General features: G+C 42.8%; 7 protein-coding genes, 2 long non-coding RNA genes and 1 other non-coding gene across 15 annotated transcripts; 4 read left to right on the forward strand and 6 right to left on the reverse strand.

Annotated features, from left to right (window-relative positions):
• Positions 1 to 8,559: 8,559 nt before the first annotated feature.
• On the reverse strand, positions 8,560 to 12,707 carry cntd1 (cyclin N-terminal domain containing 1). Of its 3 annotated transcripts, none has more exons than XM_034570961.1 (8): positions 12,587 to 12,707; positions 12,342 to 12,510; positions 10,543 to 10,618; positions 10,294 to 10,459; positions 10,040 to 10,202; positions 9,810 to 9,954; positions 9,173 to 9,269; positions 8,560 to 8,996 (listed from the first exon to the last, which is right to left on the reverse strand). In XM_034570961.1, the coding sequence occupies exons 2-8, from the start codon at positions 12,487 to 12,489 to the stop codon at positions 8,859 to 8,861; spliced, it is 933 nt and encodes a 310-aa protein (XP_034426852.1). In that variant the 5' UTR covers positions 12,490 to 12,510; positions 12,587 to 12,707; the 3' UTR covers positions 8,560 to 8,858. The 3 variants fall into 3 exon arrangements, 2 of the variants coding, with proteins under 2 accessions (XP_034426852.1, XP_034426851.1); XR_004612193.1 differs by having other exon boundaries at positions 8,561 to 8,707; positions 8,762 to 8,996; positions 12,342 to 12,617; XM_034570960.1 differs by having other exon boundaries at positions 12,342 to 12,617.
• Positions 12,708 to 12,745: 38 nt separating this feature from the next.
• On the forward strand, positions 12,746 to 14,706 carry LOC117753097 (cytochrome c oxidase assembly factor 3 homolog, mitochondrial). The gene is made up of 2 exons (XM_034570985.1): positions 12,746 to 13,027; positions 14,032 to 14,706. Exons 1-2 carry the CDS (start codon positions 12,826 to 12,828, stop codon positions 14,133 to 14,135), a joined length of 306 nt encoding a protein of 101 aa, XP_034426876.1. The 5' UTR covers positions 12,746 to 12,825; the 3' UTR covers positions 14,136 to 14,706.
• An 842-nt stretch (positions 14,707 to 15,548) lies between these two features.
• LOC117753102 lies at positions 15,549 to 29,161 on the forward strand. The gene is made up of 3 exons (XR_004612203.1): positions 15,549 to 15,690; positions 20,755 to 20,759; positions 29,150 to 29,161. It is a non-coding gene; the product is annotated as an uncharacterized LOC117753102 (long non-coding RNA).
• On the reverse strand, positions 15,690 to 52,281 carry wnk4a (WNK lysine deficient protein kinase 4a). 2 transcript variants are annotated; one of them, XM_034570887.1, is made up of 21 exons: positions 52,040 to 52,281; positions 51,169 to 51,837; positions 36,934 to 37,106; positions 36,403 to 36,623; positions 35,425 to 35,582; positions 32,770 to 32,858; positions 31,961 to 32,180; positions 30,181 to 30,544; positions 29,327 to 29,478; positions 28,807 to 28,880; positions 26,890 to 27,025; positions 26,328 to 26,444; positions 24,416 to 24,589; positions 22,625 to 22,679; positions 22,177 to 22,308; positions 20,099 to 20,937; positions 19,411 to 19,492; positions 17,203 to 17,809; positions 16,686 to 16,891; positions 16,493 to 16,587; positions 15,954 to 16,387 (listed from the first exon to the last, which is right to left on the reverse strand). In XM_034570887.1, exons 2-21 carry the CDS (start codon positions 51,802 to 51,804, stop codon positions 16,385 to 16,387), a joined length of 4,533 nt encoding a protein of 1,510 aa, XP_034426778.1. In that variant the 5' UTR covers positions 51,805 to 51,837; positions 52,040 to 52,281; the 3' UTR covers positions 15,954 to 16,384. The 2 variants fall into 2 exon arrangements, with proteins under 2 accessions (XP_034426779.1, XP_034426778.1); XM_034570888.1 differs by lacking the exon at positions 22,177 to 22,308 and having other exon boundaries at positions 15,690 to 16,387.
• An 853-nt stretch (positions 52,282 to 53,134) lies between these two features.
• Positions 53,135 to 57,616, reverse strand: vps25 (vacuolar protein sorting 25 homolog). Its single transcript, XM_034569972.1, has 6 exons — positions 57,498 to 57,616; positions 55,534 to 55,679; positions 55,158 to 55,211; positions 54,899 to 54,987; positions 54,245 to 54,320; positions 53,135 to 53,979 (listed from the first exon to the last, which is right to left on the reverse strand). Exons 1-6 carry the CDS (start codon positions 57,542 to 57,544, stop codon positions 53,867 to 53,869), a joined length of 525 nt encoding a protein of 174 aa, XP_034425863.1. The 5' UTR covers positions 57,545 to 57,616; the 3' UTR covers positions 53,135 to 53,866.
• Positions 57,617 to 58,597: 981 nt separating this feature from the next.
• Positions 58,598 to 81,492, reverse strand: arhgap27 (Rho GTPase activating protein 27). Of its 3 annotated transcripts, XM_034569967.1 has the most exons (18): positions 81,371 to 81,492; positions 79,301 to 80,044; positions 68,189 to 68,662; positions 67,021 to 67,263; positions 66,714 to 66,794; positions 66,200 to 66,322; positions 64,894 to 64,980; positions 63,371 to 63,438; positions 63,124 to 63,211; positions 62,702 to 62,803; positions 61,987 to 62,085; positions 61,443 to 61,545; positions 61,146 to 61,280; positions 60,581 to 60,679; positions 60,404 to 60,481; positions 60,120 to 60,251; positions 59,915 to 60,020; positions 58,598 to 59,780 (listed from the first exon to the last, which is right to left on the reverse strand). In XM_034569967.1, exons 1-18 carry the CDS (start codon positions 81,473 to 81,475, stop codon positions 59,603 to 59,605), a joined length of 3,045 nt encoding a protein of 1,014 aa, XP_034425858.1. In that variant the 5' UTR covers positions 81,476 to 81,492; the 3' UTR covers positions 58,598 to 59,602. The 3 variants fall into 3 exon arrangements, with proteins under 3 accessions (XP_034425858.1, XP_034425859.1, XP_034425860.1); XM_034569968.1 differs by lacking the exon at positions 81,371 to 81,492 and having other exon boundaries at positions 59,429 to 59,780; positions 79,301 to 80,130; XM_034569969.1 differs by lacking the exons at positions 79,301 to 80,044; positions 81,371 to 81,492 and adding an exon at positions 71,824 to 72,095 and having other exon boundaries at positions 59,429 to 59,780.
• A 1,566-nt stretch (positions 81,493 to 83,058) lies between these two features.
• On the reverse strand, positions 83,059 to 83,172 carry LOC117753481. Its single transcript, XR_004612247.1, has one exon. It is a non-coding gene; the product is annotated as a U5 spliceosomal RNA (small nuclear RNA).
• Positions 83,173 to 84,781: 1,609 nt separating this feature from the next.
• On the reverse strand, positions 84,782 to 92,892 carry mfsd13a (major facilitator superfamily domain containing 13A). The gene is made up of 9 exons (XM_034569970.1): positions 92,727 to 92,892; positions 89,641 to 89,903; positions 88,965 to 89,044; positions 88,048 to 88,497; positions 87,835 to 87,955; positions 87,411 to 87,507; positions 87,003 to 87,174; positions 86,118 to 86,311; positions 84,782 to 85,718 (listed from the first exon to the last, which is right to left on the reverse strand). Exons 2-9 carry the CDS (start codon positions 89,806 to 89,808, stop codon positions 85,477 to 85,479), a joined length of 1,524 nt encoding a protein of 507 aa, XP_034425861.1. The 5' UTR covers positions 89,809 to 89,903; positions 92,727 to 92,892; the 3' UTR covers positions 84,782 to 85,476.
• Positions 92,893 to 99,261: 6,369 nt separating this feature from the next.
• ngfrb (nerve growth factor receptor b) lies at positions 99,262 to 125,344 on the forward strand. The gene is made up of 6 exons (XM_034570666.1): positions 99,262 to 99,639; positions 103,601 to 103,742; positions 109,228 to 109,584; positions 119,793 to 120,021; positions 121,018 to 121,178; positions 122,381 to 125,344. Exons 1-6 carry the CDS (start codon positions 99,592 to 99,594, stop codon positions 122,722 to 122,724), a joined length of 1,281 nt encoding a protein of 426 aa, XP_034426557.1. The 5' UTR covers positions 99,262 to 99,591; the 3' UTR covers positions 122,725 to 125,344.
• Positions 121,190 to 121,822, forward strand: LOC117752933. Its single transcript, XR_004612166.1, has 2 exons — positions 121,190 to 121,388; positions 121,441 to 121,822. It is a non-coding gene; the product is annotated as an uncharacterized LOC117752933 (long non-coding RNA).
• Positions 125,345 to 133,650: the final 8,306 nt, after the last annotated feature.

Consider the following 133,650-nt stretch of genomic DNA (forward strand, 5'->3'; position numbering starts at 1 on the left):
GTGTGTGTGTGTGTGTGTGTGTGTCTGTGTAAACTATGCTCTAAACATGACATTTTCTGCAGTGACAGCTTTTGCAAGTCTTACAAACCTCTAACCATGTTCAATTCCAACCATGTAACCGAGTAAACACAGGGGAAAAAAACAAAGAACTGAGATTCTCCTCTTCCTCTTCTCACATTCCTCATCCTGAGCAGAATCATGTTCCTCCATATAAAAGTGGTGACTGGTGATCAACGGGAAATAAGTGTTTTCCCTTGCAAAACAACAGGCATTACGCAGATTAACGGCCTTTGTAGAAACATACTATTACCACGTAAGTCCCTGTCGAGAAGGACCAGATGTCAGATAATAGGCTGTGTAGAGTGAGGTAGGTGCTGGCCTGGAGCCATTGAGCAAGTAAGAACAGCTTCTTCCATATAAACCTCTTTACTTTATGGACGGTGTGTTGTCTGGGTGGGCAACCCCCTTCTGGGGAGGGTATACGCTGAATATAGGCTACACAAGTACTCTATAATAGTCCTGTACGTGCACCTTGAAGTGTTTTCACCAGCAAGGTAAGAGCATATTAGGGCAGATATTGTTTTTTAATAATGTAAATATGCTTTAACCCTCTTGGATACAGCCGAGTCTTTAACGTGCAGTGGCCTGTCTACAGCTTAAGGTCTAGATTTGTCTTAAATCTATATATGTACATTCATTCCTGTGAATTTGAGAATTTGGGGGAAATATTTCCAGTAGATTCGAGAATAGAAAAAAACATTTAATTCTATCACATATATAGAAAAAAACAGAGAAACTGATAATCCTGCAGTGGTGTCTTATCTGTATATGAATGACTTCAACCAGAAGATGAAAAACACACTAAACAATACGTTGCACATGCAGAGCTACTGCAAACACACATGTTGCAATCTGCAGGCATTGAAACGCTTGTTATTGTGCACAAAGCAGCAGCTAAGTCCATCTTGTTAAACACTACTGGGGGGGGGGGGGTATTGGCTTAGCTGACCGACTGAGCTTTGCCCATGAGCCCGGGCAAGAAATGAGCATTATAGATTATTGATTGGCTGAGCCGGACACCTCCAACACAAACATCTGATTAGAGACGTGGTCAACTTTTAACATTAAGACAGGAGCAGTGGAGGAGCAGTGGAAGTTCATGAAGGGAGCAGCACACATTACCTCTCAGACTCGAACCTTTGTTTTTCTGTCCAGCTCCGGCATCACACTGGAGCCTCCTCTGCCTCCTCCCGGTTCCGGTGTCCTCCGCGGCCGCAGAGCTCCGCGCGGCTCCTCGCTCCCAAAATGTCACTCGACCCGGTGCGCACGTTTCCAGTCGCTCCGGAACAGCTCGGCTGAAAATACCCGCACCGATCGACGCGGCTTCATTCGGTCCGGGAGACGCTCACAGCTGCGGCAGTGGCGGGGGGGTTGGGGGGGGGGTCGCGTCGCAGGCTCGGCGTGCCGCAGGTCGCAGGGGGGGGCCCGGGGGTCGCAGGGCTCCTTCTCGGCCGCAGATTGTGCCAAGGGTCCGGTGCCATTCACGACATGTGTGCGCGCTGCAGCCGGAGCCAGTCGGTGCCCAGTGCCACGCAGCGCCGCAACATGGAGCTGAGCCACCGAGCGATGCGTGAAGATCCCCGCAGCTGTCAGGCTGCACACGTCCGGTGCTGCTTTTCAAAATAACACATCTGCAATGTCCACGAGTGAAATGAGAATACGCATAAAAAAAACACACACACACAAATAGAAGAGATTTTTAGGGATTATCAGGGACCATATTCACAGATTGAATTAATTTAGAAAAAACTACACAGAGACAATGTTTATAGAAAATAAATTCAAATCAGAAAGTTTAAAAAAAAGCAAAATAAAAGATTAAAAAGAGCAGAATAAAAGAGGTCAAAAGATTGAAAGAGGCAAAAGAAATTAAAGGATGAATCTGAATACAAAATAATGTAAGTGTTTTAAAATAATAAAGTAAAATACAATGAGCATAACCTTGCAAAACAGCTTCGTTGAAGGCACGTGTGCATTTAAAAGAATAAAGTACTTCCGGTATGAGTGTGTTTTCCAGCTTGACAGGAGGTCCCAGGAGATCAGAGGCAGCTCAGCAACAAACATCCAGTGGGGGGGCAGGAGGCAGGTCTCATGGATTATTCATGAGACCAGAGGAGGAACTAATACCTTAAATCATTCATAATTATTCAACACAAACAAGGTCGATGCCAATCAAACTTCAACCACCCCCCCCCCCCCCCCCCACCCCCCTGGCAGGACAACGGCGTGTGCCATTTAAAATGATAGATGGACAGAAGGTGGGCCGGTGTCACACATTATCCTGACCTCCTCCCCCTCCTCCATCAGTCAATAACATTACAGGCCCATCAGCCAGAATCACAATCAGGGGAGGACGGAGCAACAATAACTACACACACTGCTCGATGGCCTCCACCTAAACCTGTGAGGTGTGTGACTGTAACGCATCTTAATACACACAGTTTCCTTAAAGCATCCGAGATAAAGGACATTTTAAAGGGTGTTTTAAAACAATTTATATTGATTGTGCAGTTTCAAATCGCTGCATCGGGCTCAGTCCGGAGCGAATGACAGTCAGCTCGCGTTGGGGATGGTAAGATTGAGACGTTGTAATACTATACTGAAACAAAACAGTTCCAACAAAGAGCAAACACTTGGCGATTAATGGGGAGACACCCGACTCAGTGTGGGCGACCATCTGCCTCGACCGGCTGGGGTGAGGGGAGAGAAGTGGGGGAGAGAGGAGAGGCCAGGGACAGTTGTGTAACATATTTAAGCTCTTTGAGACTGGAAAATAATACCAGTTATACTTATAGATGTAATGATATAGCAGCACCAGTTATTAATAATAATAACAATAATAATGTGGGGCTGTTATTGCACAGTGGTCTTATTTTAAATACTGTTTTATTTACCACCACACAAAGTGCTGATTCGCTCAGATTACTAAGCGGGAGATAATGTCCTTATCTGGCATTAGCTGTAATCGTCTTATTCTCTAATTAATTTGCAAACCAGTATTCAGATATGAACTGAAGAGAGGTAGATCCCTTCGGTGCAGTTGGGCAGCCACTTCTTTCCCAGTGCAGCACCGAGTATATTTACTTCTCAAGCACCACTGATTTGGAGACTCTACCTTCTCTGACAGCCTGTTAAGACACAGTGAATAAACTTCAAGAGCTATTTTGACCTTTGTCCGTTCAAGTGTGAGCTTCACGGAGCTACACTGGCAGCCACAGTCTTCTGTTTCCCATCGAATCAAGGACTCCTTTTCCAGTTTTCTATTGTTGGGTATATTACTGCTTTAATGTGTGTATTTTCTGTGAAAGATCTACTACTACTACTAAGAGAGGGATATGAGGTGCAAGGTAAAAGCTACAATTATCAGAATACAATATTCATTAGTAGAAATAGAACAATATACTGTATTATATAGTATAATAGTTATGAGCAGGTAGAACCATGGATTGTAAATAGTGTAGGTTATAAACAATGCCTCCTCCATGTTAGTGGATGGGACATGGACCAGATTGAAAAGTCAAAACACCTGTTCAATACGTTTTCTCAAAGATGGTCTCTGTCATTTCACTACAGACTCAAAATGCACAACATGGTAACGTTAGTATCCAGGATATTTTGGCTCAATTTCCGGATAGTGGGAGAAAGGGGAGACACGTCGTCCATCTTTATTTGCAGTTTATGGGTTTAACACTTTATTAATGTGTCATTCTCTGTATAAAGAAGAGTGTAAAAACCACAACCCTTCACTCAAAGGCATAAATCTGTCTTTAAACTTACAAGAAATAATGTGGCGTTTATCATGATAAATATTAGTACAGACTGATATTAAAGTTCTTATCCTGATATAATGTTTGTCTCGTCGCGGCCTATGATGCGCACTAAATCATAAGAAAAACTAATTACACAGTCTCTCAGAAAGAAGGAAAACCTTTTGCTCCCATGTTTGACACTTGCCAACATCATAGGTCTCAGCTTGTAAGCAGTGTACCTAAATATATCCTTCAGTTGGCAGACATGACAAACCTGCCAAAGGGCATATTTGTACTTTGAAAGGCCTCCCTCCTCTTCGCAAATGGTAATGGGAAATACCTGAGGGAGGCCATGGAAACAGGCACTGGTGCAGAGTATCTGCCACGGTGTGTGTGTGTGCATGTGTGAGTGTGATGGACGAGTTGGTCACAGTGGAATCCTCCCCCCGCCACCACCACCACCACCACCACCCCCACCATCAGAAACCCATGCGCTTCCACCAGCATTCAATCAAACCCTGACACATCCTTCTCTGTGTGTCCTCCACTGTACTTTCCCTGGGTCTGAATATAAAGAATGGAGAACAGTGAAGGTTCCTTCAACCGACCACAGTGAGATTAATAGAGGAGAAACATAAGGGAGAAGCCGGAGAAGTCTGACAGGGACTCAGTGAAACCCGGCCCTGCTGGATCCTTCGTTAAACCACCGGAGCTCAGCAGCTCCTCTGGAAAACTGTGTGTGATGCCTGCAGCTGATTTTAAATGATTCTCACGTGTATGCTGATATGTGAATGGGAGATCACTGTGTCTTTTATCAGTGCTGTGCATCCAAAATAGTCATTCTCATAAAGTAAGTACTTTTACATTTGGTAATTCTGGTAAATTTGGCATTTTAAGTTTTTTTAAATCATGAATTTAGGACTAGTGCTACTTTCCTCACACTTTCTGATGAGGCATCATTTAAAATGGGTTTTACTCTTCCTACATTATTTACCAATGCTTTTTAAATCCGTGATTACAGATGAATAAAAACACATTTTGCCAAGTTGTGACAAATCCGCCTCCAAGACATTGTTTGGCTCTTTTTTTTTTTAAACTCTTTAATATTTCAGGTCGACCTCTCCTCCAATGGATCATTAGACTGCCTGTGTAGAAAAGGGCTGCAGGACATCTGGATTACTTTCCATTGATGATGGATTAGAGAACCTTTTATTTCCTCCTCCAACGTTTATCACAAGTGATTTACTAAAAAACCAAGAACCTGTATAAATATCAGATTAACATTTATAACCTCAAACCTGATGAAAATGCAAAACACATTATTAATGCATTATTCTGACACAGTCTTTTACAAAAACATTATATTTTACTTCTCTTATCATCAACATTTCTCATTTGCTGTATTGTTTTGTCTATATTTATGATATTTTAAGTTTTGCACGCATTGATTTGAATTTAAATGTCTGCATCCCAGGATATAAGAGGAGTAACAGCCCAGAGTCCAAAAGTTGTTCTTATTAATGACTTTTAAAGGATCTATAAAACATTAGTAGACCAAGTGATTTGTTAACCATTGATTAATCCATTAGTTTATAAATGGTGCCTTTTCAGGAAGTGCTACTGCTACCTTCACCTAAGTAAAAGACCTGAGCCCTAACTATAACTGTTTCATTATCCTTTATAGCTTATGTGTGTTTAATCAAAAGGTAATATAAAAAGCAGGAATACATGATAAAGCACAATAAGAGAAAATGAAAAGCTGCTCCGACTCATAGAGCAGCAACAGTGGGCATAGCAACAGTTGCTAGGGAGAGACAGGGCAGATCCCTAAAGAGCTGATTTGCTCTTTTGGTAAAGTCAGACATAAAAAACGTATTCCCTGAGGACTTGTATTTCCAGCATCGCAATTCTAAAACAATATGTAATCCAAGGTAAACAGTAACCTGAGGCAGAATTATATTAAAATAAGTAAAGAACAAACTGTAAAGTTGTTGTGTACGTCTCCACGGGGGAGTGTCTGTTTACCAGATGCATGGGGTCTCCATGGAAACACATCATTGGGACGGAAATACGAGGGGGTTGTTTACAGCGGACAACTTCACAACATCATGTTACTGCCTTCATCTCTCACACAGGTCTGTCGAATGACTGAGGCGATGCATCACAGCTTCATTTATATACAGGAGCTGTATATTTACAGTGCTGCATATTAATACAATGATCATCTGTATGGGATCCATCTGACACTGTTAGGCAACATACTGTTAAATGCTTAAATACTCACTTTCTGATCTGTTTACTGTCAACGTTTTATTATAAAAATGCTTAAAATGTCACTTTCAAAAATACTTAACTGCTCAAAGTGCAACTGTCTCCCAGAAAAGTGTAAAAACGAACTTTGCAGATAAAGATTGAAAGTATAATTTAATTGTAAATCAAACTCAGTTCATATAATGTTTAATTAACAAATGTCTATTTCTCACAAAAACCCTCAGGTTTATCTGAGGTTGACTCTATGGTTAAAAGGTTAATTTGACTGTAAGTTTCACTTTCTGTTCTTCTTTTCTTTATTTATCTGTGAATTTTTTTCATTAATGTAAAAATGAAATATGTTAAGACTAGTAAAGTTTGTGGCAACGCTTCCTCTCATAACAATGAGTGGTTAACTGTGCACTTCTGGGCTTAACGTTACCTTTAGCTTTGTGGCTACAGAGAGTAGCAGCAGTCTATCACACACAGTTAATACACCTGACACCTGACAGTGGAAGCAGGTGTTACACGCTCCTACAGCCTTGTTTTCTCCGACATGATTTCACACCCGATGATAGCTGAGCCTGTAAATGCTCTTCTACACTCGCTGGCTGCCATCTGTTACGTTACTGGAGTTGTACCTCAGAACTCGGAGCGACAGGGTGCTGACAACCTCGGTAACAACAAATGTGTTTGTGGTTCACTTCCTGAAAGAGAATAATCCTTTCACTGGATCTACTGCGTCGATGCTCCTTTTGAGGTGAAACAAGAGACTCCTGACACGCAGATGTTTTTTGTTACTGTCATGGTTCATGTTTGCTGCAGAGCTCGTAAGTAAAAAATACAGCAATGACACTGAGTAGATTGTATATAGATTTTTATTTGGATCTGCACCAACATCTGAACGTTTTTCATCAAGATCCATGAACGATTCTCTGAGAAAACAACGGAAATATTGAAAAACACTCCGATTCACCCCCTGATCAAGTTGAACTGGCTCTTCCTTGGGTCGTGTCCCACCCCTCCACAAATTTCCATGGATATCGGTTGAGTTGTTTTTGCATAATCCTCCTAACTAACAAATAAACACACAACTGCCAGACAGAAACCTGACCTCCTTGGTGGAGGCAACAACCCACGACACTCAGGAATTTGAAATCCGACCATATAGTTGCATAATAGCGGTATTCAATAAATACGGCTTTCCTAGACAGCCAGACTCCAAACCCTCTTTGCTTGCCACCTGCAGTCACCACCACCACCCCCCCCCTGTGCGGCTCTGGGAAAAGTGCTCCGTCTGAGCCCGTGGAACAAAGGCTCGGTGTCCTGCCTCCGAGCCATCTCCAGTGGAACCCAGAGCATTACTGCAGAGCTGGCAATGACTTCAAAAGATCCCCCACTGAGGAAAACCCCCCTGGCATCCAGATGCAAGTTTTCTGGGATATGTTTTGCACTGGCCATTTTTCCTCGCTACCTGCTGCTTTCACTTTTTATCCATTCACTCGTCGAGCGTCTAGGCCATTTCATCATTTCAGGTGTTATTATATTTGGGCCATGCTTTCACTGCAAGCCAATATGTTTGATTTCTTCGGGAACACAGATTTTTCTCCTTCTCCTTTTCCAAGGCTGTAAAGTATACACCCTGCACAGTATCATAACAATCACAGATCTGAGCATGTGAAAGGCGGCGTATTAAATGGATCCACCCAAGGGGAAGCGAGCAAACAAACGCAAAGCCGAGACATCCTGAAGAGCGAGAACAAGATGAAACACCTTTTCAACAAAACAAACACCGAGGAGATCACACGACTCTGAGTGGACGACTTCCTGAGAGTTACGACCACTGTTCCACACATTTTTAATAAACTTTCTCTAGAGAATCTGAAGAGGACGAGGCAGAGACCACTTCTTAACCAACCGTGCAGGACGCTCACAGCTTTCTGAGAATAGTTTCTGCCACACTCTGACTCCACTTGCCTGACTTGTTACAGTTCTCATAGCTCACACAGTCTGCAGTCTATCAGATCACTGTTAAAGCAGTACAACTTTCTTTTTACCTAAAAATAGCTGCTGTAATATTAGTTAGATGCTTCACTGACTTGGAATAAGGAGAATCTTTCATCTTTTATTCCCACTCCTCACCCTGATCATCTGTTCTGTGGGTACGATCTCCTGTGAGAAGTGAAGCTGAACTGTAGATCAGTTAAAAAGACTTAGAAGTCGTTAAAAATCAGTGTTTATCTCCAATGTTCAGCAGGAAACTTATAAAATATGATGAATTCTAAACATAGCTTAGTGGATTGTTACATTAAATTCAGCTACTACTGCCCCCAGTCTCAGAAACAAAACATGGAAGAGTCATATATCATGCATGTTATGTGCAATGACATATTGACAACCAAACACAAGTATAACAATAAACCACAATGCATCTAAATTAAGGCAAAGGAACAATATGTCATGGGAAATGTAAAAACTGTGGGAATATACAGTATGTGGTGAGGTCAATGTAATATTTATTATATTTAGATTGTTAATGGCCATAACAAGGTTGTAATACTGACAGGTCAACATCTTAACTGATTCATACAACAAATCACTATCAATTAAGCTTTGTAGAATATACAATCAAAATAAACAAGACATATTTCGGCTCCTGACACACAGACTAGTATTCTTTTTTTCTTATATCTACACTTCATTAAACTATAATCCCCTTTTTTCTTATCCCAAACATCATGGTACATCTGCGACTAACACACCAACTCCACCATAAACAGTGACAGTACGACGCAGTGTTCAGTAGGTGTGTGTCATTAGGACTCGAGCTGGTGTTGCAGGGGAACTGGGTCTAACAATATGCATCAGTATCACATGGGTGAAGTCGCGGATGCTTCTGCTTGAGATTCCTGTGATATGACTCAGTTCTGCCACAACCTGTGACGCATGAAGACAAAGCTATTCTACATAAATAAAACCAGATGTAAGGATTATATACACGTACACATTAACTTGAAGTGAAGAAGGTTAAAGACGATGACTTGTTTATAGTGTTGAATTGACTCGTTGGTGTAATTAAAATGGAGCATTCACACAAACCATGTGTGTTTTACCTCTTCCCATTTCCGGACAGAGAGGATGAACGTAGCCACGGCGATGACCCCAACACCGAGAAGCATGTAGTCCTCAGTCACTGTCACAAACTTCTCTCTGGTTTTTAAACAAGATTAAAGTTATTTCAGAGAGTAAATGTTGGACTTTACATTTGCCAGGTGGACACAAATGCTAATGTTACTGTGTGTCTGCGGGATGTGTAAATAGGCAAATGTTTGCTAACAAGTTGGCGTCAATGTCTTATTCACAGCTTGTTTCTGCTGCCCCCAAGTGGCCAAAAAACTCCACCACTGATCACAGGTTTAATAACTTCACCCACTAACAACACCAGGCTGTAATCATTCTTAAATTAAAAACTGAGTACACACATATGATGAGTTTCTTTCACCTAGAGCTTTATATATGTTTTTATGCAAAGTAAAAAAGCCCAAAGGCTCTTGGGTAAAAATGTTCCCAGGGGACAAGACAGAGGAAACCTGATAGCACAAGACAGAGTTTGAAACTAGAACAACACTGACAGTTCTCAGCTGTTTGCGGTTTACTCAACAATTCATCCATCAGCTTATTCATTGTACCATGACGCTAACCACCTGTCCCCAAACACCAGGAAATGTATCTCAAACCCAGATGTACTACCTCTGTTCTCTGGAGGGGCTGTTACACCGAGTGGTCGTCTTTAACAATGAGTCGTAGATGGCGGCTCTGCCCAGGCTGACGAACTGCAGAACGTGGTGGCACAAGTCGTACAAGTGCTCCACAGGCACCGATGGCTCATTGTGTCCTATCAGAGTTCAAATGACCACAGATCAGTGCAGCCCTTTCCATTAATGTAGTCTTATATAGTGGCTCTGTTTGTGATGTCTCACCGAGGACCTCCAGAAGTAACTCTATGTATGTCAGAGGATTCGGGGTATTTAGTCTGAAATCAAGTGCTTTCAGGATCATCAACTCTGACTCTTGGAGTGTCTGCTTGGAAACACTGAGGCCGACTGAGTGCAGAAAGTGCACAGCAGCCTTGTTTGTGATTATCTAAAAATCGTTAGAGCAATTATAGGGAGATTTATTTACTCTTAATTGCAGGGAATTGAAAGTTATTAACGGCAGACGTCTCGGAACTTACGTCCTTGTACAGACACAGTTTGCTCGCGAGTTGCACGCAGGTGAAGACGAACACGGGGAACTTATCCTTGATCTTGTCAAACACAGCATCCTCGTCACGTCTGTCAGCAGCTGCTGTTTGAAGGGTGGGGGAGGTGAGCAGATCTGTGAGGTGCTTGACCATGAACCTGAGGAAGATCAAAAACGAGGCTATAGAGCATTAATGTATAAGGTGAGGCAGGGAAAAGGCAAATATGCTGCTTCTTATTACCGCTGAAGCAATTCGATGGCATGGTATCCGACCAGAGGATCGAGTCTCAGCTCTTTAGTTAGGAAGAAGATGCATTCTGGGTAAAAGAGAGGGACACATGTTGTTCACAAAAGCACAAAAGAGAAAAATCCATCGTTCCTGTAGAGAAAAGATGTGACAGACCATAATCAGAGCATACAAAATACATGCACCAATAAAAATAAAATTGTACGGCAATATCATGCATGCAGTAAAACGAAGGCAGTAAATGTGTGTGAGCAATCCTACGTTAAATGACACAGGCAGAGATCTCGTCTACTTCTGTGAAATGGGATCAATAAAATGAAATCTGAGCCGTAACTCTCCAAGTATCCGCTGTCATTTATGAGCTCTCTGCCGTGATGCTAATTGAACATAGTGCAAATGAAACACTATAAATATATCCCATCGTTTACCGAGGTACAAATCGTCCTCTGGATGACGATATAAAATAACACCTAGGCCCAGATGTTCCAAAGAGGCAAAGAGTAAAGCATGTTAAAGAGACAGAACTTATATTAGAGGTAATCCTCGTGAATTCATTTTAGTAAAGTGCACTTTAGGTGTTGCTGAAGTACTAAGAAGCTTCTGGATGTTCATTACAAGTCATTAAAACTGTTTTCCATCCTTCATCCATTGACTGTAAGTTAAGATACAGACAAAAGTGAAGCCAAAGTGACTTGTGAGAGTCTCGCCCCCTGGTGGCTTGCTGCAGTATAGGTCATAAACCCTGCCTCCTCCATGTTAGTGGGTGGCACATGGATTAAACTAAAAAGTCAATGTTTCTGTCAAATACATTTTTCACACTGATGTTTGTACAAATCCTTGTTTTCCGAGGAAGTTTGGTTTTAATTAGTTATTTGATGCTATAAAAATGTGTTAAATCACGACTGACAGCTGAGACTGACGCAAACATTACTGCAGCGACGCCGGCTCCAAATGATGTAACCTAGAGATGGCAGTGTTTGTATCTGGGATATTCTGGCTTGATTCCTGGATAGTGGGAGGAAGTGAAGATGTGTCGTCCATCTTTATTCACACTCTTTAGCTCCGCTGCATTGGCCGGGTTTGTTTGCTCAGGTGCTGGCAGTTGGGAGTTTGTTCTCCGTAATGACAGGGCTCACTCACAACCCCAGGTGTATGAAGGTTTACAGAGTGACGACAGCTCACAGCTTCGTTCCCACCTGGAGTCGAGAGCATTAAACATGTCAACCTGTGCTCAATATCTTGGTGTAATCATGGATAAATCTATATTATTTAGCATCTCAAAAATATCACAGCTAAGAAGCTAAGATGAGAGACGAGGCAAAACTTAGAGAAACTCATTCATGACTTGTCTTTACACTGTCGTCCAGTTGATTTCAAAGTTTTACTTATTGTCTACAAGACACTACACTGGTCAGGGCCTTAACTATATGCAATTAGGCTTAATAGGTATCTGCTGGAGCTGATCAGTTAGTGGTGCCTGGAGATAAATTAACTAATGGGATTTAGTCACTATACTGCCCCCTGCTGGAACCACTTTAACTGGTTAAACTTGTTCTTACACTGTGTATATATGTAGAAGTATTATTATTCTCACACTTGAGTATTGCATGTTTATTATTACTGACTGATGCTTATTTTTTACTCTTGCTGCTGTGATATAGCAAATTTCCCCTTTATGAGACTAATAAAGGATTATCTTATCTTATCTTATATTATCTTGTCTTGTCTTACTCATGTTAACAATTACAGTGTCTGTTCGTTATCAATCTGAAACGAAGAACTAACTCACTCACCACATGTTCTCTTGTCTCTGAAGTTTGTGTAGTTCTGTGATAAACTGTTGAGGTTTTCCTTGTTTCTCTTGTTCAGGTCGATGAGAGCGTCAGACAGCAAATCACCTGCGGTTTCACGAAACCTGTGACTCGATGATCTTTTCGCCATTTTCAAGTATTTAAATCACTTCTGTCGAGAAACAACTTAGAAATAAAACCGTGCGAGTGTTTTTCCAGAAGATGGAGCTGTTTCTTCTAACTGCTACTCGGAACCATTAGCTGACACGGGGGGGGGGGGGCACATTTGGACGTAGCACAGCGGTGTTACATTCACACAGGTCGTAAGCGAAAGCCCATTCCTCCCAGCGCAGATCTCACAGCACACGGATGGGCTCCTCTCCTCGGGGTTAAACAGGGACCGAGCTCAGGAAATCACTTGTAACTCCGCGCTGCGTGCGACCGGCGAGGAGGCAGCCCGACCCCGCCGCGCACTGTGACTGCAGACATGGCCGACAAGACGCCGACGGAGCCCGGGTCCAAGGCGCCGTTCGCCACCAGGATCAACCCGATCAAGGAGGGTCTCTCCCTGGAGCAGATGCACTTCATCAAGCAGGTGGAGCTCGAGCAGTGGAAGAAGAAGACGGTGAAGCTGCGGGGCAGGAACGCGGTGACGGGTCTCGCCATCGGGGCGCTCGTCCTCGGCATCTGTATCCTTGCTTTAGCGTCAACACAAGGTGAACTATGTAACGTTAGCTTAGCGTGCTAACGATACTGCGTGGGCCCCCCGCTGTGCTGGAGTTACATCACTGTGTGTTGTTTAATACCGAGGCTAATGCTAATGCTAACTCACCTGCTGGACGGGATGTGTGTTTAAAAGTGAATGTCAAAGCCCAAGGACTGGTTCACTGACTGCTAATGATGCTAACGTGACAGTTAGCTAATGAGTTTTTAGCTCATTTAAACTTAAAATGCCAAGCAACATCTGGTTTACTCACCAGCTAGTTAGTCAATTAAACCACCAGCTAGTCAAGTATACACTTTAAATAACGTAATGTAATCTAATACGTTTAAATGTTCAAACTTTGAAAATGTATACTTTATATAAAGGTAACTTAGGCAGCAGTGTCTGTGTGATGCCTTCAGGGTCTTTGTGAGGACTGGTGTTTTAAACGTCAACATAATATTCAGCTTATTGTATTCAACTACTAAAAGACACCATTAGTATTTTAAGCTAACTTTTTTACACAAAGTCACAACTACAAGATGCTAAATAAAAATGTATGTCCATGATATTGACAATCTTACTATGACATTGATGGAAGTGTTTCTGTCAGATATGTGGCTCATATGTCTAATATTCATATCAATAAGGGTTCTATGAATATTAAAAACAGCACCACAAACAACAGCCTCCAAAATTACCTTAATAGCAAATCAAAAACTGAATATTATAAGTGTCATTAAGGCAGAATGTATTGCTGAGCTGTCAAATTGGGCTCCATAATCTTATAATTATATTATATACCATAGAATCAAAGATGTGTATCTTTTGGTGTTTCAAAGAGTAAATAAAACATTAATACAGTTTTTATAGCCTCTGCTGTATTTACAAGCAGTGATGAGACAAACACATCGCTGACATCACTTTGTTGCCATGTTGTGTCTGTGGTATCATTCTGTTTCTGCCTTGACCACCCGCTCCCCTCGTTAGACGGCTACACGTTTTACTCAGTGTCCCAGGAGCACATCGTGGAGGAGTTGGACGAGGAGACCAGACGTGCGAGAGCGCAGGGGCCGAAGACTGATGCCAACTGAAACACGTGATTTGCCTGCCTGTTGTTGGACCGCGTGTCCGTCCTGCACTTAACCGAGAAGGGACTTATGGTGGACACTGATGCCACTGATTCATATTCCACGACTGGCCGCTGTTTTTCTTCCCCCCCCCCCCCCCCCCCATATTGAGACAGCACTGTAGTGGACTTTATCTTGATTGTGAAGTTCTGCTGCTGACTTAAAACTGGACGCTTGTTAATAGATTAAACTTTGCCGTCAGCGGAAAGGATCGTAACCAGACCTATCACATGTTAGACAAAAGGCCCAGATTGAGGAGTAATTAAAACTGTTACCTGCCAGGCTTCCAGCCCTGGTGATCATGTGACATGGATACAGTTTGAGGGGCATATACTTTACACCAGTCAGCAAATGTTAACTTTACAGCAGCTTTTAACAGCAAAGAATGACACAGCTGAAACGACACATGGATCAACTTGTTGAATCGTATTATTTATGTCAAAGAGTGACTTGTTGAATAAAAATCTATTGTATTTGAATTGTTTTCCACACTATATCTCTAACTATATGCAGTAAAGATGACATGAGAGAAGTGGTATTTACAGTTGCATTTATTATTTGTCAAAGTTCGATACACTGTCTGATCTAGCCACCAAATCTCGAGAATAAAAATATAATGTAAGACATTGTAAGGGAAAGGCACAGATTCAGCATGGCAGGACAGCAGCTTCTGGAAAAAGCAACACAATTATATATTTACATTCAAAATTCCAAACTTTCTTGTATATATTATGAATCTTACAGGAGAAAATTCAGTGTGTGTTGTGGATTTTCTCATTAAGGCCACAGCTACTGATTCACAGCTTGGACTGATTTCTCCATGTCCCACAAAATGCACAATTATCTCAAACTGCAGGAGGGCAGATCATCTTCACTGTGATCGGACATAAACTGGAGAATACCCTCGACCTCATGAAAAAATAGAAGGAAAACACATCAGCTCTTCCTCGACCGACTGAGAATTAAAATAGATTTTACTAAAGTGCACAAGGTGCTTGACTCATGAAACAAGCAACAAATAATTTGTCTTTTTTTGCTTGAGCAAGAATTAAGGTTGCGGAAACATTTAGTTTACTCTTAAAGTGTAAACGTGATCTATAAATGCACTCTACTATATACACATGTACAAGCCAGTAGTCTAAAACCTAAAATCAATATAGAGAAATACTTTCCATTGCACAACTTTTCCTCCTGATGCATTAACATCTTCATGGTATTTACATTATACTGCTTAACGAAGTGAGAAATCACCTTCACTCCATCTGAAAATGTCAGAACTGCAGTCAAACTGAGTCTGGAGAATGCAGTTGATCTTATCAGGTGACAAAACCACTAAAGAAGTTGTACTGCAACAAAATCAAAATGTTCAATCCATGTTGACTGTTATTGTCAGTCCCAGGAAGGCAGGAGTCAGCTCCACTACATGAAAAATATATTAAATATGCTGAGACATCATTAACTAACCACACCAGACATGAGATTATTCAAAATATTGTCATCTGTGTACGAAAAACTATCGGTAAGAGCCAGAGTTTCTCTGTGGTTCACGTCGCTGTGTTCAGAGCGATTAACGGCAGTGAGAAGACAGGAAAACTGCAACTATCAGGCATTCTGGGTCAAGGTCATTGTGTCGCCACGGCTCTGCAGCACTCGACTGAAGAGCTTGATCAGAGAAAACATTTAAAGGAGACATATCGTGCTCATACTCAGGGTTGTCATTTTAATTTGGGTTATTTGAAAAATAACACTATTGCTGAAGCTCCTCTTTTCAGCCTCTGTCTGAAACACAAGGCCTCCTTCCTTCCTTTACCTCAGACTTTGGGCTTTTCAACTATGCAGAACTTGTACATTCACACAAAAACAATAAAACACACAAAAACAGCAGGATATGTCTCCTTTAAAACAAACTGTGATGGGACATTTACTGCGGCAGCTTGAACTGAAGCTGGTGACTTCTGACCCGTCGGCTCTGACGCTTTATTTACAAGGACAATCAGGACTGAACGGGAATCCGATTAGTGGATATTCTGCGCTACTGGTGACAGTTTCTGTACATTTGAGGTAAATGACCACTGGCAGAGGGAAGCAGGTTTTCGTTGATCGGCGAGCGGGTGTGTGACAAGTGTTAACGTGATCCTCCTTCGGGACGGGTATGAGCACTTTGTCACACTTCAGATGAGGTAGTCCAGATATACAGCTCAGCTGAGCGTTTCTTACTGGAAAAGGAAAAGATTCAAAGTTAGACTTGAATAAGCATTTTTGCCTTTTGAGTTTAACATATAATAATATGTATGAAGTTTGTTTAAGCAGTGAACACTCACCATTCTACTTATGTCAGTGGAAAAGGTGACCCCTTTGCTGGGTTTATCCTGGGAGCCGCTACTGCTGCCTCCAAGAGAGTTTCTCCTAATGATACCTAGGGAAACAAAAACAGTACATTCACACTTTAACGTCCGTTCAGACATTAAGCTGTTAGACATTCAGTGGAGGATGTTCTTGGATATTCTTCTTTACCTTGGAGTGGCAATATGTCCAAGCGCTGCAGGCTGTTCCGGCGCGATGAGGGGAAACCGTTCCCCTTCGACAGGCGGCGCTGTCGACTGGACAGCATCGCAGCAGGAGAGAGGATGCCTGGAGGAGGAACCTTACCCATCCGCTCATACAGCTCCTCGATCTCTTTCTTCTGAGCAGCCTGCAGGTCCTGCACCTCGGTCAGATGTCTGGTGAAGGACAACAAATAACTTAGCCCCTCAGTCTGGGAATGCACAGCCAGTAATGTCGGTATTTGTCTAATTGAGCACATGAACATGTGTGAAGAGGTACAAAGCTACACAAATGTTTTTAAATTTGAAACTTTGAAAATACTTTGTTGTTTTTCCAGTAAAAAGTAATCACAGAATTTCCCAAATCAGATTTGAAGTTCCCTATGTGTACAATATGTGGATTTACTATGTCAAAGTAAAATATCTATTGTCTGGTCATATATTGTATTGAAAAACAATACCTGGTCATGGTAAGCATTGTCTCTTACCTCTCTCTGAGTTCCTGAAGCTCCTCCACCATTTCCCCATCTTCACTGTCTGAGTCATCGCTGCTCAGGTAGGGAGCGCTGCGGCTGTAAGTCATCATCCATAAATGGTGAAGGGCATTAGTGTACTGCGGGCTGCCCACCCCTCCGTCCCACGACCTCCCCTCCATCTCAGCAGCCGTCAGCGAGAGTCCACTGTCCACAGACGTCCCCAACAGGCTGAGGCTGTACGCTCTCCTCCGACTCCTCTTCTTCGTCCTCTGCCGTTCCCCGACAAACTCTACCTCTGCGTCCTCGTCTTCGTCCCCCACTCTGTCCTGTGTCAGCTGCTCCTGCTGCGGCTCCTGGCTCCCGGCCCACACCGGCTGTCTGTCCAGCTCCTGGAGGACCACCGAGGACCCTCTCTGAGGATGTGGGTGAGGAGGGGACATGGTGAGGGAGGTGCCCAGGCTGGTCTCAGACTCCCCCTGTTCCTCTGTGCTGCTCTCTGATGTGGTGCTGCTGCTGACCTCAGGCTGTAGTGCAGCAGGTACAGACACAGCAGCCACAGGGATGTCAATGCTGGGCGTCACCTGGAATCGGCCGACAGTCACTGGTGTGGACTGGACTTCTAGAATATAGAGTAAAAAAGTTTGTGTTAAAGCCATTTAGAATAAAATGATGTAAATACCTTGATCAAGGATCCTAACTTATGTCATTTAAGCTGTGAGTTGTGTCCTTGATTGAGAAGTTACATCATCTGGACAGAGAGTTTATATGAGTGACAGCCAATCACTGGCTGAACAATGATTGTTCTCTAATCTGATCAGAGCTGATTGATCATCAGGACCCCCCCCCCCCCCAAACAAACCTGACGGCCACAGTTTGATTAAAGTCTAATCATGTGTTTGTCAGGTTTTCACCTCTGTCCATTTGTCTGTTTGTGAGTAAGATTTCACAACAACTACTACAAAGATGACCAGGAAACAAGGTGGAAGGATGCGGTGTAGGTCAGGGAGGAACCCATTACAATGTGGTGCAGTGGTGGTGTGTTTCCACAGGTTCCTTGATTTCTGGGAGAATAATTCATGGAAAAACTTGATGGAAGAACAATCACACATGTTTAGGGGATTGATATTATGAGTGTTAGTAATTTGGTGCAGATCCAAATAAAATCTAGATCTAGTGAATCTAAATGTGGTTTCCTAAGGGGACTGTTGTGTCTTGGTGGAGGTCTGTCACACTTATTTACTACTAATGGCTCGATGGGGCCCGATCACATCTAAATAAGATGGTTCTGGGTCTGAACCCCGGTCTGGAGTTTGGGTGTCCTCCCACAGTCCATAGAAATCTAATTTGCCCATAAGTGTGAATGTGAATGGTTGTTTTATGTGTAAGCCTAGTGATAGACTGGGTGTACCCCACCTTTCACAGCAATGTTAGCTGGGATTGTTCCCCCCCTCCTGATGACCCTCACTTTTAGCATAGCTCACTTTCTAAAATAATAATCTCCTGTCAGTAGATCTCTGCTAAAGAGCCTTAATTTACAGCAGGGATAATAACTGATGACGACCGTGATGAGGTTGTTTATCTGTCATCGCCTTAAAAGAGCAGGAACAGTCTGCTCACATCTGCAGACAATTTGAGGGTTTAGAATCCTGCAGTGTCTCATTCTGCCCACTAAGTGTCCTTCTTACAGTAAACACAGAGCGTGTCTGGGTCGCTGCCCGCCTGCAACAGAGGGGCTCTGTGCTCAGTGTGGAGGGAATAAACACTGACAGGTGTGGATGTGGGAGGAGAGGCGGGTAACGAGCAGCTCCGCTCAGCGATTGGCCGTCGACGGTGGGCAGGGCCACAATCACACCTACGGTTGTGTTCATTTTGAAAGGGACATTACATCCAGACGCTTACGCAACGGCTCCAGAGGCACCGCTAATGGATGATAATGTCGCCAGGGATACGCCAGAGAGAAAGAGAGGGGGTGGGGGGGGGGGGACTGAAAACAGCTCAAAAGGCAAATTGTCCAGGACAGAAACATCAGACTGTATTTAGACCCAACACGTTATAAACTGGAGCGCAGAAGAAAAACGTGGAATATTTGGCTGTGGGGGCGTTTGTGTATATACACAAGCATGTGTGTGGGTTTGTTTGGGGTGAAAACATGAACCTTGTCCAGTTATTTTACATCTGACGTAGGAGAAAACACGAGAGAACATTCACAGAATTTCTTACCAGATTCAGGGGAAGAGACTTTTGGGATGCTGACGTTCATCTCAGGTACAGGAGGGTGCAGCTGAGGGCTGCAGGACGATAACTACACAGGGAGGATAAAGATTAGCAATATAACTTGCATCTAATTGACCCAGCTTGGTGGATCCACTTTAAATAAAGTCTCTGTGTCAATGTCGGGCAAATTTTATCTTTATCAGTTTTCTTTTTTTTATCCAAGATGTCAAAAATTGACAATTAGAAAAAAATGTTTTTTTGTGTTGACCAACCGAAAAATACTAATTTAGCAGTTTTCAAAGAAAAAGGTTGGATTGGTTCATCTTAAAGTTCTTCCATTAATGAATTGCCCTTAAAATGTCAGGAAATTGTGAAAAATGTACAATTTCATAGACCCTAAGTTTGTGTTTTTGAATAATTAGTTTTATATGATCAAGTATTCAAACCATTAAGATATTCAGTTCACAAGAAGTTTAATTCAAAAATGTAAAACAGACAATGGAGACAAGACTTTCACATCTGTGATTGAAGCAGTGAATGTTGAATTGTTGCTTAACAAACGGCTCAAACTATTAATCAAGCATCAGAATTCTGTTGATGGACTTGTTGATTAATGAATTAACACATTAGCATATCCAAAGCATTGCTTTAGAAATCAGATTCAATCCCTGAGATAAGAGTAATGATGACTCACAGTGCTTTCAGGGCTCTCTGGGGGCGTTGGGGAAAGATCTGACGAGGAGTCTGAGCTGGAGATTTGTGGATTGGGTTTGGCCTGAGCTGGACCCTGTGCTTGGTATTGTGTCATGTAACTGTGGAGACTTTCCTCCTGGGTCAGACTGGGGGGACTGGAGAATCCAACCTGTTGCAGAAACTCCTGGGGAGTCGGCGGAGGAGTGGAAGCCATGGAAGGTGGAGAGACAGAATGCAACCAGCCGGGATAATTGTTCTGAGTAAAGAAAGCGGCTCCATCCATTTGTGTGTTCTCAGGGCTGTGGTAGACATTGCTCTGTTCTGGGATGCCTTGGTACTGGGCCTCTACTGAAGTTTGGTACTGTTGTTGGTAGACAGAGGGGTAACCCGACTGTTGGGTCATGTGAGCGGGAAGCTGGGGGTGATACCCTGGAAAGGAGGGGATCCCCTGGGCGGGCAGGCTTGCGACAGGGATGAAAGACTGAGCCATGCTCATGGCCATGGAGATGACATTAGCCAATGAAAACAGGGGCTGTGTGTGGGGGGGCCACATGTTGGGATGCTGAGGTGGGGACATGTTGATGCTCTCATTGCTGCAAGGACTGGGGGTCTCCCGCTGAGGACTGGGGGACCCGGAGGAGGGTGAGGGAATAGAAGAGAAGGTGGGGTTGCTGGCTACACGTGTGAGGGGAGGATGAAGCGCTGCTGGCTTGGGGGAACCCGGAGAGCCAGGGTATGGGTATGGGAAGTGCGTGTGGCCCATGAAGGGTAAGTGGTAGTGCTGGTGGTGGGGCAGGAGAGACGCAGGGTGGGGATGGTGCTGGTATTGAAGCGGAGACCCTGGGAGACAAAGACACAAAAAAGAGTTTTAATCTGTGGTTTTGGAGTCAATCATCTGTGCAAAAAGAGACACGTGCAAAAAAGAAATAAAAAATCTGAATGTCCTCATTTAATTTGTGCATCAAACGCAGGGTTGCAGTGGGATATTGGACTGAGTCGACCCAGAGAGATGAGTGAGATCACTCATTTGTCCTCTCGTCTGATTCTCCCGTTAACCTCCTGCCAAGACGTTTGCCACGAGGAGCATAAATCTTTCCCATACTTTCAAATAATGGGTTTCCATGGTGAACAAAGACATTTTGTTCAGAGTATAATTGCATTTTTAAGCCGCAGCACTTGCACATTAGAGTTAGATAGCTGTGAGGGCTTCTGCACCAGTGGAGCGAGTGAGGCTTTTTGTGTATGACATCTTAGAGGAGTTTAAATCAAACACACGTGTGTGTAAACAGCCTTTTTGGGAGCGATTGTGAGATTAAAGCAGTCAGGGTTTCTGCATCACTCCTTTAGGGAAGCCAACGTCCCAGCTCCATCCATTGATTTGACATTTACCTCAACAATGGCTCCTCAGTTATAAACCACACCTCCTGTTGCTGATGATGCAAACCAGCCTCTACTTTTTTCCATGCTGACGGAAACGCAGGTTAGGCAACACTCTATAACAGTGGCCGGTGGCCAAGAAGCAAATTGCGAAAGCGACCATGCAGTGGACATCAAGCCGAGAGGGGACGCAGCACAAGAGGGGATAAAGATGTTCAGATGGCCGCCGAGGCCGAGACACGGGGGCTTAGGGAGGATGTGTGTTCTTTAATTTAGTCCCGTGGGGAAGGAGGCTTTGAGGGAGGAGGGGAGGCTTTCTTGGAAATTCTGTAGGAGTGTGAGCTGGCAAGCAGATGTTGCAGACTATCGCGGCGCTGGAGAGAAGCTCCTGGTTCACAGCGACAGCATTCACAGCTCCCTCAAAGCTAGAAAGGGCCGTTCAGGTGAGGTAATTACCCAAGAGGGCCTGCTGCAAGGCAGAGACAGATGAAGGCTTTGAGGTGTGCGGATGGTGGATGGCGCCATGCAAATGTCAGAACAATACAGAGAACACCCCCCTGAGGAGGGGAGTGGGGGTTTATGAGGTAGCAGAGCTTTGCTTTGACTTATTCTCTGCCAGAGGACTGTAAGAATATTTCAGTGTGCTGAAACAGTAAACAATGCTCGGCCTCTTCACGTGGGACCGGGGGGAGGGCTATTTACCTGGGGCGTTGTGGAAAGACTGCGAGCGCATTAGAGGTCGCCCAGATGAAGTCACGTCTGCACCCAAGACGTCGCCATTGGGGCACGGGGGAGAGCCACGTACCCCTGCGCTCGGGTTAGCCAGGCCGAAGTCTGAGACAACACACATGCATGAGATGATGACACACACACACACACACATACACACATACACACACACACTCACACATACACACACACGATGGTCATGCACAGCAAAATAGATGCAACACACAAATGCTAGGCCGTTAATGTTATTTGCTGAGTTTCAGGCTTGCAAGTAATTACTACAAAAAGCACAGCGGGCGAGGTACTAATGCATTCGTTAGTTTCTAGATTCGTATCAGTTTTAATCTCTTCAAACATCAGGTTTGTCCACTTTCTTCTTATTGGGTTAAACGAGTTAATCAGAGCCGACGTGAGGTCTTACCGGGCAGAGAGGAGGACGAGTGTGTTCGGGGCAGCGGCTGACTGTGCAGATTAGGCTGTAAGAGAGAGAGTTGATGAAGCTCAGTGTCCACTTCACTTATTCATATTCATATTCATGTTCACATTGATTTAGTACTGATTTAGTATTATTATGCAGAGCCTCATGCCTTCATGCCCGGGGGGGACTTCGGAGACACAAATAGAAAACATAAAAAGGATAAAAGTCCTAAACACTGCTACAACACCAGGCTTCTGCTATAACTTTGATTTCTAAAAATACCAAAGAACTGTCTGTTGGGTGTTTTTTTTTAGACTTGTATCCTCCCTCATACATAGACTCCGACATGTAAAATCCACGTAATGTCCCTTTAAGTATAAGACACTGAAGCACATGATGCATCTGCCTTCAGAGGATGATGTGTGTGGCCCCCTGAGACCTGACCCCAGTTACACGATGATGTATTTATTGTCAGTGTAGCATTAAATCCATTTCTATTCATTTGTGTAAAGAGCTGTTTTCTATAATAAATCTCAGCCTATTAACCAGTTAACAGAACTATTATTGCTTTGTTGGTCATTTTATGGAAAGTCTCCATAATCTGATTAAGTGGTCACTCTAATCCAGCTCTGTGAAAACCGAGAGGAAGATATACAGAGACTCTTTCATTAGTCAGGTTAGCAGCTTGGCTCCAGCTTTTCTTTCCAAGGATTCAGCCTCCATCTCTCCACAGAACAGTCAGAGTAGTAACTCAACTACACAACAGAGTCCGATCACCCAGTCTGTGGGATCGTGGGTTTCCTTCCTGACTTAACCAGCTCGGTGTGGTTTTCGGGCAGGACGGTGCTGGGGAGCACAGCTATAATGGTTCTTACGGGATGTGGTGCATGTAATGTTTTTAATCAGGCGCTAGAGAGAGGCCAGGAGAGATCCGCCCCAACGTGGTTCTGGGTAATTATAGTGGCCAGGGGGTCGGAAACGTAGTGAACAAGGTAGATGGTTGAAGGTTGAGTTTCACTGCTCTCACTCGTCTCTTGTCCTACGTGAAACTGCACGTTACTCTTTGTTCCACCTTCTGCAAACATCTTGGATTATTTCTACTCGAGGGCACAATGAGATTTCTTCTAGAGTGGAACAAAACCTGGCAGGACAGACGCTTCTTTCCCTTTAGCGGACAAACTGTATCTGATTTGGCATTGGGACATAACTTGCACAGGATGGCACTGCTCTTAACAACCTTAATTCTTCTTCCTGGAAGTCTCACAAGTTCACACGATCTTAATTAAAACAAACATATAACATTCATTATATTGCCCACTCAATATGGGCACATAATCTGGAAAATGTCCTTATGGTGGGAGCACTGGAAACGATCTGTGGTTGTGGGAACAAATACAGTGTGTGTGAGAGAAGAGGGTTCTGGCTACGCCTCGACAAATCACAAGGTTTTATGACATTGGTGCTTTTAGGAACATTATGTTCCAAATGAAAGCGCTACCTCAGGTGGCTTTAACAACACTTAACCTTCCATCTTTAAGGCCGAGTCTCAGGAGGGGCCGTGAGGAAAGCACTCAGCCGAGGTTTTTTTTATCATCCAGTGTCGGAAGCACAGCTACAGCAGCAGCTATGCATTTACACCAGATTTATAGGTCTGCTTTAGATAAGCACCGCCACACACACACACACACACTATAGCTGATGTGATTTATGACGATCAGTAAAAACACACACTGCTTTGTTCTCAGCTAACAATGCTGCGATGTGGATTACTGGAGAGGAGCAGGTGCTGCTGACCTGGGAGGAAGACAGCGAGTTAACCCCGCTGTGGAAAGCAGGCTGGGGCAGTCGGTGGCTGCTGGCGTGGACCGGCTGGTCTTTGGACATCAGAGCCTTGGCCCGTTTGATGATGTCGCTCATGCGGTGGATGAAGCCCTCCTTCTCTGATGGCAGGATGAACTCATTGTGCACCTGGACGACACAAGGACAGTGGAAGAAGCATTCAGATAGATTGCACGACTGAGTCTGTCAAATCTAAGTAAAAATACACAGGTATTATCAATAGACCGTTTAAAAAGATGGACGATGTGTCTCCATTTCCTCCCATTGCAACAAATCAAGCTAAAATATCCCAGAAATGGCCATCTTCCATTTTTGACATCATTTGGAGCCAGAGTGAGTAAGAAGTGAAAAATGTATTTAAAGTGTACTTTGGCTGTTAAGTTTGGGCCATGTCCCATCTGCTAACGTGGAGGAGGCGGGGTTTATGACTTATACTGCAGCCAGCCACCAGGGGGCGATCAACATGGTTTAGGCTTCATTACAGTCATGGTATTATCAGAAAATGTACCTGAAGTGTCAAAAACGTGTTATAGTGATATATTATATAATATTACTGTATTGTTGATATAAATAATGTTTAAGTAGCCTTTCTCTATTTGAGCTGTTTGAGGTGGAGCTGATCTTTTATGTATTTTCTTTACATATAGTTCATCAGGTGTAAAAGCTGCAAAGTAACAACCGTTGTAAATTAATTCAAGTGCAGAACAACATAAATAAATTTTGAAGAGTAGAAGCGTAAAGTAGCAGAAAATAGAGAATAAAAATACTTTTAAACTGCACTTAGTTACACTGCCGGAGTAAATATTTTGTCTCCAGGTATAGTGGATGTCTATTTGTGTGTCCATCACCCACTCCAACACACACCCCTTCAATCATCAGCTCCTTGTTCTCAGGGAAAAACACATAAATCATCTCCTGTTAATCCACAATGCAGCAGTTTATTCGCCGAGGTTTTGATTTTTTTTGCATATTCATACAGTTCTGAGTGTTGCTGTGAATTGTGGGCAGGGGTGTGGTGACCGTTTCCTGTCAGCGTGGCGTAACTCAGCTCATTTAACCACGGGGGCTGTTGTGATGCCAAGCCCCCCCCCCCACACTGTGCCAGGACTCAGTAAACAAAAGCCCACTGTTGGAAGGGTGATGAAAACAGTAAATTCAGTGGTGCTGCACATGCTGCCTCTTCAGGCCCTCATCACATTCGCCCTGGTGCAAACCTCTAGTGAAGTTTAGAGACAATGACGGGGGGGGGGGGGGGGGGGGGGGGGCTGTTAGCCTGCGTCACTCACTTCTCAGTGACTTAGATTAAATATCAGCCACAGTTCAGATCAACAAACAAAAACACTGTTAACTAGAGGCAGAATAAAATCATGTGTACGTTCGACTGTGATACAGGAATCTGCAAAACGTATCAGCTGACACAGTGACCTCATGTTTCTCGTAGTTTCCGTCTCCATAGAAAACTGTTAACCCATTCACTTCATCTATATTTTTCCTTAGGGGCCTTTGTCCGATATATGTGATCTGGCGTCTCCTCTATACTTTAAAATAATCAGAACAGTAAGAAATGTTTGGCTGCGATGGTTGACCCATACATGTATCATTGGAATTATTATTATTGATTGTTATTATTATGTGATCTGGTGTGATCATTTGGTTTTGGTGGCTAATGTTAACACAGTGAGTTCAAAGTTCTGCTGTATTCACTATCTTAAAATTTCCATTGCATTAATTTCTATTATAAAAATTTGATTTTTCCTAATGTAAAGTTTTTCTGAGTCTATCGGCTTTTCTTTCAAGGTTACATCTACCAAAAATTATAATGGTTAAAGTGTTATATTATTGATATTCTAAATCTCTTGATCCCCACCATGACCGCAGCGATGTCTTCAGGGTTATCTCCATCCAGGTCGAACTTGAAGGTCACCATCTTGTCGTTGTGCGTCTGCAGCTGACACTCGACCACCCGGTCCACTTTATCAGAGAGCTGCAGAGAGGGACAGGGTCAGGACAGGTGTCTGTTTACTCTCTGACTCAAACACAAGGGGGAACAATATGTTTTTGTACGTATGTTTACGTGTGAGCAAACGTGTCACGTCGTGTGTGTGTGTGTGTGTGTGTGTGTGTGTGTGTGTGTGTGTGTGTGTGTGTGTGTGTGTGTGAGTCTGTGACATGCATTGTACTGTGCGCTCTTTGTAGAACATGTGCTTATGCATGATGTGTTTGTCTCTGCCTCCAGAGTGTCCTGATCAGAGGAGACGTCCTGCGGTTGACGACGGAGGAACAGCATAGCTACTGATAACATTGCATAACCAGGGTGGAGCCATCACCGTGCATCATGCCTCCGCTCATCCAGTCATCCAGTCCTGCCCGTTGATTTATCTGTTTATCTGATGCACTTAAATGCGACAAAGCTTTTTGATTTATCGTACCCCTGTGATGCGCAGCCTCGAGCGCGCCCTCCTCCTGAACAGCTTCGCCGCGGTTCGCCTCGCAGCCGTCTTCTCGTTCTTCTCCGATAGGCCCTCGTAGCCGTCGCTCAACCCTGAGGTCACGTCAGAGGCGTAGCTGCGGGGGAGATAAATGACAGATGCTACTTGTTAGAACGTGAACTGAATCTTTCATCACGCAGCAATTTCAAAGTCAATCTATCATTCGCAACAGAAGTGTGACAGGATGTGAATATCTATTGTGGCTGATTATCTCGGCGTCACACATAAGGATAAACAGTACTCGCAAAATGTCTTGATGTGTTTCTCGTGGGTGTAAACACTCAAAGTTAAACAATACAATGTAATGGGGTCAGACTCTATAGGAAGGTGGTGTTGTCTCACGTCCACGCGATCTGTACAATGAAGGAGTTTTAGGTTTCAGAGAACTGGAGAACGTTCAGTGCGTTTTTTTTATTAAACGCTTCGGTTCAGCTAATTGCGTCTCCTGGGCCTTTTCAGGTCGCTGTGGTCACTCACACACACACACACACACACACACACACACACACACACACACACACACACACACACACACACACACACACACACACACACACACACACACACACACACACACACACACACACACACACACACACACACACGGGTCCAGCTCTCCAGCGCTGGCTGCAAACATTCACTAACATTTACAGGCCTGCTGCTTGGCCTGCGTCCACTCAGCTCTATTTAAAAACCTCCCACCTCACGGGTAACTTCAGTTCAAATTAAAGCCCGTTTTCCACTTTAAAATGGAAATTTCACCAAATAATATGTGTTGATATTTTTTTATAATTTCTCTGATTTGTGATCTTTGAGAACAGTTTTGCTCATCAGTATTACAGGGCTTTTGTCAGAGGGGAAATAAAGCAACAAGGAGTAAGTTTGGTTCTTAGATAGTTAATAGTTATGGGTCCTGAGCTGTTATGAAACATGACACTCAACTAGACTGGACATTTATTTCAGTCCACCATGGACAAGTGTCAAAAACTAATAACACACAAATACATTTTAAAATTAACTGACAAGAGTTTTCAAATTAAATTTAATCATAAAGGTCCAGATCTCTGTTTTCTTTTCTGTCATTATAAACCAAATATATTTGAGCTCTGGACCTATGCGACCTGTCGACCCCGGGTCATAGAGTTACTTTTTAAAAGTTCATAGACTTATGAATAAAACACAAACTAGTACGGCAGATCCACAAATTAATATTCGTAAATTCACACGCAAAGATGGCATCTCGCAATGTTACATAAAGTGAAACCGTGGAAATCCGTCCTGTAGAAAACATAACCTCCTTGGTGGAGGTCACAACTAATATATTATGAAAACAATCGTTTCAGGATTAGAAAGTGTCCCAGTCAATGGGGCAATATAATTATGAAACATTGCAGTGTCTGAACAGAAGATGGAGCAATGATGTAAGCCCCTCACCACACAAACACACACAAACACACACAGACACACACACAGTCTATTATCAGCTCTCATGCCGAGAATAAAGCCCCCCCTCTTCCTTATATCCCACCAACATGGAAAACAGGGCCTCCGCAACATCTGAGGCCGAGTCCCACAGAAACCTGCGAGGGTCCATTCTGCCTCGCCGCAATAAAAACACAGAGGAGCCGGTCGACTGCCTCGAGCTTGTTGTCACAGCCCCACAGATGTGGAGGAGGAGGAGGAGGCGAGGAGGAGGAGGAGGAGGAGGAGGAGGAGTCGCAGAGGGAAAACCCAGTTTCTGTTAGATTCATACAATGATTTTTTCAGCTCTCTGACTTAAATCAAGAAGAGAATGTTGAACTCCATTGTTGTGAAAAGGAGGAGAGAGAGGAGAGAAGAAAGGACGAGGAGCTTTACCTGTCCACGGGGGAGCTGAAGCCGCTCGGGGGCTCCGAGTTGCCGTGTTCCGTGTTGTTGGATACTGCAATGCTCTTTGAATAGAAACAAGGAATGTGGAGGAGGTAAACATGGAGAAAGACTTTGATTCATACAATTTTTACTTTTGAGGTTTTTAGCACTAGATAGTAGCCATGAACCATTTTCCACATGCTTATTCTTGAGTGCATAAGTATTTACTGTAACTCAGATTCGTACAAATCGTTCACTTTGCTTATGAACATTTCTCATCCAGTAGCAAAAAATACACACTACATCTATTTATTCTGGAAACTTCAGGATATTAAGTTATTCCTTATGTAAGTTAGAGTTTCTCATCCTCCTCAGGGAGTATCTCACTCATCTTTATGGTCTTACGTACTCAATTCCTTTATAGTTATATATTGTTTGCATATGTGTCAGCGCTGTGTTTGATTTGAGTTATGTCGTTTAACAAGGTCTCGTAAAATCTTGGAAATTGCTCTTTACTGTGGCCACTCACCGAGGGGAAGCGCAGGGCCGGGATGGGGAGGCCGCCTACAGTGGGGGAGTCGGCGTGCGCGGTGGGAGGGGTCGCGGGCGCGTTGAAGGTGCCGGCCTCCAGCGGATCCTGGAGCCCAGAGGAGCTCAGATAGCCATCCGTCTCGCAGTCAGCTGTTTCAACAAAGGATATAAACCATTAGCATGTGATCAACTGTGTGGCCTGATAGACCGGCACAGACGGAACCATACACACAGGCAGGGGAGAGGAAAATGAGATATACCACACACACACAAACACACAAACAATGACAATGACACCACTGTGCACCGTTCATTTAGACCAGATCCGACTGATTCACTCCAAATCTCCAGAGAGAACACTCAGGATGTCGTGTGGATAAAAACAGAAAGATTCAATATCTACAAACACAACTTTTGTGGTGTTTGTGCAACAGCCGTGAAATTACAGGGACTAGATCATTCAGTTATCCACAGATTCACATTTCACTGTGCGCCTCCCATGTGCTCTGACATCTGAGCAGCTTTGACAATGGTTCAGCTAAAGCAGTGAGAAACACTGTGAAGGAGAATCTGAACACAAACAAATCCAGGGGAGGTCAAAGGTCAAACATTGAGGGACGACTGTAACTGAAACATTAAGTTACTTTGTGTAGCTACTTTACTTTGAGGTGCTTGTACTTAACTTGAGAATGTATATGTTTTTTTACTTTCTACTTCTTCTCCACTACTTCTTTAAAAAAAAAACATGTATAACTGTTTACTACACAACATTTATATTCCTCCTTGTTTTTGAACTGAAAACATGAATACCAGCACACGTCATGTTATGGGATGTGACATGAGGCCCCTCACAGTTAGCAGAGGACAGGCTGTTGTGTCGGATGTGGAAGTGCTGGTCGGCCTCGGGCTCCTCTGGTTCTGCTGGGTAGTTGGAGCTGACACCGGAGTCAGCGGAGCTTGTGACGGGGGACATGATGGGGGCCGGAGGCGTCATGGCCGGGGTGGGGGACTCCGCTGCCGCGACCTCTCTGACTTTGGGTGAAAAGGTCTGAGGCTCGGTTTCTTCCTCTATGGCCTCTTGCTCCAGCTTCTTCCTCTTCTTCTCCTCCGACAGCCGCCTCAGCTTCTCCCTCTGCCGCTTGATGGCCGACACCCTGTCCCGTATGGCCTTGGCCACCAGCTTGAAGTCCGCCTCGCACACGAAGCCGAGCACGACCTGAGTAACAACACACAGAGATGGTCAGGGCACAACAGGGGCGGGGTGTATACGTCATGGTCCGTGATGTGCTGTCTGCAATATGTCGACAACTTACACAGATCTGTTGCACTGAACGACCTGAGCACGCAAACTGTGACACCAGCTTTGTTCTAACGGCGTTTGATTTGATTTCCTCTGACGGGTTGTAGTCTTCCACCGCCTCTCGTGACACCCGGTGCAGCAGAGAGGGATTCTCAGGCTGAACATGCCACTCAGCACATGGTCAGATTACAGCAGCACGCCGGCACTACATGTCCCCGTACTGATACCAAATTTGATCTTGATGAAAACTACCCCAAAAGAGATAAACAAGTGAGGAATTGTGGCTCCTATTTTCATTAAAAGTGACCTCTGCAGAGGACATAAGGCCTGTTTCCTAACAACCAAGAGAGCCATTATATAATTAAAGATGCTGCTTCCTGAGACACACTCTCACATTTCCAACAACTGATGATTAAAGGTTGAGCCGTGTGCCCTTGACACACTCGTCAAGGCTTTGTCTTTATGGCCTGCAGCACATCTCAATGTTCCCGCTGTCATAACAGAACCGTAAAAGTGGTATAATGATGCCGGGTGCATTAGCGATGCTGCTTTCACTGTCTGGGGTCGAAAGGAAGATGGCAAACCATTTATTTCTCTAATAATTTCAGAATCTGTGAATCTATGATGTTGGCATCGCCGATAACAGGATCTACACAAGTGAATATCTGCATGTTCGTGTAAAATTCTTACAAAATCTACAATAACCATGGAAAAAATCAACACCTTGAAATTGATTTATGTATTTGTAAGTGTCAGGGAAGATCCCATTACCTTTAGCCATGGATCCAGATAAGGGGGTGGATCCAGGAACACTTTAAGATTGTATTTTCACAGATTTTTCACAGAATAATTAATAAAAAATTATTTAGGGGACTGATATATATTAATGTGTGAAACTTGGTGGAGAATCCAAATAAAAATCAAGAATTTAAATGTGGTTTCATAAGGAGACTGTTGAGCATTGGCGGAGTGTGTTTCTAGTTTTCTGAATATTATTGCTGTAGAAGTAAAAATAACTCATTAAGATAATGAGTCTACTTCAAGCAGACATCTAATTACCCTTTTTAAAGCATCCAGATGAAAATTCTTTTGTGAGGAATCAACTGTTCTAAAAACAATAGGGGGTGGTGCCATATCCCCAGTCACGTTCCTCTAGAAAACCTATAAAAGGCTATAATCATAAATCAAGACCAGGATGCAGAGAACATGTTGGAGCCGCGTCTATCTCATGATCTGGAATCAATTATTCAATTTCCTCACTAATGGCTGCAACAAACTGGATCAGGCGAGGCAGCGAGCGGTGAAGCGGTGAAGCCGTGGAGGTCGACCTACCATCTCCTGCGCCACCTCCTCGGGCACGTCCTTGTAGAGCTCAAAGAGGAACTCGATGGCGTTGTTGTCCTTGTACTTCCCCTGGAGCTTCTTGGTGTCGTCCATGCGCAGCCACAGCTTCAGGCCCGACTTCACCGTGTCGTCCTCCTCCGCCAGCTCCACGTGCACGCCGTTGTTCTCCTGGAAGAAGGGGTGCTCCAGGAGGTCCTGAATGGTGTACCTGCAGGATGAGAAGCGTTTAGTCGTTTACTCTCGGACACTTTGGCTAATTAACAGACAGATTCATTACCTTTTAAAAAACATTCAGCTTCACAGATCAGGGTTTTTCTCATTGAGCACAAACTGTGAGAATCAAAGTGTGAGCCCACAACCGTGAAAAAAAGACAGTTACAAAACATGCTGTCTATCAGGCTGCAACGACCTTGACTCTCCGACTTACATCAGGACAATCAGTATAAAATAAAGTGACTACGACGTGAGAGAAAGTTTGGCTGCACTGTGAGAAAGTAAACTTTCCAAAAAACACTTTACGCTCAGTGAGAAGCTGCAGGAGAATAGTTTCTCAAACTTGAAGCTCTTTTCCTGATGCTTACATCGTTCAAATGATGGAAAACAACATTTTAGTAACGTTTAAACAAGAAAACATGCAATATTTTGTATTATTTATTTCTTTATTTTATATTTTAATATTCCATGATAGCATAGGGAGACTAAAAATGAGCTTTGTCAGTTTTTTTCTGCTTTATCAGCACAAAACAAAAGCCAGGATAACAGGAAAAACATGGAAATATAGATTATTTTATTTGTACCTCTCATCTTTGTTCATACGAATGCAGCCCTCAATGATCTCCTTCAGCTCCGGGACTTTGACTTTGTAGAAACTGTCAGGTTTTATCCCCTGTAAGAGAAATCAGAGGAGGGGTAGGATTAGATTAGACCGATGCTTTAAGGAGAATAAGCCATCAGCAATAATGACGTCCTCTCTGTGCATTTATCCTGTGCCGTTCTGTCAAAGGAACAAAGCAAAGCACTCGCTGCTCTACATGCTTAACGTCCTCTCGTGCTTCGTGACATCTGCCCCTCGCCAGCATGACATTCTGCTCTGCAGTCATGTCAACACCAGGAAAACACACAGCCACAAGTTCCAGCACATGGAAAAACCCCACAATGTGATAACTGAGAAGAGCTGCGGCTTTGAGCTCACAGAAAAGTATTCAGGCAGGATTCTTTTCTTACATGAACTAAAGAGGGAGGTTTTCTGAACTCTATCACGACAGCAGAGCTCCAATCCCTGTAACAACACTGATAAGGCAGTGAAGAACCAAGGTCAAGGAGAAGTTTGTCCTGCAGATGCACAAACAACCAGCTGATGTTCGCTCAAACCACCCAAATAATTAGATCTGCACATAAACAGGCCCGAGCGACACATCTCGCTCTCACATTCAAAGGCCGACATGTCACAGAGTAACCGTGATCTTTTACTCTGTTGTGACCACAATTAATTTTCTCAAGATAGTCACGCTTGTTTTAAATGAGACAAAAGGAAAACAGCTTCAAGGGAGAAACGATTACTGTGCAGAATTACTGCTGCGTTGCATAATACTCACCCTATATAAACCCCACTTAATGAATGACTATACGTCCCTGCCTCGCCGGTGAGCACCAACACGATCACAAAATGCTGTTATGGTGGTGAAATGTGATTCTGAGGATCTGAAGAGGAGCACAGAGGTTTCTTTGTTGAGCCAGTGTCCTCAGTCACCTTCAGAATAAATCAGTTTCTCTAATCTAATTTGCAGCTCCGCACCTTTTCCTGTAGTGACAGAGCTCGAGATAAGATCTGGAGAAAAATGCCTTTGTTTGGTGAATCAAATTTCAGCTTAACGAGGGAGAAAAATTGATTGATCTGTTAATTTTGTACAAAACCAAAGCAATTATCTGGCACAAATATTAGAATAAAGCATGGTGGTGGTTTACAAACAAAATGTGGTTTTCTTTGGCACTGATTTAAAACAACTGAGGGAATTAACCCCGCGGCCAAAAGTATGAAGACGCCAACCAGAGATTTTCAAGATTTGAGGAAAAACACCAAAGAAAACTGGTTTCAGCTGCATTTTAGGGTTTGCTGCTATTCTTGAAGATATAATAATAAAGTGAAACTCTTTGGGTTTTATTCCGTCTGTACAGTTTGAGCTGTCAGCATATGTTACTATTGTTAAGGCATTTTTCCATGATAAGAAAACAACATTCTTTAATTGATTCCTTTATATATTAATCTATTAATTCGATGGGAAATGAAACCATATTTCGGACAAGGAATTGAATTGAATGAAAGAATGTTTCCAACAACTGTGTTCTGCTCCTCATACATCAAGCTCAGCTCCTTAACAGACTCCAAGTACAAGCTCATTATAGGTTAATAGTTAATGAAGCTGACATATGAATAAATTGTCACATGTCGTCTGCACATAAACCCAAAATGTAAACAAATTGTGAAAAGCACAGCTAATAGGATATTTATTATATTTGTTTGTGCGGTTTCTTCTCCGACTTCATACGTAACATTATTCTGGCGTCTTGTTTGAGTTGGGGCCAGACGCCCTCCGGCTTGTTGGCATTGTCGCGTTCTCACTTCCCAGCTTTCGTCAGACTCGGTTTGTTTTGCATATGCGACACTCCAGAAACAAACTGGCCTCTTTGTAAAGCGAAGCGTGAGACACACTTTTCCACAACATATAATTCTACCGTCGCCTGGTCCTGCCCACCATGGCATCACCGCTGTACCTGGCAGCTTGAAACATACGGCAGCCCGGAGCCACCGCTGTAAAGCTTTTAAATCTCACTACTGTGTTCCTGGACCTGTTTTCCTCTCCGAGAGGTTCCACATGTCTTTTTCTCTGTAAACCTTTTCTGTTGGTCTGAATCTTACACAGCTTTAGTGGGTTCTGGGCTGGGATTCAAACCTTCGTCATCCTTAGTCAGATATTATACCATAAAAGAAAAGAGTTTAATTTCCTAACAAATCTGTCATTTGTTAGAATATTAGTCTGCGAGGCTTCACAAAGAGCTTAGACAGAAGTTGTGCACATGTCAGCGTTATGTTGCATCAGTTTTCCATTCAAACATAATTTCCAGAACCAGTAAGACAGGATCCTTCAACTGGTAAAGACGCCGGCAATTAGTGAGTCAAAGGTATGTGATCGTGCATTATGAAACCTTTAGATCAGCGTGGCACGGTTCTGCACCCTGAGCTCGTGAAGGACGAATCTGAGCCTTTAATAGTTAAAGGTTTTCGTTCCATGTGGGCCCCACTTGTTTCCAAGGATTCAGGATATCCACACACCAGATATCCTGGGTCCTTTGTAATTCCAATGAGAACATGGAAGCAAACGAACACATGTGGACAATTACATTATTAAACAAAATTAGCCAGTCCCCCCCCCCCCCCCCCCCCCTTTACTCACGCTGGTGACTTTGCGGTAGATCTGGGCGGCGTTTTGGCACTCGGAGTACGGGTACTCAGAGGTGGCCATCTCCAGGATGCACATTCCGAAGGCGTAGACGTCCACCGCCTCGTCGTACTTCTCCTCGTACATCTCAGGGGCCATGAACTCTGGTGTTCCTGTCGGGGCGGAGGGGAAAGTCAACGGTTAAAAAACTAAATGCAATCAAATCTCTAGTTCAATCGTTTTTTTGACCTCACACATTAAGTAGAGCTGTTCTACCCACACTGGATCTATGAAGAACTTTCCTACTTGCATTATAAAGCGTTACTTTTAAAATGCTGTTTCAAAACTAAAAAGTATTAATATGGATGTGGTCTAAATATAAATATACAACAATGTATTTTTCGATAATGTCTCCATGTGCATTATTTCAAATACATTTCAAGCAAACAGCCAAAAGTCAGAGTAAAGAAAATAACTGCCACAAGACCTGGACGTTTATCTAGATGAACGTCGTTTGCCTTGTGGTTAAATTCAGTGTTTCAAATGTTTACGTGAGAAAATCAATTCCTGGTTTTACGTCAACAAACTAAATTCTTTATGATTTCCATGAAAACCAAAACCTGGTGGATTGAATTCGACGAAAAATCGAGTATCAGTCAGATCAATCAAAAATAATCAAGTATCAACAAGTCGTTGTGACACCAACATTTAGCGGCACTCCCTGCATGTTTGATGTGAAGGCCAAGTTCCCACTGAAATTAAAAGCCAATCGTGTTATTTTAAACAAAGTCGTTCGTGTGAAAGAAGAACATATACAAGCAGGAGAAACTGGAAGCAAAAACCTCAACATCTTCCGACTGGTGGCACGTTGCATGTGTTGGCTCAGCTCCAGTAGATCCCTGTCAACTGTTTCTTTCAGATATCAGTGGAAAGTGATATTTGTGTAAATTATTTGAGCAGGGTAAACACACGCAGACCAAACTCCACACTCACCAATGACACTTTTAGCAAAAGAGGCACTTTTGAGGGTGGCCAGGCCCAGGTCTCCGATCTTGACGGAGCCGATGGGGCCGGTGATGAAGATGTTGTCACACTTGAGGTCCCGGTGGATGATGGGAGGAGCGCGTGTGTGCAGGAAGTGGAGCCCTTTGAGGATCTGCCGACTCCAGCGCTGCAGCAGCTTCAGCTTCATCTCCTTGAACCTTTTCAAGTACCTGAAACAAAAGAAGGAGGAAGCTTTTCTTTTGGGTACTTGAGAATAATTCTTCTTTTATTTTGACAGCCCAGAGGAAGTTTTAAAAGTAGTTTGTTTCCTGAATCCTCTCCCAGAACAGAGTAACTTCTGTCTGCTCCTTTTTATCATGACTTTAAAAGCAAAAGACAAACTGTCAAACACGACACAAATGTTCTGGTTGCTGCAGAGGACATGTCTCCTGTTATTTAGAAAGATGATGTCCACGGTGTGAGAAAAATAAATGACATTTCTTTAAGGGCGGCTGCAGTTTAGAGGATCCCCAGACTCACGTTTTGAGCGTGCCTGACGTCATGAGCTCCGTCACCAGGATGATGCACTTGTGGCCCTTCGATGTCGACTTCCAGGAGTCGTGGAAGCGGACGATGTTCGGGTGCTGCAGCCCCTTCAGCATGTCCACTTCCTCGCTGAAGCGTTGCCGCTCCGCCTTCGTCAGCTTACGGGTCTGCAGAGAGAAAGAAAAGCACATTTACATGAACATGACTGATTATTATTTTTGTAAAATTTTGAGCATATTCAAGATATGACAGGATAATTCAATTATAACCAGGAGAACAGAGCACATGTAAACACGGCAACTGTCTGCTAGTTAAAAAAAAAAAAAAGAAATCATTTGACATAATCAATTATTATAATTGCGGTGGGTTGAGATTGTTTTGTTGACCACAGAAAGTGCTTGTGTTGACGGGGGAGTCGCAGCCCTGCGAAGGTGGAGCTCCGCTCCTGTCACTGGTTATCCTGCAGGCTGGTTACGTAGTATGTTAAAAAACACACAAATACACAAGACCAATTTGATAAATCGCTGTTACTTTAGCTAATGAGCTCACTGGGGGACTGGAAACCACAGGCTGGTCCATCTGGGTGACCCCTCGGTTACATAATCACATTCACTTTCCAACAAGGGGAGGTCGGACTTTACAGATTGAAGGAGCAGGTTTTCCCCCCAAATCCATGTTAAACTGAACCAAACACTGCAATCATGCTGCAGGAACAAAGACATTTTTGTGCTTCCTCTTGGATGAATGGACCAATTTTACTGCTGCTGGAGTAACTCAGTCTGCGGTGGGTGGTTGGTCGGAAAACTCCGGGGAGACTTCGGGGGCCATGAATCCTGCATTGAGGCAGAATTCTGGGAAAAAATGCTCTGCATATGTTTATGCTTACAATCAACGTGACCGCTACACTTTCTCCTTCCTCTCCACTCTTTTTCCCAGTGAGCGAGGAGGTGCTGCTGCAGTTAATGCACCGACTGTCTCGGGAGCCACTGAAGTCACACAAAGAAAGGCCCCATTTTACCTGCAGCAGTCACCTGTCAAACCTCCACATCACACCAACCATTCAAACAGGCCCCGAGCTCTTGAGCAAGAGGCGACTTCTGACTGAGTGCTTTGCTTTTAGGTCGATAGTGATCAGTTCATGATGTGAACACAGGCCGCAGCCTCTTCCTCATAGGTACCACCGCCATGAGGAAGAGTCATGATTCCTACATGACGGTAATAGATCATACAGATGTACATGCATCCTCCAGGTTTAAGGTCGACGCATCGCCGTTCTTAAGTAAAAGGAAACGCCAGTAATATGACACAAATCAGGGTGAGTGTGTGCATTATACGAGCGCCAGGGTGAGTGAGTCAGTGGGTTTATTGGTTGATGGACATCTGGTTATTATCTAAGTGTGATAACATCAGACCCCCCGTGTAGCGAGTTACGTCTCCCGTGGATAGTCGCTTGCACGGGGGAGATGGTGGCTGTTGCCGCACAGAGTCAGTGTAGGACACATTAGCTGTGGCGCGCGGCTGAGCCTCTTGCAGAAACCCGCCACTTCCAAAACCACAGGATTCACTCGGGCCTGGCTTGCTGCATGGCACGGCTGCAAAATACTGAAATGCATAAAAATGGGGGGAGTTCTTGGAAGAAGCAGAAAATCCTGCTGTGGCCACTCTGAACAACGCTATTCATGAACAGCGAACTGGAGCGAATATTTCATGTGACTCATCAAAACCAGTCCCCGACTCAAATCGGAGAAAATTGTTCATTTAAAATGTTAAAAAGTTTAACGAGTAATGAAAAAGAAATCAGGCACAGACGGAGACAACAAAAGCACAGAGTGTGTGAGCTGTGTTAACGCTGCAGTGGCGTCATCCCGTCGCATTGGTGCCGGATCTGGATCATTTCAGGGTAACACAACAGAGCCTCCTCCCAGTAAACACTGTGCTGTTAGCTGTGACAGAAAGCAGAAAGGAAAACCAGCCATAAAGTGTTGCTCAATATCGACTGAGACTTTTCAAACAACCACCAAATAATAAGAGGAATGACCACCAATATTTCTCTCATTATTATGGAAAGTTTAACTCTAAATTTGATTTAACGATATGTGTCTACGGTTGTAAAGGGAATCATGCGCTGACAGCTGAGTATCTATCTAACTTTTCCCCAGGATATTCGACTGCATCTCTCTGCCCCCACCTGTCTCCTGCCCCTGCCCCCTTGAGGCCAAAACCAGGCCAAAAACGTTGTGTAACAGCGGAGAAGGCCGTGGGGGGGGAGCCACAAAAACAAACCATCTCTGTTTTGAAAAGACAAGTGGGTATATCCACAGAAACAGAACAGATTCAGAGGTGTGTTAAATGAGCCGCGGCTAAAAGTCAGATCTTTCAGCAAGACGATTTATTCTTAGCCGCTGGGAGGTGTGTGTGTGTGTGTGTGTGTGTGTGTGTGTGTGTGTGTGTGTGTGTGTGTGTGTGTGTGTGTGTGTGTGTGTGTGTTTATGTGTTGGGGGTCTGCAACAGCCAGTGGTGGAAATTCGTGGGCTCGGTGCCAAAGAGGCGGAGTTACATAAGCAGTGTCGATGGTAGAAGAGCCACTGGCATTAAGACGTCCCTGTCAACGCCCCTATTATGACAACCAGGACATGGACACGACACGTCAGCCAACATCTACACCAAAACCAGGTGGTGTAACTCTGCGGCTTGAATGCGGGTACGAGGAGTTTGTACGGCACCGATGTTGCACTCAGAGAGATACAGTCAGTGCGCCCGGGCTCTGGGCAACAGCCAGGCAGCGAGTGGTCGGGCTGCAGTATCTGTAGGAGTCCACACAGAATCCAAAAAATGGATTCAGTCATACAGGGTGTTGGCTGCAGGAATGTGTGTTAAGGGTTAGAAGCAGCGTTTCATATTCATGTCTTGAACACTTGGACATGCACGTTACGAATGATGCTCAGGGCAGTGCTGAAAAGATAAAGTCCATCAAACGACTTGACAACATGTTTGATTTAAAGGATATAGCTGGTGTTATTCTCTCTGTCTCTTATATTATACGTCCATGAGAAGAAAATACTTTTCCTGGAGTTCAAAGTCAAGCCCGTTTGTTCCTTATGAAAGCGTCAATATTTAAAACATGTAGTTTAACTTCTTCAACTAGAATTGTCTCACAGTATAATAGAGTCCCTCGTTCCTGTGCTTTCAATCATTTCTGGTAAAACAAAACTAATGGACCTGTACGGCACAGAGGAATAATATATATTCAACTTTGTCAGCACAGGCATCACTGCAAATATTGAGTGAGTCTCGCTTTTCCAACCAATCAGAAAAAGCCGAAGTCAGGGGTTGAAGGATATAATTATCCTTTTTCCAGGTTAATGTTTCTCACTGTACGATAATGCCAAAATTACCATAATGCTCTATAATTTCATCAATTAGTGTAATGACAGTATTAAGAGTCATAATAGTCATCCGTGTAGTAAAAAAAATGGATGATACCAGAACAGATTTCCAGAACTTGGATAATGTAGCTTTAATTAAGTCAAGAAAAATGTTCGCTTCGGTCCTTTTTTTCCAGCTTATGTCATTAAAATGTTTCAGAAATTTTATAGATGAAACAATTAGTCAGTTAATTGAGGAATGGATAAATAGATGTTATCAGTGGCAGCGCTTCAAAAGCAGCTGTTAAAAGTAGACAAAGGACTGAGGGGGAAACAAGTCAGAACATTTTGTGTAATTCCAGAGATCTTCCAATTCAATCTACTCTGACCTCTGTTTGAATTCTTTTCTTGACTAAGAGGGTGACAGGTAAACTGAAGCATTTCTTCCTGTCATGAACTTATTATTGAAAGTGCTGCTGGCAGGTCATAACTCGCGACGCTCCAGATTTTGACAGTCAAGAGTCCTGCTGACGAAGACCAGAGTTCAGGGAGAGAATGCAGGGACAGGACCTGCACAGCGTCAGCAGCGTTACCGAACCACTGTCCATCACAGGCGCTGACGACTGACTCGCCAGGATCGAGGTCAAAGGCAACGCGGGGGGAAGACAGGTCTGACCTCACCCCTCTGACACGGACATACCCTCGGGGTAAACACACACGTAGGCACTCACACTGGCGCAGTGTTGCATTTAGATGTTTGCAGGTGAGGACTGAGGCGACAGTGTGCTCCTTCCTAGGAAAGCCCAACGTGTTCTGTAAATGGAGCGGGCAGAGGGAGGTTAATCTGAAAAGGGCTGAGGACTCAGACCAGCCTCTGACTGCTGCTCTCACTCTGACAACCTGACCTAACTTGTGGCGCCCGGCTAATTACCTGCACAAGTAAGAGAGGGCTCGATGTAGGATTACACCGTCTCTGATAGCGGGTGGGTCAAGAAGCTCTTTGTCCATTTAGTCGAGAGACGTTTTCTCGATGTGAATAGATTTCATAGTCCAACCGAAACTGGATTGGAGGCAGATACTAATTAAATGACAGATATATTGGCCAATGTTTTTTCTTTATATTTCTTTATATTTTATTATTTTCAATACCTCCAACAAGAACAAAATATGTTTTTGTCTGCATTTGTTTGTAGGATCTAGTGAATTTAAGCGTAGCTTCATAAAGTGACTGCTGGGCCTTGCCGGAGTTATGCACTCTAATTGAATGTTTTATTTCTGGCTCCTCAAATGTTTTAATCCTGTTCCAACCACGTAAACCACTTTGTAAAGTGTGTTTTGGAAAGTGCCGTATGAATAAAGTTATTATTCTTTGTGTCTGTGCACAAGTGCGAGCCTGTGTCGTCGGAACCGTACAGAGCTGTTGCACCACCTCAGTCTGAGAGACTGTCATGAGTGTGTTTGCGAACTAGGAGATCTTCTATCTTCACTTGTGTTTACTTTGTTATACTTAACATCTTTTAACTGTCTGCTGTTTGCTTTTAGTCCCTCGCTGAAACCTCAACCTTCTATAAACTGCTCTGCACTTAATAGCACGGTCACTTAAGACTTCCCTCCATATCCTCTTTGCTTTCAAACTGAGCTTCATATTGTGCAATTACCGTGACTGGTTACTTTTCCTTCGCTGCTGCCAGATCTACCTCATCTCCTCTTGTCAGTGAGCACCACTACATTGTCTCGTGTTGTGGAGCTTGTGATTATGGCAAAGACAAAGAATCCTACAGTTGCGAGTAGGTGTGGATTAAATGCTGTAATTGTCAGATGCAACGGTTGAACGGTTGGCAGCACAACAAATGTTTATATGTGAGATGGTTGGGGACTTACCCGGACTGATCATAAATTGTGAATTATACATAAACAACGGCCCCTTTATGACTGGGACACTCGGATTGGTGTGTATGCAACAATCTGACAAACCGCTCTGACCTGTGGCACCTGCGACCTCCGGTTAAACACAGACGAGAGGACATTCCTGTCCTACTCTGGTTGAATAACCCTGCGAGGGGAAGCGGGCCTGCCAAATACTGGAGGGGAGAGAGCATATTAGCTGTTCTCGCCCAGTGTAATGTCATCTGGAGAGAGGAGCGTGAACGGGAACAAACACTTTGTCCTCTTCGGCAAAACCCAGAGAACCACGGCCAGATCACAAGACGCCTGGAGGACACAGCCCGGAGGAGTTTGTGTCTTGAAAAGTACAGCGTCAACATGACGAGTGTGAGAAACAACGGAGAGCACATGTTACAGCAAGGTCGAACAACCTGGAGCTTGGTTATGACAGGCTTTCTGTGATGAACGCAGTTGAAACGAGGTGATAATACTTATGATATATCTGAATTTCTGAACGAAAACTGAACTCCACCACAGTTCACTATAGCAGCCTTGTTTACACCCGTCCCACTGCTTAAAGCTTAATGGAGCAGCTGTGTGAGGATTCAATAAACAAGTCGTGTGTCACATGAGATTCGTGCACTTCCACGAATAAGCAACATATATTTAGCTCATCCTGGACAGCAAAGGATATTATTGAAAATTGTCCGTTAGGACACAACAGCCTCGTCCTGTTCCGTCGCAGGAAGACGAACCTGTTGGCTCCTAAACAATAAACTTTGTGGAATCATCGTTCAGATTTTTCTTCATGCTTTGCTTTTGTACTTTTTACGGGCCAACATTTATTGAAGTGTGAAACAAGAACGCTGTATTTTATTGTTTTATATATTTATTGTTAATGTTGATTAATTAATCGACCTCCAGACAACTTGCCATCGCGGGGGTTGTAACAGACACATGCTAACGCTACAACGAAGGCGTAAATCATTTGCGTGGCGTGAACACAAATCAGAAAAGGGCTTTGAACTGCCACAGTTACATCTATTATCTATTTTTATTGGCAGTTTAGCGCAGCTCAGATTGGATCTAATCGTTAACGTAAGTGAAACTGTCAAGCTCCTACGGTCTGATTCCGAGAAAGCTCTCACCCAAATTACTTTAAAACAATATTTATCAGCCAGGCTACCGTTACCAGAGCACGGGCCTCAACAAGTTCATGACTCTTCACATCTGACAGCTTGTTAAAGTATGTCCCCCGGGGCAGACTCCTCAGACTCTGGTGCCAGTGTCACAGTGTTACTGTTTGAAAGAGGTGGGTCCCAACACTGATCCAGTTGCTTGTGGTTACAGTTCATTTAAGTTGACTCTCATGTTAAACACATGAGTTGTACCTGTGCAAACACTAGATCGTTGCTAGGTAAATATTCAGATTACAAGAAGCCTCTACAGGCCCAGTTCTGTAAGATTATTGTTTAAAGCACAATGGAAAGGAAGTGTAAAGATAAACTATACTCGATTTAATGTATGCGACATATTGGTACCGTTTAATACAAGTTTTATAAGCTATAACTAATGATTATGTGTTAATAAATCTTTCAGTAATACTTTGTTGATCACTTATAAGCCACAATAACAACAAATACAACAACTTTAGGTCGGCCAGGTTGTGAACAAACGATTTATTTTGCCTTTTGATTTGAAATAATGCATCTATAAATGTTTGTTATCCATAAAATAAATATAACAATATAAAAAATAATCAAATAAATAGGTGTTACAAGAATAGTATAAAATCTCAGTTATAAGGTGACCTAGAAAAATAAGTTTGACCACAAGCCCAGTAAAAGCACAATTAAATAAATATGTTTTTAAATGCAATTAGAAGGAGTCAGCCAGTCTGATCTCCTCAGGATGTTTGAATTAGTGGTAAATGAACCTGTTCAAGTTTTCTTGATAAAGACAAAGAATGTGTTGTGATGGAGTAAACATCACTGAACACCTGGCAACCTAAAGGTTGTTCCTATTAGATGATAAATAACCCTAAATTATTCATCCTTAACGAAGCAATTACCTTTTGATTTAATATTTTCTCAGCCTGATCACAATTCCTTGAAATGAGTCACTGTTTTCTCGTGAATCCCGGGAAGTTTGAAATTCATTCAAGCATTTTTTTTTCCTGTGGACGACAACGTCCAGATGCAGGAATCTCCACACATCTGCTTCTCCAGGCAACATGCAAAGCTTTGTCGGGAACTGCCGGAGATGTGACCTCAAGAGTGTAACAGCAAAGCCTTTTGAAATTGTCGTGACCTCAGGCTCAGCAGCAGCCGGGAGGCAGAGAAGTTGCTTTCATCTCGATGCTGCTCGGCCTTGTTTTAATATAACGTTATGCGAAGTTAAAGCTGATAAAAAACCCTCAAATATATCTGGAAATTCCAAATATCTGGAAAGAATTTCTACATTCTTTTATTCGCTTCAGAATCAAATAAAGATTTGTGTTTTGTCTTTGTAATAGTCCGACAAACTGAAACGCTTGAACTGAGATGTTTGGAAACTCGAACCGTGTGTTACTGTAAGTTTGGTATCTAGCGCCGGGCAGCAGCATAGTGTTACAGCGACAAACAGGGATGTGCTATCAAGTGCCACTGGCAAACAGGACCGGATATAGTTTACGAAGTGACGGTATGCGAGGGGGGGAGGGGGGGCCCGTGTCCCAGGGAGGCAACAACATGAAAGATTTATGAATCCTCGACCCTCCTCGACCCTGCGAGGAGTCTAAATGATTTCCCAGAGCATGAACGTGAGCACCTCAGAAACCCACACAGCTTCGAGACTTTCTGTTGACTCAGAAAACACATCCGAGTGTTTGTCGATGGGCACTGCAAGGTGACGGAGCACAAACAGGCGGAGTCATCACTGTACACCAATGGCCGATTCATCATCCCAGGACTCACATGGCAACTCGGAGCACATTTACACTCCTGCCGCCTCCGTCCTGCACGCTCCGACACACATGGCCGGTTCAGAGATGACCAGAGGTTACCCCGAGGAGCAGGCTTTTCCCTTACCAACTATGGCCTCAGAGCCCTAACAGCTATTAAAACCTGAGTTCTTTGGTGTGTTTAGGAAGCAGGACTCAGGCCTCTGCTGCACGCTGACCACATGTTTTTCCCCCAGAGGAACGACTGTACAGTCTCACACTGTCAATATGAAAAACACGGAGGTGAGAAGACTTTTTTTATTCCCCCAAAGTGAAATAACTGATATTTCTCCTACAGGCTGCGGATGAAAGTCAGGACAGCCGTCAGAGAACAAGATCTCTCAAGCACATGAGATGTTGAGCTTTGCCAAAGAGAGACGAGCTGAACCGAGACATCGATATGTGTTTATAATCAGAGGAAAGAGATAATCTGAATAAGGGTTAAGCACAAGCACCACTTCAAGAATAATGCGTGAACATCCAGGATACAAACACACATTCAAAGAGCAGACAAGAGCAAAATGACCAAACAAATGCAAATACTGCTGCAGAAATACAAAGGAAGAATGAGTTGATGTCACTTTAAGAGAATCTCAAGAGGATAAAGCCTTTAAAAAGATACAAGCTTTCCGCTGTGACCTCTATCTAAGAAAAACATTGAGCAGCAGAGTTAGAGATTGTGTAAAATATGGGTCATCAGAGTTCTATTACTGGCAGCTAAAAAACTCTTAACAAACCTGGAGTACACACTTAAAACTCTCACATAAAGAGTCTCTACACAGAAGGAGCCCCATAAAAGCAGTGACTCAGCAGAGACTCAGCTTTTACCAGGAGTACACAACTGCATGTAAAAGTACAAAAGCTCAGCCATTACATCTGGAGGATGAAAACCCAGTTTCCCAGTTTGTGTCCTGCAGAGTTAAGTGCAGTACTGACACTGGTGGGATGTAACAAAGTATATTTACTTCGATACTGTACTTTATACTCACTTTTACTCCAACTGCTGATCAATGCATTTTCCAAATATGATGATATGATATATTTACATATTTAATGTTGTGAGTTGAAAGAATATTGTGGATGTTTGTTAAGGTCTTAAATACAAAACAAACAGAAAGTCTGATTACTGTGTTTGAATGAAGCCTGACTAATAAAGGCTTATCTGAGCTATCATGTTGAACTTTCCGTAAATCAAAAACCAACTACTCAAGCTATTGTATTATGACTTCAACGTGAGCAAGTTTATTTTACTATTATAAAACTACATTTGTTACTTATCTTTGATGGGACTTAAACACATTTTTAAACTTTAGAAACATTTAAATTTAAATCCCTCTTTTCTTTTCTTTACCATTTCTTTCCTGGACCCTCTTCTCCCCTAAAGGTCACAGCCTGCAGCCCCCCCCCCCCCCCCCCCCCCCCTGCACAGATTAGGTAGAAGGCAGGGTACAGTAAACAACCCATCACACAGCCAAGACATACAGGAAAACACACATTCATGCTCGCCCTCACACCTACAAGCACCTTCGTTTCCAGTAGAAACATACAAACACACCCAATGGCCCCGGGGCCCCTGAACACAGAGCCACCACGCTGCCCCAGCTTGCACCTTCATTATCCAGCCTGAAACGACACTCATTTACTATCAACAGCAGCCAATGCGACACTGTTATCTAGTCCCAGCGCTGAGTGAAAACTGTGCGATGCAGACAAGCTGTATCTTGCAGCAGCAATCGCAGAATAAACGCACATTTAGTACAGTACAAGTTTTATAGGTGACGCAGGGTGGCCTTCCTCTCAGGACTGTGCAGCGCTAATTAAAAAAAACCCAAACAAAACAAACAGCCCTCACGTCAAAGTGACGCGTTGCCGTGTGTAAACGCCGACTATCGTCGCGGGGCCTCCTTCACTTTCTCCTCAGAGAACATTGGCCGGCTCTGATAAGCTGCATCTGGCTTCAGCATGGCCCCTACAAGGAAAGACAGGGTTGATGTTGGCTACAGTAGAACTGATAGGAAGCCCGCAGCTTGTGTTGTGTCACTGAACACTAGCCACATTCAGATAAAGGTTACACAGCCAGGACTGTATGAGGCCAAGGCTATAGCTCGAGAGGGAGAGCTCGAGAGCGCGAGGGAGGGAGGGGCAACAGAAATCCGGGACTTGAGCCAAATTAGATTAATAATTTGTTATTTAGCCTCATAAGTCAAAATACAAACTGTGCCGAGCCGGTAGCAGGAGGTTAATAGGGTTCTACAGATTTAATTTGACCTGCTGTTATTATATGAGCTTTAAACTCGGAGTTCAAGCATAAACAGTGCAGCTTTTACCCCATGAGCCCACTCTCACTTCGACAGTAATGCTCCCTGCTCTTATTACAGCGGGGGTGATGTAAATCTTCCACCACACATCCCCCCCTGCTCCTAATATTTGTCCTCAGGTAACTCCGGCTCTTTGGGACTAATGACCTCTAAACAAACAGGTAAAAGCTGCAACTAACATAGAAACTGATTCTGCTCAAAATTATTAATTTTTTGTCATCAATTAAATATTCGAATTGCTTCAGAACTAGATTTTTAATGCATGAAAGACTGAGATATAAGACGGGTTATTACAATTTAGCGCAAATAGAAAAGCCTTGAAACTGAGCCAGAGAGGAGAGTTTAGGACGGAGGTGATGAGCTCACACTTTTTAATACCAGTGAACATCCTTACATCTGTATTTTGGAACCTCCTGTGGGCAAGTTAATGAAGATTTACTGCCGGTAACAATGAGTAATAATGGCCCACACTGTGCAGTATCACCAGGAGACAGACTGTATGTGTTTCAGGAAAGGATTCGATTGTACTCAATTTAAAAATAAAAAGTTTGTGACATCAACAGAAACCACGACCACACACGGAGTTCACCACCTTTTACAGCACGGTTTGTCTCCATCAGCAGAAAACTGTCTCTCTGCTGGTATTTATGCATCAAAAGAGCAGGCTAATTGCTTGTGGGTCAGTTTTCTTTTTTTTTTTAAATGCACTCAACCGGCCCATGTAAACTCTGATAATGCTGAATACAGGTGGCTGTGGTGAGGCTGTTTACACGGAGCATGATTACAGAGCGTGTGCTGCTTTAAGGTTAAAAGCGAAACACGAGAGGATAAACATATCTCCTGAAGAGAACTGCTGAATTAAATCATCCGGTGCCCTTTAAAAGGGAACAGGTCTGTTCAGTGACGGCAGCTCGTCATACTTGTTGTACTTTTGTGAACTCAGCAATAAGTGACATTCGCCAGCAGAGTGACAGCGGGTTGTAAACCCTCTGTCACGGCGTGATGAATGGGAGTGGGAGGGAACGAGTGCAATAGCTCATCCATTTTTTATTACCACTGCATTTCCTTCCAAGCTCTGTCGATGATGCCTATATTACACCCAGTCACCTGTGGAGCTTTGGGGGAAGGGTTGCGAGCTGCCACCTGGGAAAGTTTTTGGATTTACCAGGTACCAGGTTGCTTTAAACATACATGTAGACGTTCCACTTTTTTAGAAACTGCAGTAAGACATGTAGTGAATGGGATGATTTGCTTTCTGCTCCCCGAATTGTAAGGGCTTAACTTTTTAGATGTCTGCTCTGCGCAGTAGCAACCGGGGAATGGAGCCTGGGAAACGAGGTGCCGTAAATAAACCCACTCGACCAGTCTCATCTGTCAATAATTACTTTCCACCTTGTTTTTATAGCATCACATGAATAATTAACAACTTAATATGACAGAAACGAGATGCGTCATGCCGTCCATCTTTATTTACAGGCTATGACAGACATTTCTTGATTTAATAAGCAGACATAGTGTATATGCTGGGGCTGGTATGTCTGTGAGGAGATCGATTTTGGCTGATAATGCAAAATATAAGTGTCTCTAATCATCTTATACTTCAGGTTGATTGTTTTATTACTTTTCTGATGTGTTACAGTCGTGATATAAACATCTGGTTTGTCTATGAGCAGTGACCTCAGACCGTCTGGTGTTTAACGCCGTCTTGGATGAGCCATGGTGTTGCATGTCATGGAGGAATCTAAATGCATTGTTTACTTATTGTGCTAGAACACAAAGTTCCCCATGACAACGCCCTGACAGACCTGTGCTCGGTGCAGCCGCTGCCAAGACACATGCGAGTCTCTCAGTGGGAATCATGACTGATTCAAATGATGATCCGTCCAAGTGGGAATCAGGTTAAAACAGATGTTGTCTGAACTTCCTCCTGGTTATCTAAACTTCCTGCAGATTACAGCTCGGGCCTCGTAATACATAGTTAAAGGAGCTTAAGGCATTTCTACCTGACTTGCAATGACGCACCTTCAGCTGCTGCTCCATCAACATTACGGGAGCGATCGTGTTTAGCCACCAACAGCCAGCTTTTGTGTTGGTTTCAGCGATCGGGGGCACATGTAGAGGGCGGGTGGCGACTCTGGAGAAGAAATACCTCTGTGGCCGAGTCCGTCTCCTTTGAGGTTAACGTGTCACAACAGTAACCATATCAACAAAGGCCACCTTTAAGCTTATTAGGAGCGATTAAGGAGCTTAGCGTTTGGGCTCACGTCTCAAGCGAGGAGATGAAATAGCGTGCTCGTTTTCCAGCGTGCCCCCCCGGTAATAATCTTATTCAGAACCACGAAAGCAAGGGGCTTACTTTAAAAGTCAAAACCACAAACAGCGAGGAGCTCCTGCCTGTGTTTGACCCGAGGCCGTGAGACAGCAAAGACTTGTGTTGTTACAGTACAGGTGACGGGACATCTGTGTCCATCAGAGGCCCAGGACTGACTTGTGTGTCTATCTCCACTTAACAGACACCTGTTGTGTGAACTGACAGGTGGGATCTCGAGGCAGCCGTCCCCACCTGCTGCTGCTGGAGCCTGAGCCTGGAGGGCAGGTTCCCTTCACTCTGTATAATCCCTGACTGTCTTTGCTCCGGTGTTTCCTGCAGAGCTCGCATGCGAGACAAAGACTACCCCTGTGCATCTTCTGTTGAGCGAAGGGAGAAGGTGCTTTCATGTGCAGCTGTATCTTAAAAAACAACGTCCATTATCTTTAAGATCGGCTGAAGAGAGTAAAAGCAGCTGTTGCCAGTAGGTTTGTAGTTCAGTGTCAGTGGCACAGGGCTTAATTTGAGGTTGTCACACACAACCGGCAAACGTTAACGGTGGACGTTAAGCTTAAATCTTTAAATCCTCCAGTGTTATCAAACCATGTAAGCAAGAGAAGGGGCAGCTGCTATCCAGGCTGTTTGGTGTCTAAAGGCCAAACACTGGGGTGTAATAAAAAAATGTACTGACCCCTCTGCAACTTGACAGCAGAGTTCAACAGTAGTCGGTCTGTTCCACCTCTCATGTTTACATGTTCACACGTGAACACAAGCGCCCTGCAACACGCTGGATCACCCGGCTGAACGTGATCTCCCCCCCAGCTTCCATATCACAAGACGGAAACATTTCAAAGTGCGTAAGGCTCTATTATCACACACCACTACACCGAGGGGGGGGGATCATCACAGCTGCCTCCGGTTTACAAGTGAGACACTCCAAAGATCCCGGGGCCTCTGTGTCACCGGTTTGATAATGAAAACAGAGATTAGAGGGGATCGTGGCAGGAGGAGAGGTTCAGTTGGAGCCGACCGCTGACAGGAGGACCTGGGATGCCGGGCACAGGCCGGACACATCCAGACTCAAGGTCAACCAGGGAGAGAAGGCAGTAGATTAGCTGCTTCAACATGAAGAGGGAGGAAGGGTTAGAGACGTGGGGGGGGGGGGGGGGGGGGGGGGGGAGGCAGGGGAAAGTATCAACCTAGAGTACCTGGCTTACATGTGTTGATGGGGGAAGAGAGAGGAAGGTATGTTGCAGTGTATGCAGTGTAAACAATGCAATGTTTGTGTGATGGACATTAAAGGGACAGGGAAAAGTCTATTTCAGAGTAAAAACAAAGTTAAAAAAGTGAAAATATGAAATCAGTCCATCCTACCTGGAGCTCACACCACGCCACCTCCACTGTTGTCTCGGTGTCCAGCCCTTTATAGACTGTCTTGAAGGATCCTCGTCCAATCTCTATGTTGAATTTGAGATACCTTCCATCGGGGGAAGTTGCCACCGCTTTGGTCTCCACGTCTTCCTTCTCCTCCTGCTCCGACTGGGTGTCAAAGGCGATGCGAGACAGTGTCTTGTGCTGCTTATTGTGCAGGTCGCTCTCAGAGTCCGAGTTGGCGTCCTGGGCCCTGGTTCTCTGGACGGGATTCCAGGTGCCGGGCGCGAGGGAGCCGGCGTCGGGCTCCTGGATGCACGGGGGCGTGTTGGTGCTGGTGCCCGGGCTGGAGACCGGGGACGGACACGGTGGCGAGTCCTGGGTTTTCTCCTCCTCTGCTCGGGACTCGCACAGTGTCGGGATGTTCTCCGCGGACCAGGACAGGGCTTTGGAGAGCACGCCGCTGTATAAAGGCGAATCGATGTCCATGCTGATTTTCTGGAGCCCGTAAGAGTTTCTGCGTGCGCCCAAGCCGTGCGTCCTCAGCATGGATGGCACCCGGGACAGGCGCTCGTCGGTCATATCCACAGGGAGGCCTGGGAACCCGCGTCCTGCTATCTCGACCTGTGCGTGTGACATGGTGGCAGGTTCAACGCCGTCTTGGTCTGGAGCCTGGATGTGGAAAACGGCACGAGGACAGGTGACGCGTTACTTTTCCATGATGTCAAAGGAGTGAGTGGATTTAAATAAATAAAAAAAGGCTGTCACACAACTAAAAACACAGATTAAACCATAAACTGGCAAAGTTCCACCTTTGGAAACGTCTGCAAAGTTGCTTTCTTTTCAAAACAAGACGAATAAGAACAATATTTACTCATCCCAGCTGCTGTGTGGAGGAAATATTTCACACTATTACGCACGAAGACGCATAGTTTCCATCAAATAATCCCCGGTGTCCTCTTGTCTCCACAGAGTCCTCAGCCATAACCTCCTCTGGAAGGACGGAGCTGCCTATATCAACCGGGCACCGGAGGGCTGCGCGTCCTGTGCGCTCCCAGTGCGCGCTCCCAGCTCCGCCCCGCGCTGCTCGGACGCGCCCACAGCTCCGAACACGCAGGGACTAATTTACACATCACCGGAGGAGTGTCCGAAAACCAGTTCTCTGGAAAATGCACCATCATGTTTTTCGCTTGGATTTTTTACTTCTTATGCGTAATTGGTGTCCAGAGAAGATCAGGGGGATATCTTTAAAAGTCTAAAACTGGAGGAGTGTTGTGCAAAATGCATAAGATGTAAAAGAAGGGAAGGTTGTTTTTATATAATATGAGGATAAATATATGTATGTATTTGTTTTTCTTAGTATTCATTGGCTGAACAGGTGCCAAATGACATCTACTACTTCACAGCTTATGCGCAAGAGCAGCAACAGAACATGAGGTCTCCTCCTCCTCCTCCTCCTCTAATTGGCCCCTCACGGATCAAGACGTCAACTTCTTACATTTCTCAGAATTAAGATGAGTCACTTCTCTCAAATCTCATTTGATTAGAAAATGGATGCTGCTGCAGGGGTGGACGGGCCTGCAGGGGGAGCCAGCCGGGAGAGAGCTGCTGCAGAAACAGGACACCTTTATCACCAGTGACCACATTGGGCCCCACCTGTCCCACAAGATCTCACACGTTATCAGAGACACACACACACTCACACACACACGTGTCCCTGGAGCTGTGTCACCCCCACAGGCTGGGACCCAGCAGCACATGATGCAAGTGGACTGGGCCTCCGTCACTCACTGTACAGCTACAGGCAGAAATTAGAGCTCATCTCCATCAGTGTGGCTGGAGTCTGCACGTCAGCACTGTGGGGCCCAGTTAACATTATCATGCATCACAAAAAAAAACCTCAAAGACACTTCAGGGAAGGAAAAGAGAAGATTTCCAGCATTGTGAAGAGACGTACAAGAAACAAAAGTTAGCAAAGAACTAATTTATTTTCCTACATGATATGAAAAAAGATTACAGAGAGAGGGAGTAACAGGAGTGTCACAGTAGCTACTGCACAATATGACAGGATGACAGCAATCTGTACATGAAGTCCGCTGTTGTTACACTCAGCTGTGTCGAGCCGGGTCGGTGGAGCGGGTCTCTGCCCAGTTCCTCTTCTGGAAGCTTTTATTCTCAAAATAAAAAAAGTCCCTCTGGTGTCGTGTTCTGGGATTTCTTTCGAGGTTGGAACAGGAGGAACAACAGCCGAGCAAAGGTCCCGAGCTAATTCTACAGTGTAAATTTATTAACAGGGAAAAATTGCCAGAAAACCGGTATATATTTACTTCCTGTATATACAATAAAGAGAGTAAAGGTACAGCTGGTGGGAAAAGATAATTCCCTTAAGTATTCAAACATATCTACGCCCCTGATCGGTTAATTGCATGTTTACACGGCAACAAATGTTACCTGTGACAACTGTGAACATGGTGTCAATGCTCTTTTTACCCAAACACTTACATATTGGCTCTCCTCCAATAAGAAAAGGCTATGAATTCTAGGGCGAACCAAAAGGCAACAACATTTACTGGGCCAGCATCCTCCAGGCTGGGCACTGAGGTTCACCCTGCGTAGCCATAGTCGGCTAAATATTAAAAATTTGCCCGTAAGGTACAGTATGAGGGTTCCCAGACAGCGTGAGTGTGATTCCAGCACCGCTTCAGAAGAATTTGACGCCCTTCCCGTCGTCCACGGTGATGATCTCAGCTTTGCCTTCTGTTTGTAAAGCCTGCAACGAGCGCTGAAGCATCCAGTCTTCAAGACCGTGAAACTCTGCAGGAACAAAGTCAGGTTCAGGTCAGAAGGTGGAATGAAAATAAACAACTACTGTTTGGAACATTGACTGCGTATAAAGATGGCTGACATGACAGCTCCCCAGAAGGTAAGCCAACAATGTTTATCGCCACCTGGTGGCTGGCTGCAGTATAGGTACAGGTTGATATTTGCTTACTCAGCGATTAAAATGAAATACAAAATGAATCAGACTGAATAAATGTATTGATGCAGTTTGATTTTGAGCATTTTAATGGGTCCATACCTTCGCCTTCTGTATCATCACCATTGGCCAACTCGTAAAGTGTAAACACAGAGTTGTTCATCCCATTTCTGGAAACCTGAAACATCACAATAAAAAATAACAAATGTCATGAATGAACTAAACCCAGCAGCCTGAGTGTGGTTCTCTTTGTCGGGTTCATTCACGCAGACTTTTCACAACAGGTCCTGCTTTACTGAGACTCCTTTATGAACCAGCCTTCCTGTTACCTATGTAATGGAACACCATGTTTACATGCACTGTAGTAAACTGGGAATATGTTTACATGCAGCAGGTCACTGAGTTTTTTTCCTTAAACCGCATTTCAGAGGCCTTATTTACTTATTTCCATCTTAGCGGGGACACAATACACATTTACTCTATGTTCCATGTATTTATTCTGTAAAAAGCTTGAACCAGAGTCGTGTTTTAGTCTCTTAGGTCTTAAAATGTTGTGCATATTAGCAACTAAATATCTTAAGCGGCTTTGATAACATCATAAAACTGTTATACCGGACAACATGTTCTAGATCAACAACGGACACTCGCTTTAAAGGACACTTTGCACTTTCTCTTCATCTTTTATCAACTGGACAAATGAACAAAAATGCACAGTTTCACAGACGGAACACGATGTCTCCTGGTTCGATGACTCACCCACTGGTATATTAACTTGCCCCACTCCTCTGGTCGTCTCCACATGACTAAACACCGGGACTTGTTTTTGTCCAACCATTCCAGGTTACCTGAGGTCGGCCGCAACAATAACACAAGAAGTCAATTCATTCTCAAGAAAGAATTTTCCGCAGTGAGAAAATGAAAATGGAATTATTTTGTGGGCTCCAATTGAATGATCAAAACACATAAACGAGTTAATGTGACCAAAGGAAAAACATCTAGACAGAACAAAATGTACCTTTTTTCCTCAGCTCCTCAAACACAACTTGAATTGCTTCCATTGACAGTTTTCCTGGACTTCAGTTAAGGGAAGATAAAACATAAACTTGTGTCTTGTGTGCTCAATGAACGAATGGATGAAACCCCTTTTAACACCTGTAAAACTTCAGAGGGTTGAATATTTTATATAATCATTTTGACATGACCACCTGTACTGTAATGTGTGGCAACGTTAATATCCTCTGGGTGAAGCTTAATTTTACATCCCAATAAAAGACGCAGCCTATATACCTTTGACTCATAGTCCAAGTTAAACAATGGAGCTAAACATGATGAGCGACAAGTGGGATTTGAAACTGGTGCTTCGGGATTTACACGGTGACGGGTTAGGATACGTTCTATCTTCTTGTTGTTGAACACGGGGCTTTCCTGAGCCTCCATAATGTCCAGGGTGTAGAGCTTGTGATGCCGGCAGTACGACAGAGCCAGGGAGCACCATGCCGCCAGCTGTTTCTGTCTCGTGTCCACATTGGGCTGTAGCCTGTCCGCAAAGAGACGAGCAGAAGACATAAAGCTCATTTCAGTGAGACAGACAACATTCAATACAGCTGTAGATCTAGTTTCTGTATCCTCTTCCTTAAAGGAGATAATCAGTATTTCTGAAGAGAAGCGGCTGCGGGAGTCAGCACAGTCATCACATACTATCAGTGAGGTTTGAGTGTCACTGGTGTTACGACTGGAACTTGAACACTTATCAGAATATAACTTATCAACAGGTTGCAGAGTCATAATAATTTTAAATAGTCACCAGTGTACAGCACAGAACACACAGTTACTACCTACAGGAAACGATTGTGTCCCCTTGTGTTTTCTTGTTATGTCTGTGTTAGATTTGTTGACAGGAATTTCAGCACTGGTGACTACACACATTAGGAAACAGGTTAATGTGATGATAAAATACCTGTTTCTATCAAAATGTGGGATCCTATTGAAATACCAAGGGTTACTTCTTGTTTTTAATCTCCATCAAAGTGCTCTTCTCCTGGCTCTTCTACCACAGAGTAGAAAAGACCAATCATGTAATATGCTGAAGTTGTTATTATAATAAAAGCCACTGCTTATATCACTTCTACAGACGACACACGTGATCATGCATCTGCAATACAACTCACTCAAACCTTTAAGGTATAAGAGCTCAAAACATTAAATTACATTCCAGTGTAATAATCAGTTGGCAGATTATTAGGTACAACTAGTTAAAAATAATACATCAGTCCTGCAACAAGAAACAGTTTCAGAGAAGCGTAGATTCAACTGTTTGTTACTTAATTTTGATGGATGTCATTTGTTGCGCTGTTGAACTGTAAGGAGTTAAACTGAGAGGTCTTTCTGTTATTTAGTCCACCTTCATTGATAGAAATAATTATTTTCTCACTTACATGCGACATAATTTGCCAAAGTCTGTCTCTGAGGTTTCTTCCCCTGTTAATAGGTATTTTGTTGTAGTTTTTCTTACTCTTGAGGGTTAAGAACAGAGGATCGTGTACCTTGTTAAACCCTATGAGACAAATTGTGGTTTTGTGAATAAGGGCTTTAAAAATAGAATTTGATTGATTGATTAAAATAATAATAATCCACATACTGTAGCTGTTAGGTTGACTTAACACCTATTTGAAAGAGTTTCAGCTCAAATCATGAAAAGAGGATTTGCTGCTTTATCAAACAGTAACATCTGTTTGTCTGTGTACATAACAAACTGAGCATAGTTAGAGAATCTGCCCAGATGTTAACACCTGTATTCTCTGGTGATCCATCCACCTGCACTCTTGATGTCTCTCTCTTGTTTTGAATTCGTTTCCTCCCTCTCCTGTGCTCGGTGGCGTTATGATAATTTCTATATCACATTAAATAAAACCCTCTGAAGTGTCTAAATGCGGCTGCAGCTCCACAACATGTCACAGAACCGGACCAGTCACAGAAGTGTCTGCTCCACCGGTTTCCTGGACGTGTTTGTGTGGCTGACAGCTCGGATCTGACACGGAGCTAACAGCTAGCCACAGCTGAACCTCGCTCCTAACACCATCCCTGAGTTAAATGTTGATTTGTGTGTTTGCACGACGACCTGCTGAGATCACGAGCTCAACGAAACCGACAGAAGCTGCGGGATCAACTTTGTTTTCTAAATAAATCCCTCCGAGGGAGTAAATCCACTTCCCTAGCCGGTTAGCCAGTTAGCCGGCTAACTGGATGCTAGCTCGTAAATCCACACATTTCGACTCGCTAACGTAGAAACAGCGGATGATAATAATCTATTTGGTTCGTGGGATTAAAACGAGACTCGGGGAAAAAGCGAACTCACGTGAAAAACGGTGGGAAACTGTACTGCCAGGGCCACTCGAAGCTCATCGTGCCACCGCTGACAGCTTCCGGAAACACGTCCCCCCTCGCAAAGGGCTCCGGGCAGAACAACGACACAGGTTCACTGAAGGAATTAAAAATAACACATAGAATATAAACTAAAGATAAATACAAACATATAGAGACTTTTAATAATTATGAGACTTAAAAAAAGAGATGAACATAAATAAAACTATATAGACATTAAATAATGATTCTGTCTCACTACACACAATTAAAGACTTTAATAAAAAGATAAACACAAATTAAACTATTTAGACATACAGGAATAATCACAGGTGGAATGAGGCTTATTAAAGCTCTGTACTTTCTGAGGAACTTACTTCCATTGTTTCAGTAGTAACCAGTTTAGGTTCAGTTTATTTTTTTAGTCCAGCTGCTTTACATATTTAGGTTTTACTCAGAAAACAAGTGGTCAACGTGCATAATATTACAGATTGTTATTGATATCCCAAAACTTCCCCTTGACTAATTTAGTATAGATATTTGGAGATTAATTACACATTAGAGCATCAGTTAAAGGTTCAGTGTGAAGGATTTAGTGACATCTAGTGGTGAAGTTGCATGTTGCAGCTGAACACCCCTCACCTCACCCTCCCCTTCCAAACATGACAGAGAACCTGTGGTGACCTTCAGTTGTCATAGAAACTCAAAATTAAGTTTGTCCAGTCTGGGCTACTGTACAAAAAACATGGCGGCCTCCATAGAGAGGACCCACTCCTGATGTAAATATAAAGTATTTAAATATAAAGGCTCGTTCTAAGGTAAAGAAAACAACAACTTGTACAATTTAGATGTAACACACTAGTAGAACATCACTAGGATTATTTTATATTCAGATCCTTTCACCTGAACCTGACACACTGGATCTTCAAGATATTGAATATGTTGGCCTGCACTGTGAGTCACTTGTATGTTCCTGCCACACACTATATGTCTGTTAATGAAAAAATCTCTGTTGAATGAAAAATTACTTTTCTTTCTTTCTTTCTTTCTTTCTTTCTTTCCAACAAGAATAAACACACAACTTAGTTTTGTTTATTTTTTACAAAGTTACTTTATTATTCAATAGCTTGTGCATTTCCAACACCTCTCAGCATAAACATGCTTTCTATTTCTATTTACAAGACATAAATCTCTGCTAATATCCAGTTTACCTTTTCATGGTCAGATTGACTTTACCACCGACTGTCAAAAATATCTCTTACTTATATATATTTCTATGTTATTGTAAAGTTTCTTCAAGTACAGCATGATCCAAAAAACGTGTTTTACAGTTCAGTGGAAGTATTCTATGTCACCATCTAGTTCACATTATTAATATTTATTTTTTATACATTTCTATATTACAATAAAACATATTCATGGGTCAAAACAAAAAAGAAAAAAAATGCAGTATTGGATTATAATCTCAGTTATTGCAATATGTGATATACTTTAATATCAAATCCAAAACAATATTTAAAAGTCATTAAACTAGAATAAAGTTGGAAGCAATCAGTGACAGTTTCTTACAGAGAGGATTGATGCATCTGTCCAGCTGTGACTTGGTTCCTATTTCAGCTGCGAATTAGAAAAATAAAACAAACTAACAAAAAAATAAAATAAACGATTAAAATCTCCAGAACGTGATTTGTGAGATAAAAACATTTTCACTCTCACAGATGTGACACAGTCCTTCTTCCACCCAACAGACAGGCTCAATAATCTGAGATGGGAAACTGAACCACACCGACACCTGTGCAGCTCAATTTCCTCCAATACTGCCAAACGTAGTTCTAACTGTGTGAGCCTCCTATGGAGTCAATCTGGTTACACATGCTTCATATATTCTGAGCAAAGACTATTTGAAAGTCCCTTTTCCTAGTTTTAACAGTGTTAAACTTCAAATATTCTGAGCAGAGAAAGCTTCAGGAGCCCTTTCACTTATGTTAAAAGATGAGTTTTGTCCTCAGGTGTTGCACCGAAGCCGTTTACGTGCACTTCAAACCACGTGAGCACATTTAGACATTCGCCCCCGTACTGCACCAGAGGCGTGTGACTGCTTTAGCTGGAGTGGAAGATACGCTCGTATTCGTTCAGAACGAACTCCACGATCTGGTTCTGAAACACCATGTGTATCGCGATGTTGGACGCCTCCATCTCTGGCCGAAGCAGCGTTGGACCGAACACGATGGCGACGTTCTGCACAGACATGCGATTCTCCTCCCAGAACTGAATGACCCTGTGAAAAGACATGAAATAAAGTTTTTTTTTTGCTACTTGTGCATTTAATTGACATCAATCTCTCTCTGTGGAAGTTCTCAAACTATTGTCATGAAACACCCACAGATCAGAAGAGACGATAATAAAGTTTACCTGCGTAAATGACCAAAAAGCATCTCCATGGTGTCGTGGTTTGGAAGAGGAAGAGATTTGACCAGGTCACGCATGCAAGACACTTTTGCGTTATGATCAGGAATTCCTAAAAAAAACAGGATCAATCAGTTATTAATACATATAATCGTTTCCATTTAGCCAGACAAGAAAACTTTTTGATTTATGGATGTGAAAATGTGCTTACTGATGGCGGTGATGAAGTTTTCAAAGTGGCTGAAGGGGAAAAGTGGCTCGGGAAGCTCTCGGAAAAACAACTTGAGCGCTCCGGTGATGACGTGAACGTCCTCCCACTGTCCGTCCTCCAGGTCCAGCTCCTCTGTTGGGACAAAACAGGTGCAGGGGCCATTACCACACAACGGAGGGCGCTGTTGTCCATTGTGAGATACGTCCACTTTCCACATATGCACAACCATTAGGTGGATTATCCAGTTTAATGCATGGGAAGTTGTAAAATGGTTGTGAGTTTACCGTGATCAGCCTTGAAGCGCAGTTTCTGGATGACAGCGAGGTTCCCACTCACTCTGTAGAGTCCGTCAATCTCTAAACCTGTGAATAAAAAAAACATCAGTTCCTCAACTGTTCAACTGCAAAAAGTAAAAACACTTCAGTGGGATCCTGACTTTAATATGAAGTCTCATTTCTCACCTCTCTTCTCTACTGCTTTGATACATCTCTCCACAAAACTGGGAACTGTGGTCCTCTCCTGTGCACAGAGTGTGGATAGGTGGCAGCCAAACACATTGTCTGAAGGGAATAATAACATAATCACAATTATTATTATTATTATTATTATTATTATTAGTAGTAGTAGTAGTAGTACTTCTAGAGCTCATAATACTACCTGTATTATCATCCAATTGAAGATATTAATTATCCTTATCAATATATAAGATCATACAGAATTAATAGATGATCAGTTTTTGAAAATGTTGAATAGTTCTTTAATGGTATTAAAAGTAACAGTGAGTATAAGAGCCAAACAAGTATCAGAATATGAAAAAGTGAGAATTTAACTGAAGAAACATTATTACTGTCTATTGGTTCCATGCAAAGTTTAGCACATTGTTTTATTACTGTTTTTATTATTCCAGTTTTTGTTGGATTGATTAGATTCTGAATACACTTTTAATTCCTTAAATTTCTCTTTCTCTTTGTACCTGTTTCCATGAGCTTCTATTGGAATATAAAGACCCACAGAGAACCACAGTACCTCGGATGTATCCCTTCTCCTTGACAGATTGCAGCGTTGGACGTTTCAAGAGGAACTTCATCAGCTTGGTTCGAACCCTCTTCTGATCGGACTCTCCTGCAGAGCTGGATGAGTGCGTGACACTCGGCTTCGAGGCTGAAGACAGAAATATGACACATTTAAACTGGTTGTAGCTTTGGCTATAAATATCTATAACTAATGTAGTGGATCTAATTAGGTCACAATGATTACGTCAATCATTCCACAATTAATTCAGACAAAGTTTGTTTCCACAGTGAAGGAGTTTGCTCCTCTTACATCTTCGCTTGTCTAACCCAGCGCTGCTAGACTTGTCATCTCGCTCTGTGATCTTCTCGTATAAATTCTCGTCCTCCTCCTCTGAGTGATGGTCCTGGTACTCCTGATGAACACACACATACAGAGAGATCTCTATTTAACAAACATCTCAATTAAACCTGACATGAACAGGATTTAATCCAGTGCTGCTGCACAAAAACACACCACAGACCGCGACAGACACACACACACACACACAAATAGGGCGCGTGCCTGAGGGTAACCTACAACCACACAGCTTATCAATCTTATTCATTTGTATTCTGACATGTTAACAGAACAGGAAGTGACTTGACTGGCTGCTTTCTTTTGTCCCCATTAAGACAATAGTCTGAATAAGAAGCACGGGAATATGAATGGAATAACTCATTAGCAACTCATGTAGACACTATAATCAAAATAATGTCTTATTCAGAACGAGGACAATAGTCAGAATATCTCTGTCCATGTAACAATGTCCCTGATCATTTTCACTTATTGATCATTGGACATTTGAAGTACTTACCAGTTGTCGTATGGTGTCCATTAAGACTTTGTGCCAGTCGTTGATGATGCTCTCTGTGTCGTACTGTACCAGAAACTCCACACCGTTCTTACCTTTTAACTGAAACAGATAAAATCACATATTAAATGGACAGTTTGTCACATGTTTCGTATCTTAACAGCTCTGAATACTAAATAAATCAGCCTCTGAGTAAAGGGAACCAATGTGAACACACTTCTTTATATTAACATTAGTACTGCTTGGTTAACTTTGTTTAGTTATAATTTCTGTATATTCTATTTAGATTATTATCAATATCAAGTGTCACAGCTCTGTGGTGATTCCATAACTTCTCATTTATGACCAAAGATAATTTAAATGAATGGCACTTCCATCAGCCTAAGCAGCACTTTGTGTTGTGTTGTTGCTTCACAGAAACACTACAGCACATTAGAAGTGGTTGGTAAACACTTACTTTTCATGTTCTTATTTAGTAATGAGTATTTAATGACACATATTAAATAGTATAATGTATTTTAGAAATGTATTTTCACCCTCTTTAAGAAAACTGATGATTGGACTTGTTAACCACAGTAGGATCAAGTTAATATCATGTTTTCTGGGGGAACATTCAATAACAATGCTAAAAATAGACGTGTGTTACTTCCCCTCGATGAAAAACACACAATCAAATGCCGCACATTGCATTATGGTCTGCGTCAACAAACGAACACACCTCTAAAACATTCTTTTTGCTGGATTTGTCCTTGGAGGCCCAGCCAATCGTGGCTCCTCGCAGGTCCACCGTGACCTCCGGGACAATCTGATTGGTCTTGCTCTGCACGGAGGGAAAGAACACAGCTGCTCACCAGAAACCGACGGCACTGCATTCCAAGAAACAAGCTGCGCTCAGAACAAAAGCCACGACCGTCAGTGTCAGCTGACGACCTGAGGGTTGTCTGCTAAGTCACTCCTCACAGAGGTGCCACAAACAACCTGCATCATGCTGCCGCTTATCGTTTCCTTTACTCTCTCAGGTTTGAAACATGACTTGTAAATAAAATGTATTGAAACTTCAAAATAAAGCGTCAGTGACTCATTCTGAACGTAACATGAGCAGGAACATTCAGATGTCAGAGTTTCTTATTAATATCGTACCGAGGCCCCCGTCACTGCAGACTTTGGGTCTTTGTGGAACGTCAGCACTCCTCCGTGGAGAACCGTCCACGTCTGGCCCCAGTTTTTCCTGTAAAAGGGGAAAAGACGCATGAGCAACTCAGAACAAAGCCATGGGGAGCTCTTGGGGGGGCGGGGGGCAAATGACACATGACTCCAAACACAGTCAAACTCAAAAGCTGAAACGTGAGAACGTCATAATCTCACAAAGAGAGTTTTTTTCATTTACCTGACTTTCTTGCCGTTCTCAGACACTTTTGTTTTGTTGAGAATTCCGGCTTTTTCTAAGTTCTGCACCTGAAAATGTGAAATAAAAACAACATTTAAAAAAACCTTCTGGATTATACGTAATTATTCGGCTTAAACGTAAACACAAATTACATGCTGATGCTGAATGAGGGACAAACAAAGCTTCATCAAATAAAGACAATGCAGACAGATTGTGTTCAATGTCATTCTCATCAAGAGGCACATTTGGAGAATTATGATAAAAAATAAGTGTAGTCTTGTCAATTCATGTTTAAAGTATAAGGCTTAAAATATAAACCTAATGTTATTCCATTATCATCAACAAATCTCATGAAAACACCCAAACTATCTAACTACCCATCTGTTTGTTTATCTCTCGATACTTCTTGTTTACTCATGTTTATAAAAAAACATTTAGTTTCACTTTTAGAACTTCACACACAGCTGTGTACTGCAGTTTTTACATGAATTCAAACAGGAGTAAATGTTCAGCACAGTATCTAAGCAAAGAATATATATATATATTTAATAAATCTATATTCGCATCTACAGGTTGTTTTTTTAAACGGAGGCTGAAATAAACTAGTCAGGTATATTTAGCGCTGCAAGCCTCACCTCACATACGCTCTTACTTTCAGAAAGTACACTTCCCATGAGCAGGTGCTTATTTGCGGTAAAAAAAATTCCCCAGAACTTAAATTAGATCCTGGTGATGTGATGGAAACGTTCCTGCAAAGGTTCCTACTTCCTGGTTAGAGTTCCTCTGGTACTTTATTGATTGTTTCCTACAGCAGGACACAGTGAGCGGGACTGACTCAAAATAAACTACTGTATGAAATTACTTTTGTCCATCAAAGCTGTGGAGATCCGACTGTGACTGGATCAAGAGTTAAGAATTCAAAACTCATAAAACACAAGCTTGCACTCTTCCTTAAGTCACAAGGAGAAAAAAACTCTTTCTTCTGCATTCAGAAATGGATCTGAAACTATGCCTCTGACGGTTTTGCATTTCACAAATCAAGTGAGCATTCTCCAATGTTACAGTATTTTTTGAATAAAATAACCCGAATTTGAATATTTTCCATCCGCTGCTGCTCAGCAAGAAAACACAGAGGGACTTTCAAAGTAAAAAGGAGAAACAGCACAATCCCAGCAGGGGAAGTTCATCATTATATGGAAGACACGGTGATTTAAATGTATTTGACACAGGAAATGAGACACGAGTACAACAAAAGCTGCCTGGGTGATGTACAGTCGCCTTTTGCCTGGTCATAGATAGACAGTGTTATCTATGGATCAGACTCAGGTGAACACTCAAACTAACCACCCACGTTATAGCGCAGCCACCTGGAGGTCAGATAATAAGGGCTTCTCCAGGGTCTAAACCCAAAAGCCTTAAGAGGAGAGATATACACAACACTGTTATTTTTCCATCTGGTTCATCTAGAGCAGAATGAGTGTCAGCAGACTGGGTCAGACTGGTGGGACACGGGCGGCACTCACGTTATGCTGCGTCTCTGGAGAGTTCCCTGTACTGGAGCTGTCGCTGCTGTAGTCGGACGTGTTCCTCCTGTGAGTCGGCACGAATCTCTGAACAAGAGAGAGAGAGAGAGAGAGAGAGAGAGAGAGAGAGAGAGAACAGTGACAGATTCATAAAGAAAATCAGACCAGAACATTGAAAACGATATAGCGATGATAAAGGAGATGTGTTAAAAGTTATTCCAAATAGGATGTATGTTCCTTTGAGGGAAAAGTAGCTGAAGATGTCCAAGAAAACATCAAATTAGAGTAATGTAGACCTTTTTTATGTATAATTAAATATATATTTAATTCTATGTAGTGTTTTCAGTGTCTGAATGAAGATAAAAATGTATATTTGTACATTACGCATATATTTTGTCTGCGATTGTTATTCGTAGCTTGTACGACGTGACAGCTCCCAAAAAGTGAAGCCAAATCGTCGTTATCGCCCCCTTGTGGCTGGCTGCAGTGTGGGTAAAAAATGTAATGCCTCCTCCATGTTAGTGGATGGGACATGGGTCAAGCTAAAAAGTCAAACCACACATCAAACTAATTTTCTTTGTTAATTTGTTTTCATCACATCCTGGGAGGAAGTGGAGACGCGCTCTCCATCTTTATATACAGTCTATGGGGGCAGCAGTTTAGTGTTAGCAGTTATTTGCACGTTAGGTGTGAACAAGTTCTGACCACAACCACATCCAGTTTAACGGCCAACTGAGGCAGACCTAATTGCGCGGCATCATTATTCCTCCTCACTAATGCTCTCGTGGCTGAATGGGAACAAGTCCCTGCAGCTCTGGTGGAAAACGCTCCCAGAAGAGTGGAGGCTTCCGCTAAATTCAAGATTAAAGACACAGCTGCACACAATATGAAGGGATCGGAACATATTTCTTTTAAAGCTGTGCAGGGAAATAAACAGCAGCCGTGACCTTAAATTCTACCACTGCTGTGTCCTTGTGTGAGGAATCGAGCCCCAGGCTGTCACTGGTGTGTTGCTAAAATAGGAACAAGCCCTTGTTTGTATCCAGCTACTCTCAGGTGTTTGTGTACACATGCAGCCGCTCCTCCCTCCCCACTCTGTCCTGGAGCTCACACTGTAAATAGGAGCAGACCACACTTGATTTGACTTGCTAAATAAGGGTTAAAAACCTCGGAGCATCGCTGGATAAACAGAGACTCTCCCTCAGTACTTAGTGCGTAAGCCGGCTGACACACCCTGGATGTGTGATGCAGCCTGTGCAGGTACATGCAGGTTTGAAAGTGTGTGTGTGTGTGTGTGTTAATGTACCACTTCTTCCTGAGCTGAGCTGAGCTGAGCAGGTCCCATGGTGTGTCTCCAGTTTTTAATGACCGACACGTTTTCCACCTCGACGCCGTTCTCCACCCGAGGGTGACCAGGAGCTACAGGGGCCTGGAGGGACCAGAACTCTGTTAGTTTAGTTCAAATACAAACAATTCAAAACTTAAAGATTTACTTTTAACCAGACAAGGGTAAAGAAACACCCATTTTTCCAAATAATATTCTCCAAAAATACAACAGTAGAGATATGTATAAAATATAAATATTTGAATGAACACAAACAAAACATTTTATTCAAACCAAATAAATTAAATTAAAACTGTTTGATAAATGTATGTATACTTGCCTAAGTTTGCCAAGTTTAATCTACTTTACATTATGAACAAAGTGTTTTTCATTGGCCTCGAGGCTAAAAACCGTGAATCCAGCAAAAAAGAAAGTATATCAAATTAAAATTGTATTAAAATTCCAGCTCTGACTGTTTTCTGCAGACGATCTTTACCTCAGGCAGGTTCCACTGGGACCTGGAGCCGTCTCTCAGGTAGTAGTACGTCTGCCCTCGCTCGTCCACAGACTTGATCCACTGTTGCATAACATATGTTTCTTAGTTAGAAATGGTTCAGTTATGTTCACTAATGTTTTCAAAGAAAGAAAAGTATTTTACTGCCTTGAAATGAAAATGACGGAAATCAACTATAGCTCAGAACATAAAGATACTTAGGTCAACATTTGTTAGTATTTCAACGTCATCCTTTTAATTTAGAAAAACCTACAGGAACTCATTCATGTTATCCAACACTCGGACACACCTGATCTGGAGACAGGTCACTGGTGAACACCCAGGTCCCAGTGGGATCCACGTTGAGGTTCCAGCCACTCGAGGTGCTGCGGTCCAGGTTGGCCCTGGGGATGATGGTCCGGCTCACGTGGCTGAGGGTGTACTCTTTAGGGAGGGTGGGAGGTCCCGCGGCAAGGAGCTCCTCGTAGACCTCTGTTTGTTCAGCAGCTGATGGGTAATCCTCCGGGGGGTAGTCCTCCGCAGGCAGAGGAGGCTGCGGGACGCAAACACGACAATAACGATAATTAAAACACACACACGTGAAAGGAAAGTCAAAAACTACATCAGCTCATTGGTTTTATGGTTTGTTTTTCTCTTGTGACACCGTTCACACCTTTCTTGTAAGATGGAAAACTCACAGGTTTTTTATCTTGATCTTTTCTGTCTTGATAATTGAGAGTGAGATGAAGAATTGCACACCACTCTTGTACGATGAAATATGAACGATTGTACTCAACGGAACATCAAAAGCTCACCAATTAACAAGATTTTTTTTAATGAAATCAAATCTCTCGTGGGAATCGAAAAGCTAATTCCCACAAATCTGATTGAATTATTTGTTTAATCATCCCTGGGGAGTCGTGACCTTCAGACTGGGTGTAACCGCAGAACTGAAGAGATACAGACACACTGATCTTTGTCCCACTTCAGTCTTTGTGTTGAATAATGTCGGCTGAATAATTTCCTCCTGTGGCCCTGATGCAGAGCTCAAGGACTTTTCCATGACATTGATATATAAGTCACAGTATTTTCTTCATGGCCTCAAAGTAGCTCAAGCTCGAAACACGTCATCAAGGAGGAGAAAAGGGGTCAGAGAAGAAAATGTGAGAAATCATTGGAATAATGAAATATTAGGATGTGCAGTGGAACATTTTTACTTTTCTCAACAGCCCCTGAAATCCTCTCGTCTTTTGAATTACTTCAAAATGAGGACAGATATTTCCGTTCTTTTAAAGTAATACTGGAGACTACTAGCACACGGGAGCTGTTCGCTATCCTGATGAAAATGAGTCCTGTCTGCGATGTGGGTGCAGGAGATTTAATTTTATTAAAAGCAGACTGTATTTGCAGCTTTCCCCTGGGTGAAGCTAAAACAGGAGACGGAGAGAGGCTAAGTGGAGCAGCCAGCCCGTCCTTACCGGCCCCGCCTCGTGAAACCTGTGCACGCTCATCGGCTCCATCAGCGGCGGATACGGGCTCAGCAGCTCCGGAGGCTCCCAGGACGTCTCCCCGGACATCGCGTTGTAGAAGTAGGGGCGACCACTGGTCTCATCCACCAACTGCTCCCAGTCTGAGGTCCACGCAGGGGGGGAGGAGGTGGACAGAGAGCGGGCAGGTGACTGAGGAGGCGAGGGGGAGCAAGGCTCCTCGGCAGGGAGACGCTCGGGGTCCGTGGGGGAGTCTAGAAAGGGATTGTCCCAGGTGGTTTGCCCCGTGGATGGGTGGTAGTAGTACTCCTGTCCACTCTCCTGGTCAACATGCACCTCCCACCCCTCTGGGTCAAGGTAGGAAGGAGAGTAGGACGAGGGAGCCGAGGGGGGAGACTCAGAGATGCTCTGGCGAAGCTGTGCTACGTTGACGTAGACGGCTGACCGGAGGTTTTCATTCTCCACCTATGGAAAGAAATATGAAGATTTAGAAACTCAAATACATCCACAGCTGGTTCTAGAAAACAAGGACTACAGCCAGGGGTGAATCCAGGGCCCAGGGCCGGGGGGCACTAGACCCCAATCTGATCTGATCACAGTAAAAAAAACAGTTTCTCGCACATTAGAACAAACCTTGAAGAACTGGTAAACCACGATTTCACGAGCTGTGTCTAAGTATCTGAAGAAGCCGGCTTCAGCTCACTGCTCACACTATAGCTCTTTACAAATCAGCCTTCCGCGTCTTTCACCCCGGCCTCAGGAAGTAGCATACAGCTAAAAAAAAATACACAAACCACACAACCGTTTCTCCACACAATGGTTGTAGTAATCGTTGCGTCATTCTCGCTTCATTTCTCCTGCACACACAAAACTTAAATTCTCTTGTGTGGAAGCAATGTCAGAGTTTGTCTGTACTGATGAGTCCTCCCACATTTACATGTGCTGATCAGTGGTGTGTTTTGATTAACCAGCAAACCTCAGAGAACACAAGAGAAACTGGTTAAATTCACCAGAGCGATCAGGGAATATTTCAGTTTCTCAATGATATAATACGAACTACGATTTAGGTTTCAGAAGCTTGTAAACCTCCAGAGCTCCACAAGCTTCGACTCGCTGGGCGACAAAACGATAACAACTACTGTAATATGATTTTAGTCAATAGAAATACAACAAAACCCCAATGTTTATCGATATTTTTTTTGCTGATATGGACATTTTTATCTTGATATAATTTCTGGACGCATGACCCGGCCCTACATGCAAATAAAGTCCGAAGATGACAACTAGTTTGTTTAAAGAGTGTGAGAGTGAACCAGAGTGTGATGAAAGGCCGACACTGTCCCCAGCAGCTCTCCTGAAACTGTGATGCAATGACTCAGTGTGACTGAGAGTCACAGTTACACTTGGAATGACCCCGGGACCAAACTAAAACGAACCAAAACTCAGTCATCGTTCCACTTTCGGAATAAAAAGAATAAAACTTAGTCATCTTTCTGCTCTTCTCTCCTTCAGAGTCATGACGGTACAGCGGCTGCCTCTGGTCTCGCAGCTATTTACCTGAGACTGTCTGTGCTGCGTGTTCATCACTGTGATCAATGCACAGAGCGATAAGGAAGAAACAGGTCAGTAGTGGACTGACACTAAAACCAGTCTAGTGTTCTTTACTTAAGTGCAGCTTTTATGCATCATAGTTCTACATTGTACTTGTTACCGCACAAGAGTTGAAGTTACTTCTTACTTTGCAAATCATGTGACAAATTATATTGTTTTCCCTGCAGAAATCTGTTTTCTCACACGCAGGTAAATTCAACTGAGCTCTGGAAGTTGTCTTTCCTGGTAAACAAAGCAATATCTGACAAAGTAATTTCCGAAGAAAAACCTTTGAGTCATGCTTCCTTAGAAAAAAGTCTAGTCTGCCGCTCTGCCTTGTTCCTTCTTGTCTCAGGCTTCTTTTCTGGAGCATTTTAGATCCATTAAACTGGTAGAAGACATTATTCTTGCAGATTTGTCACTTGTTGGACAATGTGTTATATATTGAAATGTCTTCATAGGGCAATAGGCCCCATGTCATGTAAATACAGGAATTGTACTTGTTATAGAAGAAATTCAACATTGTTTTGTGCAGCTCTTTACTTGAGTATTACATTACATTTCATTTAGCTGACGCTTTTATCCAAAGCGACTTACAATAAGTGAATGATCTGAATACTTCTTACTCGGCCGAGATGAAGATAAAAGTAGAATAAAACTTAAAAGCGAGGAGAGCATTTCTTCATTATCAGTGGTGTGATTTTGATCTATTCACGGTTATCACTTTGCTTCAGTATTGATCTCAATCTAACCCTGAGCCAATCAATATAGATAACCAGACAACTGACCCCGAAACAGATTGATTCCAAACGACGCTGCACAGAAACACAGAGAGGAAATGAAAGAGCGGCTTCATTGATCTCTGACCCAGCGACGCTGGAATGTCCCCGTCCTCTGGAACAAACCTTTAAAACCAACCACAGGCAATGAAAGGAAAACCAGGCGCACTGTATTCATGAACAAGCAGATACATATCAATAAACACTGTGATATAGATAGGCATCCCTTTCAAGGAAATATTACTACTAGTACTAGAGTAACTTTCAATTTGAGTCAGTCCAACTGCATGACTCAAACTGTTTGTAGTATTTGAGGAACCTTTTTAATGGTACTTTATTTTACTCCAATGCTTTTCAGGAGAACATTTTGTATCTTTTATTAAACTACATTTATCTGACAGCTGAACTTACAAGTTCATTTTCAAAACTTTACATAAAAACATATATTATTAACTTATAAGATTTGAGATGAACCCAGTTTTCAGCCTTTTTGGCTTGTGATCCCTTAGATCCCTTACAGATCTGAGCAACAAATGACTGTGTAAGGGGCCTGAACCCTTGGCTAGAAACCAGTGACATGCCATATATGGCTGTAGATAAAGTGCTGCTAACATGCTGATGCATCAGTAACAACCTAATACTGTGATTTAGAATAATAATCGGTCACAAGGTTCTATACAAGAGTACTTTCACTTTTGATATGTTTAGTACATTTTCCTGATAATTGTTTTTAGTTATGGTTGTAAATGCAGAAGGTACATGTATAGTATTTCTAGAGTAATGTTGTGGGAACTGAATATTTGTATCATGTTTAGTTTCTCTGCAGTGAAAAGGTGAAAAATATCAGTTTTCTGCCCGAAAGCCACAATAACATAAAACACGGCTGGAATCAAAAGGACATTCTGCTGGTTTCTGGATGAAAAGCATTTCAAAAAGCTTATTTGGATCTAAAGACTCGCTCGTATCCACAGTTAGTGACGGAAGTTCTCGCTGTCGACAAACAAATCTTTCAAATTCAGACCTTAACCCCCAAAAATATGGTTCTTTAATACTAAAACAAAAAAAAGGTAAAAGAACATCGTCTGAACAACAGCTGCCAGCGCTGTCGCTGCTCTAGGAACAAGTGCAGATGTGACTGTTTAGGCAAAAGCAGGAAGCGAGATTGTCATCAACACAACAGAAAATACTCCGACCACACAGCGTGAAACTTTACTCTGTAGAAATAAACGCTGCCTTGATGCCGGCGTCGCCACATACCTGAGGACCCACCGGCAGGGTCAGGCCCGGCTTGGCCCGGTGACTCGACCAAACCCTGGAGTACATGTCCACCATGTTTGTATGGCTCTACTGAAAAGGAGCCATTCGTCCAAATGTGCAAAACAAGGAACTCAACCCGACTCGAGCCTGCGACCACGCTACACCAGCTTGTGATGGGAGAGAGACGCGAGGCACACCCTCAAACACACATCCTCCCCTGGCTGCAGCTGTGACAGTTGCAGTGCAGACAGAAAAGAGAACTGTGTTACAATAGCAGCAGGAAGGGACTGGGTGAGGGGTGTGTGTCTCTGTGTGTGTGTGTGCCTACGCATGAACAGCCTCACACAGGATGGAGGGCTAGAGGGTAACTGTCTGTGTGTGTGTGTGTGTGTGTGTGTGTGTGTGTGTGTGTGGACAGAAACAATGAAAACAAGACAGAGAGGAGGTCTAGATAAATGGAGAAACATAAACTTCTCACAGGTCACATCCACCTACTTCCTGCCCATATGATCAAAAAGGAAATGACAGCAACTGAAACACATCTTTTACACAGCGCCTGACTTTTAGTTTGAATAACAAAACAAAACATGTCACAGAGCAGGAAAGCTTTTGAAAAGGTCTTCTCCTCGTGTGCAGCAGCTTCTCTAACATCATGCACCGTATTCTTCTGGTAAGTCACTGGTAATCTTCTGGTAAGTCACTGGTAATCTTCTGGTAAGTCACTGGTCCATTGATTCAGGCAAAAAAGGGGAAGCGATAATTTTTCAAGATGAAATGGGAGAGGTGCTTTTGACAAGACGTCGCGTTTGCCCTGAAACAGGAAGTTTAATTGTTCAATCAACACTTCCCTCAACAGGAGACAATATTAGCCCGTCTGCAGACAGCGGACGCAGCATCATGTGGCTGATCGGGTCGAGGTTTCTAGGTTGGGGTTGATCTCGAGGGGCCGGTGGCTAACTGGGACAACTTATCACTTTTACAGCTAAAGATGAAACGCTGCGAAAAAGTAATATCACGATCATGGTGACCATATTATCACGGTGTTATTATGTCCTGACAGTGTTCCAACAGTACTGATAAACAAACTAAAATTAACATTAAAAAGAAGAAGTTTAAGTTAATTAAATAGCTTTGTGAAGTGAAAACTTCCTCTAATGCAGGTTTGAATGAACACAACCTGAAATAAGTAAATCAAATGGGCAAAGTTGTGCATATTGTTTTTCCTGGTACAAAACCAGCTGATTTGTACAAGTCATTTCAGAATATCACGATAATAGTGAATGCTTCTTGTTTCATTTCAGCTCAATGGGAGAGTCTATCCTGAAGTTTACATCATTCACAGTCGAGTTTCTCTCTGAGCGGAGGAGAAGCGGAGGAGACGGGTTGGTGACTTGTGACGTTAAGTGCAGACGTCGACCCGTCAGGACAAAGTATCAGCGTTTGTTTGCAGACAGCAGATGCTAGCAGCTCTAATGGCCGGAGCACCAGCATCTCCCCTGTTGTCGCTGACTAATGCTGCTTCTAGCATGTTTTTACTGCACATAGCGAATCTATGTTGTCTTGGAGACTGGCTAACTTTGGTTGATGGTGCACCATGATACCGGTAAACGTTTCATCATTAGAAACAGGTACGCTTGTCAATCCCTCTGTATTTTCCAGTATCAGGGTTTCTGCAGAAGCTCAATTTAAAACGTTTTAACACCATAACGAATGCAACTTAAGACCGATGTCAAACACAACTGATATGAAAGAATATCTTCACTTTTCCATAACTGAAGAAAAAGAGAAGTAGCTGAGTACAGAATAACTCTCGAAACTCTACTTTATCTCTCAAACTACAAACAACAGTAGATTTCCATAGTTTTTGCCTCAGACAATAAAGTGTAGCGCGACCAATTCTGATCGGGTGATGTAGGTTCCACCATCAGCTCCACGTTGGTCTAGTTTGTAGTTTTATTACAGTATGACACAGTCTGTATCAACATGATTGAGACCAAGCTAAATGTCCTTTAGACCTAGTTCATACTATTTCAATGCGTTACAGTTTGTAGAACAATGGCTGCAGTGGAAACATTTTGCATTTTTTCCCCATTAACAGAAGACAGGAGATCATTTGTTATTCAAATGTGTCTTTGAAAACAACCTTGACAATACTGATGTTTCAAATCTCAGCGATATGCGGGTCTACGATTCGGGTGAAGGACAACGTCACATGTCACGGAAAAGTTTAGTCTGCGAGGAGAAACTGTATTTGGCTTCTTCTTCTAACTATTAAGTACAACTGCATTTAACGTTTTCAAGCATGATCTGTAAAGAAAATCCTGCAGAGCGGAGCAGGCCACTCTCTGGCCTCAGCAATGCATGAAGCAGCAATCTGCCTGATTACTTAACCACATTAGCACTCATCCAATCAGACAATGGAGCTCCAAATTGGGGCCCAAATCACGCCACAAAGCACACAGTCCAGCTATTGAATGGATGTGGCTCCGCCCCCTCTTACATCACACTCTCCGTGGCCCAGAATCCAGGATAACTCCTCAAATACTCAATGCAGAATCCATCTGACTATCATGATCCTCATCTTTAGCGCTTCAGGCCAGGTCTGCACGAACCACACTCTGAATCTGCAACTTTCTTCCCACTCTTATTTTGTAGGTGAAATGCTTTTCTGTGTAGGAGGGGAACTCTTTAATCGTCTCGGAGGAAACTGGAAACCAGCCGATCGAAATGGAAACCTCTCACCTCTGAAAAGATTTGACACTTAGTTTCAGGTGCAAATATCAACACAGAGCATGCAAACAAACTGCAGATCCACTTCCCTGTATCTGTTCTCACACTTTATATATTCTGTTTACACTGTTTACACTAGTTTTTATTCCATTTATAGTTTATATATAAGTATGTATATTGACTTATTACTTTACTGATGTCTATTTTGGACTTAGGCAAATGTCCCCATTGTGGGACTAATAAAGGATTATTTTATCTTATCTTATCTTACACTTTGGGACTGCCCTTGTGGGAACCTTCAGCTCCGCACTGTGCTGACGGTAGGATGTTCTGAATGTCAGGATCACTATAATCAAGCGTCTCATTTGAACTCAACAAAAAACATATTACGAATAGTCATGACACAAAAGACATTCCTGCTCCTATGACTCAAGATTTCTGCTTTCTCTCGCCTCATTGCTCAGGATGACAGTGAGCGCTGCTTCACGGAGCTCAACCCAATAATCATATTGATAGAAACGATTTCAGAAACTCAAACCTCTGCGTTGGCCCCAGTTTGACCTCTCATGTATGACTGTTCCATTCCAGTTACAGAGCAAACTTTGTGAGAAATATGAAAACATTTAATACAGGAAGATTTTACTCCTCAAAGACTTGTCTTGCTACTGTGATGTATTGTCCACAAATATTTTGTGAAAACTTCATTTTAATTCACTAGATGCTGATTTTTATTTGGGTCAGCAACAAATATTAGTCCCATTAATGTGCATGATTTTATTCATCAGGATCCATTAATTATTGTCTGAGAAATCAAGGGAAATGATTCATGAGGAAAATCTCACGAATCCTGGATCCGCCCCCTGATCCAGATCCACATGAAAGTTGAGAGTTCTCAGGTCCACAAAATTTCATGGCATATCTTCATAATGATGATATTGCAGGTAAATAGGTGTTAACTCAGCAGCTGCAGTCTCTGTGACGTGACTGTAAAGGTCGTATATGAGAAGTACAAACTGGGGCCGGGCTTGTCGAACCCTCGATCACAGTTACATCTTGTGTGAGATGCATTAAGAACATACAGTTCGAACCAGGATGTCACTCAGTGGAGCACACACCTCCGCCAGGGCCCAACGATAAATTCAATGAAGTGCACAGAGTTTCACACATTCACAGGTTCCCTAAATGTGTCTGATCATCCAGATCCATGAGTTTAAAATGCCCGATCAAACTTTGTTAAAGAAAGTGACCCTCATACCGAATCCTTCCAAGTTTCATGGTAACAAACCAACCAACCAACAAATAGACAGGTGTTAAAACACAACCTCTTTGGTGGAGGTAAATAAACAAACACTTGTAAAACTGACACTGAGACAAAATGTACTGACTCAATCTTTCAGGTTGAATAAACACATCACTGTTTCCAAGGAATTGTATGAATCCGACTACAACACTGAAAGTTAAAGGGCCTGACAGGAACAACCAGGAAGCGGAGGCTCCGTGCACCTGTTCTCGACGTACACATATTCTGTCAGGTAGGCATGCACAGAGAACAGACACTCACACTACCTGTTGGAGCAGTTTGCTGGCATTTGATTTTTTTTTCAGCTCTACAGAGCAGTAATAATTACCACTCTGTCGTCGTGGAGGAGCTCACGGTGGAAGCTGCCGTTCCTCCGGCTGAGCTCGGAAATGATTTCAAGACAGAAAAGGGATCAAGTGTTCAGGTAGAAACGCAGAATCATCACCGTCAGGACTCTGATGTCTACAAGAGGACAAAAGGCAAAGTTTCTTAGTACTTGCCAAAGATCAATGGGACGTTGGACCCCTCTCATCAATTATCTTGACGACAAGTGATAAAAATAAATCAATATCCATCATGAGTTCTTCAAAGAGAGCTGTGACACACTGGTGCCGCACAACAGCTACGAGAGAGACGACATAATAAGCTAAACAACAGGAAGGAACAGACTTAAAGATGTACTTATTTTTACCTTTATGTCAACTGAATCAATGAAATATTATTCGTCACATTAGGTCTTAATGAGGCGCATCATTCTCTGACCTTAACCCTCAGCAAGAGTGAGGATAATCCACCAAAAACCCTTAAATTGTACAGTTATAATTGAACAAACACTGGATTATTAATCCCACCTGGATCTGTCATCCACTAATCTCCCCTCGGGGACTCACAGAGCAGCCAACATGGCCCCTTGATATGACCCGACCCACATTTGGGCTAATTACACGTCCCGCACATTACATGTGAACTCATACGTCAGCTGTCATGGCAGGGAAGGGGGCACTGGAGGCTCCACAGCAATGCATGCTGGGAGCCAGGCCAGGACCCCCACCACAAAGCCCTCTCCCTCCTCCTCCTCACATCACCATGGAGATGGCCCTCCATTGTGGGCTAAGAATTACAGCACTTGAGGGGTCCTGGCACGTCTGAGGTCACAAACACAGGTTTCAAGCAGCAAATGCAGAAACTCATGTGATTTCAACTAATTATTCTAAGAACAAGCGAAGCAGCAAACTTTGAATTACATTAATATGACGCGCACACACACACACACACAATCAGCCGACACACACCAGGAGAACTATCCAAAGTTTAAAAGTGAACAGAAATCTCATCCAACTCTCCCTGACGCATGGCTGACGCGCTCCCTCCTGCAACAGGTGCAAAGACACCAACTGTCTCCGAACTCACCGGGAACCGGAGCTTTCTGTCGTTTTGGGCTCAACAAACCACATCCAGCAGGAACAGGAGGTCACGGGAGGTTTTCATTTGGCGGGTTTCATGGTTCCCCTGCGCTGCGGTGGATCATGATTCCCAGGATCGACACCGGTGCTGGGGGAAACCAGGTAGAGCCAGCTGGAGGTTTGGGAGTGGCCGCCCTCCCTGCTCGTTAACTCCTTCCTCTCCGCAGCCTGAGGCGACACAACCTGTTCCTAGAACCTGTTCTGACTGAGCTCAGCTTCCCTCTGAGCCTGGTGATGAACCTGCAGCTCCTCCTTCACCGAGTTCAGCCTCCGAAGAAGCGACGCGTTCAACCCTAAAACCTGAGCTGGCTTTTTGACGCACCAGATGGGAAACGAGTCCACAGCAGCAGAAACTTTCACTTTTTCTACTGGTGTTGAAAACCAGCACCTCTCCTCGCCCATTGAGAGGACAGTGAGGGGGACAGGGGACCATTCATATGCTGATGAGCTGGCACAGACACTGTGAACCCGACCACTGAGGTATTTCACTGGGAAAGGTTTCAGAATCAACATGAGATTCAACAGCCACAAGATTCAGCTACTGTTTACATGTTGTGAATTATGATGATAAAAACAATAATTCATTAAATAAAAATCTGATAAGTAAATCAAATGAATCACAAGATAATTAAAGCCTTTTTATATATGGAATATTTCAAAACCCTTATTTTTTTACATGATTAAAATGCTTAAAATATAAAATCTGAAATATAATTACATATGTAGGACGGGTCTTTTTTATCCTTATATTATTTTGCGGACACAGATACCAAGAACCCAACCACTCAGGTATTATTAAATGTGTGTCTGTATATAAAAGTGGACGTAGACTCTGTGTCAGGAAAGTGAAGCCAATGTGGAAGTGTCTGACACCTGTATTCTCTCGAATGGCCAGCAGAGGGCGACTCCACTAGTTGTTTCCACTTCTCACTCGGTTTATAACATCAGTAAACATTTTCCTATGGATTATAAACAGACTCATACACTAATATACTGAAGGTATTTAAACAGCATTGCAGAAACCCAAGCTCTATCTTTTATATCAAGATTTTTAAAAACTGGTTTTAAGTAAAGAGCGGTTTAAGCTTGAACATGATCTTTAGAGGGAGTTTTCTGTGTTGCAGATCGTTTTCTGCAGCTTTGTCTCAGGACTCTTTTGGGGCAACATGAAGCCAACTCTCTGTTACCTCCATGAATCAGAGCCAGCGTGAGCTCCTGTTGCTCCTCTGCCCTGCAGGCTCGTCTTTCCAGGACAAAGACCCTGTTCTGCTCGGTGTTTTTTTTATTCAACAAACAGCCCATTTAACACCAGGGTTTCATCATCTCTCCAAAAACTCAAGTGCATGTACTCTAGTACTGAACTTAAGTACCACGAGGAGGTACTGTGAGTACTACTTTTAGACAGAAAACCTGTAATTAGTGTATACATTTACATCTTATAAAGGATTAAATGAAATAAACACATACGTCAATGTATTCAGGAACTTAAACAAGTTAAAATCAGCTTTGTTATGCTCAGCTACATGATAAAAAAAAAACTACAACTACTACTATTGATAATAATAATAGAATAAAAGCGTTTACAGGTGTATTTATACTACGATCAGCTGAGATCTCTCAACTACACACCAGTAATCCCCATGTTACTGATCATGTGACATTATACTACAATGATAGCTCGGGTGTATCATATAAAATACATGTGGATGATTTCTACGTCTATTTAATGTTTGTAACTTAGTTAAATGAATTTGTAAAATGTATATTTTGACGTTTAATGGCCTTTTCTGTTGATCAGTATCAAGAAGCCTCAATGGTGACAACTTATTTAAATGTGTGTACTGTAGGACACCAAATAACAGACCTCTACAGTGTTATGTTATAAAACAGCGCCCTCTGCTGGCTGTGACATCACAATGACACATTTCCACCTATGAATGAAAACAGTGACAGAGTCTTGAGTGATGATGAATGAAATCCTCACCTGCTCAGTGAGAGGCGCATCAGGGGCAGTTGGACTCAGACTCGGCTGCTCTGGTGCTGAAAGGTCACTGGAAGCCAGAGGATCAGAGAGTGAGTTCAGCTCTGGGAACAGCTCTGGTATGGTGTCGTATATGTTTGAAGGAGGGGGTGAGGGGAAGGAGACGTCTTCATCATCCTCAAACCACTTTGCCTTTCTCTCCTCCAGCGGGGGGCTTGGCAGCTCTTGTGGTTCGTCCTCAGCCTTTGGCAGAGGAGGAGGTTCTGGAAGCAGCTGCAGGCCGTCGGCTTGCAGAGGAGCTGAGGTCGATGACAGGCTTCCTGCTGAGACCTGCTTCTGTAGATTATCCACTGTGGGTGCAACGCTGCCTGTGAGTCCTTCTTCAGGCGTCTCCACCTCTGGTAAACTGTCACAGAAACCAAACGTAGAGAAGCGGTATGTCTCTCTTGAAGCATCGGGAGCCGGGACACGAATCACTGGTGTTGCTTTGCACAGGGTCATATCTGCTGCTCCGCTGCCGGTCACACACTCCACCACGTACTGTGCAGGGACGTAGAAAGGACTGGAGTCCGGATCCCTGCGGACGTGCCACCAGTGCTGGTTGGTCTTGGACACCAGGGTGTAGCTTTCGTTAGGCTTGATGGACACGAGGCTGCCGTTCCTCGCCGTGTACTCAAACTCATACTGCACCGACACAAGCCCCATGCTCCGGTGTGGCCTCGGAGTCAACGTGCAAACATCACGGAGCTGCGGACAGTAGAGGAAGATGGAGCGGGTTTCAATCACAAATGTCAGTTAGTGTTATTATCTATAGAGAAATATCACTAATGGATAAACCCCCACACCAAACAGCTTTTTGTTGTTTTGTGTTCCTGTTGAACTTTTGTGTCTTTTTTGTCTTCTTTGTCGTCATTTTCAGTCTCTACTTGTTGTAGTTTAAGTGAATAACTGTTTCTTTTCTGTGATTATGTTGTTGTTTCGTGTCTCCTTGTACTTTGTTGACATTGTGCGACTCTTTGTAGTCGTTTAATATCTCTTTGTTGTAGTTGTCAACGAGTTTTGTGTCTAATCTGTGTTTACGTTGTTGTTTTGTTCCTCTTTCATGTCTCTCTGTGGTTAATTTGTGTTTTGGATAATTTTGTCTTTTCTATGTTCGTGTTGTGGTTTTTTGTAAATAGTAATTCTTGTAACATTTTGTGTCTGTTTGTATTAATTTAGTGTTTCTTTGTTTTAGTGTCAGATAACTTCTTGTTTTTTCTGTGTTTGTGTTGTTGTTGTTTTTGGGTTTATCTCTTTGTAGCCATTTAGTGTCTCTTTGATATATTGTATCTTTTCTTTCTTCTTTATGTTGTCGTTTTGTGTCTTTGCAGTCGGTGGATTGACTGTGGAACAATGTGTGTCACAGCAGCAGTCTCAGTGTGGGTCTGTGTGGACGACTCAGTAATCCATTTGTGTGTAACGGTGGATGCAGTTTCAGATTTGATCGTGACGATTTTTATATCTGTGCACAGGAATGTGACAGGAAGTCGCTTCTATTTGCTGCCGAGCAACTTCAGCCTAAATTTACAGACCATTTCAGCAGCAGACTGAAAACTGCTGCTAAGCCACAAAACAGGAAGTCTGCACCAACCTCAGCTCAGTGTCAGTCCCACGTCACCTTGTAATCTCAGTTTGCCTTATCGGGCTTTATTTCACCCATGAATCTCTCAGCACATTTACAGATATAAAGAACAAACACTACAATAAAACATCAGGACGCTGAAGTTAGCAGCTGTATCACATGCAAGAGATACCATTTTGTGTTTTTGTTGGAGTCATATTATTAAATCTTAATATTTGAATTTCATTTTTGGGTCAACTGACACATGTCAAATTCATAGGAAATGCAAAATAAGATAAAATATGGAAAATAAAACATTCACCAACATGGGAAAAGTAACTGAGTTAAAGTTAAATGAACACAAAATATAATGTTTAAATTTGGCAACTCACAGTCATATATAACTAAAGGTCAGTGTAACAACAAATAACTTCCTGTAATTTCCCGTCACATGTAATAATTCATCTACTTGCCTGATTCCAAGATGTCCCTGTAACAGTCGTGTGTCTACAGAGCTGGAGTCGTACAAGCTGCTGCTTCACTGTAAATGTTTCTGTTCGCCTGCTCCTCGCTCTCATTTCCTGTTCTGTGTGAAGGCACCTCGACTGACAGAAGCAACCGGTGACTGATCACAGCACCGAAGCCACATGAAATGGGAAGTCTGACTTTGTATTTTTGAATTCTGTTTGTGGCATCTCATGGACAGACGCTCGACTGGAATGAGCGCCAAGAACATGACTCATTGTGCTGTTACAACAGAGAAATACTGAAAATGTAAAAGACTTGTTTTGAATATATTTTTTTTAATTTGTTGCATTATTTATGTTTATTTTAGGCAGATGATCAGCATAAAAATCGATAGTGCTACTCAGTAGAGTGCATAACTCTGCCAACGTCAGACAGTTCCCTTGTGAAACCACATTTAAATTGACTAGATCCAGATTTTTACTTAGATTTCTTATCAGTATCGCTTCACTAAACACGCCTGATTTTTTTTTTTCCATCAAGGTCCGTGAATTATTCTCTGAAAAATCAACAAAAATTCCATCATGTTAAAGAAAGTAATCCAGAACACATCCTTTCACCAAGTTTCTGGTCACACAGGTCAAACTAATGCCAGAGAAAACACGACCTCCCTGGTGGAGGTTAAAACACAATCTAACTTTATCTTCTTACAATTTGTGAATCAGATTCACTGGATGCTTTAATATTAAATCAAATAAAAATGGGGTTTGTTTCTTTTGTGCATTGCAGTTACAGCCTTTGATCCATAGAGGGTGCTCCCGCCTGCCTCCTGGTCAACTTGTGAACTTTAACACTGTCAGATGGTTTTTCAACATAGTTCCTATATTTAGGCGGAAGTTCTTTATGTTAATGGTCTTCATGACATTTCTATGAATATTATACATTTTCTTATTCAGTTTTCTGTCCTTTTTTTCATAATGCTTTTGAAAAATGTGTTTCCCCTTTAATAGAATGTTTTAAATGATTTTTAGAGTTTCTTTATTTATAGGCTATAGGCTTCTTTTATGAATAAATAAAAGTTTGACATGTTAATAGGACTTAATCGTAATGATATCAAAAATGGGTAATATTGAGCTTGACATGAATAAAGAACTGGGATTCATGTTTTTTTTTTAAAAGCCTAATACAAGTATCCCAGATGTTAAAATTCAGGTTTTTCACAAAGATCAATAAAAGCTCATATCTCCATTCTTTCTTTTGGTGTAGTTAGAAAACAACAGAGAAGTAGAATGTGTTGAATCTAACGTGTAACACAAAGTTCAGAATAAGACGTTGAAGTCAGATTTTCAACAAATATCCTAGATTTTCAGAATTTAGCCTCAAAGTTTGTCTCGTTGATTTCATTTCAATTTAAGACAGATTAGATAGAACTTTATTTATCCACGCATCGGGGAAATTCACTTGTTACAGCAGCTGGCAGGTCAGAAAGAGGTAGACAAGAGAATCAAGAAATATTTAAAAAAGGGACTATAGATCAAAACAATAAAGAATTTAAAAGTTAAAATAAAGAACACAAACTATATAACGCCAACATGTAAATAGTATTACTCAGGTTTCGTACGTGCGGGAGTTGGGGAACTAGGTTTGATCCACAGGAAGATGGTTTGGTTGTTATTTCTTTTTCACAGTTTCAGGAAGCCCCACTTGCGCAGGGCATCAAAAAATTATTTGGAACTCATATTGTTCCTCTCCACGGAAATCTTTAGTAAAAGGCGAAAGATTTATTCGATCTGAAGAGAAACATGAGTGATCTGCCTTCCTGAAGTTTAACTGGAGGTACTGGTTCCCACAGACACGTCCTTTACTCACGGTGCGTTCACACACCGAATCCACCACACTGTCAATAATACACCACCATTACAAACACGTCATGTACTTGTGCATCATGTCATAAAAAAGTTATATAATATGTTATCAGATCAGAAAAGATACATTTAATAAGAACATCTGAACTCTGTCGCGCGGTGCATGACGGGTAACAGGGCGTTGATCCAGCCCCCTCTGGCATTAACTCTCTCAGAGCTCGAACAAAGAAAACAGCACGAACAGATGTGAACTGATAACCAGATGTGAAGTGAAAACCAGATGTGAAGTGAATGATTCACAGGAGAGAAGATAAAGTTGTGTGTTCGCGAGTTAATAGAAAAATATCTCTGAACTTCACACACATGCGCAGAACACACACAGGAAGTAGAGAAACAAAGCGAGATGATTAACCCCCTGCTACTTCCGTCCTCGCCGGAAGTCGTCCCAGCAGACGATAACACTCCCTCGTTCAACCATAAAACAAGCTAAATGTAGTTTTGACAAAAGGTTTAGGGTCCATGTATAATTTTGATTCATAACATCATTGACACATTCATTACTTGTTTCTCATTTCTTTAAAAAACAGGCCACTTGATTACAACTTGCTCCTCCAGCGTCTGAAGATCCACATGTTTAAAAACACCGTGAGAAGGACAATCACTCTTTGATTGAACTAAACTCCTGTTTACACCTCAGCCTGACACAAGTAAAATCACACCTTATATATAACAGTGTAAAGTCTCAACCTCACCGTGTAAAGTACCTTCAGATAATGGATGTTGTGTTTGGAGTGAAACACATAAAATTGAATTAAAAACATTTATTATGAAGGGTCCCATATCAAAACGGTTGGGTGTCATTGGTTTACTGCATTCAAACAAATACATCCTCTCAACTGGCCCCAAGTAAATTATGAGAGAAGTAATTTAAGAATCTACTCATGTACTGACAGAAACCTTAAGGTGCTTGATTATCTGCAGCACATTTGTAGCCTGGGACCCCAACAGGTCAACAGGCCCTGGTCGTGTGTGTACTTTCAAATATAAATATTCAACTCAGCGCAGAGTGGAAAGTTGTATTTCTGCAGGGAACAATGACCTACTGATGAAAACTACTGAACAGTGGATGTGAAACAATGTCACTGCAGTGAAAACAAACTGATCGTACCAGTTTCTAATTCTTTACAAATAAAGAGGAAACGCCTTCAGGCAAGTTTCCAAACATACAAGTCTTCTTTATAATAACTTCCTGTTTAAATGTGCTTTACACAAATCAATGTCGCTGTTTTCTCAGAACTTAACCTTAATGCTTATATGTTGATTCCCCTGAACAGCGATTGTGAACGATAACAAGTTGCAGGATGTTCACTTCTGTAACTTGATAATCAGAAGTAGGACAAAAATTTCACACAAGACAGATGAGTCAAACATTTCCCTTTTATGTCCCAGTTAAAAGTTTCTATGATACAAGTGTAATGGCACAGCAGAGTTTAATTTTCTTTGCATTTTCAGTCTTTGTATAATATGAGGTGTTACAAAATTGAACAATACAGCTACCAGCATGAATTACTCGATCCAGTTTTATTACAACCGCACATAAAGTGTGTCACAATCAGAATGTTAGAAGTACAAGAGACAAATGGCAGTTTTTGTGCAAAAAACATCATCAGAATCGCCACCAACACCCGAGCGTCGTCAGAAAACAGTTAGAAACGGGCCCTGAAGAGCAGGATCCATGCAGTACCAACAGCACTCTGAACACAAGTCATGGTTTTAATTCATTTTATTCCTCCAGTTAATAACGTTAGAAATCACAACAGTAGCTCTGCTGTAAACAGACTGATGTTACTGGCCATCACTGACAATTGAATTACACTTTAAAAGCCCTTTTTAAAGAGGGCACCCTATCTTTGGCCTGCACCGTGAGGAGTTGGTTCCTTGGTCCTTCTACATCCAACGGATTGATTGGTTCTAACTTTAACTTTTGGTCATCTGTTCAAATATAAATATAGGTTAATATCTTAATATAAAAATAAGGCAAGTGTTGTTTATTAAAATGTTTCGAGCTCCTTCTAGTGGCATTTGTGGTCACATTTTTTGGGGGTATTTTTCACCGACCACAAAGCCACATTCTGTGTTATTGAACAACTAATGAATCAGAGCAGGTTTCTGCTTCATCATCTTCAAGGGGACAGTAAAAGTGATTATTCAAAAGTGTCTGAGTGCAGCTTTGATCCGCGTCGCTCTGCTCATATAGCCTTGACATCGATGAGGTGGCCGTGCTGCCTCAGGGTCTTGATCCCTTGCAGTTTGCGGCCGTGAAGTGTGAAGCGGGACCAGGCGGCCAGCTGGAGCAGGGCACAGGTGATAGGCACGAACACCAACATGTAGAAGCAGCCCAGGCGAAGGGGCGGAGTCCCTGAGCCGGAGGCAACGTCAGGCACGGCTACCAGAGAGTCCTTCACCGGTTCCCTATCGAAAATATCGTAACCTGGGGAAGAGAGGAAATACAGTCACACATTCAAATATACTTCTCAGAATGGATGGTTCAAACTGAAAGCATATGATGACTGTGACACCCCAATAATAAAACAGATGAAATATTAAAATTGTTTCGTTTTGAATGTATGGCTAAGATAGTGTGGTTTGAAATAAGCTTAGCGCCACCCTGTGCTGATTTTTCTCATTTGTCCAGCTGTGGCAGTATTTCAGTCACAAAGAACATTACCAACAGTTCACACATTTGTTCAAACACACACTGATGACACAAAAGAGTTGGAGTTCTAGTAATTTGAAAGACAAATACACGACTACATGAATTTGCATCGGAATCTGAAACAAGCAATTCATGTGTACTTCCTTATGGAGGATCCAGTGTTTGTGTCTGTACCTGTGTAAACACACAGCAGCCAGGTGCCAATGAGTGGGGCGAAGGTCTGGCCAGGTTTGGTGAGCAGGGCGACCATCCCGAACAGGAGAGCGGAGGCGGCCTGCTGCCGTCGGTTCACCACAAAGTCTTCGTCCACCAGGTCGGAAATGACCAGTTTCAGCAGCTTGCACGTCCCCTCTGTAAACACTCGATTACTGGGAGGAGGAGAGGGAGGGTTACACTCATCAATCCGAACGGAAAACAAAGTAGTTCATCATTCATGTGTTGAGAGCAGCTTCTGAAGAAGGGAACAGAGAAAGCTTAAGTGCACCTGTCTGTAAAATCACATTAAATTATGTGATGGAATAACTTTATCCCCCTTATCATACGCATAGCTCAGCCGGAAGGTTTGAGAGAAAGGAACAAAATCATTCTGACACTTTTCACTTCTACCACAGCTGTGAATAATATGCAGAACACACACTCAAGTGCAAGTGCTCGACAAGGCAGTCACACCCTGCTGTTAACTACAAGAGCAGCTCTATTATTTAACATTAACAATGGGATAAGACTGAATAAAAACCTTTTAAACACTCTTTATCTGAACAGATCTGTCGATAGAGGGTGTTTTTTAAAGCTTTTAAAACGCAAATTCATGATTTAGGGCAACATAAATAAAGCACTGTGTAGGGAAGTTTGTTGGAAAAAAAAAAAAACTTGTTTGTTTAACTCAATATTTGGAAACAACTTGTAACAAATGTTGAGTTAAGTTAGTGTCTTTGAGAATGTTGTGCAAAAAGCAACCCAAACATCCTTGATAAGTGATGTTGATAAGCGATATAAAACAAGCAAACAAAAGTACAAGCTGTCACCCATCAGATCCCTGATGCATGTCCACGGCCGTACCTAGCAATGAAGATGCACAGCAGATAAATGTGGTCGGCCCCTGCCAGCAGCATAAACACACCAAGTCCCAGCTTGAGCATGAACAGCCAGCGGATAATCTGGTAAACCCCGTATCGCTGGCACAGTGTAAGGAAATACAGGTTGTTCAGGTGGGGGGCAATGTAAGAGATCCCTGCATGGAAGCAGAAGACAGAAGCATTAAAAATGATGAAAAAAATATCAGCAGAAATAATATAAGAAAATTAAGATGGATGCCAACAAACAAAACAAATACAATACAAATAATCTAAAAGCTTTAACCTAGATAATGCTACTATAAGTATTGCATTGTTTCGTCTGTATAGTTTCATCACACCTGCATTGAAAAGATGTGTGAGTTATGGCTTGTTTCTTAAAAAGGGACCTTACCGAGTAAGAGAGAACCTGTGGAGGCAGAAATGTTGTCAGAGAGGAGATGTTCCAGGAAAAGAGGAAAGAAGTTGTTGTTGAAGTGGCAGTGAAACACCTACAGGGGGAGAAACATCATTAATAGAATATCACTGTGTAGTTGAAGTAGAAAATACTCTGATTCAAGATTCAAGTAAAAATGTATCGTCACAATTTTATGGTTATTGTAATTAATCCACTAGAAAAATGATGACTCCATAGGGTAAGCAATACTTTTTACATTATTAATACATGAATACATCTTGTACTGTACCAATATGCACCTGCTCTGACAACTAGTACAAATGAATCTCGTTAAAATAATCCGCCCGAACTTTTAATTCTGTTTCACGTAATTCCCACTTTATGTCGACTAGCACTGGTAGCATAATAAACAGTATCTCACCTGAACAAGATTCATTGACACAAACCACAGGAAATTCTTCTGTCTGGAGAGCTGCTTGAGGTACTGTCCGATTGTGACAGGTTTCTCTGTTTGGGCTAGTGGTGCATGGCCAACACTCAATCTGGGACAGAGCAAAACAAAGTGAAAGGAGTGAGATTGAGAGGAGCTACACCAAAGTTATTCAGAATTTCTAAATCCATTAAAAATCCTTACTCTTTGAGCGTTAGTGCGTCATCCTGTCTTGGACGGACTTCCTTTTGAAAACGACGCTGTAGTAACCTGGACACTAACAAAAAGCCTGTGATGGAAAAAGCTGCCAGAGCCACGCAGAAGAGACGGAAAGAGTAAAAATCCTCCTTGTTCCAGAAATAATAGGACAGAAAAACGGAGAATGAGCCCAGAGCGCTGAACACCGAGCAGTGAAAGTTGAGGTGCGTGCGATCTGTGTTGGACACGGCGAGGTCCGCCATCAGGGCGCTGTGGTGGAGGTCCACCATGGTGAGGAAACCATCGTACACGCACAGGCACAGCATGAACTGCAGGCCTGGCCTGGCCCACGCCACCCAGAAGGCCAGGAAGGACAGAGCGAAGAGGGGGCCATTAGTGGAGAGAGCCTTCAGGCGCTTTAGCACCACCTCTGGAGATGTGATCGGAGAGCCCGTCCTGAAGGGAAACAAAATGTCGACAGGAATTAGATACAAATTTAAGCTTGGTGATAATGAATGAGACTGACTTTTTTACGGAGACAAAAACAAGTGAGGCCAAAGGACATGTTTTAATACTTTTAAGCTATTTGAGTATTATATATGAAGGTTTACTTCAGCAGGTGAAGTGTTATACAACCACCTATTTAAATACGGAAACAGAAAACTACGAACACAATGTAATAAACAAATCATATTGTAAAACGATAAATGACTTCATGAAAATACTGAGCTACACTTTGCTTTATGATAGTGAAACACAAACACAGGTATAAGATCAGAATCAACATTTGCATGGGCTCCTTTTCATTTACATGTTGTTTGTTTAGATCTCACTGTGTAGGAAGCCAACATTAGAAACGTATTGGTTGACGACTGGGTTTTCTCAGAGAGGACAGAGGAAGAAGGTTCAGTGGAGACACTTACTGAGGAGAGCTGAGGAAGGAGCGATCACTCAGCCATCCAAACAGAGGGTCATTCAGACTGTTCCATAGAAGGAACACCGTCTGCGGAGCATCAGAGAGGAAGTCAGGACAATTATATAAATAAATATGTAGAAACATGGATTTATTGATATCAAGTTTCTGACAGGTAAAAGTAGGAGAATGGCAGATTTTTAAATTAAGCTCTGGTGTCTTTTTATGTTTATTGTGAGGAAATGAGGGGAAAAGAGAGACTTGCAACACAGCAGATCTAAATAACTGTGATCCAGATGCAGAGTCCGACCTCTGTGACCATTAATCACTGAAAATATTACTGAGAACGATGCACTTTTAGGCTTTATTTACAGAATGATAATGTCAAATACTTGAGAGCGCCAAGTAATTGCGTTCCTTTCAAATAATGAATTCCATTTAGACATAACCACTCATAAGTTTCCATACGCAACATATTATATATACAGTTTTCTGGGTATAAATAGCTGATAACTGTGGTGCCAAGCTTCCAAATGGGTAAACAGGACTTAAATACGCCCTTAAAAATCACTGCTGACTCAGCATCACAGCGCTTTTATATTAAATTTGAAGCTTAAAGCATAGGTCAAAATTTAGATCTAAAGATTAACTGACAGATCTGCAGACCCCAGTTTCTTGTCACTTACCTCTCCCACCCAGAAGGAGACTTTATCAATCTTGTAGATGGACACGAAGGTCTCCATGTAGTAAAGCAGGAACACATTGTGGAGGATGGAGGTGAACAGGGCCAGTGAGCCGTACAGCACCGCAGTAGAGAAGATATCTTGCGAGAAGCCCCAGACGCTCCTGCCCATTCTTCTTTCTCAATCTCTCTGCTCCTTCCTGTCTCCGAGCCAAGCTGCAAACATCTCACGGCCTGGCCGACCCAGGGTCACCACGTCATCGTAGCCTGCAAAAACAAAAAAAGTTATTTTACGTTCGGAAGGCAAGGGAGAAAGTGTCCTCTCACTGAAACACTACAGGCAAACAGACATTAGTGAGCATTACTGGACGTCACTGCAGCGTCTCATGGTGAAATCTCAGCATGAATAACCCAAAACCCTAATCTCTCACATTCCTGATTCGGTCTCCTCACAGAGGTTCAGCAGACTAAAAGGAGCTGTGGTACAGTAAGTGCTCATTAGTTAGGCTGAGGGCCACTGCTCCTTTTTCCTCCGGCCCACTACCAGCTGTGCATTTGAGTAAAACAGTAATTTTCCTCAGTCATTTTTATGATCACTCCACCTCACTGGTCCTACCGCTCTTCTTCACAGTGAAACCACAACAGGGAAGTCACATGATCGCCTGCGCAGGCTCAGTGCTTTCACTGGGCTTTATTGTCCTCAGGTGTCATATTCAACATTGTGTTGTGATGGTGCCTGGAGCGTGCTACTCTGTAATTTACAGCTACTGTAAATACAAAGGGTGTGGTATTAGACTTGCAAGGCGCAACATAATGTTATCTGTGTGTTACATCAGCTTGGGAAATAGAACGGCACACAGCAGAGCTCGTATCTTCGTCAAGGCCCAACCACAGTCCCTTTGCATTTAATCAAGCTGCAGCAGATTTCACACACTCGGAGATATCAGTTCCCTTAATATGGCAGATTTCTTTCATCCAGATTCCTGAATTATTGTGAAATTATTCTCTGTTTTTCTGTCCTATTATTTCTGGAACAAGGAGGATTTTTACTCTTTCCGTTTTATTACCGTCAGTTTCCTCTCTCGCTCTTTGCGCCCTTAGGGGGTCCCTTTAAAAGACCTCTTACTTCACACCTGATCGACACAGGCTTAGACTCTGATCTACGAACACCTTCAGCGGGAACGCCATTTAATAGCTCTCAATAACAGTGTCTCAAGGGGACGTTATCCCTTCTATCAGAGGCAGCCACAATGTACTTTCTAAACACCGGCAAAAACCACATTTTCATCACAGCATCTGAGTGAGATAGCGAACTCGGCCAAAGCAATCTCCTTTTAGTGTAACTAAAAGCTTTCCAACCCTGCTACTATCAGATTCAAGCAGTGAAGCAGGATGACTATCAGCAGGTAAACACCATATCACATCTCTAACACATGAAACCGTTCTACATGCTAACATTATTGTACACTTTACTTTTTGCAGATCTAAATAACTGTGATCCAGAGTTCGTCACTGAAAATATCACTCAGGAACATGCACTTTTAGATTTTATATACAGAATAATAATTTCAAATACTTGAGAATACAGATTTGTAAGAAAATAAAGAATGGATCTTGATTATCAGACTTATTTAGGGGAGTGATCTCCATGAGTGCTATATTTTTTTTGTAGTGCCCAAACGTTACATTTTCTTCAGCCTAAAGAGTTTAAAAGATCAAATCTGATAGAAAAGATAGAACTGGCAGCAGAGGTGGAAAACATCTACGTGATCCATTCCCTGTTCCCTCAGCAGTCGTTTCCACCTGTGAAGTCTTCTAGGCTTCAAACATGGTGGCTGAGCAGGACAGGCGTCCTCTGAACATGACAGATGGGGCTACCAGTAATCAGATGTACGACTCCACACACAGGAAGAGAGACATCTCATCTGTACTTGCATCTCTACTCTGGCTTCCAGTGAAGTACACGGTTCAGTATAAGATTATTCTACTTGTTTTTAAAGCTTTAAGGTCCCCACATACCTAGAAGTGTCAGATCCTCTTAACAGCTGCTGCCAGCTGCCCCTCAGTCGAGGCTTAAGGGTAAAGAAAGTCGGGCTTTTACTGCAGCTGCTGCACGTTTTCAGAACAGTTTATCAATTCGGTGTTCCCCTTCCACAGACATAAGGTTGAACTGAAGATCCACGTGTTCTCTCAGGCTTTAGACTGTACTTGGTTATTTCTTTATTAACTTTATAGCCTTTTATCGTATGTATTTCCTCTGCCAATGAGGTGTGTGCTTTATTAAGATTGCACATAAACTACTGGATGGATTAGCAGGGAACTTGGTGAGGAGGAATGAGGAAGTATTGGTGAGAGAAGAACACTTTTAACTTTAGTGCAGATCCAGGGTTTGTTCCACTTTGTTTAGAATTGCATTTCTCAACATTCTCAACATTTTCTCAGAGAATAATTCATGGATCTTGGTGAAAAATGGGAATGATGTTTCAGAGTGTGTATTATTTGGTGCAGATCCAAGATGTAGTGAATTAAATGTATTATATTCTTGTATTTCTCTTTGTTTGGATCCATTCTACATTATTCCAGTCGACTCTGGTTATCTTGAACGTGCTTTGTGAATAAACTTGACGTTAAGGCCCCTTTAACCAGATGCTAACACACAGTGACCAGTGTCTTATAAAACAATCACGTAGCTATAGATTAATACGAATATAAAGAGCTGAAAAACACACATATAACAAACTGTGTCCAAAGGAAAAGTTGAGGGAAATGTCGCTTCCTGAAAACAGCGACCGACATTATCAATAAACAACGACAGCTCTTATCGATTATCGATTAAAGAGGCGTCGTGATAATCGATCACATCCACAGGTAGCTAGCTGGCTAACATTCAAAGTGCTAGCAAGTGAGAAGAGCAACAACAACCACGTACAACTATGGACTGCTAACAGGTAGAGAGCAGCGGACCACCACTGGTTAGCGCTGGTTAGCTTGGGTAAGATGCTAGCTGGTTAGCGCCGGTTAGCTGACTCGTTAAATTTCCACCGTTAACTTTCACGTACGTCGGTACCGGAGCAAACAGACGCTACGTACCGAGGAAGGCGCCGCTGACCCCGGGGAAGTTAGCGGTGTGTGGCTCGGTGTTTCTCGGTCTGCGAGGAGCTGCGGTCGGTGGTGGAGGCAGAACACAGACTGAAGAAAGACAGACAGTCCACGTCATGACAACTACAGACGTGATCTGTTCTGTGCTCACACACACAGGAGCGCTGCAGCGACACCTAGTGTTGAACTAATGTGCGTTACACCACGCCCACTTCCGTATGACGAAACAGAGACAATAATGATGACAACAACAACAACAACAATAATAATAATAATAATAATAATAAAATGTATTTATACAGCACCTTTCATACACTTCAAAGTGCTTTACAATAAAATCAAAGACATGAAATAAGATCAAACAATAACAACACGTTAGCAATGAAACAAAGACTTTAGGGTAAAAGCATAAAACTAGCAAAATGTATAAAAAGAAGTAAAATACAGGATAACATTAATTAAAAGCAAGATCATAGAGGTCTTGAGTTGTTTCTTATAACTATCAACAGAAGTAGCTTGTCTGATGTGTGGTTGGAGTTTGTTCCATGAACTTTCTGTAGTTTATTTTTGGGGATATTTAGCAATATATAATACTCAGAAGACCTGAGAAACATACTCCGATAAACAGTCAGAAACGTATGAGGGTGCTGTACCATTAAGAGTCTTTTATTACCCATAATATATATTTCTTTTAATATCTTTGTGTAATGTAACAAATGCCTGGTTATTGTTTTTGTATACTGCTTTGTTTTGTTTTGTGGTGTATATTCAAAGAATCTGTAATGGTGGAATTCCATGTGTCCTTGTATAGATCAAACAATCATATCTGAATGGAAGCGCTCTCTTCTGGATGATGGCCTTCTGCTCAGCAGGGGGCAGCATTGTATCAGTCAGGGTTAGGAACTTCACAAACAATCAAGTCTAAATTGACATAACTTCCCTATTGGCAAACATGTTATCAATACATTTAATTATGTCGGATGCAGTTGAGGTGTTTAACTATTACATGTGGGAAACATCATGATTACACATCTTGAGTTTAAACATTAGTATCACCCTGAAACTAAAATCTGAGAGTATATCATGGAAACAATTGTTAACCACACCTGCATTTAAAGTAACACTATATACTGTATTTACTGCACAATACTTCAGACTTTTTTCTGAGTCTGTGCCATTCTCTATGACGTGCACTTTATGTGATGGGAGGTTTCTACCATTAAAGTGTGTTTACTGGGAATTTACTTGACAGATTTGTATTTCGACGCTGCCACAGTACAGTATGAACCACCCAGTACTTCAATGACTTGTGTATCTGAGCTCAGCAGGTTACCATCATATCTGTGAGTGTGTTTGTCTCTTTGTCACTGAATGCATAATGGGCATTGAAAGCCGACAGCTCGGGGCTCATTTCTACCCCAGAGTGTTCAAACTGTGAACGGACCAAATCTGATCAATACAAGGGCCTGTTCCGCCTCCGACACCAGAAATAGTCCTATCCCTTAAGCCTGCTCTCTTCAATCAACAGAGGACAGAATATTTTAGCATCGTGCTACATGGAAGTGACTGAATATGCACAGAGAATCACACACACACATTCACCAATGCCTTTGCCATGACCCGGACACTATGCATCTGCCTCTGGGTTCAGGTCAGGTCACAGTTCAAGGGTCATGTCCCAAGTTCCTAAACAGAGGAAACACAATAATTCACACACATGTTCATTCAGAGTTGTAGAGGAAAGTAATAGAAGCTTTTAGAGAATCGACTGCACCCAGAGCATCTGCATCTGTATTAGACTGAGAGGGCGGAAAAGCAAGCAAACAAACATGTGTTTTTTTTAGTTATTACATTTGTGTTGTGTGTTTGTGTTGCCAAAGAGGTTAAAGGCCTCAACGCATCTCCTCTTCCTCCCACTATCCAGCAATTGAGCTAAAACATCCCAGATCTAAATTCCGTCGTCTTGCATCTTGTGTTTTGGAGTCCGTGCAGTAGTTGATAAATGCGCTTGACCAATTACGAGTCAGTCTCAGCTGTCAATCATAAAGTTTCACCCCATTTGTTTTTATAGCATTAAATAACATATTAAAATCAAACTTATCGGGAAACGTAGACACTTGAACAAAAGCATCAGTGTGATAAGAACTAAACCTAAAACGACACAAACCATCTTTGAGAAAACTTTACTTGACGTGTACTTTGACTTTTCATTTTGGTCCTTCTCCCATCAATTCACATGGAGGAGGCTGGATTTATGACCCTTCCTGCAACCAGCCACCAGGTGGCGATTGAGACGTTTTGGCCTTACTTTTGGAGAGCTGTAATTTTTTCTTACAGTGTATTGTGCCATCTGAGCCATCTAACAACCCTGTGATTCTGAACATGGTTAATGGACAAAGAAAATTAATAGACCAAAGGATTTTCTAAATTTTTTAAATCCGTGTCATCAGCCACGATCAAGCTACTTGTTATCATAAAATATTTGCGGTATTTTATTCCTGAGATGTGGCAGCTGGTGAGCAGGGGGTGGAGGGGAGGATGTACAGTACAGGGAGGGAAAGGGAGATCAGACAGTTCGGATCGATAAAGCACAGATGAGGGGGTCCCACGGGAAAAAGCGGGGTGTGCTGCCATCTGGTTTAAAAAAAATCTCAGTTGAATCATCTCATCCCGCAGCAGGCTGAAATCTAAGACATCTGCACAGACTCACCCATCATAACCTTCACTGTGCTTAATGATGGTGGTTTGCTGGATTTCTTTTGTTTTTCTCATATTCAAGTTGTTCTAGACGTAACAGGGATGCTCCTCCGGCCGCGCTGCACTGCTCTCACAACATGATACCTCTCTCATGCCGGTTATTGGTGTGAGTGCTCTCAGAGTAATTTAAGGGCTTCCTCGGCTCGTCATGTACTGCCTCTCCATCTATTACAGTACATTAGAAGGAAAGCTCGCAAAGGAGGCTGGGGATCACGTTGCCAGAGCTGTTTATGCTCCTGCGTCACTGCTGTGTGTGAGTGACAGGTGAGCTGCTGCTTCTCCCTGGTCACTGTCACATGTAGAGGATTATGTACATACACATATATACAGTATGTACAAAGGAGATATAACCAAACTATACAGGGGCGGTCAGAGAATGCATAACTCAGCCAAAACAGATTGTAATGGAAAATTCCACTGATCAATGCCTTACTACTGTGATGAATGTCTTACTACTGTTTTGACTATGTTCTGTGCACTAAGCTGATGCAACCTCAAAGTTCATGCCCTTACTTGGTAATTTCACCTCCTGTTGACCATTATCTGTGCAACTGGGTGCTGGGGTTGATTCCTCTTTCTGTGGCAAGTGATGCCGGACAGCAGACGATTCCTGTCTGCTTTCTTTCTTGTTTCCTGTTTATCACATTGTATAAAAACCTTCCTTTTTAACTACTTGTGGCTGCACTCTGAAGCCTTGTTGCTGACTGTGTAACCCTCTGCAGAGCTAATAATTAAAACTCAAGGACAACTCCGGTCTGAGAAACTCTTTATTTCACATCTCAAGATAAATTTCCACCACATTTCACACTCATAGATATCAGTCCCCTAAACAAGAGCCAAGAATATTTCTCTGAGGAATCAACAAAAATGTTAAGAAACAGCCTCTCGCACAATGTTAAAGGTCCAGTGTGTAAGATTTAGGTGAAAGGGAACTACTAGCAGATATTGAATATAAAATAATCTTAGTGATGTTTTCACTAGTTTGTTTCATCTAATTTGTATGAATTGTTTTTTTCTTTACCCTAGAATGGGCCCTTTATATTTAAATACTTTATATTTACGTCAGGAGCTGGTCCTCTCTACGGAGGCGGCCATCTTTTTTACAGTAGCCCAGACTGGACAAACTAAACATATTTTGAGTTTTTGAGACAACTGAAGGCTACCATATGTTCTCTGTCATGTTTGAAAGGGGAGGGTGAGGTGAGGGGTGTTCAGCTGCAACATGCAACTTCACCACTAGATGTCACTAAATTCTACACACTGAACCTTTAAAGAAAGGGTTAGGGTTAGGGGGTAAAAATCCTGAATCGACACCAATGGTTTCTTCCCTGACACAAATTGCATTCTCTTCGTCCAGTACATTTTTGTGTAATGCAGCAAACTAACAGACAGACAGAAAAAAAACATGGAACGTTTAAGACTCACACTGATGACACACACACAAACACACTTTTCTCCGCAGCACCGACCACCTGTAACAGAATCCTTTTCCCGGAACCTGAGCTGGGACAGTGAATGTCTCCTGGACCACCCATCCTGTGTCCCCTCGCCGGCAACAGATGGTCAGTGTCTGCGTCATTGTATCTGTGTGCATGTGACAAAATAGATATCAAGAATAGGACAAAGTTTTACTGTGACCGACAAGCATTTCACTTCTTCACAGATTTTGAGAAACTCTTCTGAAAAAACCTGTTTGTAAAATGAATTACTATGGGTGAATTAAAAACAGAAATTAGATTATTAAATCAAACATCATGTGATAATTTATGTCACTATCATCTGCTTATCGTCTCCTATTGAATGAGTTACTATTCCCAAGTCTTCCACACCCAGTCTGTGTTAAAGTGATTGCTTGAGGGATTCAGGCTGCTTGAGGTGGTCTTATGTAATCTCAGTATCAAAAAACACATTTTTCAAAAAGAGGATTTCAGGTAGAGTTGACCGTGATTCTTTGTAATGAATCAAACAGGCCACATGAATAGATAGAAAGTAGATTTTTTTTTTTTGAGGCACATACATGACTCTGAAATTGTGAAATTGATTATTTCTTTCTTCTTCTTTCCGTCTGACCCCCTCTCTCTTTCACGTCATGCATTATTTATCCAACCGTAGCATCCCAGCTTCCCCTCTCTGCTGCCCCCATGTCCCCCATCGCCCTCGGTCCTATCGTAGTGTGTGTAAATCACTTACTCACCGAGAGGATGCATAGAAACGTCATTCTTAAATCTGAAAAACACTGGTACATCAATTAACAACGTAATGATTGGATGTCTTGAGTCTATCAGAAAGGATCGGTGAGTAAAGATACTGTATATAAAAAAATATGACTTATAGTTCAGTACTGTGAGTACCTCCGCCAAGGCCCAACATTCAATCAAGTGGCACTAAATTACACACACTGATAGATATCAGTCCAATAAACATGCCAGATTTCTTTTTTCATCAAGACCCATAAAATATTCTCTGAGAAATCAGTAGAAATGTTGACAAATATCTTGCAATGTTCAAGAAAGTGAACCAAACTTTACTGGGTTCTTCCTTTGGACCAAGCCTCCGCAAAACCAACAAAAGCAGACAAAACCAAAACCTCCATCTTTGCTTCACCTCCTGAAAACAAGCAAAACAAGACATACAACAAGGACGTCACTAATCCTTTAAAAAAATAACTGTATTTGACAACGTCATCACCATTAATACTCTATAATGGATGTCGTGAACATGCCAGGGAAGATTTTGTTCGTGCACCGCTATAGTTATTATTATAAAGAGACAGCGATGAACAAAAGAGTTTATTTTGCTGCAGGGTAATTGTGCTAATGAAGGCTGTGCACAAGCATGACAAACTTGTTAAGCTCACAAACAACTCTGTCAATCTTTGAAATCAACCTGTTCTCATGTTGAATGCGATGACATGTATGGTCATGATCTGAGCCTGAGCAGAACATGATGTGCTCCCTGGTTTATACCAGGCCAACATATCGCCCCAGGTGTCGGCCTTTTCTAACACTAGCTCTCCTCTTCTTATGCATAAAGGCAGCAGTGTTTCTGATGAGAGCAGCCCTGTGTTTTTACTTAACTCCCACAGATTGATAATATTTAACATGGAGGTTTTATAACACAACAGTGCAGTTTTTATGTGACAAACTTAGACCTTGTTGTAAGAATAAGTGCAGCGATTAAGGTTTGAGGAAGATAAACAACATCTGATCGGATCTGATTCAAGTTTTTTTTTGCTTAATTGGTATTTTAAGTTGATACATGCACGTTACTGCAAATAGTTGAATAGCTGTAGGGATCTCAGGTTTCTGGGTTAAAGGTGCATTCTGACAGCGTGTCCTCAGAGGGAACCCTCTGTCTTCAGGCACCGACAGGCAGTGAAACAAGGTCAGCTCCATACTTCAGGGAGACGTAGTCACTCAGGCAACAGCACAGTGCAATCAGATGGTTCAGGGTAGAAAGAGATGAAGAAAACATCCAGTGTCTTGGTTGCATGTGCGACTTTTGGGAGAATGCAAACCACACACAAGCCAAAAGCATGGTTTACACAAGACTTAATTTGTCTGTTGATTATAATTTAACAGGGTTGGTTTGTGTGACTCAGCAAGAACCTCACAGAGGATGATTTAAGATGTTAAAGAGAGGGCAGGTTCCTGAGTGTGTGCTTGTGCGTGTGTGTGTGCGTGTGCTTGTGTGTGTCTGTGTGTGTTTGTGTGTGTGGGCGCGCAGTGGGCGTGGAGAGGGAGATGGCTCCTTCCCTGAAGCCGTCGAGCTGCGCGCTCCTGTCATATGAGCCAAGTAAAGCGCACGGAGCCAAACATCCAATGGGTCAATCTCAGCGAATTTACGCACAGACTGGATTCTGTCTGCAGCCGGAGCTCGCGGACTGAGTGTGATACGCACCTGCTAGCGAAGAGTTACTTGGATAGTTTCATTTTTTCAACAACAACAACAACAACAAAAACCTAAAGAAACAGACGCGCGCAAAAAAAAAAGAAAGAAAGACGCAGCAGCGATGTTTATCTCACGGAGAAATCACTGAGAGCCGCATCCTCCAGCGTCGCATCCAACCCTTCACCCTTCACCCACCACCCGCCGCAAAATGAGTTACAGGATGAATTCCGCGTTCGTAGCAGTGTTCCTTGCAGTGGTGAGTAGCCTCTTACATAATCAAAGTGAGTGTTAAATGTGTGCCATAAACTTTACTTGCGTAAATCCTGCCACGCTCTGCGACGGCACCTGCGCAATTGCGCGTCCACACAGCCCGAGGAAGGGATGTGGGAGTTTGTGAGAAAAAAGTTTCCCCCCTTCAATCTGCACAAATCTCTTTTTTCTTTTTGGAATCGTGCCCACACATCTCTGTAAAGGTAAGTTTATTGCCCCCATTTTATTTTATGGCAGCTTACATTTCATGCATTTAATGGGATACTTTCTACAAGAGGTCTCAGAGATTGGTTAGTGTTAAAAGTGAGAGTCTCAGTCCTTGCACCTGTCCTGAGCGGATGTACACAGCAAGCCATTCAGGCTGTTACTCTATAGCTCCAGTTGCTGGATCTGTAGTTCCACCCGTCTCAGTTACATGTGGCTCTACAGACATCAGGACAATAACAATGTCACAGCGGCCGGTGTGGAGGAGCTCACCAATAAACTATCTGCTGAGTTTACTGGATTTTTTACCCCAAAAGTTTGTGAGACTCCAGAGAACCAAGCTGTGGCCGAGAAAGGAGCAGCAATCAGCAGCAGAGATCTTGAGCGAGTGGGTACATGAAATCTCTGCAGGGTCTCAGGAGGTCACAATTTCCTCCCCGACTTATCTCGGATTCCCTTGAGAACACGCAGGCCCATTAAGGAAATACACTTTCCCAGTTATGTCCATCTGACAGGACATGGTCAGTAAAGGCTGCAGGCTCGTCAAGGTCCTGGTTTTAGGAACAGGCTGCATCACTGATACATGACAGCTGCTCCCTCTGATGGGTATGCATCCTCTGCTGGCTCAGCACATGCAATATTGATACAGTGAGCCCCCCCCTCAACACACACACACACACACACCGTTGTCCTCTCCCTTCACCTCACACTCAAGTCCCTTCTTCTACGTCTGTCTTTCTCTCCCACTCACCTCATAAGACATGATGCGTCAGTGCAGTTTGTGGAAGACATTAGCAGTAATGTCATCGCCACCATGTGTTTCCACAGCGGTTCAAGATCCATGCCCGGATTTGAACTGGGCCCAGTTCGTTGGAAGGCAGAGGAACTCTAATGTCTTAACAAGCGCTGACAGCCGAGGTCCAGAGGTTAAGTGCCTCCAACTGAAAATTGAACGGAGCATTAGCAAGATTGGTTTGAGCTCAGAAGTTATTTCTCCAGATGCTTCTGCACATGCATTTGTGAGTGCTCGCTGCGTTGAGTGCGTGATCGGCGGCCGTCTTGCTGTAGCTTCAGGGACATCGGCTGACGAAAGTTGAAAAGTGCAACACACAAACTCCCATCTAAAACCCAATTACAGGAAACAAGTCGAGCTAAAACTTGCTAAGTGCTTCGCATCCTTTACTTTCACTCCACAAGCTGTTTGCTCAAATCCCATTGCCCTCTAATTCATCTGCATGCACATCTGAGCCGTGTGGATGAACTTTAATGTCAATGTTTAACATTTTCGGGCTGTGAGACCTTTCGGTGTTGCACCCACACCTGGAGCTAGAGTAGGGTCAAAGAGGAAATAAGCAAAAGGAGTTGGAGACGTTTCAAAAGTGTCAGTCAGATATTTTGGAACAGGTTTGTTCACATGTGAGGTTGTTTATGGGTTTGCGCAAACGTATGTGTGCCGATGGGTGTGTACAGTATATACGAGACAGGGAGAAGCAGGAGAGGGACGAGCGTGTGCACTGACTTGATTCACTACATTAATGCTCGTTACTAAAGGTGTGTGTGAGGTTAGAGGAAGACATGTGTGCAAAGCTTTGGTACAAGACCAGACATCCTGTGACGCTGAGGCTTGTCTGGTCTTATACTGCACAGTCACAGAAATGATCTTTTAAACATCTCTTCAGCTCGAGGTTACTTATGTAGATTTCCTTTGTTTCTGAAATTCAAAAGGTTCATATTTTATCTGACATGATGCATGAAACATTTCCACAAAGCCAAAAATTCTTTCTGGAACATAAACGGGATAAATATTTGAGTACCAGGAAATGGAAGGTGAATGGGCTGTGACACCATCCAGGGCAAGAGAGAAATGTGTGTTAGTGCACTCACATGCACACACACACCCACCCACCCACCCACCCACACACACACACACACACACACACACACACACACACACACACACACACACACACGTTATCTTCCAGCTGACTCAGAGGTGCCTGAGGGGACACTTGGTGTTTTGTAGACCCCCCCCCTCTTGTCAGCAGCATTCCACACACACCTGAACCCTGACGATTTTATGTTGAGCGTGTAACACGTTCACACTAACTCAAGTCTCAATAAACACATGTTTCCGGACACACACACACTCACGCTCTAACTGCGGCTCACATGTTGCTCATAAGTTTGTTTGAGGAAACTTTAAAATCCCATTCTTTACAGTTTTGATGAAGATCAGAGAGAAGATAGAGTTTTCTTTTACTTCCACACACTAAGAGAAGAACATCTTAACCTCATAAGTGACGTCTTAAATCACTCATCTATCTGGAACGAAGGAAAGTCAAACCTCATCTCTGGCTCGGTGTCAGAGGGTAATTGCTGCTTTTATCAAGGTTTGATTTGGAGATGAAGGTGTGAAGGAAATTAAAGGACGTGGCATGATAGAGATTTATAATAATGTTCAACTTTTAAGGCCACGCGAACTTTAAGGTCTGGAGTGTGTGAGTGTGTAGGAACTCTAACGCACGTACACTCGCGTGTGTACAGACACGCACAAACATCTTCACCTGTCAGCGGCGAAGACAAAGCCCTCTGCAGGTTACAGTTTGAAGAATGCAGAGACAACGTAATCCAGCTTAACCTGGAGTTGCTGTGGGATTTTGTTTGCTTTTTTATGACTGCACCTGTGACTTAAAGACCTACGTAACAGTTCTTTATTAAAAAGACAATGTTACGACCTATGTTACTTCCATTATCCAGAATGTTTCGCCTTAATTGCATCACATCCACTTTACCGTCTTATCATACGACGAAGGAAAGACACACTGGTAGCCACTGGGATTTTATTCCTTTTACCGTTTGTATTGGTCACTTGGATCACGATTATTCGCTTCCATAAAGTGAATAAAACTTGAATACGTAACCTCATCCATGAACGTGATTTGCATCAGGTAGATTTTCGTCAGCAATGGTGGTGAAGACAACAACTCCCATGATCCCACGCTGCTACATGACATCATGAAACTAGGTCTTTTGTTATTGTTTTAATTGAGAGACCCCTAGTGGCCAAAGTTACATATTGGATGTTTGAGATGTGGCTTTAACTTTGAAAAAAGAAAATGTATATATATGGTGCAGCTTTAGAATTACAGTTTTTCAAACTTTTTGGCTTGTGCTCCTTTCGGTCCCATGTGTCTGTGTGTGGAGAAACTCTGTCCTGGTTATTTTTCCTCCTAAGATTGATTTGAATACCTCTAGAGGCCTGATAAGAACGAGCTATTCGGGATTACACAAGAACAATTAACAACTTTGTCTTGATGAAATCTGCATTTTTGTTTTATCACATTAATCATCTCCCAACGGTTCAGATTTATCTTGCAGCCCCTTGCAGGGCCCCGACCCGGTGCTGGGAACCACTGGTGTGGTGGTTCCAAAAAAAATCTAAGTGGAAGCAGAACGATTAGAGCAGTGAGAAAGTGAACATGTTGGCTTCACGGAGTGTTTTTCATTTTGTCTTTCGCTTTTTCTTGTGAAGCACTGGGTGTTTTTACGTCTCTCATTGTTTGAACTGCTCTCAATGCATAATGCCAAACATTGCTTTGATTAGGACAATAAAGTTGAGCTCTCTAGACAATAATTAAAGTCATTCGTCTGTCTTGTTATGCACCAATAAACGTATGGATTGTGCTGAATGTGAATGTTTCTGTGCTCTCCCCACTTTGACTCATCTCTCTGCTGATCGACAGGTCGGGGCTCTGGCCAATAAACAGGATTGTTTGTCGGGCCAGTACACTACCAGCGGGGAATGCTGCATTCAGTGTCAGCCTGGAGAGGGTGTCGACAGTCCATGTGGAGTCTCGCAGACCGTGTGCGAGCCCTGCCTCGACAGTGAGTAACACACAAATTGTAATGACATTCATGCAGACGAACACAAAGGTACATGTGTGTACTTGAACGTCAGCGATGGTCACAAGCATTAATGGCAGACACATAAACACACATACACACACACACACACACACACACACACACACACACACACACACACACGTCATGTATTCACTGCTGTGGCTCCGGTGACCTGTGATTTAGTGTTTCCTTTGGCACAGAAATGTTTCACTGCTGCCACCATGACTTTCTCTCTTTGTAAATTATGACCGCCTCAAACAAATCCTCAATTGTATTTACTCTTCCGGAAGAAGACACGTGCTTCAAGCGGAGTATTTGTAGACTGTTTGTACCACAGTAAGTGTTCAGGGGTGTAAATTACAATCCAAACTCTCGTAGCTGGTCTATAAAGCAGTGAATAAATCTAACTATAATGATGATAGTCTTGTTTTATTACCCCATTAATAGTTTTGTAAGCTCTGCTACAGCTTTTCCTTTTGACTGGTAGTAGTGGTACAAAGCACTTCATCACTTTTACTTAGTTCTCTGCAGCAGAAATGAATATTAATTAAAAGGACAGAGACATGAACAAGACAAAGACCAATTTATTATTTTAATCGAACACAGGCAGATTGAATTGGGTGGAGTTTGCATGTTCTTCCCGTGTCTGCGTGGGTTTTGTCCGACCGTCCAAAGACATGCAGATACGGGGCGAGGTCGATTGGAGACTCTAAATTCCCGCACAACATCTCAACATCAGTTTGGGTCAGAGGTAAAGGTGACTTTTGTAGAATAACACTGGACGCACAAGCCTGACATTATAAAACATCCATGTGAGAGGCTACTAAACGTCAAGGAAAGATGATAATAAAGATGTAAAGGCTGATTCAGCCGCATGTTGGGAAGTCAGCGAGATGCCAGACTTGGCTGAGCTCCAGTGTTACTCCCCTCCTCGTGGCCCTTACCATGTAGGGAGAGAAGCAGTGTCAGACCTAATGAGGACAGTGATGCTGAGACGATGCACAAGTGGGACCGTTCCCAGTTGTTGTCTTTACAGGAAAATAATGTATTGGAAGATATTCAGAGCAGGACTTGGATTAATAAACATGAGGTAGATATCTGCTTTCGTGCAGGGACACAACATTAACGTGTAGGTTTTTTTTGTAACTCTATCATATGAGTTCAAAGATCAACTTGAGCCTGCCGAAGCCAGGGTTGGTCCTGAGCCAGTTCGGTCTCTGTTCCCAGAGTTCTCCCTGCAGCCTGTAAGAAATCCCTGACTCTCCTGCGCCCGTGCCAGGAAGTAGTTGTAAACCTCCCCGGGTCAGTGAAGGATGGCAAACCGTGAGGCCCACAGTAAGAAAAATGATTCAGACTTCACAGGTCATGAGAGAAGTCACAGAGAATGTGGACTTGGAGAAGATGATTTATTTGTACAGTTGCGGCTCTTCTTTGGGATGATGTACACTCATGTGTCTCAGGTCAAGCGGTACATTTTCTTGCCTCGTATAAAATCATTAATACTCAGACCACTTATCATCCAACTTCATATTTTAGGCTTAAAATGACAGCTGTGGAGTTTTGCTGCTCTCACGGTGCGAAGGTTCTTTCAGGGTGAAACGTTTTCACTCTGGCCATGTTTGTTCTGCTCAGACGTGAACAAACACAGACAGTGACAGACTCTCAGAACTGTCAGGGGGCCAAACGGGCTCTTTAGTGACTGATGGAAAAAGCAGTAATGCAGAGCAGACGACTCTTCATCAGATAATACATCACAATAGTATTTTAGGAACACATCAAATATTGATTAGGTCTGTAATGCAGGCTGATAGAGCTCAACTGTGCAGATGTGTTTAAACAACATGTTCTGAAGCCTCGCGTCGCGTTTCCACACAGTTTTGCTGCGTGTCCGTAATTCCTTTTCATATTCATATATCAATAAATTGTTACGAATGCATTTCTTTAAGGATGGAGATTTCTGATTAAGGTTTATGTCAATTGTATATATGTATTTTTTTCAATGTACATGGAGGAGTTTCTCAACACATCGGAGACCTCGGAAGTTGCCATAGGAACGAATACACTACTGATGGACTTCCATACGGATACTATGAGCCCCAACCTGTCCGTTAACCCTTCGCTTAAACCCACAAACACGAAACAGTAGCTTTTAGCTTAGATACCGTAACAAGGTCCGTCAAACTTTGGATTTCAAATTAAAGTGGTTTTCATCTTAATTCTTTGTCAATGTCTAATTCTATATTCAGCTCGTGAGAATATGCTAATTCGCAACTTTAATCTCAATCTACAACAGTTCCTATCATGTTTATAGCCGTCATGCACATATTTAATACTGTTATGGTTATTTTAAAGTCTGGAAACACAAGAGTCAGCTGCTCACAACAATTTCCATCCACGCATCTATCTTCCACACCAACTATCCTTTGAGGGTCAGCACATCACAGGACCAACATTCACATCTACAATTGATTTAGATTCTTGTATATTTTCCAAGTAAACCTTCTGCACGTCTTTGGACTGTGAAAGGAACCGTAGAGTACCCGGAGAAAACCCACATGCAAGGCTGGGATTCAAACTGCACCACCCTCGCTACATTTTATTTTTAGACTTATTGTTTTCCAACATCAACTCCCAAACATCATTAGGTCTTTGCGTGTGCATTGTTTAAAAATGCATCGCCCACGGTTGATCACTTCGAATGTGCGAAAGCATCCATTTATAAGAAACAGTCCGTCTTTGTGCAGAGAGCTAACAGGGGCCCTGATGTGCTAAAAAAGACGTCAGCTGAAGCACACGGAGGAGTTGGTATGAATGAACAGATGAGTGGAGATGAAACAGAGCGAGTACAGCTGGATGGAAACAAGGAAAACTTCTCAGCCAGCAGCGAACATTCATTCTTCTTCATTCACACACACACACAGAGTCATGTCTACATGACTTCAGAGGACATTACATTGACTTACACTAATTTCCAGAGATTTACTCTCACCTTAACTAGAGTTACTATTTCCCTAACCCTAACCCTAACCTAACCTAAACCTAAACTTAATACAAAACTAACCTAAGAACATTTCTTCACCTTAAGATTTCATGATTTAAGTTATGGGGACTTTTATTCCCATAAGAAAGACAAGTCTCCATAATGTGTGGTCCTCAAGTTATACCTGAACCACACACACACACACACACACACACACACACACACACACACACACACACACACACACACACACATGTTTGCGCAGCTATCCTTAGGACCCATGAGGTCCACTGGTCTTGACAGGGTCAGGGTTGATACTGCAGTAGGTCCTAAAGAAATGAGTAAAACAAGTATACACACACACATGCACACACACCTCCCGGCAGAGCGGATAAACTCGTGAGTCCTTGTATGGGTGTTGAAAACAAAGCGAGGGATTGGATGTTGGACCAGAGGCGAAGCTCCTGTTATGATATGATATGTTGAGCTCGTAAAAGGCTGTCTGGTCCATGCCCCCCTCCCCCCCTCATCCACCCCCTGCCCCCCCATGCTGCAGGCTAGTGTTATTAATGTATTGACTTGCATTATTGATGCATGGCATTATGATAATGGCTCTGAGAGCATTCGTGGGGAATGGGGGTGAGGGTAGTCTGAGTGTGTGTGTTGTCTGTTTGAAGGGAGGGAGGAGATAATGGGGTGAGGGCGGGGGGGTAACAGTATATGACCGGTCACTAACAGGCGAGTGAGGGACGACAGTGTCCGCGTCTGAAGACATAATTAAAGAAAAATGCGAAGCTCCCACGTTTGACGCCACCGGTCGAGGACAGATGGATTCGTCCTCTCAGATGACACAGTCTCTGATTTCTTTTCATTCGTCCATCTGTGTCTCCGTCTCCGCGTCTATCTCTCCCCATCTCTGTTTTAATCTCGGCATCGTCCGAGCGATCGCCTCGGTTGGTGGGCTGGTGACGCAGAGCAAAAACTTGATATGCTGCGAGACACTGAGCAGGAAAACAAAAGGTCTTACATGGAGACTGCATGCCAAGAACCCTGCAGTCTCCTGCCACACACAGTTCAGCTTGGTTTTGTTTCATCTAGTTTAGTGTAGAGCTGAAATAAAAACAACAACTTTGAGATGAGGGTGACAATTTGAGCCATTTTCCAGCCAAATTCCCAGATCCTATGATTCCAGCTTCTCAAATGGAACTTATTTGCTTATTTTCTTTATCATCTATGATAATATATTGAATATCTTTAGGTTTGGATTATAGGTTGGAGAAAACAAGACATTAAAAGACATTATCTTTTGCAATAAGGACATTTTTATAGGCATTTTTCTTTTTAATGACAGCCAGCTCAGAAAATAATCAACAGATATTGATTATTTAAGAGGATCTGGAAGAGACGAGATCTGGAGCTCACAGCTGCAGTCAGAGCTTTGAATAAAGATTTGTTGAGTTGAGTTTATTATAACCTGACAAAGAAAAGTGTAAAAGCCTCACAAGTAAGATGCTGGAGTGAGAGAACACTTCATATCTTGAGCAATTATGAATTATTAATAATTCATTTTTCGGTCAATCATCTAACTGATTGATTGTTTCTACTTAACATCACCTCAACTGAAAATAAATCAAACGTGTGCTGGAAAGAATTTGCTTGTCAACTATTTATATGATAAGGATTTTGAAGATGTGCTTTCACCTCCCTCCCTCTCTCCCTCTCTCTCTCTCTCTCTCTCTCTCACTCACTCACTCACTCACTCATGCACACACACACACACACACACACACACACACACACACACACACACACACACACACACACACACACACACACACACGAACACAGGCTGCTCTTACAAATGGCTCTGTTGCATAATTTAGTGTGTTTCCCAGTTCTCTATCCAGCTGAAATACAATTCCATAAAACATGCAATATTGATTACATCCTCTGCAGATATATCTGTCCTCAGAAATCTTGCAGGTATACAAATGATTCATGAAACATACATGATGCATGTAAATTTGTCATCGAAAGAATCCTTTAAAAACAGCTAAGAGATGAGCTGTTATGTTATAATGTTATAAGTCATTGTGCTAAAAAGACATGTTGTTGTTGTTTGTGTATATTTTTAGTCGCACAAAATTCCACAAAATCATAAATATCAGAGACTTAAATATGCCAGATGTTTTTCATCAAGATCCATGAATTATTCCCTGGTTAATCAGTTCAAATGCCCCCAAACGCCCTATCGCTCCAAATTGAAAAAGAAAAAATGATATATCCTGGATCCATGCCCTTAATCGATTCCTCTCCAAAATTTGATGGGGTCTTTCTTAGCCGTGTCCCATCCTTCCACCAAGTTTCGTGGGAATCTACCCAGTAGTTTTTGTGTAATGCTGCTAACTAACAGAAAAAAAAACGATGATGAATACACCACCTCCTTGATGTAAGTAATAACCACGTCCTTCCTTCTTCTTTCAGGTGAAACCTTCTCAGAATACCTCAGTCACACAGACCAATGTGTTCCGTGCATACAATGCACGGGTCTACTCCGCATGGAGACACCCTGCACAGACTCCAACGACGCCACCTGTGTGTGCAACTATGGCTACTACCTGAACATCTCGTCTGATCGGTGTGAGCCCTGCACCAAGTGTCCGGAGGGCAAGGGCATGCTGCTCAGTTGTGAGCAGGACCACGACACTTTGTGTGAGCCGTGCACCGGGGAAACGTACTCAGACCAGGAGAGCTCTCGAGAGCCCTGCATCCCCTGCACCACCTGTGATGATGAGGAGGTGTTAGAGACCTGCACATCTTTGACGGATACAGTTTGTCAAGGTAAGTTGATTAGCTAGCATAGGGTAGAGGTACAAAATAAAGTCATAGTTTATTTGCATGTACAGTAGCTGCCAAAATAAGGCCCTATATTTACATATGTAGCTGGTTTGTGCACCACGATGTTAGGCTTTGTGCAAACGTCTGAATGGACACCGCAGATCATAAAATGTATGTCCTGCGTTCGCAGTGGACAGAGACAGACAAGCTCCTGGCTTCATATTTACGAGCGTGGTATCGATCTTTTCAGCTAAAACTTGGCAAGAAAGGAAAGAAGTATATTTCTCTTTCTGACATTGTATTCTTCCTCTTTGAGGTGACAGCAGGAATCTCTGAGGTGGATTTGTCGAAGGCTTAGCAGATAAAACTAAATATATAATCTCAATGTTTTTTGGATAATTTTAGTGATCTGTCCATTATAAGTTACGTCAGTGGTTCTCAAATGGGGCTCTGGCACACCACTATGGGGTCCACGAAATGTTTCCAGATTAATCCATTGTTATCATCATGTGTTGAGATGGTGAAATTTGTTTTAATATCTTTCTAAGACATTTCTCTCGTGTTGTTCTTTCACATAACTTAATAGAAGTGTAATTATACCAAGGGACATACTATAGATAGGATTATGAGGATCTCTGCATTATGAAGGTTACCAAGTCCTAGAATGTCTAGCGCTGAGAACAAGACATGAACGAGGCCTTCATGAGGTTGTTCTACTCTTGGATAGAAAGAAAAGAATTTAATTCCTCATAAACCAACCAATTCTTTTTACAAGACAATTAATCCACTTGTTCAGAGATTTATTTTTCAGCTATTTAGCAAATGACTGTGGGATGACCCTATCAAAACAGTGGGCAAGTTTACCATGAACTTCTATGCAGAGCCATTAAAGCTGAATGACGGGGCGCATTGCCCAGGGTCATCATGGACTCATGGACATATTCACTGCTCAGCGCTTTATGGACAGAAGCCACGGTGGCCGTCCACATAATCGGACCATCTCAGCGTGACACTATACACATTGTTGGCCCATCGACCTAAATGCCACGCCAAAGGTTGTCGCACTGTCTTCACCGACTCATCCCAGCCAAAGATACAAAGACCACTCTCTCTCCGTGTCGAGGGTTTAGAGGGAGGTCATATCTCGCTGAATTTCTTTTATATCATTGCACCCTGTGGGTATCACACTCCGAATCACAAATTCCTTATGACTACAGTCACTGCTCATTCCAATGACCTGATGCTTCGCAGATTAAATCAACGCTTTTGTGAGATGACAATAAAAGGAGTCTGTTGATCAGCCATGCAGTGTGTTGGGGCAGCAGTGTGAAGGATGGTGTTATCACAGGGATGAAGACAGAGCGAGGGAACTCAGGCTAAAGGGAATCGTTTGTGCCTCTCCCATGATCCTGTTGGGCCTGCGAGGGGTTTCTGTTCAGCCCATGGGTCTACTTGAAGGGACAAGTAATGAGTAAAACAGATTTGGGAAACCTATGTAGATTTTTCCATGATATACTGTGATTACTTATGTGTGTTGCCTTGGATCTGAACTTAAATTACACCTGGGGATTTGAGCTATTTTAAGGATCTTGTAGAAATCAATGAAAGTTGGCTGCTTATGCTCAGCAGACACTCTGCAGCCTTAATCTATATTTTAACCTCGAATTGTTCCCCAATTTTAGAATTTTTCACCCGATCAGCTGTGGTTTGATGTTCAGGTCTAGAGGCGGTGATGAGATTTGCCTCATGGATCTCTGGTATGTCAGAAAAACGTTGGTTGGTTGGTTGGTTGTCTTGGAGTTGAGGTATTTCCATGATCCGATTTCCCACTTGACTGCCATCAAGGGATCCATCACACACTGTAGTGAACTTGTTTTAATATTATGTGGTTATGAAGTATTTTGTAGTCTTTATTGAAGCTGTACTGTGAAAAACTGGAGTGTGTGAATTCCCCACACTGTAAATTAACTAAATAGACTGTATTTAGCTTATATTGGGTTTTATCAACAACGTATTACAGTCATATTCACATTCATACAGCATTTCTATATGCACTGCTTTTTTCAGCCATCAGGGGCGGAGTGCCCAAGGACACTTCGAAAAGGGGGATCGAACCACTGACCTTCTGGTTAGTTACCAATCACCACTCAGTCTTAATCATGACGTTTTATAGCATCAAATTTATAATAAAAACTGATTTACCAGGAAAAAAAGAACACTTGATAACAACTACCTTAAAAAACAGAAACCATCTGAGTCCATGTCCCATCTTCTAACATTGAGGAGGTAGGATTTATGACCTGTACTGCAGCTAGCCACCAGGTGGCGATCAAGACACTTTGCCTTCACTTTTGGGAGCAGTCATGTCATCCATCTTCATATACAGTCTATGATAAGGAGCGACAAAACAAAAGAGGAAAACAGACTTGGATTATATAGTGTGAGCTAATGCAACAGACAACTTTAACTATATTAACAAATCTCAGTGTCTGCCCGGCGTTGAAAGAACCAGGAAAACCAGTTCTGATTATGTGATAACCAGAAATGGACACAACACGTATTGATGTTGCAGAGTGGTCCTCTTCCATTGAGGATGAGGCTTTAATGCATCTTGATTGAACTTGCGGCCTGAGAGAGAAATGTGGTGGACGGAGGGATGATTCATCCATGATCAAGATATAAGGAACCAGAACTCCCAATAGGAAAACATCTTCTGGATAACTAATGCAGTATACCTCATAATTAATGTGAATTTGCTGTGTTTTCAGGCATGATGGCTCACAGTCATTGTGTATGGGCTTCATCATCATATATTGTTCCTCGCTCTAACTCAATCATGTGCTCTTTATTCCTAATGTAATCTCTTTACCGAAGCACAAGTGTTATCAGCGCATACAAATCTGTAGTGCTGCCAGACGTCCATATCCATTAGTGTTGTGGAGTCGGGCGACACAGGCCTGAAGGCTAAACACGCTCAGGAGGGTGGACGGACAGGGAGGAACACACAGGAGACCACTGCTCGTGAAAAGACGATTCGTAACATGAGACATCAGAGACGTATTTACACCGAAGATGGAGCGAAGGAGCTGAACATCACTTGGACTGTGGGTTATCTTTAGGGAAAACACTGGATTTGCTGTTTTATTTGAGTTGAGGCTCATGGGGAATTCTCCCTTGTAAGGATTTAGTCCTCCCTCTATGTGGCTCAGTTGATATCTGGAGTAAAATTCAATTTCCTCCCACCCTTACGAAGAGACTAGTGGTTTGTTTTGGGCCTCACCAGCAAAAACTCACTCTCATGGTTAAAAAACTGTAATACTGACCAGACTTTGTTTGGCTAGAACCACTGAGTTGAGGCTCTAAAGGCAAGATGCTTATCTTGTGAAGTGTGATATGACTGCCACTCTTCTGAAGGCCGCAGAGGAAGGTCAGAGGTTGAAGGTCATTGGGGGGCGGGGCTTGTATGTGGAAGGGATCCTTTTTTTCGTGGAAGGTTCAGGCAATATTCCCCCTTTGTAGCTTGAAGTTTCAGGTGTGAGCCCTCAAGCTACAATGACTCCATGATCCTGTTCCTCCTTGAGATTGTACCCAGGGTTGACTGCACATATGTGGGCTGACCTACCACCCAAAGCCCTGGGTTTCTGGTTCTGTGGCAGCAGCGGCAACTGGTTGTGGTTTGCAGGAGACTTGCAAGTATATTAACCATGCACGTACATGCTGGGGTGATGATAAGTTCATGGCCTAATAGAGGAAGAAGACAATTTCTGGAAACCTAGCACGTGTATTGCTTTTAATGTAGTCCACTTCTACGTATACTCACTTAGTCCAGCGATTGTGGAGCATACAGATCCCCTCTTTGTTGAATTCAGCATTTTGGTCGTCCAGTAACTCGTCCACAGCAACAATGGTGCCGAGCTCCGTCTTCATGTTGGGCCAAATCAGGTAGGGAGGTGTTTGATGAATCCACATTCCTAGATGGCAGATGGAAAATGGTACAAAGGCAGATTATGTTTTCAATTTTCTCAGCCGATGTTGACTGACTTGCAATATCCAGTTGCCCAAAACAGAAATACCTCAAAAGTTAAGAACTTTCTGCATTGGAGTTAGTTGAACTACATGTGAATGTAACGAGAGCTCGTCTCCCTCTACCTCAGGCCACGCACATATCAATCAGCCCTCGTCGTTTAAAGGATTAGTTGAAAATGAGACTCAAACAACACACACACACACACACACACACACACACACACACACACACACACACACACAAAGCTGTGTATGCAGACAGGCGGGATATTCCCACTCCCACACACGGATTTAGATAAACTAGATGACTTATTGAGCATTACAGGTCTGAGACAGCATATGGAAGCCTGAAGGTCAAATGGGTGGGTTAGAGAGGAAACAAGAGGGGAGGAGGCGGAGGGGGGGTTGGTTGATTGGGCCAAGTGCATTTGGTTATTGAATTGATAGGTGAGGAGGAGGAGGGAGCTGTTTCCTTCCTGAGTCGGGTTGACCTTAACGATTGACAGGCTGCCCTCCAGAAATCAGAAAGCGTAATCTGCTAACCAGCCCCATGTATGCGTGGCACTCAGGGCCAGAGCAGTTCAAGTAAATCCAGAAAGAAGGAGGGAGGAAGGTTAAACTGTGGAGGGATAGAGGGAGAAGATGGTAATGAATAAAAGGTGGAGGGCCTTTCTTTACTTCTACTCCACCATCTTGCTATGTCTTTTAACCTCACTGCATATCGTACGGCTTCAAATACGAATTGGTTGAAAACATAATCTCTGTCTTAATTTAGTTGTTCTTGAACCAAATTACTTCCCCAAATCCAATAAAGAGCAGAACATGCAGCATAACACGATAAAATAGTAGGACATGAACTGGCTTTTGTAAAGTAACATGTAACTCCACAAAGTATAAAATATTAGTTTACTGGAGATGCTAATGTTTGCAGTTTTTTTTCAGGTATGTTACTTTTGGGTTTTGAAAAGGCTAAAAAGACACCACTCTGCAAACCCTTTGGATGCTGAGTATTTCTTTGATAAGAGCCAAGTGAACATACATGTAGCTTGAACACGCTTTCCAGTGCCTCATTAAGGTTGCTCTGCTATGATTAGACTGTCCCTATATGTGGGCGGGCCTTAGCAGATGATCAGTCCCAGCAAGCGTTTGACAGACAGATAAAGAGCGGGAGACAAACGGCAAAATGCCAAACGACATTCCTGATTTCCTGTGTCCAAAGCATTACCACATCAATAGCTGTGAAGAATCCCCCAACCCCAAAGTGACTAAACAATTCACTGTCTTTGTGTGGCACAGTCACTCATTGTGTAGCTATAGCTTCATCTACACACATCTACTGACTTACATCTCCACTGACTTGGGCTGCAGTAGAGCCACAGTTGACCTTCCCTCTATAACTCTTTTCCTCCACACTCCACACAGTGTGAGCATTGTCATGACGACGGAAGCGTTAAAGTCGACTGTGTCTCCACCAAACAAGAATCGACCTCTTGTGGATGTGACTCGGCATCCTGAAGTTGTCCCGCCACCCCTCGGGAATTTGCCCCTGGAGGTTCAAGGGGACATTTTTGGAGGTGATTTGGCGTGAGTGAGACGTTCTGGTCCAAGGGTGACCACAACACTCGTGCTCTCACTCGTGCCGTTCATTCATTGCCAGGATATCGGCCCAGGGAGTCAGGGTTTAGGTCTTTGGGAGGATTTGTTGGGGAATTGTGTCTCTCCCAAGCCACGCCTTTGTCTCAGCGAGATATATCTTTGTATCTGTCATAACTGCCTAAGGCTGAATTACTACGCTGTGGCATGAAAAGGGAATTTCATGGAATTTTGCATTGCATGATTTCTGTCACAGCGAAAGTCGGACTTGTGTTAATGATCCATATATACAGCCATTCATTAAACCCTTACAAGAAAGCAATGCCCAAACTTTAAACTACCACAATGACAAGCAAATCCAAAGCTGAATTGTACAACAGCAAATAAGCGACAATGAGAGTGGTGCACAGGAGGAGCAGCAGAGAAGACAGAGATGGAGAAAGCACGAGAGAGCGGAGGGAGGCAGATGCTGAGAACAAGGTCTGGTCGATAGAAGCGATGGAGTTTGCACTCTCGGGTTTCTCTGGTTGACCTCTACGAGTGCTGATCACATTCTGCCGCAGAACAGACACACACATACAGAGCGATGCAGGCGTGCACACACATGCATCCCATATAAATGCAACGACATACATAGGGGTGTGTTTGCAGCACGTGGGCAGAAAAATGTGACAGTTTGTGTGATGGGAGGAACCGAGCCTGAGAAAAAGAGATGTCAAAACAAAAGATAACAGAAATGTCATCATGTTTGCGCTCGTTGTAACAACATAAATATTTCTAAAAAATTCACTGGTGACGGCATTTCAGGTTTTGTGGAGCAGGTCTTGGCAGCAGTCTCAGCCGTGCTCAGGTGTAATGACATATTATAACAAGCTCGTGTCGTAAGCCCCTCCTCTCCTTTGGTTTCAATCCAGAGTCTATGGAGATGAAACGGCAGCAACAGCTGTTTGCAAGAAAGTGGTGGGAATGAGGAGTTTAACTCAGGTGTGGCTGCCGCAGTGTATCGCACACATACACACTTTAGACACAAATTGCACACACACACTCACAGAAACGACACAGAGGAGTATTTTCTATATAATTACTCCTGTGATGCTGACAAGTACATTTTCCAGTCACAAGTTAATTATTAACAGAAAAAATTCCAGTAAATTTTTATAACAACTGAATAATGCTTAACAATAAATACAATAAATGGTTTGTTTGGAGGAGTCACAGTCGACTGAACCTATAATTTCGACAGCTGAGTGTCTTTTCTTATAATTTACTGAAAAGCTGTTGCCACATGTTGACCAGAAGAACATCAGGACGGCTTTTGCAAAAGATAAGATCAGACCACAGGAATTTTGTGGCCAATTTGAACCTCGAGAATCCGATGAGAAATCTGGTCTGTAACTTTCCTCTGTACCGATGTTCGGCCCGGGTTATCTGGTGGTGTGAGCGGCTGCAGAGCCAATTCTTTAACCTCCTGAAATACCAACAGAACCATCTGGGCCTCCTCGATAATTATCGAACATGCTTTGGGATTTGAAATCAGGATGAATGCATCAGTACTTTCTGTGCAGAACGAATAAGAGAAACGAGGGCAAACAAGCCACAATTAAAATCTCTCCTCCAGTTCACGCTGAAGAATAGACGCACCATGTTGAAGCATTGTTACCAATAGAGTGAATTGTCGCACTACACCAGTCTCCATTGTGTTCGTTTTGTTTGCACCCTCACATCAGAGAGGTGACGTGAGGTGGTGCCTCGCTCTCTCTGGAGTGATAATCTTAATAATCTCCTGTAGTGTGTGATGTGGTGTTATCTTTTAAATCTTGCAGTGTGTGTATGTTTGAGATTAGGAGAAGAATATCTGCAAAGATTATCCTCTAGTGCGCGTTGCCACCTGATTTCAGGGAATTGTTGCCGAGCTAATCAGTAAAATGTCTTGACTCGCTCTCCGAGCATTGGCCCAGTAACCAGCTGTGTGCACTGGAAACAAGCTGAGCTCAGCAGGAGGCGGTCACTCCCCTCAGACCATCCAGCGAGTGGTTCAGTAAAGGCACTTAGGGCCCTGATTTAAGTGTTAAATATGGAGGGAGGGGGGAGGGAGAGCACAGTCATGATGCAGAGACGTGGGGAGTAAATGGACGGATGGTTAATGAACAAAGAGAATAAAAGACGTAACCAGGAAGGGCAGACAACCATCATCGTGTTTGCTTTTCAATGAAGGGGCTCGAAAAGAGAGAAATTCGCCATCCAATCCGAACTGATTGACAGAAACTGAAATGACAGGTTGTGAGCGAGCAGAAGCACAAAGAGAAGCCAAACGGATAGACAGTGGATTGAAGGATACAAAGATGGGGAGGGGGCATTTGTACCGGACAAAGACGAGCTCTGTCAATGAATGGTGTCTGATTTCGAGTGTGTTTGTGTTGATGGGGGGGGGTTCGGACATTCAGCATTCAGGGAGAGACAGACAAGCCACAGTGGTGATGAAGATGATGATGAGGGTGTGTATGTGTGTGTCTGTGTTTGACCATGGGAGGATAGTGAAGAGGAAGGAAAGGAATTTGATATCTTCCAGACCATCATAAGCAGCCACTTAGTTTTTATTTTGTGTTTTTTGGGCATTTGGTTCATAGATATTAGCCTAATACATCACACTGAGTGGGTTATGATCGTAGCCACTAAAGTCAAGCGGGGATATGCAGAGGTCTGGTCATGCTTATTTCTTTCTAACTCCATACTTTTTCACATTTATAGTATTTGGGCCAAGCTGACACCGACTCTTGTGAGAATTATCAGATTTATCTTCCCCAAAATGCTTTATGCAAGTTGGTTCACATATGCAATTGTATGGAGTTCCCCGTACCAAGAGTTTAGCTTGGTTTCCATTGTAAACAATTCAAATTAATGTTTCCATTCGCTATGCTGCAAATATTAGGACTTGATGATACTAATTCTCTCGATGAGTGTCTTTAAACTCTTGTAGAAGAATAGGAACAGGAGCAGTACAACAAAGTGACCTAATTACCTCTGTTCACCTCGGTCCTTTTGTCTGTTGATTGGTTTGCTTGTAGGCAAGTTTACACAAGTACTACTGGACGGATTACAAAGAAAAGTGATGTGATGAGTGTGTGTGATTTGGTTTAGATCCAAATAAAAATCAGGATCTAGTCAATTTAGATGTGGTTTCACAAAGGGACTGTTGGCTGAGGTACAGTATGTGCTGAACTATGTGCGGTGAACCACTGAACCTCTTGGCAAAGTGAGTCCAGAAGCAGGAAGCTTCACTAACCTGGCAGTGAAAAGATGATGCTGGCGAAGGACCAATGCAAACAAACCAGCAGCAACACAATCAGACAGTTTTGACAGTTGTGAAATGTTAATACTGATAAACCTGAAATTAAATTGGCAGAGAAAAGTAAACAATCCTGTGAGCCAAAGAGGTTCCTGTAAGGCCTCGGTGCGACATGACACCGCCGCCATTTAAAGACAAAGTATTTCAGAAAAAAAATCAATGCTTTTACATGTTAATGATTAAGGATGATGGACGTCTACCACTTTAAATTAAGAGGATGCTCTGTATATTGGTGCTGGAATAAAATACTTCTCACATCCTCTTTGAGAAACGGCCCACAGCTGCTACGTGCATCCATCTAAATAAGCTCTCTGTAAAAAAATGTTTTTGGCCTCATTAGTGAAAAATGGCCACCTTGCACTCAACGGCTCTCCCGAGGTTTTTTTAGAGGCCTTAGAAGCCAACGGGATGATTTCCTGTTGATGATGTGAGTAACTGTAAGTAAGTGACAGGCGAGGATAGGTTTCCACATCCGCGGTGAGCAGCAAACAGGTCCGCTTAGCTTTAATGGCTGCAGGAAAGTGGGCAGGACTGGATGGACCAACTTGCTTTTATCCTCGTTCATGGCTCCCTTGGGGACGAGGGGAAATGACCAAGTGATGTGGGATGTAATGTTTGTGTGGGTATGCTTGTTCTGTGTGTTTGGGGCATTAGAGGTATTTATGGCTACAGTGGCTACGGTAGATAGAAGCAGGGATAGGAGCTTGAAGATCTGCTGTATCTGTCCTAAGCTGATCTTACAAATGAACGCTGGAAAAGTGGGTCCGGACATTACAGACATTCTCCAAACGTTTTCAGAAAATTTCAGATAACTGTCTGGACTTGAGATTCTGAAAGCAGCTTTAGTATCATATGTACGGCTATATTTTTTATTTTCCAGCTTTTTTAGAAATTAAAAAAAACATGCTAGCTAACGAAAATACCCGCAGGTCAAGATATTTCCAACAGGAGTTGGTGGAGACCAAAGCGGTGGTAAAAATCAAGTGAATATTTGAAGTTACATTCAATAGATTGTTGAAACATGGTTATAAATAAATGCTAACTTGGCTCCTTATCTGTTGAATGCATACATAGAAACTATTTGCTACGAATTTTGTATTGTGTTTACAGCTTGTTTCTACTGCCCCCAAGTGGCCAAAACCACTGCAAATGTCTCTTAATAAAGTAAATATCTGTTATTGCAGTACTGCTTTGTTTTCACACTTGAATAATCTATTTCCCCCATATGAATATTTTTCCTTCACAGTTCCATACCCTTCATTTTCCCCGACCCCCTTTTCCCCCACGCCCCCCTATGACATCTTTATGCCGGATGAGCCTCCACCAGAGGGCTCGACAGACAGGACCACCACCACCACGAACGGCGATTCCCAGAAGCGTCTCTACCAGGGTCTGAACGACAAACTCATCCCCATCTACTGCTCCATCCTGGCAGCTGTTGTGGTCGGACTTGTGGCCTTCATCATATTTAAGAGGTGAGGACAGAAAAGATATGTTGCATCCTGGTGTCTGACCATCTCCCCTAAAGAAGTGACCTGAAACAGCAAAGTCTTCTCTTCTGTTTTCAGTTTTAGAAAACGTTGGAATCTTTGATTCATCTGTTCTGGAAGCTTGTGCAAAATCCATTCCTCAGAGGCTTTGTTCAGCAACCTTCATTTTTCTTTGGCAAATGACATTGAGCGGAACCAAATAGTTGCATTTTTCTTTCTCTGTCCCTCCCCCCTCCCCCCCCCGTCTGCTGATCTGCACTGCTCACTGTCCGTCAGAAACAAACATTTGAAATCCAGCCGTTGAAGGGAAGAGAAAGGGGATGTTGCACTCATTACAACTTCGTACGGACAACAAAACCCAATCTGATATTGAATTTCCGCAGTTTCATATTTAATGAAATCATCTGCTGCTTTCCTGGATGAGAGTGCACTGTCGCTCTGTGGGTCACAATACGGTCCCTCTAGTCTCTTTTTTCACATTTAGAGCCCATAGTCATGTTTCCTACACAGACGACTCACGGTCAACTGCTTAAATATTGAATGTGCAATATGTTTATTCGAGCGTGTTGTGTTGCACGCTTGTGCATTAAAACTCCAAGAGAGACAGATCAGAACACAGGAGGACGAGCACTGACACTGAGAGCAGAGTTTGAACCATTTAACTTCAACTGCATCACTCAGTATCTTTGAATATCCTCAGTTTATGAAGTGTGAAGAGGGGGCTGATGATAACGCTGGATAATCCAAAGCTAGTCTGGATCCCTGTGTTCGAAGCTACAGACAAAATAGGCACTTAGGTACTAAACTTACAGAGCTGCTGTGTATTTACAGTGTTAGGTTGGTGCAGCTGGATGAACTGTTGTTTTGATGAAACTCATCTCTTGTCCTAAAGATTCCCACAAGTGTCAAACCAAGTGATTTCCCTGCTTGTTTTTTCTGCTGCATTGAGATGATCTCCTCCTCTGACTCATCTTCATTCAGGTGGAACAGCTGCAAGCAGAACAAGCAAGGAGCCAACAACTGCACAGCCAACCAGAACCAGACGCCGTCGCCCGAGGGGGAGAAGCTGCACAGCGACAGCGGCATTTCTGTTGACACCCAAAGTCTGCAGGAGCAGCAGGGTCAGACTCAGGCACAGACAGGTGACACACTTACACCTGTACCTGCACAGTGGCTACTCCCTTTGGTGCCAAGAAATACAATCACTATCATTTATCAAACTGTGCTACTGAAAATGGGTGTGAGCACATTTCAGCACTAAAGCCAGTGTTTATCTGGGGTTGGATTCCTCTGGTAATGAGTTTTCTTCTAATCCACATATAAATCTGATTGATGGCACACCTGAAGTTTGGGTTTCGGTGAATGTGAACAAAGTGTCGGCTGCACCTTAAACTGTCCCACCAGGTCAAAGAAAGAGTTTTCCCTCAGGAATGAGCCATCTGGTGGATTCACCTGCTCCACCTAGAACACCACCTTTCAGACTTACTGTAGCAAATCAGCAAACAAGGATTACAACACTGACAGAGCTATAATGTTTGTTTTTATTTGACAGCTCATTTCCAGGAATTTCCAGTCCTGTCCCGACAAACAAGTTTGAGAGAATTCAGTTTTAAAACACAAAGATAAGATGGTAAAAGAAGGAAAACAAAGTTGTGAAAGAAGCAGAAAGAAAAACATTCAGACAGAAGGTTTCTGTCCATTCTTGTAAAGTTGTCATCTGTGGGATGTGAGATATTTATAGTGCTGAATAATTGTTGCTGTTGACCAGACAATCAGACAGTGGAGCCAGAGCTAAAAAGCCTTTTACTCCTATTTTCTAAAACGATTAGTGAATAGAACTTGTCAAGCGGAGAGAATATCCAGTGCTTCTCGTATTTGTCCAGACAAACCACAGTTGCTGCTGCAGGAAACTCCATCACTTCCTTTTAATAGTTTTTACAGCCAGTTGAGAAGCTCACAAACAGGATGTGAGTTGGGTTCTGAAGGTGGTATCTTTGGCAGTCATGAGCTGTTTCCAGACATGTTCTCTCATAAACTCGCATATGAAGAATGCAACAGGAGACTCTCCGGGTCGGATGCGTTCCCAACAACAGGAACTCTGGGAAGTTTCAGGAGATTATCCACAGTTCAGTGCACATCTGAAAGCACAAAGCAGAACAATGTGGTCATTTGTCAGTTCATTCAGTTATTAGAATTATTTATTTGTGAAGGTTGTACAGATTTTCTTCAAACATAAGTGTAATCGGTTATTCAGCATTATCTCAACATCAGGAGAAGCTCGGTGTAATGTAAAGAAATCCTAGAGTTCAAACAATGAGCCAACTTGTTCTTTTTCCCTCTGCAGTCATCACCATGGACGAGGAGCCTTGTTTGCTCCTTCCTCTTCACACCAGAGAGAAAGTGGAGAAGCTGCTGTTCAGGGGCAATGAAGGGGACAACTGCGACCACATGGAAGACAGCGACTGGTGCAACCTGGCGGGCCTCCTGGGATACGAGGAGGAGCGGATTGCGACCTTCCGGCAGGAAGAGCATCCCGTCCGCGCGCTCCTGTCTGACTGGGCGAGCAAGGACTGCGCCAGCATCGACTCGCTGTGCACTGCACTGCGGAAGATCAACCGTGACGACATCGCCCAGAGTCTGCTGCTCAGCCCGAGCGCTCCGAAGCCAACCGCCACTTCAGTGGTGTGATTTACAGAGAGCAAACCACCTGGACCTTAACAGTAATACTCCTCCTTCCTCAATCCAGATAAATCAAGCTACAACCACTTTCAGTTCCTCCCTCACTAAGATGCTGTGATTGCAGGTGTCATGTGCAGTGCAGTGTTAGGACGCCGCGAACCAGACAAATTAATATCAATATACTGAGTCAAGTGAATGAAAAAGACACAGAAAACTCTTCTCTTAACTATCAGGATGTGCCTGTAATCGGTCCTTGTCACATGTTTTTAAAATCCACACAATGCAAAACCATTGATGATGAAGGGGGAATCATTAGTAATCATTCCATTGTGAGCCTGGAACAGCCACCTGCCTTTCTTCTCTATTTCACATCCAGCTGAAGGTTTCACTCACTTTAGCCACGGAGCAGCACTCGCCTTAGAATGTACGTTAGTGTGGATAATCATCCATCTTCTTCACTGTCAAACAAGAATAATCCGCTCGGCCCTTAATTACAGCCTTCATACGCCAGTGTTGTCGCTCTAAATGCTACCTTTCAAACCTACGCCACCAAAGAGGAGTAAACGTCTCCAGACGCTACCTGACAAGCGACATTGCTGACATGCCGTGTAAGGCGTTTTGAATTTAAGTTGACAAGTGGCTTGTGTCTGCAGCTGGGACCGGATGAGGCCTGCATACCGCGGAGGATCTGGATCTTTGCAAACATGACAATCTGAGGAAAGATGCTTGGACGCTTTTCAAATGAGCCTGTTCTTCGAACGAAAGCCAGGTTCTGCTACGTGCGCTGACTTTGAAATACTTGTGTTAGATTTAAGACATGGAGGGGCAGCACATGTGGGATTCATCTCAACTTTGGCTTAAGTGATTTCTGCAGACTGTTATATAAGAGCTGCCGGCTGGACTCTGCCAACCAGGTGGTCTGTGGGGCAGGTCACAGACGGAGGCAACATGAGACTCCAGTGATCAGGCCTATCCGCTTAACACAGGAGCACCCCCCACCCACCCACAGACTCCTTCATGCTGACTCAGAAATGGGAAGGACGTGGTAAAAAAGTTACCCAACAACAACCATGTAAACTGTAAATAAGAGGACACACCAAATAGATTCTGTGTATACATACAAGTACACACATTAGACCCACAATATGTAGCCACGCATGCATGTACTATACAAACAAACGGACCATGTATGTATCTCCATTCTTATCTAATCTAGAAGACTCAAAACTCCACATCCTGCCATATACTGCATCGAGGGGACCATACACTGTTTAATCTCACTACTAATAGAACATATAAGGTAACTCCGTGTCTTCACAATATGTTTAAAAACCATATAATTTGCGGTGTGCACTAAAGACGGTGAAATGCGACGCTAACGGTAAACAGCATGCAGAAACTATAGCAACTAGCGCACAAATTCAAAGACAAAACAATGGCACACGGTGACAAAGTGACAAAATCCAGGGTTTTCTATCCTTTTCACTTCATTTCTCAGGGTTATCTCGAACGATTGTGTGCCATCGATGTCACACTTAATATGTTTGCCTTCTGTAGCTAACTGAGCGATTTCATTATTGTTCAAGAGGAGACAGTGATTATCCAAAGCAGTGATCCTTGCGACTGACAATCCTTCAAAACAGGTGAATAAGAGACGGAGGAAAGAAAAGAAGAGGAAGGGGCGTCTTGTTTCCTCATTGTTCGCATCAATGGCCTCTGGATAAAAGACATAAGTCACAGGATGTGGTGTGAATTCCCAGTGAGGGAAAACGTTCGGATGACTTAAACGTAAAAGGTCCAAACCCAGGAATCTGCATTTGCATTATTCATACATGTGATTTTTACTTTGTGTTGTGTTGCACTTATTTAGCTTCGAATTTGTCAAAGCACACTTCAACAAATCTCTTTATCGTGCTGCCAAACCCTCGGACCTACTTTTTGTTTCACTTTCTGTTCTGGGGAAGATGTGAAGGAGTCAAACCGCGTTAAACTCACCTATATCTCCGACTTTCTGTTACTCACAGGTACAAATTGTAACTAACCACTCACATACAGAGCGTCATGTCATAGTGTTACTTTAAATGAAGGTATTCTCACTTGTATTTTAATTCCCAAATAACACATGTAAATGGTATTATGTTTCTCTTATATTGTCCTAGATTGTAGCACTTAAATGTGTAATTATGTCTGTTTTGCATCACAAGTGCCTGGGAACTATTTCAGGTGTCCGCTGATGTACATTTGTTTTTGTATGTGTACCTTCTTCATTTGTTTTTTAAACTTGTAAATAACATGTCATTTTCAAGTTTTTATTTCACTTAAAGCCTAGGGGGCGCCACTGTACAATATGTGAATGGGACTTTGTTACGATATCAGCACTGTCCTGGTTTAAAAAGAAGGGCAAAGGGAAGGGAGCTACCTGTGTGAGGTATTTCGTGCAATTAGCAAATTATCTACCAGGAGGTGTATTAAGGTCCTGGGGACTGGTAATGAATATGAAAATACCTTTAAGTACAATCAGAAATGGAAATACTCTAATCTCTCCTTTTGTAAAACTCACTTTTTCAGTCTGAGAACTTTATTGACACCTCTGTAGGTTAAAAGAAGCTATTGCAAGAATCTTAGCTTAGCATAAAGACGGTAAAAAGCTAAATCTACCACCTCTAAGGGCTCATCATAAGATTCGGACATGGACGGAGCATTAGTTTCGTCCATATTTTCTGAAATCTGACAGATACATGACGCAATTAAAAGGCGACCGACGTAAGAAAAGGAGCAGTACCACCGGAAATCATGGGGGGGCAGTGTAACCAATAGTTCAAGTAAGACGACCAGGACTCAGGAAAGAGATATCAACAATGGTGGAGAATTTCCCCCCCCCCAGCAAGATTTGAAGTTTCTAATCTGTGAGGTAAAGCTCTTTGTTTTGGACCTGATCTAATTCTGTGATTCAAAATGTTAGACTTATTATGATTTTTCCCTGATATGTTTGTTAATTATTGGCCTTCGTCGACAGCAGGAGAGAAAACATTCACTGACGGGTCAGTTAAGCCAAGAAAATTATTCGTATCAACTTAAAAACGAGCTTCTCTGAGTCTCTCTTCTCAAAAACTGGGAATTAAGAGCAGTTTTTGTTTACTTTTACAGATATTGAATGACCAGAAATTTTATTTCCTGTACAACGAACCGAGCTGAAGGTGAACATGTGACATCATTGCACTTGACAGTAACAAAGTAATCCTGCAGATGGTGGTGGGAGGTTGAAGAGGGAGAAATAAAAGACTGTGTTTGGAAGATTCATTGTTTTGAACCCTGGTAATGTAGCTCATAGTGACAAAGACTGACACCAGGACTGAATTATACAGATGTGAGAAATACTGAATGTTCCCTGTATACTAATGACATATACTGTGCTATACTTAATGTGAATTTGCAGCATTCCTACAGCAGACGAGCAGTAAAACCACTAATAAAGCTCTTAAATCCACTTTTGATCCACTTATGATTTTGATGTATTGATCCGACAATGTCAACACACAAACCAAAGAGTGCACGGATCCATAGGGACATTCAGTAAGCATAGTCGTAACACACACACACACACACACACACACAGGATAAATTACAGATTATGAAATTATATAAATACTCTCATTAAAATTCAATTAAGGCCATTTTGTGAAATGTTATTTCATTTTTCATTTTAGCTGGAGTCCATTCTGTTGCTCTAACTGGAAGGAAATAAAAAGAGAAATTATGAAAAGGGATTTCATGAAGCAAACTTTAAAAAAAGGTGAATCAAAAATAAAAATCTATAATGAGACTGAAATGAACTACAATAAAAACATTATAACACATGGAGTTTGAATAATATCGCAACATATTTCCCCATTTATTATTTATTTATTCAGACATTTACACACGTTTTTCATGGATTATTAATTTGGAAATGATCTATTCCATTATTATTTGATATCGTCGCTCCATGGCTCCATACGGTTTCTTTAGTATTTCGCCTTAAGCGAGGACAAAATCCTTCTGTCACCCAACCTGAGCCAAATGAGACAGACTGATCACTGGAGGCTTCACCGGTCACAACACAAGGAACAACGAGGGACTCTTACAGGAGGTCGACCTGTTCTTCACTGGTTTCCTCAATCTGCATGAAATATGGAGACGTGCGTGTGGTCGGTGCAGCGATGGTGACAAAACACTATCATAATAAACATCAACGGCCTGTCAACACAATTAGGCCGAGTGTGGTGAGTGACGTGGCAAAGTAACGGTGCGTGAAAAGACACGCTGCTTCCCACTGGTTTCATATTCTATGTCACTGTGGGCTGAACCCAGTGATGGTGTTACAAGTGTGAAAATATTGTGATAGGTCAGAGTACATTATGGTTGAAGGTACGTTAATGACTTTTTGTGAGAGGGTAAATGTGGAGAAACTGTAAAGGAAGTCTGAGGATTTTAAAAGAAGATATAAGCTAAGACAACAAGGTTATATGTATAATATATACATGCATATTCTGTGTGTGGACTGTGGGAGGAAGCGGAGTTACCTGGAGAAAACCCACACAGACACAGGGAGAACATACAAACTCCCAACTAAGAGGGGCTAACCACGGGACCACCGTACCACCCTGCAAGTGAACAATATATTTGTCACTTTTGCAAAACTGGTCAAAAATGACTTTTTAATATAAAATGAAACTTCCCGATGAGACCTGCTCCACTCGGCTCCCTGTCCAATTAAAACCGACGCAATTAAGCGGCAGTCTTTAACCTCCCTGCTTCCTCCAGTCTGACCTGCTTCTGTTTATCCAGATCACAAATGGCATCGGCGGGTTCGGACCCAGTCCCTGTGGCCGGGATCAGTTTCTAAGTGAAACGTGGTCCAAATGCAAAACACATTCCCCAGCTAACCGTCGCTAACCTCCAGTGAGTCGTTAGTGAGGAATGCTGATGTGTGAAGGGAACCATGTGTGCAGGAGTGACATGCTGGTGAAAGAGGATAGGCCATGTCGAGTTTGGACGACCAGATGAGTTTTGGCTACACGTTGAAGAAAGTGGAGAAAAGGCCGCGCTCACTAAATGACCTCAGTTCCCGACTCTTCGCAGCCACATCTCTTAAAATCAGAGAATATGTGTTAACAGAATATTTACATCATCTCCAATTATGCAAAACCTACAATGATATGACTTTTTAATGTGGTTTATTGTAAAATAAAACAGTGGGTGTGAAAAAGATTCAACCACAACACAACTTTCATTTGACCCATTATTCTATTGGGACGCAAGAGAATGAGAAATGTGTGAAATATAAATAAATCAGCTAAATCAATAATGAGGATGATAACAATAAGAACAAAATCCCAGTGTCTCTGTGCACTTTACCAGTATATTAATATAAAAGATATAATAAATCAAATAAATACAATGGCAAATATACATTTCAATTCCAGGAAAAAGAAAAATCAAGTGATGATTTTCATGTGATATCTCTCCGTTCTGAACAGTTACCGTGCTACTGTGATTTACAACATGTTATGGTCAATTTTATGACTCGGTCACAGTCTGAGAGTGACACGATTATTTACTCTGCAAATCACCTCTGGGATGAAGAGAGAACGTGGAAACTGGATTCCCCCGTGGGCCGTCCCGACATGAGCGGTTGGGAAACCTTGGCAGTGACAAGACCTTTCCACAGGTTTCTCATAATAACACAACAACACATGATAATCTCGGGGGGCGTCGTCCTTCACGTCTCACAGGAAACGACGCCCTGGTTTGAATAAACGATAACGATTCTTCATTAAACTAGACCTGTGTTATTTATTTTGTTGACTCGAGTGCTTACATCATCCAAAATGTTTCCGACAACGTTCAAACCCAGAGAAATCTCAAATTTAATTCTAGGTTAACAGGAAGTTTCATCATGTTTGCTTTATCCGTGGCTTTGTCTGTCTCTGCTTTAACTTCCAGGGCAAACGACGAAAGTAAAACACACAAATCGACAGTTTTGATTGAGAGAGCCTCAAAGTTATATATAGTACATTTACTTTGGGTGGAGAAACTGAGCTTCACATATTCTGATCTTGCCTAGAAAAGTCTTGTTGACGGCTTCAATTGGTTTTGTAGAATTATATCTGTAACTAGTCTCAGTACTGAAAGGAAACAGTCCCAAATACTTGACCCCAGTCTTCTAACCTCTGCATCGTTTACGCCTCATACCATGCAAGTTAGCACAGTGTTCTTTCAGGAGGCCGTCAGTGACAGGGGGTCAGAGGTCGGAAGCATCTTCATCTTTACGACCAGCTGTAGAACCCGTCCCGGAGGATGTCACTAGGCGCTCGCCGTGATGGACGGCTGACTGTAGCAGATAATCCCAGACAAGGGCACACGTGTTCTCTTTGGTCTCGGAGCACCGTAACAGGAGATCAAACTCGCGGCGCGGCCTTTGAAAGTAACTAAATGTTGTCGCTGGGTGGAGCAGTAGAGAAGACAGGACTTCTCACTGAGGGCAAAGGCCAACATCTGATAAGCTAATAGACGTGGGGCGGGTTTCTTTTGCATTTGAGGTACGAATAAGCATGAAGTTTAGGGTCAGTTTTCAATTTGTATCCTGTTTTGTAAACAATGAATTTGAGGACGAGCCACTTGAGAACGAAATACAATCTTCCAGATCCTGAAAAATTCGAAAAACAAGTTCATGTTTGATCTTTCATCGTCCACTAACGTCCGTAAACCTTCATAATCAGAAAAACACCTCAGCTAGGTTTTCATGGAGGTCTCCTCTGTGCAGGAGAACAAGAACAAAGTATGAACTTTCACTTGAATATTCTCACCAGTATAAATGTCAAAGTCAATGTAGGACATGAGTTGAAATAATCCAATTTTGAAAACACTTGTGTATTGTGCTCCGTTTCTCTCGGGGACCTTGAGAAAGTTAGCCACCCACATATGTTGGCTTGGCTTCGGAGAAACTTGATGTTGGGGAGTTATATCATGGGAAAAGTAGGGTCCAGTAATTTAGATTTACAAGGAGCTGGAAGTCAGGACATCTTGGCTTCTACTGCTGGGATTTTTTGATATTTTATTTATAATCTGTTAACACGCAGCCTCCACAGCTTCACTCGCTGGAATATCACTGATCCCCGCAAACTCTACAGCCTCTTCGTTCACCTCCTTTTGACCTGAAATGCATTTATTCATCAAGACAATCCCCAAAAACATATGGCCAAACTTTCAGCCCGTTATAATATCATTTCAGTAATTTCATGGCTGATGTGATTTTATCCCTTCATGGTAGCATCTCATCATCTGTGTTTAATTTAATGTCTCAAATATCTTTTTATTAACTTTTAAGTCTTTGGCCAAACTGTGTAAGTAGTGTTTCGTCATATGATCTCATTGGGAACATAATCATTTGTGAGTGAGTTGTGTTCTTAATCTTGTAATTTTCAGCCTACACACAATGACTTGGTGTCTTTCCACTGTAAACATACCGTGTGGTACGACACAGTGTTTCTCCAGTGTTGCGCTGTGTTTACACTTGGCTGCTCAGAGGGGACCACGTAACCCATCGCTTTTACAAGCTGTCCGTCTATAAAAATGAAGTGATGTGGTTTCCCACTCTGTTCTATTATTCTGCTGCTCTTCCTCCTCACCCACCTGCCTCCGTTTGCTGGAACAGAGCGTCGGGCTCTGCCGGCAACGCGCACAATTAAGTGAAGAGTGATGAAATTATATCTCAGGCCCCGGCAAATGGAGGGACGGGAGGAAGGAGAGGCAAAGTGGGAAAGAGGGAGAGTCCATTCTGCTTCCCTCTGGGGCCATGGGAAATTCTATTAGGCCTATAATAGAGCCATTTTTCACCTCCGTCCACATCAGTCTCTTGTACAATTCCTCCTCCTGTCCTTTCCTACCTCGTCTCTCCTCTTTAAAGATGGTGCAATATCGTTTAGTGTCTGCTACTCTTCTCTCTCATTTCTCCAAGGAAAACACTTTTCTATTTCTGTTTACCTCATCAGTCTCTTCTCACTCAGGGGCTTTATTCTTTTATTATACTGATGTATGATAACCGTCGTATGTGGCTGCAAACCAATCAAAATAAAGAGTCAAGTCATTTAAAATACTGTTAATTTTGGGATAAATCTAATGATCTAGTCACAGCATTTCTTTGAGGAAACACTCTTGTTGACTGAGGGGTTATAAAAACGTCTGCGGCCTAAAAAGCAGTTGATTAAAGCTTAATGACGGTAACGTGCCTCGGAGAGACGTGGCTTTTATCGTTCACAATCACTCCACTTTCAGTGAAGACATTATTGGTTTAATTGCATTTGAGACATTAGCTGCATATGCCGCCTGCTCACCAGGTGCCACAGTCAACTGTGGCGTCGGAAAGTTTTCTGCCAGGAAACTGCTTTGAAAGAGAAAATCCATCTGTTTGTCACTGTAACAACAAACATCAACCACACGAGCAGGTTGTTCAAAATGTTGACTTCACTCATCGCATGTTCGTGTGAACGGTTTGTACACGCTGGACATCTGAATCTTTTGTGAGACGAGTGAGTCACTGAACCAACAGAGCCCTCGTGTCATAACAGAAAAAAGATCTACAGCACGGCAACAATTGCACCAAGACAACCGAGTTCCCTCCAGAGCCTGATCTGCACCTAGAGACACGACACTGATACTCCGGGGCAGCTGTCGGCTTCCAACGCCCAACACAGAGGACTGGCTTTGAATCCAATTAGCGTGAAATACTTGATGTTAAAACATAGTTTTTGTGTCAGTGGAGGGAAACGTTATTGAGAATAAGACCAATGGAATATGTTCTGTAAACAGGAATCATAAGTTGTCAAGAAATAAAACCTTGAAAATTAGTTGAAGACTGTAAACAACAAAGCTATGAAAAACAATCTTCCTCTTCCTACTCCTGCTACAGACTCACTCAGCCAATTATTATCAGTAGCTTATGGCTGCCAATAGCCAATGATAAATGTTGCTGTGTAAACGACATTCTAACTTAATTAACCCGGCATTACTTTCCAAACATAACCCGTTCAACTCAATTAACCCTCCAGAGCGTCTCCTGTGCAGACAATATCAGAGGTTTCCCCAACATTAGCAGCTCTTTATCAGAGTCAGGAAAGTTTCTGCTCTGGGAGACACAGTCAAATTCATTATCTGCAATAATGTAGTGACTCACCAAGTCAACGGTAAACAAAACTCTCCTGAGGCCTTACAAGTGGAAACTTACCCTTTGAATCAACCTTTTAGGACGATATCTGTGCAGAGAGATCAGGTGACCGATTTAACATGAAAAGGTCTGTTAAAGACGCATGGAGCTAACATTAGCTGATAAAATCTTCCAGGTGGCCGCACTCCGAGAAACAAGAGCCCTGTTTGTCAACCTCTGAATGAAATCAGAGAATAGCTCATGATTTCAAGTAGTAAACCTACTACAGTTATCAATATAAACTAAATGTGCCATGCAGCAGCATAAGCTTAAATGTTACCAAGGGGGTTGAGGCGTAATGGACTATCACTTGCCTCATGGTCCGGGGACATTGTCAGAAGTTCCTCCATCGTCTCCATGTTTGTTTCCAGAACCTCTCAACTCTGTGCTGCTCTCTAGTGGATGTATTTCTTAACAGCCACTGTAAAGGACACATGGAAGTATGTCGGCAGTGTAGGTTACATCGCTGGAAACAGACATATCACTTTTTATACATAAAGGCAGTGAAGCTGAGCCCTCAGTGTCTCCGTGTGTGAGACTTGTGACACTTCCACTGTATCTGGTATCTGGACTGTGTTCTGCACACAGGAAACTGGAAATCTGTCGCTGTTCTGCCTCATGAAATCTGATTAGCCTTCAAAATAGCCAAAGACAAGCGCTGATGTGCTGCATCTCATATAATGCACAGGTTCGAGTTTCAATCCCGGCCTCCCGTCTCTGCTGAATGCAGGTATAGAGTGATGGTCATGATGTCACATTGATATGGCCTCCAAATAAGAGAGTGATGTAATGTTGCACTGCGGATGTGGAAGAGGACACTGGAGCGGATTATTGTGCTCCAGCAGATAATACAGCTCTCCAGAATGGCACGGACCTTTCCCACATCTCTCTCGACATCCAAGAATGAGCCTGTGGGTTTCAGTTCTTCATCTCAGATTTGTTCATGCTATATGAAGTCATTGACACCATGGTAAGCTGGTGTTTTCCAATAGCGTCTAGTGAATGAAGACATCACTGAGCCAGAGATGCCAAAATCTCTTGCGTAAGGTAAAGGACACCCGCCCCTTCCCACCTCCACCCCACCCTGCCGGTATATGAAGATGAGACAGCATTCCTTCTGACAAGATTCCTCAAGAGAAAGTCCAGAATACGAAGTAACACAGTGAAGAATACGAAGTAACACAGTGAAGAATCCTCGTCTTTCCACTCCATTATTCAGGTATGCTCACAGCTCTGGATGACAGACATGGGCCCAATCGGTCAACATCAGTTCTAGCGCTGACCTGAGGCTGAATGTGTCGCAGCTTGTCTGTTTGTGGTGTATGCAAACTGCACTGGGGATTTTGTGAACCTTTAAGTATTTCTGAGAAAACATGAGCGAAGAACCAAACACGTCAGTGACGCGTGGTAAGCTCGGTTAAGTAGATACACAGAGAGACGAATGCACGTGTCGTTGGGTGAATAACTGAAGAACACAAAAATACAGATGGGACCGCCCCGTGTATCCCAAGGGATCTTCGGCTGGCCACTGTTTAAAAGGCTTTTCTGTCAATTTAATTCAGCACAGCTCAGATTGCTGATGGCCAGACAGCACTCAGCCAATCAGAGGTTTGCAGCTAATGCTGGTGGGGCCCAGCTGAAGCACCTGTGGAGGTCTCACCATTCAGTCCATCTAGATTCCCTCTGATCCG

Source organism: Hippoglossus hippoglossus, chromosome 19 (assembly GCF_009819705.1).
Source record: "Hippoglossus hippoglossus isolate fHipHip1 chromosome 19, fHipHip1.pri, whole genome shotgun sequence".
Lineage (NCBI taxonomy): Eukaryota > Metazoa > Chordata > Actinopteri > Pleuronectiformes > Pleuronectidae > Hippoglossus > Hippoglossus hippoglossus.

What these genes read in the sequence shown, in the direction of transcription:
- cntd1 (XM_034570961.1), bottom strand. Translation starts at nt 12,489, where the DNA reads ATGGCGAAAAGATCATCGAGTCACAGGTTTCGTGAAACCGCAGGTGAT. An exon ending in AACTGTGTCTGTACAAGGAC is followed by an intron (nt 10,203 to 10,293) that starts GTAAGTTCCGAG and finishes AACGATTTTTAG; the next exon opens with ATAATCACAAACAAGGCTGC. An exon ending in GTTACTTCTGGAGGTCCTCG is followed by an intron (nt 9,955 to 10,039) that starts GTGAGACATCAC and finishes GAACTCTGATAG; the next exon opens with GACACAATGAGCCATCGGTG.
- LOC117753097 (XM_034570985.1), top strand. Translation starts at nt 12,826, where the DNA reads ATGGCCGACAAGACGCCGACGGAGCCCGGGTCCAAGGCGCCGTTCGCC. An exon ending in GGCGCTCGTCCTCGGCATCT is followed by an intron (nt 13,028 to 14,031) that starts GTATCCTTGCTT and finishes TCCCCTCGTTAG; the next exon opens with ACGGCTACACGTTTTACTCA.
- wnk4a (XM_034570887.1), bottom strand. Translation starts at nt 51,804, where the DNA reads ATGTCACACGCACAGGTCGAGATAGCAGGACGCGGGTTCCCAGGCCTC. An exon ending in CAGCCTGTCCTCTGCTAACT is followed by an intron (nt 29,479 to 30,180) that starts GTGAGGGGCCTC and finishes TTGTTGAAACAG; the next exon opens with CTGACTGCGAGACGGATGGC. An exon ending in CAGAGAGCCCTGAAAGCACT is followed by an intron (nt 19,493 to 20,098) that starts GTGAGTCATCAT and finishes CTCCCTGTGTAG; the next exon opens with TTATCGTCCTGCAGCCCTCA.
- vps25 (XM_034569972.1), bottom strand. Translation starts at nt 57,544, where the DNA reads ATGAGCTTCGAGTGGCCCTGGCAGTACAGTTTCCCACCGTTTTTCAC. An exon ending in AGTTTCCCACCGTTTTTCAC is followed by an intron (nt 55,680 to 57,497) that starts GTGAGTTCGCTT and finishes CTTTGCGGACAG; the next exon opens with GCTACAGCCCAATGTGGACA. An exon ending in TGATGATACAGAAGGCGAAG is followed by an intron (nt 53,980 to 54,244) that starts GTATGGACCCAT and finishes TTGTTCCTGCAG; the next exon opens with AGTTTCACGGTCTTGAAGAC.
- arhgap27 (XM_034569967.1), bottom strand. Translation starts at nt 81,475, where the DNA reads ATGAGAGCGAGGAGCAGGCGAACAGAAACATTTACAGTGAAGCAGCAG. An exon ending in GGTTTCACGAGGCGGGGCCG is followed by an intron (nt 67,264 to 68,188) that starts GTAAGGACGGGC and finishes TGCGTCCCGCAG; the next exon opens with CCTCCTCTGCCTGCGGAGGA. An exon ending in GCGCTTCAAGGCTGATCACG is followed by an intron (nt 60,252 to 60,403) that starts GTAAACTCACAA and finishes TTGTCCCAACAG; the next exon opens with AGGAGCTGGACCTGGAGGAC.
- mfsd13a (XM_034569970.1), bottom strand. Translation starts at nt 89,808, where the DNA reads ATGGGCAGGAGCGTCTGGGGCTTCTCGCAAGATATCTTCTCTACTGCG. An exon ending in GACGCACTAACGCTCAAAGA is followed by an intron (nt 87,956 to 88,047) that starts GTAAGGATTTTT and finishes GCTCTGTCCCAG; the next exon opens with ATTGAGTGTTGGCCATGCAC. An exon ending in CACAGGTTCTCTCTTACTCG is followed by an intron (nt 87,175 to 87,410) that starts GTAAGGTCCCTT and finishes GCTTCCATGCAG; the next exon opens with GGATCTCTTACATTGCCCCC.
- ngfrb (XM_034570666.1), top strand. Translation starts at nt 99,592, where the DNA reads ATGAGTTACAGGATGAATTCCGCGTTCGTAGCAGTGTTCCTTGCAGTG. An exon ending in GTGCGAGCCCTGCCTCGACA is followed by an intron (nt 103,743 to 109,227) that starts GTGAGTAACACA and finishes TTCTTCTTTCAG; the next exon opens with GTGAAACCTTCTCAGAATAC. An exon ending in TCAGACTCAGGCACAGACAG is followed by an intron (nt 121,179 to 122,380) that starts GTGACACACTTA and finishes TTCCCTCTGCAG; the next exon opens with TCATCACCATGGACGAGGAG.